The sequence below is a fragment of the Arvicola amphibius genome, chromosome 11 (genome assembly GCF_903992535.2).
Source record: "Arvicola amphibius chromosome 11, mArvAmp1.2, whole genome shotgun sequence".
Classification (NCBI taxonomy): Eukaryota; Metazoa; Chordata; class Mammalia; order Rodentia; family Cricetidae; genus Arvicola; species Arvicola amphibius.
In genome coordinates this window covers 63,880,723-64,024,901 of record NC_052057.2, presented here as the reverse complement: position 1 = coordinate 64,024,901, position 144,179 = coordinate 63,880,723, and the positions used below count along the sequence as shown (strand labels likewise).

General features: G+C 38.2%; 1 protein-coding gene across 2 annotated transcripts; it reads left to right on the top strand.

Moving 5' to 3' along the window:
- The first annotated feature begins 29,753 nt into the window (after positions 1-29,753).
- Pkia (cAMP-dependent protein kinase inhibitor alpha) lies at positions 29,754-108,987 on the top strand. Of its 2 annotated transcripts, none has more exons than XM_038348067.1 (4): positions 29,754-29,880; positions 104,511-104,688; positions 105,955-106,044; positions 107,543-108,987. In XM_038348067.1, the coding sequence occupies exons 2-4, from the start codon at positions 104,538-104,540 to the stop codon at positions 107,620-107,622; spliced, it is 321 nt and encodes a 106-aa protein (XP_038203995.1). In that variant the 5' UTR covers positions 29,754-29,880; positions 104,511-104,537; the 3' UTR covers positions 107,623-108,987. The 2 variants fall into 2 exon arrangements, with proteins under 2 accessions (XP_038203995.1, XP_038203996.1); XM_038348068.1 differs by lacking the exon at positions 105,955-106,044 and adding an exon at positions 75,153-75,265.
- Positions 108,988-144,179: the final 35,192 nt, after the last annotated feature.

Below are 144,179 nucleotides of genomic sequence, written 5' to 3'. Positions count from 1 at the left end.
CTTCTGATATCTTCTTCACTGTCATTCTTCAAAGACTTGAAGTTCCTGTTATACAAATCTTTTACTTGCTTGGTAAGAGTTACCCCAAGATATTTTATAGCATTTTTGACTATTGTAAAGGATGTTGTTTCACTGACTTCTTTCTCAGCTATTTATCATGTGTATATATCAGGGCTACTGTTTTTTTAAAGTTAATTGTGTACTTAGCCACTTCACTAAAGGTGTTAATTAGCTATAGGACTTCATTGGTAGAATTCTTGGGGTATACTATCATATCATCTGAAAATAATGATACTTTACTTCTTCCTTTCTAAATATGTATCCCCTTAATATCATTTAGTTGTCTTATTGCTCTAGACAGAATCTCAAGAATTATATTGAATAGATATGGAAAGAGTGGACAGTCTTGTCTTGTTCTTGATTTTAGTGGAATTTCTTTTAATTTCTCCCTCTTAAATATGATGTCGACTCTTGACTTGCTGAATATTGCTTTTATTATGTCTAGGTATGTTCCTTGAATCCTTGATCTGTCCAAGACTTTTATCATGAAAAGGTGCTAGCTTTTGTCAAAGGTCTTTTCAACATATAATGATATGATATTATGTTTTTACTTTCAATTTGTTTATATGATGGATAACATTGACAGATTTTCATATGTTGAACTTTCGCTGGATCTCCCCAATGAAACTTGAGGGTCATCTGTCTATGTGTTACTTTCATTGGTTAATAAAGAAACTGCCTTGGCCCCTTAATAGGACAGAAAATTAGGTAGGTAGAGTAGACAGAACAGAATTGAGGGTGAAAGAAAGCAGAGTCAGGCAAATGCCTCAGGCAGACACCATAGCTCTCCTCTTGGAGATGGACACAGGCTAAGATCCTTCCTGGTAAGACACCACCTCATGGTGCTACACAGATTACTAAATATGGGTTAAAGCAAGATATGAGAATTAGCCAATAATAGGCTTAAACTAATGGGCCAGGCAATGTTTAAATGAATACAGTTTCCATGTAATTATTTCGGGTGCAAAGCTAGCTGGATGGTGGGAAGCAGCCTGCAGTTCCTCCTACTACAATCCTACTTGATCATGGTGGATAATGATCTTTTTGAAGTGTTCTTGTATTCATTTTGCCAGTATTTTATTCAGTAATTGTGCATCAATGTTCATGAGGGAAATTGTTCTGTAGCTGTTCTAGAATATTCCTTTACCTTGTGTGAAGATGTGTCACTGTGACTGGTTTAATAAAAAGCTAAATGACCAATAGCTAGGCAGGAGATATAGCAGAGACTTCTAGACAGAGAAAGCTCTGAGAAGAAGGAAGGGGGATTCACTAGCCCAATGGAGAAGAAGTAAGATGGACAATACAGAGTAAAAGCAACCAACCTGTGTAAAAGAATGTAGATTAAAAGATATGGTTTAATTTAAGTTATAGCAACTACCTAAAAACAAACCTACATTAATGCTGAGCTTTCATAATTAATAATTCTCCATGTCCTTTTTTGTAAGCCAGTAGCCCAAAGGACAATCCATCTACAAGTAGTTCTCTCTTTGTTGAGTCTTTATGTAGTTTGGTTATCAGGGTGACTGTGACCTCATAAAAAGAATTTGCAAATTTTCTTTTTGTTTCACTTTTATGGAATACTTTGAGAAGTATCAGTATTAGCTCTTTTCTGAAGGTCTGGTAGAATTATGCCTAAAACCATCTGACCCTGAACTTCTTTTTGGTTGGAAGACTTTTAAGGACTGCTTCTGTTTCCTTGGAGTTGTAGGTCTAACTAAGTTGTTTATCTGATCTTCATTTAATTTTGATAAGGAGCATCTATCAAGAAATTTGTTCATTTATTTAATGTCTTCAAGTTTTGTGGATACAAGCTTTGAAATATGACCTAATGATTCTCGGTATTTTCTCAGAGTCTGTTGTTATATACCCCTTTCATTTCTAATTTTGTTAATTTGGATGTTCTGTTTCTATCCTTTAGTATTTTGGATAAGAGTTTGTCCATCTTGTTAATTTTCTCAAAGAACTAACTCTTTGTTTCATTGATTGTTTTGTTCTCTCTGTTTCTGCTTTATTGATTTCAGCCTTTGGTTTGATAATTTCTTTCAATCTGTTGGTGAGCAGTGTGCCAGAGCAGTTGAATTTCACCTGAGTTGGGGGCAGAGCCAAGCAGTGGTACTGGTGCTAAAATGGGAGGGGAAGAGCCAAGGAATGTGCCATGGACATCAGGGTCTAAACAGTGGGGCAGCTACAATTGTTCTTCTGTCTGGTGTTCACTATCTTTGAACCAATGGAGTCTACTGGAGTTGTGGGAGGAGGACTGGCCACTAGAAAGATGATGGTATGGGGGTGGATGGAAAACAGAGTTGGTCCAGGGGACCAGATTCCAGGGTGATGAAGCAGTCCAACTGGCAGGTGGGTCACTAACCTGTTCATCAACTGGTCTCAAACATATAATTCCCATATATATTGCAGTCAATATTTGCCATTGTAGTATATTAATCTTTATACTGTCACTATTCGCAATAGAAAAACATTGGTGGCCTTCCAGAACCCTAAGGTAAGCACCTATTGCCATAGATACTATACACTTCAGACACAGGATTCAGAGAAATATAACCAGTATTGACCTGAAAGCCTCTTTCCGGAGAACAAGATTTTTCAGTATCATAAGACTTTATTCAAGCTTCAAGGGAGAAAAGCAATCCATAGTCCTAGCCACATTGTGAACCACAATGCCAAATGTGGCCATAGAGGCACTTATATTTGGGAAGTAGCCAACAGCTGTTTAATTGGACCTATAACCTATTCAACAGGAGGGATTCATGCATGGTGCTGTAAACCTAAGCAATAACAGGGCTTGGGAGATCATGAGCCCTAATAGTCAACCTGCTGCTTTAACTTAGGCATTCTAGATATCTATCCTTATACCCACAGATAAGTAAAGCTCTTACCATCACCAAAAATGCTTCTCTTTTGCTGCAGAGAGAGACAAGTAAAGAAAGCTGCAATTGGGTTACCTGACTCCAATGGAAACATCTACAACATAAGCCCTGCATATAAGGCTCAGGAACATTGTAGAAGAGGGGAGTGAAAGGTTGTAAGAGCCAGAAAATCAGGATGCCTGATTTAAGATACAGACTTCTATATAGAACAGGCTCATTTCTGACTAGCTCTTTTAACTTAACCTATTTCTCCTTAGCTACCTTTTGCCCAGGGGCTTTTGGCCTGTTCTTTCTGTATTTCTTACTTTCTAGCTTTCTCTATGGCTAGCTGGATGGCAGCTGCATCTAATGCTGCATTAGGAGAGTCACTTAGAAACTGAATCTCAGATGTCTACTTGCTGACACTCTACTCTGCAGCCTTCAGGTTGGGGTGTGTTTAATATAGACCACTGCAATGCCTTGAACATGTTGAATTATACTCCCCACACACTAACTCAGAATGTCTGAGGGTGAGACCAGATAGGGATGCTCTTCAGAGCCCTTGAGTTGTCTTAGGATAGGTAAAGTGACATGGATACCTATTTATAGGAAGACATTGCCTTAGGACAATGAACATGAGGGAAACCAAGATAGAAAGGAACTGCACATAAGCACAGCATTCCCAGAAAGCTGTGTCATTCTGCAAGTTTCAAGCTTTAAGAAATCTGCTTCCATTTCCTCACCAGTAAAAGTTAAACCTATAGTTCCTGGCCTTCCTACACACCCTGTCTAATCAGGTAGCCCGTAGGTAAGCAGAGCTGTTGGCCTGTACTACGTTACTCCATTATGTATAAAAGAGTCAAGTCTGACTTCTGCCACTTTTCACAATGTGTTCATCTTCCTCATTTGAATACTTTATTTTACATTTGAAGGATTTTAGAATATTGCCAAATCACACAATAGGGTGCCTTTCATTCACAATAAACACCAACCTCTCCGTGCTTAAAACACGGGACCAGAATCAATCTCTTGCTGATTCCCACATGCGCAGGCGCCGTGGACTGTGAGAGGACTCCAGCTTCCACATGCGTATTTCATCCAGAACCATAAGAAAAGTCATTGCTTCTTAAGTCTCAGCTTCTCCAGCTGAAACTTCTTTTTAATGTGTGCATTCAAACGCTTGCAGAGACTGTGGAAAGAGGACAGCAAATCCACTCTAATCTTCATACATGTTCACTAGGGAGCACGAAATACTGAGGAACCAATATGGCAGCAGAGTCTATATTGTTTGTGTCATGGATCATGAATTTTCCTTCGTTTCCTCTCTTTCCCTTGAGCCAGCCAAGCAGAAATTCCCTGGGCTTCTATATGCTTAGAAATGACTCTCTACTGAGAGTTCCCAGGTAATCTTCCCCCACACCCTGCTCTTCTCTCCCATTTTCTAGGTACACATTTGAAGAAATGTGACTTCCTATGCTCTAAAACCGTCCAGATATTTTAACTTTAATTTTTTGAACTTCACATTAACTCATAACATCTCTCTCACTACAAATTCTCCACTTTATGGGACAGATCTAATGGGAGATCACCAAGGCCAGTTGGAATGGGACTGGTGAAGCGTGTAATCAAACGGAACTCTTTGAATGTGGCTGACGGTGGAGACTGACTGAGAAGCCAAGGACAATGGCGATGGGCTTTGATTCTACTTTATGGACAGGCTCTGTGGGAGCCTTGTCAGTTTGGATGCTCACCTTCCTGGACCTGGGGTAAGTTGGGAGGACCTCAGACTTCCCATAGTGTAGGGGAACCCTGACTGCTCTTTGGCCTGGAGAGGGAGGGAGTGGGGGTATGAGTGGAGGGAAGGGGAGGGGAGGGAAGTGGGAGGAGAGAAGGAGATGGAAATTTTTAGTAAAAAATAAAAAATAAATAGTAATTTAAAAAATTCTCCACCTTAGTCAATAAACGAGTTGACATCCAGGTTTCTTTCAATCCCGGGTTGTTAATATATCCATAGCATGATTTCAAAGGGCCTAAGTAAATGATATGTGCTCACTTTATTTAAAAAAAATAAAGCCAGACTCACAAAAGATGGAGAAAGAGGAAGAAAAACTAAAGAAATCTAGATTCCTGAGAGAAAGTCCAGGGAGAGATAGCCAGATAGTGAGCACTTTGGTTTGGGTACCATTGTGTTATTATCCTCCCTCCCCTCGTGTGTATGTTTATGCCTCCATCCCCAGGGTGGCCCTGCTACAAGGGGCTGTGAAGTTTTAGAAGACAGACTTAAGGAGCCATCTTTGGGCTGTGTAGCTGAGAATGACTGTGGAGACTAATCTATCCTTTTCATTTACTGGCTCATGATGTATTCACTCTGCCACCCACTCCCTCTGTTCTGTGTCAGTCTCCCCAGATCCCACAAGACAGACACCTCACTTTGACTAGAACCTCCAAATACATTAAACTGGATAAATACTTTCTCTTTATAAGTGAATTTTCTTGGGTGTTTAGTTATAGTGTGCAAAACTGACTAATATGGTCACAATTAAGGGTCAAGCATCTCAAGACTATGCTAGCTAGCATTAGTATCCCATGGCTGCTTGTGAGCCCGATGGATGGTATTTACCATCCTGTATCTGCTTTTTCCCACATTTGTTCTTTGTAAATGAAAAACAAAATACCAGTTTGGTCCATCTGGTATCTGGACAGAACCAATTCAAATACTAGTCAAACCCAAGTTGACTTGAACTGTTAATTCAAATAGAATCACTGTCCAAGCTATGGTTATAATGAATGAGGGAATTTTCCTATATTATAAGTGGACAAAATTTTTTTAAAAATCACTGAGAGTTATATAAATAAGATGTTTTTCTGGTGAACATATGGTTTTATTTACAATTATTCTTTCATTCCTGAATAATTGTACTCAATATTCATTTTGAAGTTGGTATGAAGCCATGACAAAGAGGCCTAAGTACTTGGCAGCACAAAAGCACACAATTTATCAATATTTGGTAAAGCACTTATAAAGACCAGATGGTCTTTGCAACATAAAATTTCAAGTAATGGATATCATTTGTGTATGAATTATAAAGTGAGAAATTGGAGTATAATCAACTCTTTCAGAATATAGCAGGAAAGAGACGTTTTTGTAAATCCTCCTTTTGGTCATGAAGTATAAGACTTAAGTAATTTTTATTTGCCATTATGTAAATGTGCAACAAAATATATCAGAACAATTACTATAAAATAAGATAATAGAGTATTAAAAACATTAAAACATTTGAGCTTCCACTTTTCTAGGTTATGAACTTCAAGTTGAGAAAGCTTACATGATTGAACTGCACAGCTACAGGTCCATTGACCTCAAGATCATGAACTTCCACCTCAAAAAGAATATTAGCTCACATTATCACCGTGTCTGTTAGCTCATGTGTTTATAAGTCCTGTCGTGTCTGGAGGACACCATTTCTTTGGTGTCATGACTCAACTCTGACTCTTAAATTTTTTCTGCTTCCACTTTCGCATAGTTCCTTGAGCGCCGAAGAGAGGGGTTTGATGAGGACATTACATTTAGAATTGAGTGTTCCAAAGTTTTTCACTCTCTGTATGTTGTCCAGCTGTTTGTATTTTTTCTCATATACTGCCGGAAGAAGCTTCTTTGATAATGGCTGAATTAGAGACTGATCTGTAAGTTTAGCAGAATGTCATGAGGAATCATTTCGATGCTGTGTTCCTTTGGGAGAACAGTGGTATTTGGTTTTCCCCAAGGTCCTTAGCTTTCTAATCTCAGAGTATTAGCCACTTCAGTAATGTTGGTTATGGATGCAATATAAGAGAGTGGGCCTTGAGTCTGACCAAAATGTGTTTTGCTCCTCCCATTACATTTGTGCCACAATTGCATTAGTGGACATATTTTGTAGTCAGGTCATTACTGTTACATTAGCTGGGTTATTGATGATTATTTTTCTCTTCTGGTAGCATGCTGATGTGGGATCCCCTCTGTATTCTGTGAATATCATTGGTTAAAAAGAATCTTTCTTGGATCTGACAGGGCAGAATATAGTTAGGTGGGGGGAAATAAACTGAATGCTTGGAGAAGGACAGCAGACTCAGGGAGATGACAGAGGGGAAAGACATGAGTTGCCAGCTGAAATCTTGCCGGTAGGCCATGAACCTCATGATAAAATACAAAATAATGAAAATGGGTTAATTTAGATGTAAGAGCTAGCTAGCAATATGCTTAAGCTACTGGCCAAACAGTATTGCAAATGATATAATTTCTATGTGATTATTTTGGGAGTCTGGGTGACTGTGAAACAAACAAGCAGCCTCCTACAACAAACTGGCCCACCTTCCTGGCTAAATCCACATAAAACCTGAGAAAGCTTAAAAAGGAATTCTAGACACAGAAGAGTAGAGTTTAGCACAGTTTCTTGGTAGCCACATTTTTTTTTCTAGAAGGGCTCTCAGCAAGCAGGGGCACCACGGATATTTTAAGAGATGTGCAGTAAAAGCTGCATGGCTTCTTTAAAAATGGCAGCTTTCTGGTTCGCCAGCACTAATGGCTCTAACACTTTCAGGAGGTCCAGCTATTGAGCATTTCAATGGAGTTTGTGAGCAGAGTGCTACAGCTTGCTTAATGACAACATAAACCTTCTGTGTGCCTAAAAATGGGGCTGTGAGCATGGTTGTCAGAGGCAGTGAACATGTCTCTGCCATGTTGGGCTTGGCAGAGCAAGCAAGCAAGGCCATTCTGGCCCCAGCCATTCCCAGTTAGCATTTTAGAAATGATCTTAGTCAGAAAGTAATTACATATGTACAATAAAGACAGATTCAGATGAAAAAGACCTCTAAATGGGTCTCAGTGTTGGATAAATGTACATTGGCTTGGGAGAAAGAAGAAAAAGATTATAGAGAGTTATAAAAAGAAGTAAATGGTTTTTTTAAAAAAATACAAAGTCCTTAAAAGAGACAGAGTAAACTTGTAGAAAAGTAATAGAGTAAGAAAAATAAGCCACGTAAAGGTAGAAAATACACAGTCTAAATAATGTATATTATTATGTTTTCTTTGAACTTTTTGACTATGAAGGAGCTAAGTACAGAGAGATATTTCACCATATGGACTGCTAAGCTAAACCAACATAGATATTTTAAAGGTATCTTGACTTCAGAATTTGGGTCTAAGGATGCATTGCTTTGAAAAAGAGGTTCTTCTTTTGTTTCCACAGAGGATGAGAACCTGTGGAATCCTTTCAGACTAATGTGGTTTGAAGGACCAAGATGTCCAGAAAGGTCACTGTGAACACGCCCCAAAAATTACTCTCCCCAACAAAAAGCAGGAAACAGTTTGGAGAGAACTATGCCCAAATTCCCTAAATGATTATTTATAAATGTTTGTTTACATTTAAAGGGGGTTATGCTATATATATGAATAATTTGCATTGGTATGGATCTTGGTTTATTAGTACAAATTTAAGGTAAATATATATATATATATATATATATATATATATATATATATATATATATATATTTCTGCTCTTGATTAAGGCATTATGTTTGTGCAACTTATTTAAAAATGTAATGTATAATTAAGAAAAGCAGACTAATAGACAGTCATCTATAATAGTCAAACCTGTAATCATGTTAGTTAGGTTTTCTAGATGTACAGAGTTATATTTCAGATGGATAGGGATTCTTCAAATCTTTCAAAGACTTACAGAATGTGGCATTTAAGTGTTTTAAGAACTTAGGACTAATCATAACAGTGAGACACATCTGCTTCTGTCAGTACCAACTACTTTGGGAGGAAGATGGGCATTAAGAGTCCCCTCATGGAGTTTGTTAGCCATTTGGGCAAGAGACTGCTCTTCAATGGACTGCTTGAAGTCATGCTGTATGAACTGGACATGCAGAACCCACAGAAAAATAACTGCTGAAGTTACCTAAAGAAGGAAAATATTTAGATATTTATTAACTTTTGAATGGATAATTAAATTTGACATATTTATATAATGAATTTTTTCAGATATTTAAAAAATGAAAACATAAGAGTTTCAGGTGAATGAATGGAACTGGGAACAATCATTCTAAGGTGACCTAGACTCTAATTTAGTTTCAAATTTATATATAAAAAATATATATATAAATTTATATAAAATATATATATATATATGAAAGTAATTTAAATGGAGTCACCATAAAATGAAGGAGACAGTGCCTGTACTGAGAATATTAGGCCAACTCTTATGCCAAGAATAGGTTTCATCTTGCTGATTCACTTCCTAGAGGGGTCCAAAGGATACCTGCAAACATCAGCTGTCACCAAGGCTATTGATTCCTACAACCCGAGGGAAAAGTCCTATTGCTAAACACATTCAAACTTTATAATATAATGTTTTAAATTTTATACCATACTTGTATATTGATCTGGATGCTGGAATTATACTGGAAAAGTTGCTGTTTAGTTTTCTCTGTGAATTAGCATTAAAATAGAGATGCTGACACATGGTAATATGCCAACATCCAGTGTGATTACAATGTGTGTTGTAACAATGAATGTCCTGTCTTACAATACACACATTGTCAGAGAATGAGACAAGGCATTGAGCTTCCAAAGCCAATTGTTAACAAGATAAACACAGAGACATATTTTCGCACAATTGTTGAAAATAAAATGGAGCGAATCAGAAGAAGACTGAATGCAGCAGCTGTGTTTCCAAGCTGTGCAGTTATAAACAGCTATTAATAAAATTAACAGAGCCACTGTGTACTTAATAGATCCTTAGTTCTCATTCCCACATAAGGAACAGAGGACACAGCCTGTTTAAAACAGAAGCTCATGTATTGTTTTCAAGAGAAACTCTCTTTGCCAATCAAAATCCAGTTCCTGAATATGTAATGGGAGAGGAAATGCACATAAACAATAGCAGCATCTCAGAATGCTTTAAGTAATGCTATCAACAGACAGAAGATAAGAGAGATTATTGGGGACAAAAAAGCAAAAAGACAGAGACCTTCACACTGACGTGTAGGAATGCTAGGTTGGAGAAATGAGCTATTTCAAAGGCTCCACTGTATTTAGGCTACAGCAAAAGCTTGCCCAGAATGATAGGTATAATCCCTTGATGGACTCTTATTTTATCTGTTCACAGGGTGAGATCTCTGAGAACACAAAACAAGCATTTTCCAATCACCTCTTGGGAAGAAAAAACTTAATCCTCCTCATAGTCCTCTATCACAGGTTTACAAGATAAACTAAATTAAAATGATTGACACAGGTGCATTTGTGTAAAGGCCTGGTTTATTAATGAGCTTAAAGAACATGGAAAAGCAACATGAACACCATTAGGTTTAGCTCTTACACATACTTCTAACACTGGGCCAGATCCAAATATGGCCTTTCTTTGGAAGTTTCTCCTTTCAGTCATATCAAACAGCTCCTCTATGTGGCTGCCATTACTAGCTCAGTAGCTCCATTTGCTAGGCTCTCTTTAATGAAAATATAATCCTAGAATGTTCTCAGATGCAGTTCCCCTCTGACCAGGCTCTGCATGTTACACACAAGTCACCTACACTCCAGTTGAGATTTGGAGTCTTTTCTTCTGACTCCCTTATCTAAAGGAGAGATTAGAAGGTATCTAATTCATTTAAAACAATTTCTCAGAGAACTCTAACCAAAACACCACTCCTTTTTTATTAAGGTACACGCCACTCTCTAGATTGACTTTTAGCCTGGGAGACCATTTCACTCTGCCCCATTGTTACTTCAGTTTCTCTCTTCCAGGACTCAGCTCAACTATTACCTCTTATGTCATCTTTTAACCTAACATTGCTAACTCTGGGATATACTTTCATTGAATGACTTTTAGAGATCTTGTTTCTCCTGATATTACTCTATAGAAACATATTCATTAGAGGAAAGGAAGGCTTTCGAGATTTCTATATTCTCTTATGACATAGAGAGGTAGTTCAAGCATATCATTGGAATGTACTCATTCATTCAAGATAAGCAGAGTAAAGCATGGTGTTGAAGGCAAGAAGATGGCAACGTTGAGACCAGCTTGATCTACATGGCAAGACTCTGTCTTAGAAAAGAGGGCGGGCCATGTAAATACATGTTCATAAAGGTGTTATAAATTTATTGCTGTTCCTTTTTCAAAAGCAACTAGAAGTACTTCATATATGTTGAGATTATTGTTATTATTCAATAATTCTAAACACATTTCCTCTGAAACTCCAAACCCTATCTTCTATGACAGTCCTTTCTGTATCCGTTAGGATTTCACTGATTTGTTTTAAAACAGCTTAACCCATGCATTCCTTTAGGTTGCCCCTTGCCTCCAGGGCTAAGTGATACCACACACTTTGTTTGCACAGTGTGGAAAAGTGCAACAGTGACTAAGCTACAATCTTCTTTCCTGATAACGAGTGTTGTAGTCATGGAAGGTGCTTTGTAGGTTGCAAAGGATGTTGTCTTACCCAACTGTATCAACCTGCAAGGCATAATGCATTCACTTATGCATTAGAAGCACTAATGGCAGTCAAGAAAACAACCACTCTCTGATTGAATTTGAGACTTGCCCCATAGGAGGAAATACATGAATTTCTAAAACTTATAGCATGAGGACCTTGGCCCTTGTTGAGGGAAAATACTAAGTACATTCATTTAGCTAAATTGATCTAACATCAAGACATTTACTAAATATTTGTGCTTATACTCATAAACAACATTCTGAAAATTTTCACTATGTGTAATAAATGTGTATATACCTCTATTGAGTTTCAATGTTTTTATACAACCAGAATTTTAAAAGTCTTATTTAAATCAAGCTTGTTATGCCTACATGAAGTCTTATTATTATAAACCTGTGTTCATAGTAATCAATATTATCATACTTACAGGAAGTCTTATTCATTATAATTCTATGTTCATATTATCCTCTCTTTTCAACTGCTTTTAGTTCATTCTAATTTGAGTGGTTAATTATTTCTTTATGAGGTTTTCCAAATTGGAAAACAGCTAACCAGTACATTGCCCTGAATAAATCTTCCTAGATATTCTGCAGCCTTCCTACTCCCAGAGATAGGCCCTGCATGCAAGAGTGTCAAGGAACACCTGGGCCTGAGCCCAGTTAATATGACTTTATTGCAGCATATCAAGCTGGGATCCTTCTACTTCCCACATAGTGAATGCCAAGAGTAAAGAATCAAATAGATTCATGGAATTGAAAACTTCAGCCACTTTAAACATCACTAAATTCAATCTTTCCATGTCACAAGTAACTGAAGAGGTGCCAAAAAATTAAGTGATGTAAGGATCCAAATGGACAGCAATAATAGTATCAGAATTAGACTTCAGACTAGCAACCAGTTCCCAATGCAGCATACTTTCTACCTTTGGAGCCCACTTTTATTATTATATTTATTTGTGCTTATAGGTCCTTTTTTATAAATTGACAAGAAAGTCATCTTTGGATTTCTTTGTGGAATTTTCTTTTTAAATTCCTTCTAAATGATTTTCCTGTTTGAGAATGTTTGAGAATCATTTTAATTATTCAAATGTGCCTCCAAACATTCTTGCTTCTAAATTTGATGTTACTGAGGGTTTTCTCTCCACAATTGGTACTCAATGATGAAAATTAAATATCCATAGAAAATACATGTACCCCTATGTCTTGTATAAACCCCCTCCCCAGTATGACAGAGACAAGAAGAGACAAACCCAGGTAAGACTCTGGTTTCAGAGGGACTAGAGAGACTTTATATTCTGCAATTACACGAGCCTTCTGACTGGACGCGAAGCACAGAACTAATGAAAGATACTCATATTATTTCACTAAACTGAAGCCAAAATAATGATGGACATCGCATAAAGACACTGGAAACTGAACAATGTGCAATTGCTTGTAATAAATTATTATGATCAAAATACTATAGAGACTAATATATATCATGGGAAAGTGAGAGTAGTTCAGCAAAAACTTACCCATTAGTGACATATATCTATTTTGGAATATTATTTTAATTTATATTAAATTTCTTTATGCTGTGTAACATTTATTTTGATACAACAGTGTGTTGCACTCTTTTATGTTGTATTTGTTTAACTCTGTGAAGCTGTAACACTTTGCCTTTCTGAAACACCTGATTGGCGTAATAAGAAGCTGAACAACCAATAGCAAGGTAGAAGAAAGGATAGGTGGGGCTGGTAGGCAGAGGAATAAAAGAAGAGAAGAAATCTGGAACCAGGAGTAATCAAGGAGCAATTGAAAGGAAGGGGCAAGCCACTCAGTCACAGATCTGGTTGTGGCATAAGAGGGAAAGGAAGATTACAGAAGCAACAAAAGGAAAAACGCCAGAGGGAAAAAGTAGATGGGATAATATAAGTTAAAGAAAGCTGTCTAGAAATAAGCCAAGCTATGACCAGGTATTTATAAGTAATAATGAATCTCATGTGTATTTATTTTGGAGCTGGGTGCGATCCCCCACCCCCAGAGCCAAAAAGCAAAAGAGTTAAAAATAAAATAAAATAAATGCACATACCACATTATTAGAAAGAACAAATATGTGGTCATCTCAAAGGATAAAAGGAATCAAAGGTATTGGCAAAGTCTGACAGTCTCTCATGTTTAAAAATATAAAGATAGCTCAACACTATACAAAATATAGAGAATCAAGTTCAACATGATAAACTACATTTACATAAAATATGGAGTTACTTCATGGCAGAAGACTGAGAGCATCCAGGCAGAGATCAAAACATCAATAAAAATGCTCACATTCACTGTTGCTCTTCAACATTCCAATTAAACTACCGATACTATATCCCATGAAAATCAACCCCTAATTGATCAGCAACCAAATATAGGTGCCAAAACTTTTGAAACATACACAGAGGAAATTGCTCTGAATGTGCTAGAGCAACATATTCTTAGAACATCAAACACAAAAGCAAGAAAAGAAAAACCTAAGAGTCAACCTAAAGTTCATCAAATTAGAAACTTTTGTTCACCCAAGGATATTACTAAGAGTCTGAAGAAATAACCTGGTAGAAAAGGAGAAAATATTTGCATACCAATATAGTACTGTTGTGTAAAATTTTCAAGAACTTAAAATATTAAATAAAAGAATAAAATTGTATTAAAGTTATTATAATACTTCAGTCCTTAAAAAGAAGAAAGAAATTTGTAGCTCCTAGGCTCCTGATCAAACAATTGTGGAAGGGACCACCTGCTGAAACTATGTGTGTGTGTGTGTGTGTGTGTGTGTGTGTGTATTATTATAATAATGAACCATTATATGGTATAATAAACCATGTATTACTTTTATGAAATCACCGGCATAAAACTGAACACTGAACATGATCTTTGAATGAGTGTGGGCTAAACAACTCAAAGAGCTGCAAATAACCCATGTGGTCCATGTTTCTTTTTATATGATACACAAGGGATTTTAATTCATTAAATATGAAGTAGTCATTATAATTGGCTTCACTTAATTCATAAAAAGGGTTTGTTCACAGATTCTTTTTCCCTCTTCTTTTTTTCCAGGTGGCAAATAAGCTTTATTTGTAAATGGAAGGTATACCCTAGATATTTAATTGTACTGCGTGACTGCTTTCTGTCTCCAGGAATCTAAGCATCTTCAGTCTCCCTATGGGATTCTCTGTGTCATGCGACCATTGGAAGGGGAGCCAATCCTGCTTTCTTTCTTCTCTCTCTTCCTCCCCTCATCAACATGGATCTTCTTTGTCTGTTTTGAATTCAAGGGATAGTTTGTCTCACTCTAGGGACTCTGACTTTGCACTTTAGGAAGTAAAGCTTTAAAATTAATTTTAACAATGAAAAATAGAGCAACCATCCTGTGGTATAAAATGCCAATGCCACACTACATCAGAAAGTTTCCCAGGACTTAGATTTATATGGTTTTGTTTCAATAAAAGGCACCAATTAAACACTTTCTCCAGGTGCTGTCATCCTTACTGAAACTTTTAGTTCATAATGGTGAATAGTAAGCTTGGATTGCTTTTCAAAACTTCAAGTTGAGCCTCATTGAGAAATACTATATTTGACTTATTGTTGGACAAGGAAACAATGCATCTAATATATAAAATGGACTTTCATATTATTTCAACAGAATACCCAAGAACTATTTCTGAAGTAAGAAAGCAGTAGCATGAATTCTTCAGCCTATTAATGCTATAGGCTCTGATGGGGAAAAAAAGGCATTCCTGGACACTTTTCCACAGAGGCAGATGCCCAAAGGTCTCTGATGTCATGAGTAAATTCCAGAGTGGTTTCTGAGAGATGGGAATCAGAGAGGACTGTTTGCTTTGGTGCTCCTCCAACTCCTGGTCCTCCTGTCTCAGCCTTCCTAGTCTTGCGGTTACATGCATGAGCCATGGCACACAACAGTGCTATAGCATAGAGAGTCTGATGGGTCTTGGCTATTTAGTAAGGATTGATTGGTGCAGTTCTATGTGGTGAACAAGCATCTGGATCAACAGCTGGTGGACCCATCAATCTGAAGTACAAAGTCACTCGTCTATACCTATAATGTCGTTCGAAGGCAACACATTTATCTAGTGTCTGCAAAGCTTTGTGCTAGATCCCAGCACCAAAAGGAATCAAAGGAGCAGCTACAGAAGTGATGTAATCAGAGCCCGTGCTTTGTCACCCTGCGGTGAATAAGGATTAAGTGCATTGGCAAATTAAAGAAAACATCTAGCTTCTGATACAGGATAATTTCTACAGTGTGCTAAAGGTACCATGGGAAGGAGTATGTATGTGCACCTTCTCTGTTGCATAATAAAGAGGAGGATATAGCAAAAGGCATATGTGTCTCATTGTTTATACAAAGGACATGCAGAAAGGATAAACCAAAGAAGTGTGTGAATAAATAGCTGCAGAAAGAGATGGAAATGAGCAAAAAACAAAAATGATGTGTACATAACATACTAAAGAAATAAAACATAACAGGATTCTAACATATTCAAAATGCATTGCAAACTTTAGCCAGTGACCTCACCTTTGCTGCAAATAAATCTTAGGATTACACTGAAGGAGGCTGGAAGAAACTGATGAATGACTTTGAAGAGCCTCCACAAGAAAGTGATCAATAGACTAAATAGAACCGAAAAATTAAATAATTATCCATACCTTCACACTGATAGAATTAAATAAATAATAGTGAATAGGCGCGAGAGGCAGCCCGTCCTGAGAGTTAAATGCTAATGGGTAGCCGTGGGAGGCGTGGCAGGGATAATAATGGAGACCTGAGAGGAGTCACAGCAGCTCCTTGAGGTAGACGACATTATTGACAGAGCTAAAATTGGTGTGGGGAAAGTGAAGTCAGAAATGGATTACTTGAGCAATCTGAAATTACAGAGTCCTTACTGCGTGTGAAGATGAATACAGTTATTTTGAACTATCAGAGTTTACATTACTAAATAGAAGGACAGATCTCCCCACTCCCTGACAAAGTGCACAATGAAGAATAAGAGACCACAGTGCTGTTTAACTAATGAATGACCTCAACTCACAGCAAGAATTCAAAAGCCTGAACCTGAAGGGCTCGCTACACACCCACAAGTCCAATGTCATAAAAGTTGATAAGGGGTCCTACATAGGGAAGCATAAAGTGACAACGTAGTTCACTACAGTAAGTGACCTGGACGTGAGTCAGGAGACAATTTAGAGTGTATGAGCAGGATTATAAATAGTCACTAATGCTATGCCAATGGGAATCCTTTGCTGCACGCATTAAACCCATTAAAGCATCTTCAGTTTTACCCATTCCTCATGCTTTTCACACGAAGTACCGAAATGTAGTCAGCTTGAAGGCACTGATGACAAACTTAGAGTCCCCGATAGCACATGGATGCCCCATTAAAGAAATAAACCAAAGCACTTCCCCTTGGCGTCATTTAACCGAGAGCAATGACAAATAGGAGTTTTATGTATTCCTCCATCCTTTGTCCTCTGTTGCATGAATCCATGCCTGCCTGGAGGCTGCATTGTGAATCTTTCCCTGTATGTAAGTGTATACTAGAGAATCTGCCCATCTGTATGTGTCTGTCTCTAACGAAGGGCTTTGCTCTGTGTTTATCAAACAGCACAGAAAGGATTATAAGCAGGTGGGGTTGAGCGATAGTTTATAGAAATCTTTAACAGAATTTCACAGGGAATTAAGTCCCTGACTCCAACTGACCACAACTGGCCCAGATAACAAACACTATTACAAACATCATTGTTAATCAAGCAGTATCAAATGCTGTGTACAGCGTTTGTGGTGAACACTCATTTCTTAAGATTGCTTTCAACTTCTGTGTTTGTTTTCAACAAATTATGTGCATGCATTACTTCCTGAATGGAAGAATACGTAACATAAGGTTACAGCTGTGTATCAGTTAGTTTCAGTTGTAAAAGTTGGTTAAATGGCAAATCCAAGGCAAATAAGGCTGGTTGCTACCTTGTTCTCTTAAAGTCAGATTAAACAGACTGAGTACACAGGAGAGTAGCAGTCCTATGTCTTACGTGACCTCAAGTTGTATGCTTAACTGGCTGTAAGACCCAATCAAAGTTCCAGTCTCTCAGAGGACAGGAGACGTTTTTCATACCATTGCATTGCCACATTTTGACTTGGATTAGTTACTAAGGTTATATAAAGTGTTGCCATGCAGGGAAAGAGACTGCCCGAGTCTTGTGTGTCATTGTCTGAAGTGTTAGGTCGTGTTTGTAGTCAGAGTGAAAGAGTGCAAATTCCAGAGCCTCTTTCACTTCCTCATGAAGGCAAAGCACTTTGCTTAGGAATATTAGGAGTTCAATCTGGAGGATAAGATTTAGGGACGATTGCTTCTCACACTCATAACATGTGGATCTATAAAAAATAAAGACTTGCAATTTATAGCAAAATATAATTTTTAAAAGGGAGATGAGAAGTGTGAAGCTGGGAACAATAGTAGCATGGACGACCCTCACTGAAAGGCCCTAAGAGTACACCTTCGAAAGAGCATAGACAGTTCCTATGTAAAGCACCGGGACACAGGGAGATCACCATGTAAAAATGCTTTACCTTCCTGTTGAAATGTCTAATTGTGTAAATGTTGATCATTTTATCTGATCTCCATACTCCCATCTGAAGCAGTTTCACCCAGTGTCGTGGAATAATCCTCTACTATGATCTGTTTACCCTGGTTTTCTCTGGTCTCACCTTGTCTCAGCTCATCTATTCCTAATTCCTTTATTTATTTCCTGGTATTTAAAATTATAGACACATACATTTGGTTTATCTCGTCATCATAGTTCATTAGTCAAATGTCTCTTGTAAAACCTAGAAAGCACAGGCCGGGCGGTGGTGGCGCACGCCTTTAATCCCAGCACTCGGGAGGCAGAGGCAGGCGGATCTCTGAGTTCGAGACCAGCCTGGTCTACAAGAGCTAGTTCCAGGACAGGCTCTAGAAACTACTGGGTAACCCTGTCTCGAAAAAAAAAAACCTAGAAAGCACAGTTTACTGTTTTGTATGTCAAAAATTTAAGCAGTATTTCCACCACCTGATATTCATCCAGCATATCTCACCAACAAGCTGCAGCTCCCTTTGATGCATCCTTAGCATTATCCTGTCACATGACAGAATTCTCTATTGGTGCTATCCATGGTGTTTAGTAGTCTGCTATGAACCAAGAGATTAGAATTTCACAAGATCATTTTAAGGGAACTGTTTAATAAATATAGGCTTTAATAACTGAATGTTAGATCATTTTAAGGAACTATTTACTTGGCTTTGTTAGCTACACATTTCTATGTTTCTTCACCTCTGGTTACTTAGGCACATTCGCCAACCTACAAACTACTTCATTGGTGACCTTAAAAGAGATTATTATAATTAATCAAAATTCAGCTCTTGCCAGGAAATTGAAGCAACCATGACCATGACACTGAAACTCCCAGACAAGCAACAACCTTTTTAAGATTTTGTTTCCTTACAGGTGAAATGAGAGCAATTCTGATACTGAATTCATAAAATGGATGAAGGAAAAATGTAGGTAAGTGTATTAAAAGTTTCTTGCTCACATAGCAATAAGTATTCATTATCGATATGGTAATTGCAGTACCGCCGATGAACAAATTACCAACAATTGCCCCTAATGACAATACGCGAACATGTCCCAGGATTCTGCCTCTGAACTTTTAGCATTCTGTACTGAAAGACCTTTGCCCCCCCACCAGCTCCCACACCTCTTCTCTGTAAATATAAAGACAGTCCAGCTGTTCCCTTCTATGAGAGAGCTTAAAGTGCACACCCCGAATTCTTGCTGTGAGCACACTTGCCGCTCTACCACAATGACTGCCTCTGCACCAGAGCACACTTGCAGCTCTACCTCAATGACCGCCTCCACACAAGAGCACACTTGCCGCTCTATCGCAATGACTGCCTCTGCACCAGAGCACAAGTCTTTTATAAAAGAAAATGAATGTCACCCCCACACCTAAAATAGTGTCAAACACATGGGAGATGCTCAAGAGCCTTTTTGAAATAAATGAGTTAGTGGATACAGAAGGAAAGATGGCTGTGGTGTTTTTAACATGTAATGTCTAGAAACAAAATCATGAAGGCTTAGGTAAGCACAGGAAGTTTTTTCCCCCTAAACTGGTATAGCAATTTATTAATGCCAGGCCAGGTGTTGATGTGCACATGATTATCACAGTGGACTCTCCATAATCTACATGCATCCTTAACAAGTGAAGATTAATCAGTGCAAAACTTCCCTTCACCTTAATGTTTAAGTAATGACCAGACAAACTGTCTTCTGAAATGCTGCATTCTCATATGTGAATTAAGATCAGCGACAAAACATTTGTCTAGTGTGTATGAAGTTCCAAGTCACACACAATGAGAATAGGATATATTAGATTAAAATAGGATAGGACAGAACAGGATGGCCCTGGAGGTCACGAGTTAGAACAGCAAGGGACATGGAGGGTCAAAACAGAATAATGAAAACTAAATAAAATGAATGGCTCTTAATGTCATCTTTCACATTATGACTGAGCACGTTTCCACTTCTGAAGTTTTGTTCTTTGACTATATAACAACCAAAAAAAGAAAAGAAGAAGAAACAAAGAAAGAAAGAAAAATAACAGTGGTTGGGTGTGGGGAGAGGGAGGAGGGGGAACAAAAAAAAAAAAAGAATCATGTCTACAGTTCCACAATTAGCCACCAGAGGGCAGATTTGCATCATGCATAGAATGGAGAGGCCCCGAACTAAAAAACCCAGGTTCATGTGAAAGAGCAAAAACTGAGTCAGTAACAACACTGAATCTGTATTTGAGAGTAGCATTTGTTTAACTTTATTTTATGTCTTTATTCCAAGAGCAAGAGAAAAAAATCACATAAATTTGTCATCAAGCATAAAAAAGTCATAGATACAATTACAGAAGAGCATTGAGTTAGAAAACACTGCAAGTTCTACAATGCTTATTTCTATGCGGTCAACTTCAATTTGAAGTTGGCTTTAATTGCGCATAGTTATGGGTATACTGACATTTTGATGGATATGTTCACTCACCATCAAGTTGTGGAAGATCTGTCACTAAAAGTTATTTCATAAAACATATCTCAAAAAGATTTTTACTAAAACTTCATGCTTCACCTAATAAATATCTTTGGCTTAAGATTCAAGACATCATTGTGGGGAATTCGTGGTGTAGGGTTCTATGGTTTCTTCTTGGTTGTTGTGATGGATTATACTAAGACAAGAAGCAACTTATGGAGGGAAAGGCCCTCTTTGCAGGTTACATTCAATCACTGGGGGAACTGGGGCAGAAATGTTGCAAAAAACTTACTCACTTGAAAGTGCATGCTTAACTTGCTTATGCTTTCAGAAGCACCTGCCCAGAGAATGGCCCCACCCACTGAGAGCAGGGACCCTCCCACAATAAGTAGCAATCACTGCAGTCAGTCTGCCACCTGACTCCTTTTCAGATGGCTCAAGGATGTGTCAAGTGGACAGTTAAAATCAGCTAGAACATAGAGTGAGCTCTTTGTTCTTGCTATGTCATTGGGAGCCAAAACTTCAGCTTCTGTGATCCTACATAAAGTCAAAATCAAAGAAAACAAAGACCAGTGAAAGACTTTGAAATGACCTAACTCCTCGATGAGTGTTTGTAGCCACAAACTTTGGAACAAATTTGTAATTCTGACACTGATACAAAGGCCACCAACCTCAGCTGGACTGGACAAGCAAAAGCCTAAGACCCCCTAAGGCAACTCAGTACCTGCACCAAACAGACAAGCAGGGCTGGAGAAAGCCTAGCACCTTTGCCATTGGTCATATCTGAATTCATGCTCATCAACCCTGAGCAAACTCAGAGCTCAGGGGGATCTGAACGCAAACCGATTCCTTCTCCCCGACCTGCAGGAACATGACAGAACTTCACTTTTCTCACAAATCCCAACATTTTCTCCCTCTAAAGTTTCAGCCACTTCTTTTTATCTTTTTATCACTGGGAGCATACATAGGACCAGCTCAGTTTCCAAGTTTTCTAAACAAGTCCACTGTTGTGTCTGGGTCCAACGGATGCTGTGAACTCTGTGTCCTTCCTTCTTTACTAAAATAAATGTTTGTCTCTGATCCAAAACCAAACCCTGTTGTCTTTGCTGGACACACACACACACATACAGCTTTTTCGTAGAGTGTGTCCTCTTCCCTGCCAGAGTGTGTCCTCTTCCCTGCCATGCCAGTGTTCCCCTCTGCCATAGATATTCTCATTAACATAAAAAAAGTCCATCTCCAAATAAACAAGCAAACCCCTATTCCTGTTCCTACATCTGATTTAATTATGACTCCATTGCTCTGGTCCTTCTTGCAGTGAAGTTAGGGGAGAGATACTAAGTTCTAGGTAAAATTATGTGAGACATTTGATGTCTTTGAAGCAGCCAAAGTCAATGAAGAGTTACACATATGGGCCTCCAATCCAGACTCTTGTTGCTCTCAGCTTTAATCTGAGAAAGCTCTCTTTGGAAAGAGTGGTCATAGATGCAGAGACCTACGGCTGCTCTAGGTCTAGAGAAAGTGATGGTGCAGCGCTCAGCCCGTCATTTATACCTCCCCACCTAAGGCTCAGGCAACGTCATGGAGGGGAGAGCAGAAAGAAGGAAAGAGCACTTAGGTCGTGAGAGCTAGGAGATGCTACCTTCCGAACCTGACACAGCCACTACTACCCTTATCCACAGCATCTGAGGTCACCTCCCGCAGCTTGTTAGACAGATCCACAAATGGGGAGGGACTCACAGGGCCTCATCCTTCTCACAGATTCTGGGAGAGCAATCATTGTCTTCTGCTTGGCACCAATGGGTGAGCCTACAGCGGCCAATGGACAGTTCCAAACCCGTGTTCACCCAGGCACCCTTGGTTAAAAGTCTGGGTCACAAAGCAAAATGAAAATATGAATGTGAGAAAAGGACTTGTGTGGAGGAAAGGTGTTGTGGAGGAGGGAGGTCAGGGGCTTGGGAGAGTAATCAGAATGCATTATAAACAGATATGAAATAAAAATATATTAAAATTCAGGTAGAGGTAAGGGAAATATTCTTTTTTGGCAGATGGGAACCATTTCATAAGTTCCTGAGGAATCCTGGTGTTTATTGAACCACTAGAAATAATTCTCCCATAGTCCAGATTGAGCTCACTCCTGGGTATTTGGGCAGTAAGCACTTCACTTAAGGAAATATTCATCTCACCTTGGATCACAGAGTCCAGTCTCCACCTTATACTGTACTGTGTAGGGTTACATGGCAACTCCTTACCAGGACAAAGGAGCCAATAAGCAGACAGGAGGTGGGAGTGGGAGCTAAGGATGCAGCCTCCCCTTGCTCCTTTCCATCACTACCCTCTCAATAAATTATTTCTGTTGTGTCTGCTCAAATCCATTGATGCTCTAGTACCTAATATCAACCTTCACATGAGTTAGTGTTGTTATAACATATCATAGGGAATTTTTATCTCCCTTGCTATAGATTATCAGGTATAACTATACTATAAATGTTAAAGTAGCTTAGATTACATTATTTCTTCAGTATAACCATAAATGTGTATGGCCCTTAGCTTTACTATACTCAAATTGCCCTACCTCCACCCTATATAATATTGTTTTTAACATATTTTAAGAAGCAAGATTCTTAACATAAAATTAGAAGATGTCTGTAGATTGAATCAGAGCTCAAGCCTAGCCACACTAGCAAAGGTAAAAAGAGGATAAATAGAAGCGCTCCTGTGAGCCCAGCCCCCTTCTGCTAGTCTTAATTACAGACAATATTGGGACCGCTCTGCACCAAGCACTGAAGTCTTTCCCGGTAGGTGGAGTCCCAGCTCTCCAAAGACTCCTATGGAGTGTGGAGTGTAGGAGACCTGGCTGTCAATGGGGTGACAGATGCTGGAAGGAAGTCCCTCTCAATTATAAATCTGAAACGCTAATCTCTGCTAAATTGTTAATGTCTGCTAATGAAATACTCAGTTACCCTTTTGATAAAACATTTACATATAAATGAATGCTTCTGGAAGGGCTCCTTTAACGAAGGAGATGTTCTGCCTGCTGGCTGGGCTCTAGCTCTCTGCCTGCACTGTCCCTTGCTGGTATCAATAGACCACTTGATCTCTAATTGAGGACATCAGAACGGCAACAATAGCCCTTGACCACTAGGTTCCGTTTCTAATACACGGCACTGAAAACTCGGAAAGCAAAAACAAATGAAAAGAACTCTTCCACCTCGCTCATCAGATGAAACCACCTAGCTGGAGTGAGCGGAAGTACCACCGTGCCTGCTGCTGAACTTCTGCATGGCTGATTAACTGACCTGCACTTCAGGGATGCCAAAGCTGCAAGTCCAGAAAAAAAAAAAAAAAAAAAAAAAAAAAAAAAAAAAACAAAAAAAAAAAAAAAAAAAAAAACTATCCTGGCCATCTTTGACCTCCAAATAGCCATGGGTCGCCCGTCCCCCGTATCTGACCATGAGGCAAATCCTTTGACTGTATAGGCAACACCTACCTTCCCCAATCAAAAGAAGAACACCGTCAGACAGCCTCTGAGGCCCACAGCTGAGGTTTCCCTACAATGCCTAAAGCAGTGGGTCCGAACTGCTTTGCTGTTTCAGTAACAAACACCGTGACCAAAATCATCCTGGGGAGGAAAGGACGATGTCTGTTTACACTACCAGTTAACAGTCCTCGCAGGAGGGGCTGCACTAGCAGGGGCCTGGACGACCATGCAGTAAGACACTGCTTACTGACTTATTTAGCATGCTTTCCTTCTTTCTTCCCCTATCCCTCTTTGGTTTTTAGGGAGACAGGTTTTCTCTTTGTAGCCCTGGCTGTCTTGTAACTGATCCCATAGACCAGGCTGGCCTCAGAGATCCCCCTGCCTCTGCCTCCCGTGAACTGTGGTTAAAGGGGTGTGTGTGTCACCACCATTTGGCTCAGTTTGCTTTCTTATACAGCCTAGGGCCTACCTGTCCAGGGATGGTACCCATCTACAGTTGAAAGAGGCCCTCCACCATCAATCAGTTATCTAGAAAAGTCCCACAGACCATTCTGATGGAGACAATATTTCAAAGGATATCCCTGCTTCCCAGGAACACCATGTCAAGCTGACCAAAGCTAGCTGTCATACCCATCTACTATATGTTTCTACTAATGTATTGGAAAAGTACCTTAACTTATGACTGTCTTTGTTTTGTTACGAGAATAACGTTATCAGATCATTACCATGTTTGAATGGAGTTTTGGGTAACCTAAACCTGAGTTCCCAGTCATTCATATTTGGCCCAAAAGAAAATGTCCCTTGTTCTTTTGAGGTGGGGGCTCTTTATTGTTTGTTTGTTTGTTCACATGGTCTCTCGCGAGTGCCTGTTTCTAAGAACACAGACGCTAACACTGTGTATTGAAACAAAACATTCCCTTTCATTTTTCGTGATCCTAGAGAAGCTAAATAAGAAGGTGAACCCAAAGAAAAACATATAGTTATCCTCCTCAATATTGGAAGGAGTCAAGATTGCTGGGCAAAAATCGGGGAACTTGGGGGTGGGATGGGATGGTGCTAAGGGGAGTTGGGGAGAGAAAAATGTGAAGGGGAGGATGGGGAGAGCATGGGGAATGGGATGGTTGGGATAAAAGAAGGGTGGACATGGGAGCAAGGAAGTATATATCTTAATTAAGGGAGCCATTTTAGGGTTGGCAAGAGTCTTGACTCTAGAGGGGTTCCCGGGTATCCATGGAGATGTCCCCAGCTACTTCCTTGGGCAGCAGAGGAGAGGGAGCCTGAAATGGCCCAATCCTATAGCCATACTGATGAATATCTTGCATATCACCATAGAACCTTCATCTGGCGATGGGTGGAGATAGAGACAGAGCCCCACATGGGAGCACAGGACTGAGCTCCCAAGGTCCAAAGGAGGAGCAGAAGAAGGGAGAACATGAGCAAGGAAGTCAGGACCGTAAGGAGTGCACCCACCCACTGAGATGGTGGGGCTGATCTAATGGGAGCTCACCAAGCCCAGCTGGACTGGGACTCAAAAAGCATGGGACAAAACCGGACTCCCAGAACATGGCGGTCAATGAGGGCTGCTGAGAAGCCAAGGACAATGGCACTGGGTTTTGATGCTACTGCATGTACTGGCTTTGGAGGGGCCTAGCCTGTGTGGATGCTCACCTTCCTAGACCTGGATGGAGGGGGAGGACAGTAGGTAACCCTGACTGCTCTTTGGACTGGAGAGGGAGGGGGAGGGGAGTAGGGGGGAGAGGGAGGGAAATGGGAGGTGGGGAGGAGGCGGAATTTTTTAATAAAAAAAAAAGATACCAATAAAAAATTCATTTCCCTATGCCTCTCACCATACTGTTGTCTGAAGGATTAAATCCTACCATTCAATGCCTACATTTGTCTTCTCCCTGGCAGCATCCACACCCTGATTCTACAAAGAAATAAATAGCAATACCCAGGGCTCTGGAGATAGTTCGTCCTTGTCTTTAAAAGGTAAGTATCAGAGTACAGATTTCCAGAAGTCAAGTAAAGAGCTGCTTGATAGTAGATCTGACCCCTGGTCTGCTAAGATGGGAAGCGGAGCTGGGAGGAGCCCGGAAGCTCCATTACAGGCTAGCTAGCCTAGTATCCAATGGAGAATGGCAAGACTCCCGCCTCGGCAAAAGGTGTAGGGTGAAGACTAACACCAGACATGGCTCCCTGAACTTCAACAGGCACACCACATAGGGAACCTACACTCACATACAGAAGCACATGCGGAGTGGGCGGGGGGGGGGGGGGAAATCAGGCTGTGTGGCAAGCCAATTATGAAGCCTTGCTTCATAGTTAGGTTTTCTCGATCCTTTCACCCACCCCCACTTCCCTTCGAGATTATGTGGCACTTTATGACCAGCAAAGCTATCTTCTCAGTTATAAATTGTTACGGCAGCCCAGGTTCTGAAGCATCGACAACTTTCGAGTGGGAAGTTTATGCAAACAGTCAAGGAAAGGCAAAGAGTAACAATTATGCAGGTGGTATCAAAAAACATGCCATTAGAGAATTACAGGGAGAGCCACTAATTCCAAGTACAGTAATCAAAGTATTTAAGAAACAGTATCATGATACAGAGATGAACAGACAGTGAAACTTTTTAAGCAACTTTTAGTAGAACCAGACTTGGTGGTACAGGACTTCAGTCCCAGCAGTAGGGAGGCAGAGGCTTGCAGAGCGCTGAGAGTCAAGGTTAGCATGGTCTACATAAAGGGTTCTTGGATAGTCAAAGCTACATAGAGAGACCCTGCCTAAAAACAAACAAATGTTATATATAGTCATAACTTTATTTAGTTACATACCTAAAATATGATTATTATAAAGATGGGCTAATAACAGTAAGGCTGATATGCCTGTATAAGACACTGGAATTCAGCAATTGAGTAAATAAGAGTAGGTGGTAGAGTCTCATCTCTTGCTGTTGGAGTTAGCATTCACAGATTAGTGACAGAGATGGGCTAGAGGGATCTTCGTAATAATAGGGTAATCTGAGGCCCTTATAGCTCTCAGTTGGTTTAAAGATATGTAGAGGCACACATGGTACATAAAGAAACATTTATTGCTGTGTGTGTATACACATAGTCAGTGCACATACACAGAACTCCGCTCTCTTGTATTGAAGGCCTAATCAGCACTGCACTACCTAGAAACAAAGATGGAATCCATACCTTAGTTTCTGTTATTATTCCTTAATAAGAGGAAATGGGCCTCTTTGAAGAAAGGTCTCTTTGACTGTTTGCAGTTCTAGGCAGTTCAGTACCTGGGACATCTTGAAAACTCCGGGAATTGTTATACATATTTAAGGTGATTAAGAGTAAAAAAAATTACTAAGCAGCTACAAACCAACAGAGCTAGAATATTTCGAACAAATAAAACTGGAATATTTTGAACAAATAAATAAGACAATATTGGATTATTACCAAATGTATAAAACCCCATCTATATTAACCAATTGAGCTGAATTTTACATAAGGGGGTGTAGAAAAATATCTACTATGTGGAAGAATTCCACTTATTTCACATCCTGCACACAGTCTTCACACGGCTGAACATAGCTCCCTGTTGGTGCTGACGTCACGTGGTGGCTGGTTTCCAACAATCCAGTAGTGATGGCTTCACAGCTTTACAACAGAAAGCCCCAGCTGTCTGTCAGCTGGCCAAAGCCAGCATCAACAATGTCACCGTGGTGGTCTGTAATCTTAGATGCTGCACTGAAAGGGCCCTTCACCTCTGTGGTCCTCATTTCCGTAGCCTAGATCCCGAGTCTTGACACAAGAAAGACATCAGCCACCTTGTAATACTGTGGCATTCCACAAAATGACTGACTGCTACCTTTCAGCTGTCAAGGTCATCAAAAACAAGGTAACTGAGAAACTGTCACAGCCTGCATGAATCTTAAGGGAGATAACAATTAAATATAATATGCTATCTTATACAGGAGTATAGAATAGAGCGGGAGGCACTATGAAACCTGGAGAAATCTGTATTAGCCTCATGTTAATGCATGAGTGCCCGTTATTAAGGTAAGGGAGCTGCTGTATCTCTGTGTGTTTCATGGTAGAATAGAGGGAGTGTGACCCGTGGGAAACTGTACTAAGTCCCCAGGTCACCTATACATCAACCTCATGCTAAAATGACACCCACTAATCTCTGAAAAAAACCTAATATAGTGATCTAGCTCTAAACACTGCTTTGAGGGATCATCTACCATGTCTACTAGTGATGACCTTCCAACATGCTCACTACTGTCAAGGTTTCTACCCACATTTATGTCTGAAGTACATATTCAAGGCTAATTTAAGCTTGATAATAGTGAAAGTAAGATGTTATTTCTCAACCTTATTCAGCAATTATGAGCTTTATGCACACGGGCCTATGATGCAAGTTAAGAATTCAGCATTTTGTGATAGGATGGAGGGATTTATCTAAGGAAAATGAGTCATAGGGACTGACTAAGCTGTCCCAAATTTCAAACTCACACGCCCCACACCAAATTCTGAGTTATTAATTTCATTTTGTTTGTTTTGTATCTCTGCTGGTTACACTACCTCCTTTGCTCTGGAACTGATAGAGGAGTAGGAATTTTTCATTTAGTATCGTCTGTGACCTTATACAACTTCAGTATAAGATGCTGGACAGATTCCCAGGGTAATACCGACAAGACATAATGAAACTCACAGAGGAAGCCAAGATAAGTCAAATGAGGAACCGCCACCCTGCAGAATGCTGGTGTAAGGAAAATACCTCCTTAGAAATGACTTGATTGAGAAAGAAACCCTGGACAAGCAACAAAGATTAAAAATCCTCAGCTCCCTTTCCCCCTTAACACTACCAAGCCCCTCAATGGTTGGTTTGGTCACTAACTGGAAGAAAACAAAAGCGAGAACATTTAAAGAGGCAAGGACAAGGAAGAGGCTTGTGTGCACCAGCGTTTATTTTTTTCTCCAAGGGAAATTCTGAGAAACCCGGTAGGAGTTACAATCATCTCTATATATGAATTCTGACTCTTGGTTTTCAAATATTATGGCTTTCACCCAGGCAGTTTCCCAAAATGCAGGGACTGGAGCAGGAGAGAGCAGGGTGTTGGGAGGAACATCTGTCCACTGTCCACAAGGGAACAGCACTAAAATCCTGGGATGACCCTTCTCTGTGTCCTTGAGTAATTTCTCTGTTCTGCCCCTCTTCACTGAGTTGAGAGATTCTCATTCTATCACAATAGGAAGAAAATCAAAGGTCCAAAGCTTTCAGCTTTCACAACTGTTTTACTGTTTTGACTGTGTGTGTGTGTGTGTGTGTGTGTGTGTGTGTGTGTGTGTGTGTGTGTGTAAAAAGCAAGTGAATCGTCCTGTGCGGGGATTTAAGAAGACCGATTGCCCACTTAATTTTTTTTCCGAAGTATTTGACTGTTTATCTCAATAGACAATCAGCCCTCAAATTCAGCGAAATGAACAGTACTGATAAGGAAGATGGAGAGGGTGGGAAACCCACACAGTCAGATGGAGCTGTCCAAACAGCCTCGGTGACAGGGGAGCGCAGAGATTAAGGACTCCCTGTAGACAAAGTCTATCTGTCTCTTCTCTTTTGTTGCTCAATCCGGCAATGCCGCCTGTGTGCAAAATCGTTTACAGACGATCAGCCTTCACACAGGGGGAAAGCGTGTGTCGGATGCAGCTGGCAGATGCGGTAGCCTGCGACCCGGAGCGGAGCGTCTCCCCCCGCGGCTCGCACGGAGTGCGCTGCTCCGGCGGGGGATGACTTCATTCGGCCCGCCTGGAGTAGCCAGCGGCAGCAGCAGCTGCAGGTGGGGCGGGGGCTGCAGGAGCCCAGAGATCCCAGTACACGCGGACAGTCGGCGGGACTTCAGCCCAGGGCAGCGAGCCGCGCCTCTTCATCCCGAAGGTAAGCCGCGGGCCCACGCTAGCCGCCCTGAGCCCGGCTTTCCGCCAGGTTGATGACTGGCTTTGTAGGAGCCGGGAAAGAAGGGATAACCCTGCTGCATTCTGCAGTGGGAAAAGGAGTAAGTGAGTGAAAGGTTGATCAGCCTTGCATTGGACATGCATGGGAGGAGAGAGATGTTCCAGAGCAAACAAAGGGGCTTTCAGCCTCCAGCTCTTAAAGGTGATCAACCATTTTCGTAGCCTGTTGGTAGACACTAAGGAGTATTCCGAAACATAAAATAGTCTAAGCTCCTGTTTCACCTTTGTGTCTTCAACCTTCATGACACCGCTCCCTGGCTTGGGAGCACCATGTCCTTGGAAGCAGTTGGGGAAGTCATCAATATCTTGCCCCTCTGTTGTCCTCTTTGGTTCTCTGTCATCCCTGGTATCAGGGTGTTCCTTCACTCTTCTCAGTGTCATGACACCTGCTTGCTTAGATGCTCTGCTTTGGGAGTCCCTCCGGGTGGAAGGAAAACTTCGCTGCCCTCCTGAGTTCTGCTTGGTGTGAGCTGCACTTGGCAGCTTCTTTCATTTCCATCTTCTCTGTCAGTCAGTTCATTCATCTTCAGAGATGCTCTATCTACTCACAGGTCAGCTCATCGTCTCTAATCCTCCTTCAGTTGTGTGAGTGACTTCATCAAGGACCCAAAAAGGGCATTGCTCTCACAGGGTTCCTTACTGGGAATTTCATTCACACACCGTCACCGGTGTACTTTCTCCATTCCCCAGACATAGAATAAAATGCCCTGCTTTCAACTCAGGACCAATGTGGTTTTTCTCTAACTGCCTTTCTTGCCTTTCTTGCAGTCACTCTGGCTAGTCACAAAGGTTTGAATGGGAAAACAGACTATTGGGTTGTGCAGACAGTTCTCTCTGTGCAGACATAGGCAAAGGAAAGCTGGGAACAGCAGTCTTTCCAGTTCTCTTTGAAATTTCTAGTTCACTGCGGTGTAAGAAAATTAGCTATCTGAGTTTAGGGCAACCATTCCAACAAGAAGTAGTGTTCTTGCCCCAGGATTCCTCAATAACCTCCAACTGGGGCTTTCCCATTGGCAGACAGACAGCCAGGGGTCTGCCCAATCCTAGACTTGGATTATTTGATCATCCCAGGTTTGTCTCCTCACATAGGCTCTCTCTCCCCACCTGGCCCCCAGCTCGATCCTTATTCTTGTTGTCACCTAGTGACATACCTCTGAATAAGATGGGAGCAGTTAAGATGGCTGTTGTGGGTCCTGCAAATGAGTACCTCACCATCAGAGAGCAGTTGCAGTATGGCAAATTGTGGGGAGTCTGTGAGCCAATATTCCGTTTCATTTAAATGATCTGTCATCCGACACTTGAAATTGGAAAGGCAGGTTGACTCAACAGCCTTGCCATTCTATTCAGTATATAGGCAAAGCGGTGAAAAAGAGAGCATAATTTAACCCACAATGACACCTTTGCTTGTTTCCCCTTTCCAGTGTTGCCGATTCTCTAAAGCCAGGCTAATTCTAGGGTGCATTGGTATCACTTTTCTAATTACAAATTCGCTTTTGAGAAAACCTCTCTATGAAGATTGAGTTCGTTCCTTTGTCTGCACCTTCAGTATCTGGGCAGAGGGAGGGGATGCCCACCACAAAATGGCCCACTCCACACACCGTCTTCGGGATTTTCAGGAACTGAGGGCCATTTCTGTTTGTTTACTGATGATATTGTGTTTTGAATATGGATTGTATATCAAGTATTAAACACTTAAGATGCTAGAATTTTGACTCAATATCATCTTCCAGTAAAAGAAACAAAGAATAAGATGGGGGTGGGAGTCCTCACTTCCATGACCTTTACTGATTTAAAAATACTTAATGACTCAGTCTTTTTTCTGAAAAATAACATAAATATAAATAATTCTCTCTTTAAAACTTAGCTCGATGTATTCTAAATTGAAGTTCAATTATATAATGGTCATTTGATTCTACAGGAACAAAAACAATCTCTGTACTGTTAAGAGCTATATGTTTTGGTTAAGAGAGAGATGCCCAAGAACATTTCAGTGGTGATTAAAAATTCTAAGGGTCTGTTATTTGGTTTCTAAGGTAAATGAATTATCTGGCAAGAAATCGGTTCAGGATTAAGGGGCTGGTGCTTGGTAAACTGGTAGGATGCCTGCCAATGTTTTCACAGGAAACTGATTCACTAGGTGAAGGACGGGAGTTAAGGGCACCTTGTAGGGAAGAAAGCAACTTAAAGATATAATTTTCATCCTGGTACAAATGAGGAGGACAGGACACATGTGGAATTCCAAATATGGACCTTGTTATGTTTAAACAATTTTGAGAAATAGTTATAAATTTAGAGCTCTAGGTAGAAACACACACACACACAAACTTACACACTCGTGCATGCACACACACAGGCATGCACACACCCATTCACATACACACACACACTCAAACAACACACACAGCACACTCACATGTACTGCACGGCACACACACCCAAACATAAATGGTGCTGTGACTAGGATTGATTTATTGCTAGATTCCTTTACTTTGCAAGTTTCTCGGAAGAAAAAGGGAGTTAATTCACTGATGTTCAGAAATGAAGTGGAGAATAGGCTCCTTCACAGAATAAGTGCTACTGGAGTATTCCTGTATGTTTGACAAGATAGAATTGAAGTCAGTCAGTTGCTCTCCAACCCCTTGAGCACAGTCTAGCAGGCAGTGATAGCAGAACCTTAGCAAGGGAAAACTAAGAGGTCGGAGTTGACTTCTCATGACAAAAGAAGAGGTTGTGGTCTTGTCTTGCTGCTCTTAACGACATCTAAAATAGCCTTAAGTTGAAATAATGAGAAGTGGAAAGCTGAAGGAAGAAATGTCATTTTTGTTTATCTATTTCCTCCAGTGAGAATCAGTAGGGGAAATGCTGTTATCTTGGAGGTCTGGGCTAGAATATGAGACCCTTGCTTAAACACAAAAGCTACTTTGAATATTACCAGTGGTGCTTTAATGGATAGAGTTCCGCAATACTCTTTTCAGTATTTATAATAACTAATATACACCATGCAGAGTGACAGCTCGTCATCCAGCTCAGTAACCCTCTCAAAGTAGCCCACGCCCAGCCAGACATAAAATCATTCCTATTCATGCCTCCTCATGCAGGCCTGGTTAGCCATTCTGCCATGCCTTGAAATGTGTTCACAGCTGTCTCTGACTCTTCCGTGAAGCTTCCTCTGATGAGATAAACTTTCTTCTCCATGTTTAAATCCCTATAGATTTTATGTCTTGAGCCCTTTTGTGTGAACTTGCACCGTCTCCTTATCGAACACAGACATCTAAAACAAAGCCTGGGAGTCAATCAGCATATCACCTGTGGCCGATTTCACAGTGCTCAGGTGTGTGTCCAGGGACATGGTCATGGATTGGTCGGGACAAAAAGACTGTGTGACAAGCGTGTAGACAAGTGTGGCCAGAAGTTGACTGCTGTAGTCCACTTTTGGACACACCCATTCATCATTGGAAAGATGTATATCTCCTTCACTTGTAATTTATTCTTAATATTGCTATATGAGGTGATTTATTTGTCATTGTCAAGTGAAGGAAACAATGATAAATTATATTCATCTGCCAAACAGTCTAAGGAGATACACACTGCCTTTAATAAATAAAAGTGCATTAAAAGTCTGAGCTGGAATGTAAAGAAGCTGGAGCTATCTGGCATAGCCGCTGGTGATTTATGAGATAACATTTTATAGTATGTTTTATAATTTTTAAAACGTGACAAGTGTACACACATTAGGAAAATAGACCATATATAGTGTATAGATTGTATTCACCTTAAAATTAATGTAGTAATTTAACTATATAAAATTTGAAGTCATGTAACACATGGAATTTACCATTTTAACTCATTTAGTTACCTATATTTGCAATGTTCTACAAGCCCCATGCTATCCATTTTTTGGAACTTTTTCATTACCCTAACAGACTCTCCATCATTCTCGGTGCCTTTCAGGCCACAGGACGCTCTCTATTTCTGCCCATAGAATTTCCTCTTTTGTGTCACAAAAAGTGGAATATTACATTCGTTGTCTTATTTTGTCTGGCTTTTTACGCTTAGCACAATGCCTTCGGAATTTATCCATACCAATATGTGCCAGGATTTTATTTCAATTTAAAGCTAATTTATTCTATGCTTATACTAGATTTTGTAATTTTTGGTAGCAGAACACTTTCCGTACTTTATATTTTATACTGCACTATACTTTTTAGAAAGCAAGTGATATTTACTGGTTTTCTATGTGTGTGTCCTAATTTATCCAGCCAAAAACAGTTGATAATTATGTATTAAGTTCAAATTTTTATTGTGACTTCAAGTCATGTTTATATTATTATAGATATAGCAGTTTATATGTATATAACATGAAGTTATATATACTGTTTACATATAACATAAAAGTTAATGCCTTTTACATTGGGTGGAAAACTGCCTAAACATTTACGCATGAATATGTAAGCTAATTAAAAAAATGTGATCTTGCTCAGCAGATAGTATTTATGTTTGTTGCTGAACCAGTTCCAGCAATCTTGTAAATGAACCCAGTAATAAAAGGGAATCCATCTAGCGTAATCTGAGTAAGGAGATAGTCTCACATTTTTGTCGTTTGTAGTTTGTGAAGGAAAACACTCTGCATAAATATTGGAAGATATCAAGGCTCACATATTTTGTCATTTCAGAATGGTGCCAGTGCATCACAGATGTCAAGTCTTGTAACAACGATGAATTAATGTAAAATGATCTGTAGCAGTTTTTCTTTGTCTTAAGTCCCAGAAATGAATACTTGTATCTAGCCTAATCTAAAGCATGTTCTGTTTTTAGGTTTAAATTTATGGACCAGCTTTATGGTAAATCTTCTACTTTGTCGTTCTGGTGTAGCCTTTTAATCTATCTTTTTGTTTGTTTGTTTTATTCTTCTTCCATATATTACATCCGGGCCACAGTTCCTCTTCCTGCCCCTCCCCTGTCTCTCTCCCCTTCCCTCCCCCCCCCTAAAGACACCTCCCCTCAGAAAAGAGCAGATCTAACAAGGCATACCAAGCTACAATAAGACCTGGTGTATACCATCACATCAAGCCTGGATACAGCAACCCAACAGGAGGAAAAGCATCCCCCAAGCAGGCAAACAAGGCAGAAATGGCTCCCACTGTTAGGAATCCCACAGGAACACCAAACTATTGAGGCATAACATATATGCAGAGGACCTGGGTCAGAACTTCTTCAGGCTCTCTGACCTCTGCAAGCGCTCCATGAGTCCCAGTCAATTGATTCTGTGGGCTATGTTCTTGGAGTGTCCCTAGCCCCTATGATTCCTCAGATGCTTCCTCCTGCTATTCCTAGGGATTACCAAGCTCTGCCTGATGTGTGGCTGTGGTTTTCTGCACCTGCTCCCATCAGTTGCTGGATGAAGTCTCTCTGATCTTGTTGATGATGATTCTGCTAGGTTCCAGTCCCAGAAAGAACCCTCCGAAAACAGCACAAACTGTAGGTCAAATGTTACGTGGTTGGTTGTTGTCCCAATTCCTCCCCTTGAGTAAGCCTAGCCTGGTTACAGAGATAGCCTGTTCAAGCTCTGTATCCCCCATTACTACGAGTCTTTGCTAGGGTTACTCTCCTAAATTCTGTGGAGTTTCCATTGCATTAGGTTTCCACCTTGCCTACAAAATGCACCCCAAGCCGGGCGGTGGTGGCGCACGCCTTTAATCCCAGCACTCCGGAGGCAGAGGCAGGCGGATCTCTGTGAGTTCGAGACCAGCCTGGTCTACAAGAGCTAGTTCCAGGACAGGCTCCAAAGCCACAGAGAAACCCTGTCTCGAAAAACCAAAAAAAAAAAAATGCACCCCAATTGCAGGGGTTCTTCTAGTAATTTTTGCCTCCCTGCCCAAACTGGATTCCTCCTCTTACCAACCCCACCCATCCCCCATCCACTCTTCTACACTCTTCTATTTCCTCTTTCCAGGAAAATCCTTGTAAACTTTCCCAAACCCTCACCACCCTGCTTAAGTCCTCCTGGTTACTTAGCCTCGCTGGGTTTGTGAACTGTCCCATGGTTATCCTTTGCTTTACACTACTAAGTGAGTACCCATGATGTTTGTCTTTTTGTCTTTCTGGGTCTGGGTTACCATTTGCCTGAAAATTTCATATTATTTTTGTTTTTCTTTTTGAGACAGGGTTTCTTGGTGTAACCCGGGCTGTCCTGGAACTCGCTCTGCAGTCCAGCCTTGCCTTAAACTCAGAGATCCACCTGCCTCTGCCTCGTGAGTGCTGGGATTAAAGGCCTGAGCCACCAAAGACTGGTGTTGTTTGTTTGTTTTAGCATGTGTATGTTTTCATTTTTGTTTGCTTTGTTTTTGTTTTGTTTTTAAACAGCTGAGTAATGTTCCATTGTGAAAATGCACCATATTTTCTCTTCCATTCTTAGACTGAGGGATATCCAGGTTGTTTTTAGCTTCTGGCTATTACAAATAAAGCTGCTATGAGCACAGTTGAGCAATTGTCCTCAAAGTGAGATGGAGCATCCTTTGGGTATGTGTCCAGGAATGCTATAGCTGAGTCTTGAGATGGATTGATTACAAATTTTCTCAGGAATCTATATATTAATTTCCAAAATGGCTGTACAATTTGCATTCCCACCAGCTGTAGAGGAGTGGTCCCTGGGTCTACATCCTCTTTAGCATGAACTGTGACTTGTGTTTTTGATCTTGGCCATTCTGAAAGGCATAAAATGGAATCACAGAGTTGTTTAGATTTGCATTTCCCTCATGGCCAAAGATGTTGAGCATTGCATTAAGTGTTTCTCAGTCATTTGGGATTCTTCTATGGAAAGTTATCAGTTTATATTTGCACCCCATTTTTTTTTTAGTTTGGATTATTTAATTTTATGATGTCAAGTTTCTTGAGTTGAGTTGTTGTTATGTGTATTAGCCCTTTGTCAGATGTGAAGTTGGTAAAGATCTTTTCGCATTCTGTATACTGTCATTTTGTCCAGTTGATAGTGTCCTTTGCCATACAGAAGGCTTTCAATTTTATGTAAAATTATTTATTAATTGTTTATCTTAGTGCCTGTATTAATGGTGTTCTGTTCAGGGAGTTATACCCTCTGCCAATGCGATTAAAGCTTTTCCCCACTTTCTCTTCTTGAAACACAGTTTTAAAGAATCTGCCAGCTAGTACTTGAGCTGAATAATCCAGTGTGTGGAAATATGGAAAACATAGCTGGAACTAGGGATGTGGCTACTCACTGTCCAACTGTATCTTAGCTGTCTCGTGCAGGGGAGGGGAAATCCTCGGATATAATCATAAAAGAATGGATGTTATGATGCATATTTAAGGGACATTTAAAACTAATTGGTTGTAAGAATTTGTGTTTAATGAACAAAATCATTCCACAAAGTAGGCCCTAGACAGGTAATGATGGTATTTTTATGGATGTTTTTGTTATTGCTGAACAGTTCTCTTCTTACTTGCTGCTGTCCTTATTTCTCAGAAAAGCAAACTTAGAATACCCATTCTGACCTTTTCCTATGTGAACAATATAGGCACTTCTTAAACAATACATGGTGGCAGCTATGAGAATAAAGGTACAAGCAGTAAGCTTTTCATTGGGATCATAGCTATAGTGCATACAATCAACTAAATTCCTTTTTCTGTATAACCTTGTATATTCAACTGAATAAACAGAAAATTCAGCAAATATCTTTATTGCCTCTTCTTATATTTTCATCCCTGTCCTTTTGTGCTCAGCTTCTCTTGATAACTGTAATATAGGAAGGGGACAGCCAGATCTCAAAACTTCTTTCTATGCAATTGCAAACTCATCCTGCTAGACTTAGCCGAAGTGCCGAAGAGTTGGTGGGTGTCAGAAAGAAACACTAGTAATCGTCTTCCCTAGTCCTCAAGCCTGAGCTTAAATTTAAAGACTAGCAGATTTTAACTACTAACTGGTAATATGTCAGTAAAATACCAACTTTTTCAGAAAAAATTACACATTTATATTTCTTTTTTAAATTGGTTTTTATTGAGCTCTACATTTTTCTCTGCTCCACTCCCTGCCTCCCTCCTCCCCCAAGGTCCTTATGCTCCCAATTTCTCAGGAGATCTTGTCCTTTTCTACTTCCCACATAGATTAGATCTATGTATGTCTCTCTTAGGGTCCTCATTGTTGTCTAGGTTTTCTGGGATTGTGATTTGTGGGCTAGTTTTCTTTGCTTTATGTTTAAAAACCACTTTATGAGTGAGTACATGTGATAATTATTGTTTTTTTGTGTCTAGGTTGCCTCACTCAAAATGATGTTTTTTAGTTCCATTCATTTGCCTACAAAATTCAAGATGTTGTTATTTTTTTCTGCCTATATATTTAATTATAAAGTACACTTGCTGATTTTTTGAGAAGATTTATTCTGAAGAGACTATGTTAGCATTCTCCTCAAAAGTGAATTTTGACAGATCCTTGTCACCAAGTGTCATGGCTCTCAATAGAGTTAAAAAACTAGGGCTGGGAAGATGGCTAGGCCATTAAGAAGAGCACTGGCTGCTCTTCCAGGGAATCCGGGTTAAATTCCCAGCACCTACACATGGCTCACAACTGTCTGTATCTTCTTCTTCGGTCATAGGGGATCTGACAATTAATCCCCCCTTCTGTCTGTCTCCCTCCCTCTCTCTCTCTCTCTCTCTCTCTCTCTCTCTCTCTCTCTCTCTCTTCCCCTTTTTTCTGCCCCCCTCTCTCTGAAAAGCAAAAACCTAGTCATTTGAATTCAATTTCACTTACATGATGGTTTGAGCCAATAATTCAAATACCAACATGCAGCATTGTAAGGACACCATTCACCCCCAATAAAACCTTATGCAAAATGATCTGACAGAAGACAAGCTCATTGAACAAGAGGATGGGACTTGATGTCTTGGTTATCTTAGACATCAAAATCAAAATGTTTGCAGTGTTTAAATTCTCCTTCCTAGTGGGCAGCATGGGAAATGAGATGAGAAGGCAATGTGTATGTCATGAAAGAAAGAAAAAAAACTGAGTTGATTTTTAGGATGTTTGAGTATAAGGGTAGTGTGGGTTTATTTGTTTTATTATTCTTTTCATCAAGAAAATTGACAGTAATTTTACACAGCATCCTAATGCAGCTCTTTGATTGTTTCTGAGATCAGTTAAAACGTGTACACTGTCCTCTGGGCTCTCTAGTTCCTTTTCCATTTCTGTTTGTTTGTTTGTTTGTTTGTTTGTTTGTGTAGTTTGGGCTACCACTTAGGTTCTCAGTGTGTCAAATAAAACTGATTTGTAATTCATTTGCTACCAAGGTGAGTTATGGTAAGTTGCTTTTAGCTCTGAACTTCTTTTCCTAAAATTAAAAACAGGGACAACAGAGTAGTCATGATAATTAAAGAACATATCTTAACAAGCCAGGTATGGTAGTATATGCCTGTAACCCACACACTCAGGAGACTGGGCCAAGAGGACTAGTGTTGCCTGGATGATGCTGCTAAGTCTGGTTTCCATGGCAGAAACAATACAAAAACACAATTCACTGTATTCTGATAGCTGCAATAGTAAGAGAGAGTAGAGTTCCCATTTTTAGTATTTTCTTTTGTTGTGAGTTCATAATGAGACTTCATTACCAGGTCTTTGCCCAGTAGCCCCTGACATCAGCCAAGCTGAGCATTGAACATGCCTGAGCCTCCCTGGATGCTATTTCAAAGCAACGGGCTCTGATCCTGCAGTCCTGTGGGAATTAGACTTAGCTTCTATTTTTTGCCATTCAAGCAGCTGATTGAATAATCTGACGCAAGTGGCTGGCATCCTCTTTCCTCCCTGAATTATGTGGCATGTCTGCTCACACTTCTCACTGTCTGTCAGAAATGGCAGTGTGGATGTTATGTGAGGGTGTTTGTTTCACGAGCCAAGTGCCACGAAGAAACGGAGCTGCCTCTTCCCTGGAGAAACACAGTTGCTGTTTCTTTCCCCAGTGGCAGTGTTGACTCCCTGAGGGAAGGACAGCTTTAATCCATAAACACTTCTAATGCCCACCTCTTCGAAGAAGAGCCTAGGCACCTGCTGCTCACCATCTGGGGAAAGGACATAACTTTTTGAAAACAAATTTTTATTTAATTTTTTGAGAATTTACTATAACATATTTTGAACATTCCTTTTTAATATGTAACAATGGATGAAATTATATATAGATAATCAAAATAGTTAACTTATCAAACTGGAAAATTAATCTGTAACTATATGGTGCTGGACATGGAGCTGGTTTTGGCTTGTTACATATTTTTATGTTTGAAGCTTACAAAATTTAATATTCACAGAATGGTTTGTTACTAGGTACAACTAATTATATTTAATTAACAACAACTTTAAACTGATATTTAGAAGTGCAATGCCTGAAACACAAATTCTCTGCTATAATGACTAGTAAGGGAATTATTAAAAAGCAGATTTCAATTTTGCTGTCATTGGATGACTTTTCTCTTATTTACATGGACCATTTATTTGTGCTTAATGAAACTACTACAAAGGCCAGCAAAGGCCCTATGTATTATCTAGCATGCAAATCATAGTTCAAAATTAATATATCTTAGGTGGAGAGAGGGCTCAGCAGTGAAGAGTGCATGTCGCTCTTCCAGAAGACCCAGGTTTGTTTCCCAGCACTCACATCCAGAGATTTACAACTACCCGTAACTCCAACTTCAGGGTGTTCAGTGCTCCCGTCTGGCCTTCACCGGCCCTTGTACTCACATACACATACCCACAAACAGACCCACATACATATATTCTGTTAAAAATAATTGAGATGTTTGTGGTGATTGGCAGCTCTAGCTACTTTTGCACAAGTTCACTGTTTTTGGTGATCTCTTCATATTTACCTGGGCATGGAATATCATCATTACCTCAGGTAAAAAGCGTAAGTCATTAGTGAATATCTGTTCAATCCAAAGCCAACACATGGGCACAGTAGATTCATTAGTTGTTCATCAAAGGCTTGATGTGGGGCCTACTCTCATTCTAAAATATTGTATTGAGAACAAGGAAAATACCTCTATGAATGATACATATTTCTACATTTGTCCACTTATTACAGGTGAAAAGAAGTGTTTTATGTGTGCTTTAAACTCTTTTTCCTTAACTAGTTATAAGTGAATAAATATTTATAGATTATGGATATGTATGTATTCAAGACCTTTCTATTTCAAATATTTGATCACTACAAAGTGAAATTTCACTTAAAATTTGAATAATACATTTTTTCAGAACAAATTTTTACAAAGAAAACTTACTTGAATTTTAATATCTGCACATATACTATGTCACATTTTAATTATAGATATTTACTTAAATGTTTAATGAATGTGTATTACTGGCTTATTACTACTACTCAAATATGGGAGAATAGAAGCATGAACACCGTGGTCTTTTAGCTTGAACAGCATACTAAATTTGACTGGCTTTTCATCCTTAGGTTCTTTAGCCATTATCATATTTTCTTCTTTGAATAATATGTTGTCCAATGCAAAGGAATTTTTCTTGTATGTCTGTGTTTCAGGCCATGTGTCACAGTGTCCCTCAAGTCTTAATATTTGAGCAGATGTGGCCACAACAGCTACATGTCATTGGGTGAATTTGTTATGGATCCCTTACATTATATGCTAGAGAATTTGGAGAGCAAGGGGAGAGGTCAGCTGTGTCCTGCGATGTTCACTCTTTTCTGGTCTAGACAGAGTGCCCTCTCATCCCAAAACTAGAATCTAAGAATGGAAATTACTGAGCTCAAACTAGGACATGGACCAAATGAGCTGTGATTTTTTTTTTAAGTCAGAAAACCAAATCTGGACTGACATTTATTCATCTGTCTCTACAGTCATAACTCAAGGATAATATTAGCCAGATTTTTAAAAGTAGCTAATTGCTGGATATATATATATATATATATATATCTCCAGCTTAATCATAACATTTTCGTGTAAAGACTTAATTTAACAAATACCATGAGTTACAAAGTTACACTGACGTTCTTCTGCATTACCTCGGAGTAAGATGATACTAACAAGAAGATGCTTGAGGGTAGTCCTACAGTGACAGAATTACATTATGACACACTTTTCAAAATGCACTATGGTGAAATGGCATTTTTATAGTGTATTTAATCATGTACTAAATTGTATAAACAGAAATTACTTTTAGAGCACAAATATTTTTTATATTATTCAATGTTTACACTTTATTAATCTGTGAAGTAGTATATATATATATATATATATTGCCCAATTTAACATTGTCCAACTTAGATTTTTCAATACTACAGGACTTTAAAAGCAACTGAAGTTTGCATTAACAGCAAAAATCCCTAGAATCATGCTATTTCTAACTTTAAATACAGTTCCTCATAATCACACTGTAATTCAGCAGTTTACAATAAAGTAGGTTTGTTCTCAACCACTGTCGGCTAGTGTATATAGTCTCAGTATATGTATACAGGTGGCAGTAGGTTATGTTGATTCCTGGGTTAGCTTTGGATGTTGTCTATTCATGGAAGGTTGATTACACCATGACTCTGTATGTGTCGTTTGTACTTCTTGTCCTTGTAAACTCTTTATTAATAGCAATAATAGTTTATGAATTTTAGTACAGCTGTAAAATTAATAACAAAAAGTGAAAGTGCTTCAACTTCAGGGTCAAACAAGTTTGAAGGTTACTGATGTTACTGTTATGATTTCTTAGAATTGCTATTTTAAATTTTATATCATTAAAAAATCTTAGAATGTTCGTCCAGTAACTGATGGAAGCAGATGCAGCAATCCACAGCTAAGCACTGGTCTGAATTCCTGGAGTGCAGTCAGAGAGAGGGAGAAGCAACATTATGAGCAAAGGGGCCAAGACCATGATGGGGCAACCCACAGAAACTGCTGACCTGAGCTAATGGAAGCTCACTGGAATGATAACAGGGAAACCTGTGTAAGACCTAACTAGGTCCTCTGAATGTTGGTGACAGTTGCATGGCATGGGTAGTTTGTGGGTCACTAGCATTGGAACCAGTATTTATTTATTTATCCCTAGTGACTGTACTAGCTCTTTGGAATCAATTCTTGCTCAGCCTAGATACAGGGATGAGAGCCTTGGTCCTGCCTCAAGTGATGTGGCAGACTTTTTTGACTCAACATAGGAGGCCTCAGTCTCTTTGAGGAGTGGAAGGGGGTGGGGTGGGGAGAATTTGAGGGAAGCTGGAAGACAGGAGGAAGAGGAAACTGGAAGTATGTAAAATAAGATGGTTTTTTTAAAAAAAAAATTTAAAAAGAGAATGAATCGGAATAAAACTTTTAAAAATGAAAAATATCTCTCATTTGAGTTTATGTCCTACCAGGCAGTGGTAGCACATACCTTTAATCCCAGCACTTGGGAATCAGAGGCAGGTGGATCTCTGAGTTCGAGACCAGCCTGGCATACAAAGAGAATTCCAGGGCAGCCAGATTTACAAAAATCCTGTCTCAAAAACAAATAATAATAATGATAATAATAGTGATATATAGATAATAGTAAAATGATGTAAGGTTTGGGAATATAGCTTATACAATGCTTTTATAAACTGATAGGTAACTATTGTTGATAAAATGTGTTTGATACTAAATGTTTTTAAATTATATAATTGTGACCTTAATAAAATTATCAAAGAATTTCAGTGCTTATTCTGTCTTACATTATGACTCTCACTAATTGTTAGCAGAATATATGCTAAGTAACCCTTCTATAAAGTCCATTTAGGATTTTAAAAACTCTAGTTCTGTTGCTTTTAAATCTAATATAAAAATTCATTAAAAGGAAAAATCTTGAGTTTTACATAAGCTTTCCAATGAGTCAGTCACTTTAACATCATATTAAAATACATTTCAAAATCTGTATAGGGTCTTTATTTAAAAACAAATATTGGCATCATCCTTGAAACATCCGATAATATTATATGTACAAGAATGTGATATTCTTTAAGACATGTGGATTTCTAATATTATTTTATTCATTAAAATAATAGCTTATAGAAACTTCTTTAATTATAAGATGCTTGGAATAGGAAATACCATAGATATGAATAACCAAAATTTCATTTGATAAAGTGTCAAGCAAAAACATTACAATGCTATTTATTCACAAAATGTTTTGAATGCCATATATTTGAAAAAAAAGGTCCAAAGAAAATTGAAAATGGAAAAATCAGTTGTCAGTGCTTGAGTCTCTGTTAAGAAAGAGAGAGTCAGTGCGCTCTCATCTGCTGTACTAAGTACACTTAATATCTATACACTGCTTCCAGCACTTGGGGGGGATTTACTCCTGCAGATGCATTTAGTAGCTGAATATTGTTAAAATTGAGGCAAAGATGCTAAAAAGGTAAATGTTTTCATACGTTTTCTGAATCACTATGCTGAAACTATGAATATAGCAGGAGAAGATGAATTATCTTCATTTTTGAATAAATACAATCAGTCATGTTTTAGAAGCATTAGATAGTCCTCAGAGCACTGCAGTGTCCATGCTTACCCTGGACCATACCGACTCTGAAGCTGAAAGAACAAGAAGCGCGCTCATGCTTCAGACAGAGAACTTGAAGTTCAGGGAGGTAATGTGCCAGTTTAAGGAGCATCCATCTATAATAAACAGCAGAACCACATTCAAGCTCATTTTAAGGCATGGCCCGTTCAGTACGTTCCTCTCTGCTGTAGTAAGATCTGATCACAGAAGTAAGAACTGGGCTTCCATCTGCTACTGAGTACCAACTCCTAGGCAATCCTCACTGTAATCACACCAGGAAGACCTCTGGGCAGGTGATTTGTAAGTGTGGTTCGGTCTTCTGCACCACCCCCAACCATATCCTAGTTTGTGTACCTTTTGATTATCAATTACTTCTGAATATATCACACATACTACTTAAAGTTTGCCGTGTGCGTAAGCAAACACAGACAGTGCTAACAATGAACTTGACTTAAACAAATTCCAATCTAGTTTGTACTTGCATAATTCTACCATTACTGAGATCTTATTACTTGATTTAAGTATATACGCATTCACTAGGTCCAATTTAAGATTAATTTCCCTTACTATAACATTATTTTTGTAAATTGAACCTAATTGCAACATATAACTTTATAATCTCCCATTTAAAAAGGTATCCAAAGTGCACAGAAAATTCTCTCCTATAACTACATTATACAAATTTAATTCATGTCAAGCATCATTCAAATATGCAATAGTTAAATAACTCATTTATGAGATTTGTATTATTTAATGCTTCTGAATTGTCAACACTATAGCCTGCTTTTTCAAATAGTCTTTCCTCTGTAGGGCATTCTTTCAGCTCCTGCAAAAAAGCAAGAAGAGGAATAAATTTGTATCTTTAACTTTAGTCAAGAGGTTTTCATTTAAGAATTAGTAACTTGCTGTTATTGAAATAACAAATGTGTTTTTTGTACTTGAAGTTTCTTTTCTGTATGAATTTTCTGAAACGTTTTTGTATGTGGCATCACTAAATAGTGAAGCGAAACTTGGACTCTGTTATTTCTTATTGTCTTTAATGTCTGATAGTGAGAACCCTTTTCAAAGATTTACATTTTCAGTGTGCACATTGGTTGCTAAAGTTTCAGAGATTGGCAATTGAGTTCTTTCAGTTGTAAAAAGCAATACACTAGAAGAATGGGGCTGGAGAAATGGCTGAGCCATTAAGAATATGTGCTACTTTTAAAGAAGATCTGAGTCCTAGTCCCAGCAGCCTTTGGGGCTGCTTTCAAATGCCAATTACTCCATGAAGGATCCAATACTCTTTTAGCCTATATGGGCACCTGCACACACACACACACACACACACACACACACACACACACACACGCACACATCTAAAATAAATCTTTAAAGAAGAAACTAAAAGGATAATTGCAATAATTGAGTTTAGCCAATCAGCTGCTCACGTTGAGGGCCATGTTTCCATGTATAATGCGCTAGACAGCAGCGAAGTGAGAAGTAACAGTGTGTGAACTCTGCTGAAGCTGGTTTAAAGCCAAGTGAATTTCCGCTCACAGCAATCTAGTGGCACACGGTATTATTCCTCTTCACAGAAGGGCCAGCGAGGCATAGAGTAATTGAGCACATTACCCATGACTGCACAGAAATTCAAGGATTAAACCAGATGATCTGTTGTGAGAGTCCCCATTGTCAAGCCCGATCATGAACACCAAAGTTTCCACCTCTTCCCTTTGTTCTATCAACATTTATCAAACTGGAATGAAGAAGGAGGGATACCAAAACCCTGCTTGTTTATTTATGCTCTATCCTAGGTTGAAGTTCAGTTGAAGGGCTTACAGAGATTTTAATAGAATAAATACTTCTGCCTTTATTATCATTATATCTCTATTAATATTAACAGATGGAGACAATACATGAATTTTGAATTATCACAAATAAAACCCTTTGGTAGACTCATATTGTAATATGAATAATTACAGTAATTTTTGCAGCAATAATTCTACCTTTCTTAAAATTATTATCAGATATAGTTCCACCTTTAGCTCTCAATTTAGTTCTTGTTGTACATACTTTTTGTAAGAAAAGAAGCACAGATTTTAGTAAGCTTTTTCTTTATTGTTTTTAAGGTGGGTCTTGATATCATAACCTGTCTTAAAGTTTAGATTGCTGCGATGAAACACCATAAAGGCCACATAGAAAGGAAAGGGTTTATCTGGCTCACACAACCAGAATCACAATCCATTAGGAGAAACCAAGGCAGGAAGTCAAACTAAGTGAGAACATGGAGGCAACACTTGATCAGAGGCCACGGAGGAGTGCAACTTGCTGGCTTTCTCCACAGGGTTTGCTCAGCTCCATTTCTATTGAACCCAGGGCCGCCAGTCAAGGAGTAGTTCCACCCACAGTGGTCTGTACCCTCCCACATTAATCACTAATTAAGAAAATGTCATGTTGAACAGTGGTGCCCAGACCTTTAATCCCAGTACTGGGGAGGCAGAAGCAGGTAGATCTCTAATTTCTGGGCCAGTCTAGTCTACAGAGTGTTTTCAAGGACAGCTGGGGCTACACAAAGAAACTCTGTCTCAAAAAAAAGGAAAAGAAAAAAGGAAGGGAGGGAGGAAGGAAGGAAGGGAAGAAGGGAGGGAGAGAGGGAGGTGGGGGGAGAGAAAATGTCCTACAGGTTTGCTTATAGTCCTATCTTAAGCAGTCATTTTCTCAACTTGAGTTACTTCCTCTCAGATGACGTTAACTTGTGTCCCATTGGCATAAAACTGGCCAACACATAGCCCAAGACTGGTCTTGCACTTTCTGTGAAGTCTAAGATGATGTTAACCTGTCTTCCCATCTCATCTTTTCAAGTATTAGGATTATAGACTTAGGTTGCCATGGTCAGTTACCAAGTAAGGTTTTATATTAGGTTTACATCGTTGGGGAGATTAAAGAAAATGTATAACTTTTATCAGGAGGGAGGCAATTTTGTCCAGTGCAAAAACCTACTACTGTCTGACTCATCTTGTAGCTGCAACTCCATTAAAGCATGCAATAGGCCGAATTGGCACATTCACTATTACATAGGGTAGCTGTCCATGTGGAGGTCCCCAGCAATGATACCTATGTTCTTTCTTACCCACTGCCTTAGCTTCTAGAGCAAGTGCAGCAAACGATCTTGGATAGCAGACATTTGTCTGTTCTGTTTCCACTCCATGAAGCAGGGTCGGCTTCATAGAGTAGACCAATACTTGTTTGTCTTTTAACCGCTGATCCCGTGGAAATGAGTCGAGCTCCATTTGAAGTGCAGCAAACCTCACATGCCCTCAACTCAACATCTAACTTTATACACATACTCAGAAAATGATAACATGTCTATAATAAGCCACTTACCATCTCTCTAAATCAGAGTTATCTATGTCTTTGATTGGAAGTAATTGCAGTTATGTTAACATTTACTCTGGGTTAGTCAAATGTTATTTGCAGTTTGTGCGTGTTTTTGTTTCCCTGTACTGCAGCCTAAAGCTGTGGTGGGTTTTATTCAAGAAAGCTTAAGACTTCTGTTAAGTTAGGTATCAGGAACTCAGTGTTCTGGAAGCTCACAATAAAGTATTAATAGAGTAAACATGCTGTACTTCAGTGTTCAAGCGAGATTTTTAAGGAAGTATTCTTAAACCAAGAATCAAACAGGAAAAAGGTAGAGACATATGTACAAATGAAATCTCAGTTGAATGTGTATGTTTGGGTTTTAATTTTTGGTTATTTTATGTGTATGTATGAGTAGTTTTTCTAAGTGTGTGTGTACCACATGCATGCTTGGTGCCTGTGAAGTCAGCAGAGGACATCTGAGGCCTTGGAACTGGGGTTATAAATGGTCTGAGCCACTGTGCAGTGCTAGGGAGCAAACATAGGTCCTGTTTCTTTCAGTGGTCATGAAACATTTGTGGTGCGCTATCTGCAATTACATGGTCAAGTTGCTGGCAGCAGTGTAAGAATTCCTTGTTTTTCAAACTATCTATTCTCCTGCATGATAACAAATTGCATCATACCTGACATGTGTCTTGGTTTCCTTATGCACCAAACATTCACAAAGAGAAGCATGTGAAAAGTTGAGAGAGGAGAAAGCATGATCAGAATATATTTTATGAAATTTTTTCTAATTAAAAGTATAAAAAGGAAGTGGTTACTAATCATATTTTCTGTGAAGGGTATGGGGACTTAGATTCAGAGAATTAGAACATTGACTGAGCCTCTAGTGGGTTTCCAATGTGTGACTTTTTAATTTCTTTTCAAGTGTAATCAATCCTATGTAAGTAGAAGTGATAAGGAATTCATCCACATTACAGAAACATAACTAAACTGTTGTGTGGAGCTGCAGGTTGCATTCCACCACCCGGCTGGCTTTACCTGAAATAATTACACAGAAACTGTATTCATTTAAACACTGCCTGGCCCATTAGTTTCAGCCTCTTATTGGCTAATTCTCACATCTTGCTTAACCCATTTCTATTAATGTGTGTGGCACCACGAGGTGGTAGCTTACCAGGAGAGATCTTAACCTGCATCTGTCTTGGAGAGGAGAGGCATGGCGACTGCCTAAGGAATCTGCCTGGCTCTGCTTTCTTTCTCCCACAATTCTGTTCTGTCTACTCTGCCTACCTATTTTTTTGTCCTATTAAAAGGCCAAGGCAGTTTCTTTATTAACCAGTGAAAGTAACACATAGACAGATGACCTTCCTCCATCACTAAACATGATCAAGCCCAAGAAAGCATTCTTTGGGATTTGTCTTATTGAGCATCATTTGTCTAGCCTTGAATGGTAACAGTAGACATCAGAGACTACCTCATCAGACATATTCCTAAAGGAATGATGATTTCTCTCCAGCCATAGCCAAGGCAAGTAAAATTTCTGTCAAAAGATCATCAGTGTACATCAGTGACCATGACCATGTGCTATTTAGTATGTGTGTGTATGTGAGTGTGTGTGTGTGTGAGAGAGAGAGAAGAGAGAGAGAGAGAGAGAGAGAGAGAGAGAGAGAGAGAGAGAGAGAGAGAGAGAGAAAGCTTCATTGTGAGTGTTTTGCAAGAATTTGACTCCTTAGGGCAAAAAAATGCTTTTTGATATGAGCAGCATTTCTGTGTTATTAGTTGTTCTTAGAAGGCATGATTCAGAAACTGCAGAAACTGTAGAAGAACTACCAAGACATCTGACTGCTTTCTACTAAAGAAACTTTATGGTCACTCTATGCTTTAAATTGTGGTAAAGTCCTTTGTAAAATACCCACAGCAAATATTAACTTACATGACCTTTCATATAGTGTACATAAAATTGGGAGTATTTCCTTTCCTATGTATTGATATGTAATAAGTATGACTTCCAAATGACATCCTCCTGCTGGTAAGCATGTGTGTTTTAGTTATAATAAAAAAGGAATTTAAAAGAACCACGGCACCCAGTATGTGATAAAGATAATTTGTGATGGAAGTTCATTTGCCATCAGGAGCATTATGGGCCATTAAGATGATAAGGAAAGTCTTGCTGTCTGATTGAGGACACTGGAGATGATGAAATGAGTTGCTTTGAAAGAGCTACACAAGCTTATGATTCTGAAATGGAAAAGTCCAAAGAACATAATAGAAGAAGCTGAATGCAAACTATTACTCACTCAATTATCCTCAAAAATCTATATTTAATTGTTTTGAACTTTAAAAGAAAAATTCTATGTGGTTTCTATTGACTCAAACAGTATTTTACACACTCAGAAATATTTATATAGTATACTGATATATGATTACAAAATGTAGTGCAACTCTAAAGTAGAAGAAAATCACCTCTTTATTTGACCTGTCACAACTGAGTATCTAGAAAACATACACATGGATACACACACACACAAACATATAAACACACATACACACAGATACACACACAAACACACTTGCACACACACATACACACACACACACACACACACACACAATCAAGCCCAACCTAGAGATCCCATCAAGCCCCACAAATCAGTTCTTTCTAACAATACTTCAGGGTTCTACATTTGCCTCTTCTGTTCACCAGTGCCCAAGTATATGGTGAAAGGGACTTACTGTGCAGAACTCAACGGTGCTCATCATAGGGAAGACTGGTCCTGCAATCCTTGGGACCCCATCATGTCCCACCACCAGCATAGTGCTAGCTCCTTTCTTCTTCAAATCACCCAGAATATGAGCTCAGTTTCCTTTACACTCCTTAGCCGGCCTCATCTTCTATGTCATTCCCTGATGGTGGTTCCCTAAGTGTAAAATCCTCTGCATTCACCCCTTGTTACTTTGATGGAGTTTTTAAAAAAATAACTACAGAACTTCAGTGAAATCTCTCTTCATGAAGATTTTAGGCCTAAAGATTAGTCTTTGAGTAAAATCATCAAATATCTGATGTCTCATACAGGAAGTTCAATAGACCCTTGGCTCTTCAAAGTAGTTCTCCACAAAGGGACGAAAATGTCCAGCCTCATAGCACATCCATCCCCTCTGGTGCTGATGCCTATCTAATCTTACCCCCATTTCTGCTTACCTTCTCCCAAACCCCAGGCACCTTTTCCAAATGAGCAGGAATCTCCCTTCCTTGCACTCATTGTTTCACTGCTGCAAATGTCCAAGTAATCTGTGTGCATAAATAAAGAGAATATTGCGATAGTGAGTATTATAATAAGACTAAACTGATCTCAATATTCTTCTGGTCAAATGGTGCCATATAAAAAAGCTTTGATGACCTTATATAAGAAAATCTCAGTACATGCACATGCAGGGAAGCATATTAATTTTTGCTCGTGTTAGGGAACATTTTGTATCTTATCATGCTGTACCTTATCTCTGATATACTTTTTTTATATGATTGACCTCACTAAACAAAGGATATATTTTGAAGTGGGATTTTCTCTTCTTCAAAAATGGCATGCAAGTTCCATGCAGGCAAAGTATTCATTTTTCATTACTAGATTTTAAATGCAGACCTGCTCACAATTTTTGGTCTACAGAACTATTGACACTGGAAAAAAAACACTTTGAGAGGATGTGGGAAATCAAGAGTGAGGAAAAACAAGGAGAAGGAGAAAAAGGAGGATGAAGAAAATGAGGAAGAGAAGACAGGAGAGAAGTATGGGGAGAAATGATGAAATATTCTTATTATATTATAAAATATAAGTTTAGTTGCCACCAACATGTGTCTTCTGTGTTCCCCCTGTGGACATGGCTTAGGCTGTGTCTATACTTCCCATTACCAGATCTTCCAACCACTGTTGCTTTTAGCACCTTTTTGCTGAAGTCTCTGCTTTGGGAGTTTTCTCTTCTAAAATAATGTATTGTCTTTTATCCTCTTATGCTTTCCTTAAAACATAAATCAGAAACCTTATTCTAATGAATTTCAGGATAAATTTGTTCTTTCTCTGTGTACCTTTCCTGCCCTCATTGTCATGTTACCAGGGAACCCATTCTGTATATTTTTGTGTCCAGTTCATAATAATTGTAACCAAAGCTTTACTATAGAACCCTCAAGTCAAAGACTATTTACTACTTCTAGCTCAAATGTCTTGCATGTTACAGCTATTCACAAATATTGAATCAATGAACAACTATCCACTTCCCCCCAGACAAGGTGTAGTGATATTTTGTTTGTAATCTAATAAATAAAACTTGCCTGAAGATCAGACTATATAGCTAAGTAACTAGTTTGCCATAGAGGCCAGGCAGTGGTGGCAAACAACTTTAATCCCATCACTTGGGAGACAGAGGCAGATGGATCTCTGTGAGTTTAAGGACAGCCTGGGCTACACAAGACTGAATCTTGTCTAAAAAGAGAAACAGAGCTCACACAAAGGTGATCCCACCACTTGGGAAAACACGCCTTTAATACCAACAGTAGGGAGGTAGAGACAGGAGTGATATGGCTGGGCAGAAAGAGGAGTAAAAGGTGGGAGGAGAGGAGGCAGGAGTTCAGATGCATTCCAATGCAGTTTGAGGATGCAGTCTGAAGTTTCATAGACAGCAGTCAGTCTGGAGAATTCATAAAGACAGCATGGCTCCTTTGGTCTGAGCATTGGTAGAAATTAAGATCTCTCTAGTGGTTGATCACTCTGCTTCTCTCTCTTCAGCTGTAGCTGACTCTGGGTATTTTATTATTAAGAACAGTTAGAATTCATGCTACAACAAAGTATTCTGAATTTCTTTAAAAATCTACAATACTAGGAGATATAAGAAAAAAATGAATGTTCTTGAAGGTCAAAATCAAGGGGAACTTGCCAGCCAAAATATTACTGCAGTCTGGCTCAGCCATTCACAGGCTTGTGCATGCTGTTGCAACTGTCGCACAGCTCCCCTACCATGTCCAGAGGACACCGTTTTCCCAGAGTCTTCCATTGTCTCTGGCTATGATACTGACTGCACTTTCCCTTCCCAAGTGATCCCTGAGCCTAGGAAGCAAGATATTAGTATAGATGTCCCATGTAGAAATGAGGATTCTACAGTCTCTTATTCTCTCTATCTTGACCACTTGTGTGTCTCTGTGTTAATCACCATCTACTACAAATAGGAGCTTCTGAAATTATGGCTAGAGATGCATAAATCTATGGGGGTAACAACAAAGCATTAGGAGTTGATTTACTCATATGTTTAGCAGAATAATGGCAGTAGGTTTTCCCCTAGGCCATATGACTTTTCTAGCCACGGGTGTCATGGTTACTCATGGCCGTCAGGGCAATGAAGCCAAATATGGGTTTTATCTTCTGGGGCAGGGCTTAAATCCATTCAAAAAGTGGTTCGTTATTCCCACGATGTTTGTGCCACTGTTACACCAGTGGGCATGACTTGTCAGACCAGTGCTCATCGTAGCTTGCAGGTTCTACAAGGTAAGACTGATAATGGTTACCTTCTCCTCCAAAAGCATGCATAGCAATTTCCAGCACTCTGCAAAGTAGCCAGTACAGCCTTCCAGGCCAGTACCTGTCTCATATCTCAATGCTCTACTATTCAAGTATGTGGCATCTCCATCACATTCACCCTCAGTGCCTCCACTCCTGTATCAACTCCAGCACTTCATCTTCTCTGTTTTCTGCTTTTCCTTAATTATATTGTTACCTGTATACATACATATAAATATAAAAATACAACCTACTGAGTTCATTTATTGTTTGTTGTTCAACTCATATGGTTATGTTTTGGGGAACAACCACATAGAAGGCTTGCCTTTGGAGATGATTGTTTTCTGCCCTCTTAGTAGCTATTAATTGCCTATTTCTTTTCACCTATGAGTAGAGTTCCGTGAGATTTCTTCTCTTTACGTTGTCATGTCAACTGATGTTGCCATCATTTCTGTCTTGCTTTGGTTGCCTTACTGTTAAGATTTCGAGGGTGCAGCTTTCATGCTCAATATAGAAGTTACAATTTGACAGCCAAGTCCTGAACCTCTGGCTGTTACAATATTTCTACCTTCTTCTGGATGTGGAGAAGTTGGCATGTAGTGACCAGAGAACATCTTTACCATCAACCAAGAAATAGTTTTCTGCTGTGAAAATTGATAGGAATTGTGTCTTAATTAAGGGAATTGGTGTTGTGTTTCATTGTGTCTTTGTTTCTACTAAAATTAGTCTTGTTTTATTGTCTATTAAATTAACATGGAACAAACTCCAAGTCCTGGCAGCCCAGGCATTCATTTTACTGTTCCAAACTTGACATAGTTCCAACACCTTCTCTGTCTCTGTCTCTGTCTCTGTCTCTGTCTCTCTCTCTCTCTCTCTCTCTCTCTCTCTCTCTCTCTCTCTCTCTCTCTCTCTCTCTCTCTCTCTCTCCCTGTCTGTCTTTAATTGTCCTATGCTAATCAAGGCACAAGCCTCAAGAGCTGGTAAGTGTTCTGAATTCTATGATACTTTTCAGGCCATCTACTCTGCCAAGCATTCGATTTCTCCAAGCAGAATGCACATGAAACCCGTTTTATTATAATATGCTTTTACAGCTAATAAATAAATTAAACATTAAATGATCCTAATCAAACATGTGGAGCATAAGATACTGTATTCTTCTCTCATACAGTAAACTCAGTGTCTTCATGATATTTAAGATTTCTTGAATGAAATTAGCTCTGAATTTTCAAGGTTGTTGCATACAAGTGATACTTTAATTTTGAATTATCTCTTCCTACTCTTCATTTTGTCTCCACCCCTAACCCAAGTAATTCCTACATCAGAAAATTAATAATTTATGCCTTAAATGGTTTTGTCACGATTTATAGAACAGAACACTGATTTGTTTGTGCCTGATTATTGCCTAGCATCCAACATGAACAGACTCCTCAAATGGATGAATGTCACTGACATTTAAAAAAATGACCTTGAAGCCTTCATGGGGATGGTTATTGAAAATTTATTAGAATATTTATATTTTTAACATACTAACTCAGAAATCAAACCTTCCAGTGCACTCAGGGATTGCACAACCAAAATAAGTATGTATTGTGGTAATAGGGATGACACCAATTAGTACACACTATGACCTTCATTCTCATATATTTTTTTCTCATTAATCCTGACTACGTGAAGCAACCCATAATTACTCTTATTAAACCTTGTGACTAAACTATTAAGAAAAAGAAAGGAGGTTTTCATTTAAGCATGACTTGTGAATGTATCTACAATAAGGAAGAAAATTTAAATTAATTAGTTAATAATAGGGACCTGATTAAGTTCAGTTGTATCCACTGCACATCATATAACCTTTAATATTAAACTCTAACATCATAATGTGTGGAAAATGCTTTTTAAATTGTACACAGTAAAGAAACAGTAGGACTCTCCAAAGCTGCCATTACATGAAAACATGAATCATGGGGAAAGAGAAAGAAAGACAGGAATGAGGAAGGGAATGACAGAAGCAGCAAAGGAGGGAGGGATAGGGGAGGAAAAGTACATTCATATGTCTATGAAATGAAAATAGTCAGATGGGTCCTCTAGTATGATTTTTGTTCTTACTCAGCACTGAGAAATCCTATTGTTTTCACCATCACTGTAGAAATTTTGGAAAACTCTCTGACACCCTTAGAAGACAATACCTAATGAGCAAAACTGCATTACTCTGGTGAATTGCTGTAGAATGTCAGTCGTGGCCTATGATAGAAATATCATTGTCATAGCAACCACCAAAGACTTTATGAGAAGGAATGACTTACTTTTTGTCTTTTTAATTTTTTTTCTTTTTTATTGGAGATGATTAACAAGATCCCCGTTGAAATAGCTCCTGCACAGTGTAAGCTGATATATAAAGTTTAAGAAAGGCTAATTCACAAGTTGATGAACCTTTCAATTGAGTCAGCTCCATTACTTCCGTTTGCTCAGCTGGATTGTCATCCTGTGTGGCGGTTGTCTTCATGTCCAAACTTCCCACAAGGACTTCTGTGTTCAGTCCTTCTTTCTTAGTGTGAAGGACAAGAACGCAGATTATCTCAAGAGCCCAGATTTGGTATGGTTTATAAAATTAGTACCAGTAACTAGCCCCAGGATGGTTCTTATAATACAGCTTATGTAATACAATTTCTTCAATAATGGAAACTTACTTTGTCATCTGCTTTAGTAACCAATTAACTAAAACTGCTAATTTTAAGATTATGCTAAAACCACAATTGGTTTCCTTGGAAACCACTTTCAAAAGCTGCATTGTCTTAGAAAATGTGCTTCCTTGCTAATACATTGAAAGGGTGATACTTTGTTATTGTGTACAAATTAGCATCCTAGAAATCATGTCCTATAATCAAAGAATAGATTGTCACTAATTACATTTAAGGGGAAAATTCTACCTGATATTGTTTATAGCTTGAGGTCAACCTTTATAGATGTAGATTTTTTATAAGTAGCAATATATCTAAGATAGAGTATTTCCTGATGTTCTTCACAGACTTTCAATGTAGTAAGGAAAGCAAAGGAATGAAACAGCAAAATCCTAGTACCTTAAAATAAGGAGCTGTATACTCCTATCAGGATTATGGAAATAACAATTCACTTGTGTTTCCCTAACTCTAAAGTGCTATGTGATTCATTATTCTATGATATGACACATCTGACATGAATTGGAAATTTTTTTTTCTGGTGAGAAAAAGCCAGTAGCAACTGTGCACAGTAAAAGCCAAAATCTGGCCATAACCTTTATAATGAATAATGTTTGCAGAAAAACTTCTTTAATTTAAGAATCAATTTTATTCTTTAACTTAACTTCATAAAAATGTTTCACAATGCTGTCTTTCTTGGTGGTGGTTTAATTTTAGGTACTGACTTAATAATTGTTATCATTTTGCAACTTAAATTTTTGTATGAATACATCAACAATAAAACATCCTCTCTGTTTAGACTATCATGAATTCCGGTGTTTGAACTGATCCTAAAATCTCTCAGAGATTTCAGCCATGAGGGACAATATTAAGTAACACATACAAGATAAACATGGGGCATTACTCCCAACTTTGTTCATAATTATGAATAATTAAAATCACTGAAATACAGGAGGAAAGTCCAAACAGCTAGAGTGAGCATTCCCTGTGGCTTCTTCACAGTCATAGAAAGGAAGAGTGAAGAAATACAAATTTCAAAATAATTCTGCATAAAAGAGAATATTATGGACTTTGAGGGTTCACTTATTCCCATAAAAAGAGTAGTTGATCAGCTGCAGATATAGCTCAGGTTGTAGAGGGCTTGCCTAGTAAAAAGGAAATCCCACTTTGGATCTCAAGCAGTACATAAAACAGGGCATAGTGATACATATATGTAATGAAGGCTGACCTGGCATTTATAGTATCCTGTTTCTAAATAAAGAGGAAAGAACTAAATAAAGGGGTATTTTGTGTCATTGTAAAGTCTTTACTCTCAATCCTCACTAGCAAAAGCTGATTTTAACTAACAGTTACAAAGGTTGACAAAGACAGTACTTAACATGAGAGTGGACTATTTAGTAAAAAACAGCTTTTTTTGGAGTAAACCTGGATGTGGTCTAAGACAAATATAGAAGACAGATGAGTTAATGGATATTGTTCCCATAGGGAGACTGTTCAGACTCAACTATGCTACAGATGGAACTCTTTTGACAGGCGACCTGGCAGATGAGTGCTGGAATACACCAGCTGGAGAGAGAGAGAGAGAGAGAGAGAGAGAGAGAGAGAGAGAGAGAGAGAGAGAGAGAGACTCTGTGTAACCAGGCATCTTTGTTAATTGGCACAATCTAAATTAGGTTTCTTCTGTCCCATAGAGATATGGAAATTGGACACCATGTCAATCTTTTATAAATTAGCTAATATAGACCCTCCTGGATAGCATTTCTTTGAAGTTCTTAGGATCAAGTCAGGTTATATACATTTAGGGCCCTCAAAAGAAATCATAATTTAAATTTTTTTTCTAAGTGCTACAGAAAGGGGAAAATCAGAGCCAACAGCCTGAGAAGGAAGACATTTGACTAGGTAATCTTCAATCACTTTTGGTCAATCAAATCTCAACCACAAATGCATACATGATTGCAAAGAAACCAGAGAAGCTTGAGAAGATGAAGAGCCCCCCTTCCCATCCCAAGCAGTATGCTTTGTATTTTGATTTGTATATTTGACTTCTTGCTCACCATGGTGGCACAGATACAGCTACTGTGCTGGATAATTTTATATCAACTTGACACAACATAAGTCATTTCAAGTAAGGGAGCCTTAATTAAGAAAATCCCTTTGTAAGATCCAGCTTTAGGTAAGCCTGTAAGGCATTTTCTTAATTGGCTATTGATGGAGGAGAGACCAGGTCATTGTGGGTGGTGCCATCCCTGGGCTGCTGGTCCTGGCTTCTTTAAGGAAACAGATTGAGCAAACAAGGAGATGACGTCAGTAAGCAGTACTTCTCCATGGCCTCTGCATCAGCTCTAGCTTCCAGGTTCTTGCTCTATTTGAGTTCCTCTCCTAGGTTACTTCAATGATGCAATGTGGAAGTGTACGACAAATAAACCATGCCCTCCCCGCCACCCGCTTTTTGGTCATGGTGTTTAACCACAGCAATAGAAACCCTAACTAAGACAACTACCATGAGATTTGCCATGTTGAATCACCTATTTTTAAATATTTACTTACTTGTTAAAATAAGCTTTACTATAGAGCTCAAGCTTTGCTCAGAATTCCTACTGCCAGAAAAAAATTGTGTCAACTACCACACCTGGATGATTCTTTTTTGATGACATTGAACCATGAATTTCATTAGATTAGCGATCCATCTCAAATGTGTAACCTCATGATTGACAGTAATGACCCTTACCATTTAGTAAATTAACTAATGCTAAACTAAATAGAACTGTCAGAAATCAGAGAATATGGTAGGCACTGACTGTTAGCATAGAAATAGAAACATGGAAATTAGAAAATAACTTAAAACTATTTAGAACAATGGATCCTTTAAGGAATATGACCCGAGGGTATATATTCTTGGAAGATGAATTTTCTTAGAAAACTAAAGGTAGGGTACACTTAAAAATAGGAGGTTTGTGTTTAATTCATGCCATGTGGTAAAAGCTATGTTAGCATATATGATTTAATCCTTGATTTGTGAGGAAAACACAGGAGATTCCATCTTTTTTATGTGAGAAAACTGACATTTGGAAAAGCCACAGGGCAAAACATTCTGTCACCTTTATGAGATCACTGAATAAATCCACCTAATATGGCTATCTTAAACCTAAATTGCAAAAAAATTTTTAGAAAATGAGAGAAAACAATCAGAATTTTAGCCTTAAACACTAATTGATGTCCTAAAGTAGAGACAACTCTCTAATATGAGTAAAATCAGGGAGTCTCTACACATACATACCTCTAAAAGCTGGGTAAGGCAGAGAAGAGAGAGTTTTTCCAAAGCTTTGAAAGGGATGCCAAGATGATGAGACTGCCAGATAATTATTACAGTGAATCTGGCTGGACGGACATTAAAAGGGAATGGGGGGTGCTCTTGCATTCACTACGTTCTTTGTTATTGCTCAGCACCAAAATGTATCTGAGATTTTGAATTTGTTCTCAATGGCTAGGATTATGGTTTTTCCTGATATATATTAAGAAGTCTGTTGACTCCTGTAGTGGTAGAGATGATTTGTGTATATCAGGACAGGAAATATTAAGGAATATTAATAGTCCCATTCAGGTAAACATGTATCTAAAGGATGCTCTTCATGAACTGAGGAGGGACAACCAGGAAATTGGCGATCCGACAGCATTTTGTGTACATTTTAGTTTTGTGATCTGAAAACGCATAAGTGTCGCGCACCAATTTATGCCTTCAGTGACTTTTTTTGAAGTAATATGAATTAATTTTTTTTCAAGAGTTTGGCTAGGAGAAAGAATGCTCAATAAGAAATATTTGTTTTTCTCATACTTCCTTCAAATTCTAGACTTTCCATATGACTACTTCGACCTTTTCCCAGAAACAAATTGATGAACAAAGAACTACCAGCAGGATAAATGAGTGGCTCTTGGGCATTCTCCCCGCTGCTCTGAACACCATCAGTCATTCATGCACATACACAACTTGAGTTGACACAAAAATCTCTGTACTGACTTCAGACAAAAGTTTCAGGACATTCTAAGTGGAACCATATCTGATCAGGCTAATTAAAATAATTATTAATTCATGTTATGCTCAAAAGAACATACTGTTGCCTAGCAACAGAATCAGGCACCCAAAACAGAAACATGCTTGGGATCCATGATATAAAATCTCTAAAATTTTAAAGGGAAAATTCTTTCACTAAATCTTGGAGAAAAGACGGTAGTAAGTCCTGAAGAAATGGTGTGTTTTGACTTAAGAATTGTTCTCTGAGCATTGTTGCAAGCCAAACATAAATAACCTGTTCCTTTCAGTCTTTCATGATTTAGTACTTTCAAGAAAGAGTATTTAGCAAAGTTTGGTTAAAAGGTGCATAATATCTTCACTGTACCCCAATCATAATCTTGAAAGATAATGAGATCATAAAGAAACAAAGTTTTAAAAAAAATAATTAAGAATGGGGAACTAGTTTTCCCAGTGGAAGAGCACATCAATTGGTTGTCAAAAATCAGGTGGTTATGTAGTGATGTGACAAGCAGGCCTGCTTTTCATCCCGCCCGGCTCCCGACCACCGGCTAGCTTATGCCCCGAAATAACAACATACAAATTGTATTCTTTTAAACACTGCCTGGCCCATTAGTTTCAGCCTCTTATTAGCTAATTCTCACATCTTGCTTTAACCCATATTTAGTAATCTGTGTAGCACCACAAGGTGGTGGCTTACCAGGAAAGAATCAGCATGTCTGACCTGGCAGCTGGCTCCATGGCATCTGTCTCAGAGAGGACAGGCATGGGGATTGCCTGAAGCGTCTGACTAACCTCCCTTCTTCCCAGCATTCTGTTCTATCTACTCCACCTATCTAAATCCTGCCCTATCAAAAAGCCAAGGCAGTTTCTTTATTAACCAATGAGAGTCCTCCATCAAGGTTACATTATACAGACAGAGTAGGTTACATTTAAAAATATGTATGTAAATAGAAATGTATGTGCATAGATGCATGTAACAATGATTAATAAAAACGGTCATGAATTTGAAAGAGAACAAGGTGAGTTTTGAGGGAACAAAGGAAAGGGAGAAATGATGTAATTATATTATAATCTCAAAAAGAAAATATTATAAAAAATAGTTGACAATACAAAAGTTTTGATTAGCTGTCAGATGTCTGTTTTACATAATCATATACATTTAGACTGTCAGAAATCTCTTACATTGGATTCTTTTGTTTTCAATTAAAATATGTTAATATCCATACAAAAATATAGATACATAAGCACATATCTCTTGAAATCATTTCAAAATGTGAAAAATGCTTAAGAAAATAAATCTAAGTATGTTTTCTATTTGAGAGCATTAGATGTATGTATTTTTTATTTTAACAGAATGAGCTAACTTTGTATTTGTATTTTCTTCAAAGAATGTCTCTTTTCTCAAACATACATCAAGACTCAAGCATATGGGTGCCTTTTTTCATTTCTGTTTTTTTTTTGCTATATAAAAAATAAAACTTGGAAATAAATGAAAACATCAAACACCAAAATTAGCCAGATCCAAAGACTACAAGTTAACAAACTTCGATATAAAATCGGCATTCATATAATAGCTATGATGTTCGCAATCAGTTTTACACTTTCCGTGTAATATATATTTTATACCTTTGTCTACCACTATAAACAAAATAACCCACGTTAGGACTGTCTTGATGTTATATTTAAACATTTAAAAGTTCAGGAAGGAATAAGTTTAGGGTACTGAATAGAGTGCAGAGATTCTTTGCAAATCTAGTACTCCTAAGTCAATATCCATTGGCTCCTGGTGGTATCAGTCTGTCCTAAAGTACTACCAGTTCCACTGAATTGGTTACTGGTTGCTGGTTTTATGTAATATTAAGCAGAGTAGGCATGTTCACCAATGGTGTCTAAGTATCTGCCACGGTGTGGGGGGGAATACGTTATTACTGGTTTCTTGATGCTTACTGTATGTCTGATTATATGATTCAGAGCTGAATTTCAGCCTCTGAAAGCTGGAAACATGAATGAGAACATTAATATGCCACAGCCCTTCATACAAAGTCATTCTGTTTCAACACAACTGGAATCTTCTTGCATAGTTTAAAAAGGAGGCTTAGAGCCGGGCGGTGGTGGCGCACGCCTTTAATCCCAGCACTAGGGAGGCAGAGGCAGGCGGATCTCTGTGAGTTCGAGACCAGCCTGGTCTACAAGAGCTAGTTCCAGGACAGGCTCCAAAGCCACAGAGAAACCCTGTCTCGAAAAACCAAAAAAAAAAAAAAAAAAAAAGGAGGCTTAGATAAGCACATCTGCCTTTCTTTCTGAAGAAGTTCTATGAAGTCAGCAAAAGGTCATCCTTAAACATGCAGACAAGATAACAGCAGGATCTTGGATACTGGCCAATGCAGTAGCCAAATATATCCAAAAACTGTTTATAAATATTTAGTTTGGTATCAGAATCCAAGGCAAGAAAGAAAAGAGAATGCTTTTCAGACATTGAAAAGGAATAGCATTAGGAAACCTCAGAACATTGAACTATTTCATGAACTTTTTTGAAATTAAACATCTAGCAAAAGATGCTGGAATCAAAGATCATGAGTTACAGAAGCAAATCTCTAGGCCACCCACCCTCACATTCTAGTCTACACTTTATATATTCAATTATTTATTTATTTATCCTACAATACTTGAGATGCTACACATGTGTTCTGTGACTTAGATATATTCTCAGTCTTTTTTTTAAAACCTCTGGTATGCTTTGCAACAAGGACTTACCAAGTTATCCAGGCTTGACCTTAGCTTATTCTGCAGTCCAGGCAAGTCTAAGTTTGTCAGCTTTCTGCTTCAGTCTCTCAAGGAATTGAGATTATATGTAGGCCTGAGATTATAGACCAGCCATGGTTTAATAAGTCTGTCTGTGTTCTGTCTCTCTCTCTCTCTCTCTCTCTCTCTCTCTCTCTCTCTCTCTCTCTCTCTCTCTCTCTCTCCTCTCTCCTCTCTCTCCAAAGAATCTTTCTGTGTAGACCAGGCAGATTTAGAACTCATAAAGATCCATCTGTCTTTGCCTTGTGTGTGCTGAGATTAAGGGCATGTGCCACCATACCCAGTTTTTAAATTCTATTTTTAATAGACTTTACAAAAACTTTCCGGTAGCTACATCTGGAACATGGGCTGTCTTTGCAGTTCAGGCTTACTAGCTCTTAAACCTGTAACAGAGTTCAGGTGCCTGATGAACAGTCTTCCTACTATTGCATTTATAAAAATAAATGCAGGTCTACAATACTCTTTTAAAAAAACTTATTTCATATATATATGTGATACTTCCTTCAAAGCAATTGTTAAATATAAATTTTGCAAATATAAATTCTCCTGTTAATACAACTAGTGACAATAACATTGAGTGCAAAATGAAAGATTCAATGATCTTGAATTACTATTTTTATTCTCCTTGAAATATACTTGAGATATGTTTTTGTCTCCTTGAATCTTTGACAAAGCCACCTCAGCTGTTAATTTGAGTAATGATTAAGCTAACAATAAAAGATTTTAAATGTGTGAACCGTGATGGCTGAAGTGATGGATTATTTACCAACCTGGAACTTCATCAAAGGCAAGACACTGGAAAGCCAGGTCAACACTGAAAGAACAAGAATAATTTTTAAGTAACTATGAACTTGATATCTAGAACAACCTATGAGGAAAAACATGAAGAAGTGAAAAACAAGCTTCATCCTTATCGAGGAAGCAGAGAACTTGAAGATGATGTAAGGTTTATAAATTGTGTTTTAATAATCTGGAAGTACATCTAGGGTTTTGTATGTGTTGTTTAATCATATCTCTTGGTCATAGGATTACCCCTATTGTGGGTAGCAAACTGCCTTGGTAAAAGGATGAATGTTACCTAACTACAATAAGTAGCAAGACTTAAACAACTTAATTCCTGAGGAAACTGTTTTCTGCTTTATGAATGTGTCTTTATATCATTGAGAACTGGTAGGCTATCTGAGCCAGAAAAAAAAATGCATGAAGTCCATTAGATGTATTGTAGTGTGGAGCAGCCTGCTGCTCCTCACTACAGAATGGTGCCCAACATGGGGCTTGAACCCACTACCCTGAGATTAAGAGTCCCATGCTCTACCGCCCTGAACAGTTTGCTGAGCCTGCTTTCTTTTCACATCCAGGACCACCATCCCATGGGTAACATTACCCTCCCATATCAAAAGATGTGGCTCCTTCCAGACCAAGAGTATTTCACAAGAATTCAGCCCTTACCATGCAGTCTGCATGTGCTGGGCAACCTTGTCACTTGAGCCAATTTATATACAATTTTCAACTCCACAAGTACACTCTTATTGAGATCATAACATATAACCATTAAAAGACCTGTCTCTTTTAGTTGAACTTCTGAGTCAGAATGCTTCCTACAGTCCTGATTTCCTGTCTGGCCGAAGGAAAATCACTTAAACCGTTTTAAAGTGTCTTTATCTGTAAAATGGGATAACAAGTATTCATTTCTCATAGGTTACTGAATAGTTAATGTAAAATAAGATAATGCATGATTCCCTTTAGCACAATTCCTGGCTCTTCCGAGAAGAGTTGCTTTTATCATTGTTTTCTCTGTGCCCTGTTCTCAGCTCTGGCAAACACACAGTACTTTTTCATAAAATCTTTACTGCATTGACTTGATTGTAGGATTTATACAATATATCATAGTAGGGCAGATCCCTTGTCCATTAATTCTCCCACCAAAGGGGTCACACACCAGGCCCGCTTCTTTAGCTCAGAACATTTTGTGCATCCCTTAGTTGTAAAACTATATCACTGGCTCTCCCTTCATGTCCTCCCTCATAGTCCTGCCTGCTCCTCTGTCTCATTTTACCCTCTCATTTTCATTCCCACATATATCCATAGCTAGCTATAATATTCATCTTTCCTAAAGAGATCTATCTCTCCCTTTGATCATTTACTCTATATTAAAACTCTGATTCTATGAAGGGTGAAGCAGCTAAAACTAATGACTATTTGAGGGGTATTATGGAAATGTAATAGAATAAAAGCCTCCTAAATCAAGAACATACATGAAGGATATATAATGGAAATCAACAAATAATGGGAGTTGCAGAGTCCTATATTCACCAAATGAAGCTTGCAGTACTGTGAGTTATAACTAATTTGAATTTTAGGTCAAAATGATACTTTGGGAACCCTTAAACAACTCAAGCTGTTGCCTATACTATAGGTTGTTTGCCACAAACTGATGGCAAGGCCCTTGCTGAACAACACCTACACAACTCATTGAACATGAAGAAACGGAACTAGTGTCTACATGGAGCCTTCACCCCTAGATGCTAGAGTTTTTTGTTTGTTTTTTTTTAAGGAAGGTACTCTGTATACTATCAAAAAACAAACATAAACACCAGCTTTGATTTGCAGTGATGTCCTAACTGCTACAGATACTAGTACAATGGTGGCACAAAGTTTGTGGGAATAACCAACCAATGTTTGAATAGACTTGACTTAAGGCCCACCCCCACAAGATAGAACCTGAGGCAGGGCGATAGCGCAAGCATAAGCAAGCACATGCAATCTCACAATGAGTAAGCAAAATTAGTCAAGACAACCTTCAGTGGACCAAAAGCATGGTAATTAATGATGCTCCCGCCTAACCAATCGAAATGCACCAGCAGTGATTGCCAGTTTCAAAAGGACCAAACAGAAACATTCCTAACCCCATAATCCCACACACACACATACACACACACCTTTTACAACAAAGAGTTTCTGCATTGGAAATATATATATATATATATATATATATATATATATATATATATATATATATATATATATATATCAGTATCACTGAGTTCCCCAATTTTTATATACTACTATTTTGAAAAGAGTTTGTTTACGCCATCCTAATGTGTCCCAGGAAGTCGGAGTCACCTCTTCAATTAAGACTAATAATAGTAATAATTAATGATTGCTGTTATTTTGAGCCTTACAGAGATGTTTATTTTCATTCAAAGTATGCACACAGGGCTTCAGCTCCACTTTCCCCTCTGTTGCTGTCCAGTGCTATTGATTTCAGTGAGTGACATTTACTTACCAGTTTGCTTTTTGCCTCTTTCCATTTGGGATGTCTGCTTATGAGGGAAGACATTGTCCCTCGTCATTCAGCTGCACATTCAAAGACAACAAAGCCACACAAATCCAAGGTGCTCAGGAAACACGTGTAGTACAAGTGAGTTAATACGAAAAGGTATACACAAAGACATTAAGACATGCTACAACCATATCTCTTTTAATTAGATAGAATCATTATAAAATATGTTGACTCAGCAAGAATCAACCATGTGGTTGCCAAAGTACAAAATATTGCATTGCTGTTTGAGTACTCTGATACTTTTGAAGTAACTGACTAATTATACTCACTTAAAGCATACTTTTTCTTACCATTTCAAAAATTCCAGCATTAATGCTGTCGAGAGATAACAGCAATTACTGGTCATGTGACCGTTGATAAATTATATGTAATTTTTAAAGTCTCAGTTTCCTCATCTGTGATGTGAAAAATCACAAGACAGTATTATGAGAAGAATAAAACACTTATGGAACATGAAGCTCTTATATTAGTGACTGGTGCTTGACAAATATTACAAAATTACTGCCTCTAGCATTACTGTGATGAGAAGTAAATGTTAAGAATAATCTTTCCCAGCGCTCAGGAGGCAGATACAGGCAGATCTCAGTGTGTCTGAGGCCAGCTCTACAAAGTGAATTCCAGGACAGCCAGAGCTGTTACACAGAGAAACAGTGTCTCGGGAAAACAAAAACAAACAACAGAGTCATATATTCCATTGAAAGTAAATGAAGCTAGGAGAACGTTTAGAACTCAGATTAAGAGACATTAAGCAAAAAAAATTGCTGAGGTAGATAATTAAGAAGGTATGACAGCATAAAAGCACAATAACATTTGGAATTTTGTGTGCTTTCTTTTTTTTTAAGAAACAAGCCCAGCATGTGAGCATAGAACGTTTTTACTGTCTGGGGCCACACAAGATCCCTGGTGACCTTCGCAAATGGAATTTCAGAGCACTATAGAGATGCCTGGGTGGAGAAGCAGATGGAAGTGCACTGTAGAGTCAGTGGGATGTGAGGACAGGGAGGCAATGCGTGCAGAGCATCTCGAGAGACAGAACTGAAAGGAAAGACTGCTCCGGGCAGAGGGGGAGAGAGCTGCATGTTGCTTGCATCATTTTTAATACATAGAGAGGAGTTATTTATTTAGAAAAAATAAGTTTTGCTGAGACTAATTCACAAGGCATAGGTAAGGTGCAGAAAGAACTGTGTCATCCTCAGGAAGGTGAAAGAAATGGAAATCACATTGTGCTCATTGGAGATAACCTTTAATGTCAGCTCTGACAATGGAGGAGAGTCCAAAGGCCAGGGCAGGTGTTGTTTTAACAGTGGGTCATTTCCCGGCTTCTGTTTTCTCTTTCTCCTTTGCTTTCCTGGATGAGAGCTGAGGTCGCTCATTATCTGAGAGAGGAAAAGTAACAAGGACAAAGGGAAATGTGAAGACCGCGTGAAAGCTTTATTTTTTAATAAACCTTGAAAGCAATGAAAGAAAGCTAAGCAGTGAGTCAGAACGGAAGTCGCTGGCTTGAAAGCCTATCTGAGACAGAAAATTATTCATTCATCGAATGATCAATTTGCTGTTAGTTTCTCTGCAGATACCAGGGAGACCTCAAGAAGAGATGGGGTAAAAAATGAGAAAAGACAAATTTTCCAAATGGAAATACAGTTAGTATTTTGAATAAGTGTTTATATGATGTTTAATCACTATAGTTATTAAAAATTCAAAATCATTCATCAGTATGGCTATAGGATCTGGCCATTTCAGGCTCCCTCTCCTCAGTTGCCCAAGGAACTAGCTGGGGACATCTCCCTAGACACCTGGTAACCCCTCTACGAGTCAAGTCTCTTGCCAACCCTAAAATGGCTCCCTTAAGATATAGACTTCCCTGCTCCCATATCCACCCTTCCTTTATCCCAACCATCCCATTCCCCCAAGCTCTCCCCATCCTCCCCTTCTCACTTTTCTCTCCCTATCTCCCCTTAGCCCCATCCCACCCTACCCCCAAGTTCCCAATTTTTGCCCGGAAATCTTGTCTACTTCCAATATCCAGGAGGATAACTATATGTTTTTCTTTGGGTTCACCTTCTTATTTAGCTTCTCTAGGATCATGAATTATAGGCTCAATGTCCTTTATTTATGGCTAGAAACCAATTATGAGTGAGTACATCCCATGTTCATCTTTTTGGGTCTGGGTTACCTCACTGAGGAAAGTGTTTTCTATTTCCATCCATTTTCATGCAAAATTCTTGCATATCACCATGGAACCTTCATCTGGCAATGGATGGAGATAGAGACAGAGCCCCACATTGAAGCACCAAACTGAGCTCCCAAGGTCCAAATAAGGAGCAGAAGGAGGGAGAACATGAGCAAGGAAGTCAGGACTTCGAGGGGTGCACCCACCCACTGAGATGGTGCGGCTGATCTAATGGGAGCTCACCAAGGCCAACTGAACTGGGACTGAAAAAGCATGGGATAAAACTAGACTCCCTGAACATGGCGGACAATGAGGGCTGCTGAGAAGCCAAGGACAATGGCACTGGGTTTTGATCCTACTGCATGTACTGGCTTTCGGGAGGGGCTAGCCTGTTTGGATGCTCACCTTCCTAGACCTGGATGGAGGGGGGAAGACCTTGGACTTCCCACAGGGAAGGGAACCCTTACTGCTCTTCCGACTGGAAAGGGAGGGGGAGGAGAGTGTGGGGAGGGGGAGGTAAATAGGAGTGGGAAGGAGGCAGAAATTTTTAATAATAATAATAATAAAGAAAAGGGTTTTCAAAAAATCAAAAATATAGAATATGAAGTTCTAACTTATGAATTCATCAAAATCAAAATCATAGTATCTCATCTTTGTAAGCTAGTTTGAGATGAGTACTTCCAAAGCAATTTGGCAATATCTAAAACAATAAAAATGTACACAGCATTTCACAAAGTAATTCTTATTCTGGAAATCTAGTGTAATGAATAGATTAAGTTGAAAAACTATTAAATCATTAAAGGTGTCCATTGTCATATGATTCATAACAAAATTTTAAGCATTTTTTCACCAACAAGGAAGTGATTTAGTAAATTTTTATCTACTTAGTAGGAAATTAAACAGTTGTTGCTAGAATAACAAGACTTCAAGATTACAGCCACATGTCAATCCTAGCATCTGTGGGTGTTGCTCCACCCATTGAAGCATCGTGCAGCACTAATCCTCACGTCTCCCTAGTTTCCTATTAGTTGTTGAATTTTCTTAGACTGTCCTTATTTAAAGACTGAAAACTTTGGACAGTGATGATTGGATGTTTCAGGACAGAAGTTAGAAGACTACACATGCTACCTCACTCCTGGAATTGTTGGATAGTATCCTTATGATAAGATGGGATTCTATGTGACAGTTTGAGATGTGCTCCATAAGACTTGGACATTTGCTACTTGGTTCCTATTTGGTGTCTGTTTGGAGAAGACTAAAAGTGTGACCTTGCTGGAGGAAGTGTTTTTCCTGGGGCAAACTTTGGAGTTTGAAAAGTCTCTAGCCATTTCCAGTTAGCTATCTTTGCTTCCTGATTGTGAGAGAGATGTTAGATCTCAGTTGCTAGTCCATAACACGCCTGAATGCCTGTTGCCATGCTCCCCACAATGATGGTGATTAGCTCTTGTCCCTTTGGAACAATAAGCCCCAAATAAATTTCTCATCCTATGAATTGCCTTGGCCATGGCGTTTTATTAAAATGATAGAAGAGTAACTAATAAACTATGCTTTTAAGGAGAAAGACTGCTGAGATGATGATTGTCACAGAGAGCCAAGGATACCTACTACCATCACAGTGTAACTGCTCGGGGCGCATGACCTTGATCACTGAGCTGAAGCAGTTATTGCCAAGTTTCTCCATAATGGTTATATTGGTTTTTCTATGAAATACACATTAGGAAATAAGTCACTATGCTTACTCTTTAATAATGGAATGGTAAGCAGTGGGGGGTTATGTTTTCTATATGGAGAGTTGAGTGGCTTTTGACTTCTTTAGCATTATAGATTTGTGTGTTTTCACACTTACTATTTTTATTTAATAAATTTAATCACCTGTTCACACAGATAAGAACTGGTGGTAGGTTATTTTGTAGTTTTAGCTATATTCTAAAATTATTGTATTTCTTTTGCTAATTTGGTCAGGCTGGCAGTAGTAACCTCTTTCAATTCAATTGACACATGCTATAAATGCATCAGTGTGTGTGTGTGTGTGTGTTCATGTGTGAGTCCAGATATATGCACACCACAGACCATGTAGAAAGATCAGAGGAAAACTGAGAGAATCGGACTTACCTTCCACCCTGTTTAAGACAGTCTCTTGTTACTTCTGGGTTCCTTGGGTTCAGTGGCCAGTGAGCTTCTGGAAATTCTGTCTCTGCCTGGCATCTCAGGACAGAATTTAAAAGACAACATACACATGTACTGAGTTGGGTTTACATGAGTTCTAGAGATCGAAAATTGGGTTTTCATTTTTGTATGGCAAATGCTTACCTCTGAGCAATCACCCAGTTAGTTACATTTTTTAAATCACTTTTAAAATTTTTTACATTGCAAAATGCCAACATCATCTCTTATATTTCTTGCTACAGTCTGTCTATTGTAGAATTGACCATTTCTTCAAGAATCTCAAGTTCCTCCTTGCAAAGGGAATTAGATGCACCAGGATATCTGCTCTAATTACATTGTGCTCATTGCCACTGAAGTGTTGATGTGGCCATTTAACTCGGGACACACCACACATAGTCATACAGTCGAACAAGAAACTTAGCATAGTTTCTGCTTTGTGTCCAAGGCAAGATATTCCAAGTTAAAAATAGTAGGCCCTACATTATTACCTCATACATGTTCCTATGTGAAACTGAACCTCCACACACAGGTAGACTCCAAATGTAACAAACTGTTGTGAAAAAACATAGCTATACTTCCTGTCTCCCTTCTCCATTGGGAGTCCTATTAAGGATTTTAACTTTTACTTCCACTTGAATACAAAACAAGTTTGTATGTGGCTCCACCACATTTAAAGAGAAGGCATCAAGGCCAAAGGGCAAGCTGAACTTTTCTTCCATATAGACAGTTAATGTGATTAATTGCTCAACTTTCTTTGGGTTGATGTCAATGGAACTCATTAAAAATGTCTATATTCTTTTCCAGTCAGCCATCACAAGATTACTCAATGTAGAGTAATATCTGGATAAAATAAAAAAAAAAAACAAAAACAAAACAAAGCAATAAAGTAGGAAGAAGATAAAGCAGAATGCAGGATCATGCAGTACTCAGAATTTCTTCAAAAATTACAATTAAAAATCACTCATCATACCTCCAACCAGGAAATCATGAAAATCTGTATGTACAATCATTGCCAAGTAAACTGAGGTTGGACTTAAAATAAGTAGGCTAAATAATTATCTCATAGACATTTAAATATGTATTTCTTGAAATACATCAAAAAAGAAAACGTAAGCAAAAATTAAAACTAGTAAGAATAAAGCCCAGTGGAAATGACAGACATAGATTACACATTAACAATATGTCATACTTGAGGAAAAAAAGATAATTGACCACAACTGAAACCAATGAGAAAAATAGACCCGGGTCTCATAATCTCAGAAGCCATTGGTACAGTGTGAACGTGCTATTATTTGTGTCATCAAATTCTTAGTTTAAAAAGAGAGCAAGTGAGATGCAAAAAGCTTGAAGAAATAGTGAACAAAGTGTGCAGATTGCCAGAAGAAATAAACCTAGAGACTCAGGAACCCGAGTAAACCCCAAAGTGCCCAAGTACAATAATTGCTATCCAAACAGACATAACTGTTAAAATTTCTAGGTAGAAAAGACAATGGAAAAACATAGAAAACAGACAGAAATTGCACATTTTATTAATTCAAATAACAACGGATCTCAAATCCGAAACTCCATAGGCCTGAGGTGTTTACATAATGCATTTGAAGCATTGAAATAAAAAAACTGGTAGGGATGCAGCTTCCTAGACAGAGCACCTAGCACAAAGCACATAAAACCAGAAATAGTGGCTCATGCCTGTAATCCCAGCACTTGGGAGGTAGAAGTGGATACGGTCATTCCTGGGTACCTAAAATATTTGTAACCAGCTTGGGTTTGCCCTGCCACATGGAGAAAGAATGGAGAAAGAAAGGAAAGAGGGGAGGAAGAGAAGGTTGGAGGGAGGGAAAAGAAGCAAAGAAGAAAGAGGAGAAAGGAAGGGGAGAAAGATGAATGAAGGGAATTTTCAGTTATAACTTTATTTCTAATTTGACCTTGTTTGACTTTTAGTAATGTGCTATTAGGTTTTTTTCCTATGTACCTGATTGCAACCACATTTTGGAAACAATTCCACCACAAAAATTAATTTTCAAAGTAACAGTAACTTTTCTAAATTGCACACAGATCTTTAATGCACAGTGGCCATATAAACAAATCAACTTTTATCTAGTGTAACTTCATAATTCCATTTAAAAATTAATCAATGCCGTTGTCCTTGGTTTCTCAGTCCTCCTCCACCGTCAGCCACATTCAGAGAGTCCGGTTTGGTCCCCTGTTCCATCAGTCCCATTCCAACTGGACTTGGTGGTCTCCCGTTAGATCTGTCCCACCGTCTCAATGGGTAAACGCACACCTCATGGTCCTGACTTCCTTGCTCATGATCTCCCTCCTTTTGCTCCTCATCGGGACCTTGGGAGCTCAGTCCGGTGCTCCTATGTGGGGCTCTGTCATTTTCTCCATCCAATGCCAGGTGAAGGTTCTATGGTGACAACGGCAATGAACGTGAACTCTACAGCATGGACGGGCTCACTGTGAGCCTTGTCAGTTTGGTTGCTCACCTTCCTGGACTTAGGGGGAGCTGGGAGGACCTTGGACTTAACATAGTGAAGGGAACCCTGATGGCTCTTTGTCTTGGAGAGGGGTGGAGTGGGGGTATGGGTGGGAAGGGAGGGGAGGGAAGGGGGAGGAGGAGGGAAGGAGATGGAAATATTTAATAAAAAAATGAGGAAAAAAATTAATCAATGGATGAGTACAATCTTGAGAATTAAATCTCAACATCTTTTCCACGTAGACATAAGTCATTCACTACCCTGTGGTATCTTTGCATTATGCTCCTTTTTCACACCCTTCCGGATACTCATTATACCTCTTATATATAGCATTCCTTTCTGCCCTGGACCTGGTATTTTTCTGTCTCCTGTCATCATACATTTCGCTTTCCTTGGCCTCAGAAACCCATTCTTCCTTCCTAATTCACACGCTATCCAAGACTGCCTTATAGGAGAAGATCTGTTAACTTTCCTTATATTCTACAGATTTATAGCAAATTCATGAATTAAAATTCGAACTGTTCAATGCACTTCATGATAATTTGTGCCATAGTTATGGATTTACATTGGGTCTTCAATAGATGAAAATAAAATACTGACTATGAAAGCACCTTGTAACTAAATATCTGGCAGATATAGCAGGGAGAGTGTTAGCAAATGCAAATTGAACATGAATGGTCAAATTAAAATTGTATTTCAATTTTCTCACAATGATTCTGTCACTAATAACTTTCCAAAACATTAGGATATTGGAATTCTACACTTTATTAACAAGAGGAAATTTTTACTGATATCAATATCTGAATTCCTCAGAAGAAAAACATTGTTTTGGGATGTAAGGTTATCCATTCTGCACAAGAGTCCATCCTAAGGCATTTTGATGCTGTTGATGTCGCTCCCACATCTCCTAGTAGTTGCCCTTTCAATATATACACATTGCATCATAATACTACATGTAATTGCCTTTTGAGATAAGTCCAGAAAGCTTAGCAGTTAATGTTTCCTAATGGGGTTTTAAACCAATTACAGAGGCGATTTGGGATATATGCATATCAGCTTTCTCACCCATTTATGGGGGCAACAATGAGTCACATTCTACAAAGTCTCAGAACTCCTCTGAAGTACTAACAGGTATTTTCAGGAATAACTCATCCTGAACTCATTCAGAACCATGGCTCTCTTTGCTTTCTTCCAGGCCCTATCTCCAATTCCCTACTCTGCTCTTTACGTTGGCTGGATAACCTACTCCTAATACAGTTTGCATTTGATGTCTCATCTCAGATTCAGCTCCTGGAAGGGCTCACACTAAGAAGTCCCAGACTCTTTTTGGCCTAGTAGTCCAGTGCCTCTTATAGGTCCATAAATTATAGTATTGCAAAGGGATGGCATAAGATACATCATTCTTTGTAAGCCATAAGGACTCCAAATCAAAACCAACATGAATTTACAAAATAACACTTGTCATGGGAATGACATGTGGGTAGAACAATGTAGAATAATATCACTTGTTTTCTACTCATGGAGGTTTGAATTTTCTGGGCAGATGGTGGCTAACAGGTGTGGCTCTAATTTAAGAAACCTGCTCCATTAGTCATCAGGAAATTGCTATTATTATTTTACAATGTTGACCTCAAGACCTTAAAGTTCTACTTGTTTCTACTCACCCTAATATCCACTGGCCTTGATTACTAATAATTGATGGATTTATTTTGTCTCTACCATCCTATTTCAAAAATCTGTAGACCTGCACACACATACTTTTATGTGTAAAAAACCTTGAAAAAGTATTAAAGGTGTCTGTGAAATTCCCTTCCAATGGGTTCTTATGTTTATTTTGTAAAAAATTACATTTAGTAAAAGTAATTTATAAGAATCTAAATGAAGATTGTTGAGAGAAAATCCAGAGGAAAATGGAAGTAAATAAAATAAAATTTAAAAATAATTAGAAAACTTGAATGTTTCTCCTCATTTTGTTTGTTTGGCTTGAAGTCTCAAACTGTGTTCTTATTATAGTGTATTTACTTGAAATTATAACCTTTTACAAATTAGAAGATATGGGGGGCATCTAGTTAAAAAGGTGAGACAGTGGAATCTATAGGTACAGATTATTAATATTTCACCTAACATCTTCCTTTCAGCTTCCTGAATATCAAGGCCTGATGGTCCCAAGAAGCAATTTCTGGTAGAAATCTGAAGATTATCTTTAAGGAAAAGCAGTAAATGAATTAAAGACAAGAAGCTTTCCAATCAGGTAGGGACGGCAAAGGAAAATCACAGATTCAGTCATCCCAAGTGTACAGGTTTCTCAGTAGCTCTTTGAAAAGATGAGTGTCTAGCTAAGAGGAGTTTGCTTTAAATTAATTCCCTTGGAGGTGGCAGTGTTTACCAGAGAGTTCCTTGGAGGGAAGCAATGCAATAACAGCATGGTACTTTTTCCTATTTTTAGCCCATTGTTACTGTGCGCTTAGCAATCTCAGGACCTCAGGCTCAGAAGACTGCAAGTGCAGACTGGTAGATTAGCCCACTGCATCTTGTCTCTGAAAACAAAGATTTTTCATATGTTGTTTCCATGACACTTCGGTTGTTTATCAAAATTAGGGGCCCTGTGAACATCAAGTGAGGAATAGTTTCTGTTGGCCGCATAAGCAACTTGAGTTGGTTCTGCCCTCGGCCCATCCATGCTTAGTTTTGTTGCGAAGTGGACTTGGAAGGGGGGAGAATTGGGCATGTCAAAGAAAGACTGTGGTTTTGTGTAGTTATATTTGTCAGAATCTTATTCACAATTTTCTTTGTACTTACAATTTGACATGGAAATTTAAGCTAGAGAGCCTTCATATTTTATGAGACAAAAAAAACAGTGACTTCAAAATCAAGGACTAGTTTTCTCATGTGCAATTAAGAACTCAGATTTAGCTTCATACATAACCTCTAGTCTGCATTCCAAAGACACACGATGAATGACAGATAGCTTAATGAGTGAACGAAACAAGTTAGTAAGGAATAAAAGGTGTCTGCCCTGTTGTTGCATTATGTGTTGGTATCTGGAGTCTTAGGAACCATCACTGTAACTGAAACATGGAATATGCAGAGCAAAATCTACTGAATGAATGGATTAATCCTCATGATACTGAGTCAAATTGAACAAGTAGCCCAGACTCCATGTTTGCCAAGGTCTATTGTAGAATTAGCTGTGATATAAAAGCTTTAATCTACGTAACTGATGTAATTGACAATTTATCTCAGTTTCAGATGATTTTATAACAATGTCACATAACATCCTGTTGATGAAAACATAGAGCCTGCATAGACTTCCACCAGATGATTGGAATATGAGCACAATGTTCCTGTGATAACCTCCTAGCCATGTTACTTTAAGAAACTTACTTTTTAAAGCATTTTATAATAGTACGCCTAAGGATAATTTTAAAATAACTATCTGCTAAATTCTGCTTTACATTCTTTTTGATAGCTAGAACAGCCATAGTTCTGCAGCAATGATATTTATGTAGGCTGTTGTTATCTTCTGTGATCCCAGAAGAGAGTGGGGAAAAAGAAACCCTGCTTAATCAATGAAAGAAATGTAAATTTCATAGGTTGCAGCTAACAAAAATCTAAAACACAAATGTCCTAAAATAGCATACTGGGACTCATTCCAAAATGTATGGCAATATATCCCCTTGGAGTTTATTCCTTGACAGCTGGGTGGTGCTCAAATGTGTTTACTAATAGTATGTCTGATTTGCTAGTTTAGGCATGAACTGTGCTGGAGTTGTGCTCTGTACGCATTTGTCAGCAATCTCAAGTCTACCTCCCACACATTTTCACATTTTTCTTTTTTATATTCTCTTGGCAACAGAAGTTGTACTTCTCTGATGTTTTTAAACTTCCTGAATAGCCAAAAGAATCGTGTCACTTGAACTAAGGATGATACATGTTGAAAAGTATAATGTTTCATCGTGAAACTAAGATCCTCCTACAGAAGAATTTTTTGGTGTAGAAAGTTCTATAAACTTAGATTTGTAAGTGGATATGTGTGGTCTTTGAAGCAGAGATGGTTATCTCCAGGAATTAAGGCATAAAGGTAACACTTGCTTAACAGTCTTGTATAATATTTAATTTTGGAACTGTAATTTTTGAAATGTAAGAATAATACAAACTTCTCCAAAGTGAGAAATTAGGATGAAGACCACAAGATTTACCTCAAATGTATGACATTGCTTTAAGCTTCTTCCATCACCGTGGAAATAATATTGTTCTTGGTTTCATATAAACATCCATGAATTATTTTTATTTTACGGGTGATATTTTTCATTTTATAGAATTAACATTATATTATAAATAATATTCTTCACTTATTCAGTCAATATTATATTTCTAAGTTTCATACATTCTTGTTTTACACCATTATTATAGTATTTTCTTGTGTAGAGATGAGTGCATGTCTATCATCATGTTGATAATGTTGGCATTGTTGTGGCATTATTTTAAAAAGACTTAATGATTATTTATATCAATATCCCTTTGTAAGCATGTGTGTGTGTGTGTGTGTGTGTGTGTGTGTAGCCTTCTCCTCTATAGCTTCATTCAGGGTTTCTCAAACAAGGTGATAGATTCAATTTGCAATACTTGACTAGAATTGCTTCACAAACCTTTTAATGTAAATAAAAGGGCATTTTTTCATAATATATTGTTCTAGAAACAAAGAAATCTGAGAGCTGTTTCTGTGTCCCTCAGATGTCTGTGACTTTGACTCTTTTATGGGAATATCCTCCCTTTAAAGCTACTCAGGGTAGATTATGCCATGCCATTACAACCTCTTCTAACCTGAGGTGCCTCTTCAAAGACAGAGCTCCTGTATTACCATATTGGATCAGCAGATATATCGTCTACTAATATTTAGATTTTTATTTTATTCATTTACTTATTACTGTTTTCAAATATAGATAAATTAATAACCTATGATACAATAGCTTTACCCAGGCCAATTTTTAGTAGGAAAAGGATATGTAGAGATAAATAGCCACTCTTAAGGTTAATGAAGTCAAATTTATCTTTTCAGATTGTAACTTTTTACATTAAAATGCTATTTTCTGGCATTATGGTATATAAATACCATTTCTTGGTTTAGTCTTCAACTTCTAGTATATTTTTCTTTTCAAGGCAGTATCTATGCAATATGATTGCACAGCCATATCTGATGGGAATGGCAGAAATCATAAAGCCAGCACAGTCATTTGATAAAGATCCAGCAAAGCTGAGCCACATGATAGCCACCATGCCCGCTTTGGTTTTCATCCCCATCTGTTGCATACTTGGGAGTCTTTTAAAATTTATACAATTTGGAAATACTGGATTGATGGAAAATTTCTTATGAATCATTTATGCCTTCTTTCAGGAATGCTATTTCTATGTTTCCCCAGGATAGTCCTGAGCATACTATTCCCGCTGCTTTAGAGAGATATTCTTATCTACTTGATAGTCTTCCTTATGCCATGGAGGTTGTGACACACAACCTTTGAGACATTTTTCAACCATCTGACCTTGTACTTACTCAAGAACAAGATAATCAAAATAAAGTAAATGTTAAAAGGTCAACAAGATTTGGTGGGCTTGAGGAGTCGGCCACAGTTCAGATTACAAGTCTTCCCCCTATATACCAAGGCAATCCGCAGCACATACAGCAATGAAGTTAGATTAGCTAAAATTTTCTCTGTGCTACACAGAGACTTATACTGATGGGCAAAGAATGGTATAGAAAGGTGATAAAAAGTATTCTGTAAAGGTATAAAATATAAATATTGTATTATGCCAGAATTTGAATAATAACTGCAACAACTTTGATCTGAGAATATTTCTTGGGCACTCTGACCATTAAGAGTTAAGAATACACTGCTTGAGACATGGTGGTATGCCTGGCACAGTTTGAAGTTTATTTTGGTCTAATATTGTTATAGCCACAAAAGCAACTAGCCCGAGAGACACTTGTCATATACCTCTTGATTCTTAAAAATTGGGTTATGGAGTTGATGAGTAAAAATGGTCATGAAAGATAACTTTGTATCAATGATGTCAAAACTTGAGGGAAAATGGTTCGAAATGATAACTCTTCTGTCATAGTTTATTAATGATGACTAAAAGATTAACAAAAGGAAGTGAAACATATGTCCAAACACAAAAATGATATAATCTACATTTTAGAACAACATTAATGTATCCCTGCTTACTAAATTCTGTATAAATAAAGAAGTACTCTGGCTGCCAGTCAGTCAGGCTGCAAGATTCTCCCAACCACCATGGCCTGGCTCCCTCCCTCTTCAACTCCTTAATCCTCTGTTGGGACCTGCCCACCGTCAGGGATGGCTCCTGGCAATATAATTCATATTTATTCCATTTTTATGAGTCATCAAACTTTTCAAGAACAATTCATTCACATTCTAGTAATGTTTAAGTTTGTTTTAATTGTGTTTGCATGTGTGCAAGTGGGTTTATGAGTGTCATGCCCGTTGAGGCTAGAAAAAGGTGTTGGATATCCTGAATCTGAAGTTATAGGTGGTTCTGAGTCTGCTGACGGGTACTGGGACTCAAATCTGGCCATCTGCAAGAGCAACACAGGCTCTTTATCATGCATCTCTCTACAGCCTCATAACTCTAAAGAATTCTCTGTGACTTAGCTGATTCCATATAAATTACAGTCAGTTTCTGGACTCTCTACTCTGTTCAATGTGTTTATTTCACTGCCCTCGAGTGCCACATCACATCATGCTTAATATAGAGCTATACTTGTGTATGTAGTAAGCTAAAATCCTGCCACATTAAAGCCCTTTAGGAAGATCTAGGCTATTCTTGGCCACTTGATCTTTCTTGTAAATCTCATAATTAGCAGCTCCACAAAAGATCTGTCAATTATTTGTATTTAAATTGTACTAAATATGATAAAGGTTGATAAACCCTCCACTATTACAGATAACATTTCCATCAGAAACTGGATCTATCTTTACACATAATTTTCAATCAAGTTTTTTTTCTGAATAATGTCTTGCACATCTTTGGGCAACCTTATTCCAAAATAAGTTTTCTTTCCAACAATTGGAAATGATTTTCAGTCTCTTTCCTTATAATTTCTTTGTAAAAGCATGATAACACTTTATATCTTGATTTTATTTTCATCCCTTTTGATAATATCAATTCTCCTTTTATAATAACAGTTTGACTTCCCTAATAACAATAGACTTTCTCATAGTACAGGAATAAATATGAAAAAAATTGTTTAAAGGTGAAGGTGAGTTCTGCTTAGAGTTTCTGTAATGGAAATGTCCTCCATATGTCTGACATTGTAGCCTCTGTGTGTGTGTGTGTGTGTGCGTGTGTGTGTGTGTGTGTGTGTGTGTGAGAGAGAGAGAGAGAGAGAGAGAGAGAGAGCATAAATATGTGCATATGTATATATGGGCTACATTGCTAATTTATAGATATTATATGTGTGTGTGTGTTAATTTGAATGTAAATTCAACAAAATTCAATCCCTGAGTAAACCTAACCACACTTAAAATATTTAGTCTAATGTCATGCATTGTTATGCTACTGAGCAGTGGAACTGCAGGATTTTTTACTTGACATAGTGAGATCTTTTTGGTAAAAGTTATCCTTTTAGAATGATCTTAGCAAAGATTCCTAGCAATAGTGGAGAGGGTGCCAGAACTGGCCTTCCCCTGTAATCAGATGGGTGAATACCCTACCTATCATTATAGAGCCTTCATCCAGTAACTGATGGAACCAGACGCAGAGACCCACAACCAAGCTCCAGGAATCCAGCTGATGAGAGGGAATCGGGAATATGTGAGCAAGAGAGGTCAAGATCTTGATGGGGAAATCTACAGAGACAGCTGAACCAAGCTTGTGGGAATGCATCAACTCTAGACTGACAGTTGTGGAGCCTCCACAGGACTAAACTAGGCCCTCTGCATATGGGAGACATTGTGTAACTGGATCTATCTGAGGGGCCCCCGGCAATGAGAGCAGGATCTATCCCTGATGCATGAGCTAACTTTCTGGACCCTATCCCCTATGATGAGATGACATGTTCAGCCTTATTGTGGGAGGCGGGGCTTGGTCCTGACTCAATTTATTGTGCCAGGCTTAGTTGACTTTCCATGGGAGACCTTAGCCTTTGGGAGGAGTGGATGGGGATGGGCTCGGAGGAGACAAGTTGTACTCAAAGACTTCTCTTTCATTTCATTTCATAATCACACAGAAACTATACTAATTACAACACTACTTGACCAATGACTTTGGCATATTCCTGGCTAAATCTTATATTTTGAATTAACCAATTTCTATTAATCTGTGTATCACCGTGAGGTTGTGGCCTACTAGTAAGTTTCTGGCGTTCTGGCGTCTTTCTCTTTCAGCAGCTACAGGACATGTCTCTGACTCTACCTACTCTCACTCTATATCTCTTCCAGCCTAGCTATATTCTGCCCTGTTATAAGCCAAAACAGCTTCTTTTTTATTCAATGTCAATAAAAACCTATTTATAGCATACAAAGAGAAATCCTACATCAGCAAGGGGTAACAGAAGGAGGGATGTAGGGAGAACCATGGTTGGAATGTAAAATGAAATTTAAAAAGTAAATAATTTGGGGCTGGAGAGATGGCTCAGTGGTTAAGATACTGGTTGCTCTATAAGAGGTCCTGAGTTCAATTCCAGCGACCACATCATGGCTAACAACTGTAACAAAGCCTGGCACTCTCTTCTGGCATGCAAGCATGCATGCAGGCTGAACACTGTATACATAATAAATAAATCTTTTTAAAAAGTTAAAAAGAAGTCACTGTTTTAAAAAGTAAATAACTCTAAAAACATTAGTAAAAATGTTATCCTTTTATTTAATAGAAATCTACATTCTTTTTTTTATATTTTTCTCATTTTTTTATTCAAGATTTTCATCTCCTCCCCTCCTCCTCCCCCTTCCTTCCCCTCCCTTCCACCCATACCCCCACTCCACCCCTCTCCAAAGACAAAGAGCCATCAGGGTTCCCTTCACTATGTTAAGTCCAAGGTCCTCCCAGCTCTCCCTAAGTCCAGGAAGGTGAGCAACCAAACTGACAAGGCTCACAGTGAGCCCGTCCATGTTGTAGAGTTCATGTTCATTGCCATTGTCCTTGGTTTCTCAGTCCTCCTCCACCGTCAGCCACATTCAGAGAGTCCGGTTTGGTCCCCTGTTCCATCAGTCCCATTCCAACTGGACTTGGTGGTCTCCGTTAGATCTGTCCCACCGTCTCAATGGGTAAAAGCACTCCTCGTGGTCCTGGCTTCCTTGCTCATGATCTCCCTCCTTTTGTTCCTCATCAGGACCTTGAGAGCTTAGTCTGGTGCTCCTATGTGGGGCTCTGTCATTTTCTCCATCCAATGCCAGGTGAAGGTTTTATGGTGATATGCAAGATATTCATGAGTATGACAATAGGATCTGGACATTTCTGGCACCCCCTCCTAAGCTGCCCAAGGAACTAGCTGGGGGCGTCTTCCTGGACACCTGGGAACCCCTCTAGAGTCAAGTCTCTGCCAACCCTAGAATGGCTCCCTTAAGTTAAATATATAATTCCTTGTTCCCATATCCACCCTTCCTATATCTCAACCATCCTATTCCCCCAAGCTCTTCCCATCCTCCACTTCACACTTTTCTCTCCCCATCCCCCCATCCCCCATCCCACCCCACCCCCGTGTTCCCATTTTTTGTCCGGCAATCTTGTCTACTTCCTATATCCAGGAGGATAACTATATGTTTTTCTTTGGGTTCACCTTCTTATATAGCTTCTCTAGGATTTTTTACGAATTATAGGCTCGATGTCCTTTATTTATGGCTAGAAACCAATTATGAGTGAGTACATCCCATGTTCATCTTTTTGGGCCTGGTTTACCTCGCTCAGGATGGTGTTTTCTATTTCCATCCATTTGCATGCAAAATTCAAGATGTCATTGTTTTTTACCGCCGAGTAGTACTCTAATATGTATATATTCCACACTTTCTTCATCCATTCTTCCACTGAAGGGCATCTAGGTTGTTTCCAGGTTCTGGCTATTACAAATAATGCTGCTATAAACATAGTTGAACAAATGCTTTTGTAATATGATTGGGCATCTCTTGGGTAATGCTAATGAATCCAATTTAAAAATGGGGCACTGAACTGAACAGAGAATTCTCAACAGAAGAAGTTCGAATGGCCAAAAGACACTTAAGGGCATGCTCAACCTCCTTAGCAATCAGGGAAATGCAAATTAAAACAACGCTGAGATACCATCTTACACCTGTCAGATTGGCTAAAATCAAAAACACCAATGATAGCCTTTGCTGGAGAGGATGTGGAGTAAGGGGTACACTCATCCATTGCTGGTGGGAATGCAAACTTGTGCAACCGCTTTGGAAAGCAGTGTGGAGGTTTCTCAGGAAATTTGGGATCAACCTACCCCAGGACCCAGCAATCCCACTATTAGAAATCTACATTCTTAAGTTTTATAAATAATCCAACATTTATTTTGCCATTAATGATTTTCTTTAACAATGTCTGCATTTCTACTGAATGACCTGAAACAGCAATCTTTGTAATAAGGCTGCTCTGTCAGTACTCTACAGTCTTTGGCAAGTCCTGTGTTGTCCCCATTTTCAGAAGCATAGGATACTTAGCTAATTCACCACCTAATAGCTTTCGAGTCTACAGCCCGAAAGGTATAATTTTCAACACTGTAAGATCACTGATACAGCTATATCCAAGATTTAGAACATAAGATTTATAATGACATATAACTGAAAATCAAAATAAAAACAAATGCTCAATAAAGCATTTGAGTGGGTAAGAAGGAAATGATCTGTATCAGAACATACAAGTTGTGTTCTTTGTCATGAAATATGAGCTATATGAATTCAAGTTAGCAATATGAATTCAAGTTAGCCATATGAATTCAATTTAACTTAAATGATTCTAAAATGGGTATGATGACTTAGAAATTCTGATTGAAATGCTATGTTTTAAGCACATGAATATTTGAAACCTATGGAAAAATATATTTAAAAACAGGTATTTTCTCTTTTATTTTATACTAATATTGAACATCTGCCTTTGTCTTCAACTGCAACAAGCATGTTGCAGCTGCAATAAACACACCGACTATTATGTCTAAGCATGAAGTATCTATTTCTTAGATGAACATTGTACTCAAAATGGTGTTTTTCACCAATTGGCATGCTAACATGGAAGGGTAAATTCTTGTAAAACCCCATTCATAAACAAAGAACTACAGGCTACCAAAGAATACTGAGAGAGAGAGAAACAGTTTTCTGCAGAGTTGCTCCACTTAATTGGTTATCCAATGCCAAATAGTCAGTCCTGAAATCATATACATATCATATGCATGCAAGTAACATGTACTAACCAGTTTGTTTATATTTGTGATTCTCTCCCTCCCTCTCTCCCTCCTTTCCTCCTCCTCCTCCCTCCCTCCCTCCCTCTCTCTCTCTCTCTCTCTCTCTCTCTCTCTCTCTCTCTCTCTCTCTCTCTCTCTCTCTCTCTCTCTCTCTCTCTCTCTCTGTGTGTGTGTGTGTGTGTAAAACAATATCAATTAAAGTAAGAGGCTATGAGCTAAAGAGGTGGAAGAGTCCGAGGAAGGCAATGAAGGGAGGAAAGGGAAGGGGTAAAATGATATAATTATTTATTACTTTTAAAGAAAAATTTAAAAAACAGAATGAAAATAGAATTTTGTTTCTGTCCTAATTGCTAACTCTCTTTTCGCAATGTGTACGAATCCCATGCTTCTGTAGTCAGCTCCCTTTATCTTGGTCACTAAGCATCTTAGAAGGAACGTTTAGAAAATAGACGTCTGTGATGCCAGCATTAATGCAATTGCTTCACTGACTTTCAAAACATTGCACTCTACTGATTGCTGCTACCGAATACTTCCTCTTTTCCTTTGGTGAGTCTCCCAAATGCTGCTGGAAACCACAGTTTCCATTCTCGGGTTCTTAGCCTACCTAATAAAAATAATTTTCAAGCAGACTCAGAAGGAAACTTGAGTTCAGTTTTATAGAGTTTGAAAGCAAAGCAGCAGAGCAAACTGTAAATCTCAGCACTTGATTAAAAGAGGAAGAAGAAGAGGAGTAGGTACAACTGTGAGTAGGGAGGCCAAGAAAGTAGGCACACATTGGCTGAGACCTGAAGGCCATCACATCATGGACAAGCAGCCACAGTATAGGTGAAAAGACCTTCAGAGAATGGGGTGAAAGCCCAGAGTGCATATCTATGCTTTCACCAGCATCTGAAAGAGGAGGGGGAAGGAAGAAAGGAAGGGAGGGAGGGAGAGAGGGAGGGAGGGAGAGAGGGAGGGAGGGAGGGAGACTTACACTTTTCTGAATAATGGAAGAAAGTGGACAGGGCCCACAGTGCTTTGTGAGAAAGATCTGGAAGCCTCCACCCTGAGGGTGGGGCTTTTCAAAGGATGGATACATTGTTAATTAAGGGACTAATTAGTTCTTAGCTTGTCTTCTGGTGAGGATTTCTCCGGGTTAACTCCTGGCCAATTTAACAGGCTTCACAGGATTAACTCTTAAAATGAAAAGAAAATGACATGTTCCATTTTTAGAAATTTAGATTGTAAACTCTTCACCTAGGGCCAGAGATAAAATTTAGATTCTCTTCTTTTGACCAGGAGGAATTTTAGCTTTGACCAATGGACCTCAACAAAGCCCAGATATCACCAATTTATACATAGAAACTTAAAGAAGAAGGAGCTTCTTTTTTAGTGTTATCTGGGAAATGGAAGGTAGGGATCCATCCTCAATTGTCTAGGCTTCTAATATAAGCAACACCATCATCTTAAGTGTTGAGACCATAAACTCAATGAGGCACAATATGAGGGACCAAACCCTCAAATACTTATAGTAATTCTAATATCAAGGTAGGGTGGGTCCAAGGAAATTTCTGACTTGTGGCCAAGAACACTGATCAAGAACTCTGATCCCTAAGCTTTTTATCTGTTGTCATCAGTAAGCATCCTTTGAAGATGCAACCTTCAGTGTCTCTAGGGAATTTGGATGAGGACTAATCTGGCTTATTCCTGCTGAGTGGGGTCATTGGATATGGTGGTTGCTACAATTCTCTAGTAGGCCTTTCTAAAAGTCCTTAAGATAGTATAAATATATGATTTAATTTGTGCAAAAAATAAATGTAATTAAAAAGGGGCAAGCTAGGGAGCCCATATAGGTGGGGTTAGGTTACCATAACACTGTCTGACAATGGACTGACTGTAAACAGAAAGATGGAAAATTAAAACAGCAAGTAAGTACATAAGGTGCAATGCTTAATAGATTATCACTAGCGTTATTGATATATACCATTTACACGATAAAATGCAAAGATCATATTTTTAATATTACCAGTTGTGCCATCTGTTGGGATAATTCAGAGTGTTTCTGGCCTTACTGTTTCTCATGTAGGAGAGTTCATCCTTCAAATGGAGAAACAGGCATCACTCAGTCCAGCTGTTTGTCATTTCATATAGTCCCCTTGTGGTATCTCACTATTTCACCTTTGGGTCCATTGGAACAAGACTCCAGATCTCAAACCCTTGTCTCTCTTCAGGGATTGTCCCTGGAAAGAACAAAATCCCTCAGTCTAGAGCGTAACTACTCTAATGCCTACTCCTGGACCACAGTTCTCTATCTGCACTCACTGTGAGTTTTACTTTGCTGTGATGTAAGCACATTAAAATGAAGATGCTTATGGATCTTGAATCCTTCCTTCCAGGTTGGTGTGCTCATCCGTATCTCAGACTCCTAACTACAGTTTCCCACTGAAGCTGCTCTGCGAATCTCTTATATCAATGTGAACAAGTACACTATGGATTTTACTTTTTTTTTCTTCTAGTGCAGCATTTCTCACTTTTGGGTCATGACCCCTTTGTTCAATCAGTCGACCTTTTCACAAGGGTCATCAAAGACCACTAGAAAACACAGATATTTACATTACGATTCATAGCAGTACCAAATTACAGTTAGAAAGTATCAATGAAAATAATTTTATGGTTGAGGTTCATCACAACATAGGTAACTGTATTATAGGGTTGCATCATCGGGAAGGTTGAGAACCACTGGTTTAATGTGATGAAGTGGGTCCTACTTGGTTGTCTAAGTTGTTCTCTATCTATACCACCACATCTGCCTATCACTTTCACAATCTCTATCTGTACCACCACATCTGCCTATCACTTTCACAACTCTCGTTTTTCCCATCTCTGCCACTAATCCAACTGAGATGAAAAACCTTGATTTTATCCTTAACATGTTCCTATTCCAAAGTTCATACATGTGACTCATCAGCACTTTGTAAAGACTCTAAATTCAACATCTAGCCTGAACCCACCTGCTTCTCACTAACTTCACTGAACACCACCCATTATTGCTTAACTAGAGCAATAAGCAATATCATTCATGATCTCCCGCCTTCCTCACTTGCCTCAATATTTATCTTGAACTCAGTAACCAATATAAGATCCACAATAATCTAATGGAATATGGAGACAGGAGTTATCATAGTTCAAACATTTGCCTCTCATTAGAGTTAAAATACACATTTTACAGCTTTTTTCAATGTGCCTGTCCTCATTCAATGTTCTATCTCAGTTTCCACGTGCACTTGCCGTTGCTTCCTTAAACCTAGTATTTTTCTTCTTGGAAAGTTTTTTTCTTCTTGGAAAGTTTTTTTTTTTTTCAACATTATGATCTTTTCACTTGCTTTGGTTGAAGCTTGAAAGATCTATAAGATTCCAACATCTAAACAGACTAGGCTACCTCAAGGCCAGTACATGCAGTAGTTTCAAAACCCAGTGCCATTTTCCTTTGGACTGGAGAGGGATGGGGAGGGGAATGGGGGGAGAGGGAGGGAAATGGGAGGTGGGGAGGAGGCGGAAATTTTTAATAATAAAAAAATTTTTTAAAAAGATTCAAACAAACTAGATATCAAAGCATTCGATTTTATTTTGTGCAGACATTTGGGATAAGACATTTTGCCTTTTATCTTGTGCAGACATTTGGGGTGAGACATTTTGGGAAACTACAGATATTATTCACACTTCTACCAATTCATCTCTTGGATAAATAAGAAATGTGAACATAGGTCCCAAGCAAGAGCTGTAAATGGTAAAAATCCATGTGTTTTAAATAATGAACTTTGTGAGCTTATAGATGCATGAGCTATATATATCATGTACCTGGCTGGTAGAGTTGACCAGTGAGATGCATTGAAGACCAACAGATGGTTCATAGTGTGGCTAAAAGGGAAGAGGATAAAGTGAAGATGGGTCCAGGGACCACTCCAAAAAGTTTTGACTAGTAATTATGCAGATAAGTTTATAGATAAAAGTTAAATGACATCATGTATTTTTTAGCTTATTGGGTATTAAATATTTAGGTGAATATCAAGGGGAAATGGTAAGGACATTTAGAGAGATAAAAGCATCTGATGGGGAAGTCTCTACAATAAGAAGCACTTGATAGATACTCATAGCCTTTGACTGCATAAGAAAAAGTTTGTATAGAAGGGAGGGTGGCAGCAGAAAGAATTAGATAAATATTTATCTATTAATTAAGGAAGGATATCTAGGATTGTGGTGATCAGTGTTTCTCACTGAATTGTATTTTTCAATGTAATTGATAAGAAACAAACAGACATAAAATATATGAGAACAAGCATATGTGTTTTCATAGCATGTACGTACATACTCTCAAAGATATGTCAGTTGAGAGAGTCTTAAAGCTTCTTCCCCACAGGAGTGACCACATGTAATATCCCAATCTTGGTTTCTAAATACAACTCTCCATTTAAGAGAAGCAGGGAGCTTTAAAGAAATAGCTGATTCAAGGCAGATAAGGGAAAATATAAAATGATCCTAGAATATTCTGTTCCAAGATCTATAGGCTATATTAGAGTAACTGGGAAATATCAAATCCTATAAAACATGTTGACCACACTGAATTATATTCACAGAGTAAGATATCATCAAGATAGTCCTCAAAATAAGTAATGGGAAATTCTAATCAACTTCCATTGAAAGTCTACACTGAAATAAGTAATGGTGTTAATTGTAATTTTAATATTTATATAAAAACAACAATTATTAATGATGAAGAAACAAATAACTTTATAGTGAGAAAGGCAGGTGAATTTACTTACTGTTAGTATGCAAATAAGGTAAACTCAAAAGTTTGCAGTATCGTGTGCTAAAGATTTCATGGTAATAATTGCAGTTTCACACTGACATCTTCTGTATCCACGCATTGATAAATTCAAACTGCGTTCTACAAACATAACTGACCTGTGATCTTGAAAAGTTTCAGGATCAAGCTACCCAAAAGAAGCCAAAAAAGGTTTCCATGTTAAAGAGAGTTAGCAAAAAGGTGTATTAAATGCTGCATCTGCATCCTGAGATGATCCTTTTGATGGGCATGGTGCGTTGGATTAAATGATAACCCTTAACGAAGTATGCATAGATCACATCATGACACTATCAATGAGTCCTGTGAGCATTCTGAATTCCATGATTTTATTTTGTTGTATATTCATAGGAAACACTAAAGTATTTAGAATAGACAGGGATTAATGCTGCTAATTTACTCTTAACTGTTTGGGAAACAAGTTACTTTTTACTCTTAATTCAATTTTTTATTAATTTGATGGTTTTTAAAAAACTGTCTGCAACAATAAATCCCCAAGTTCGACTAAACTTCCTCTGGACCCTAGGAATGCTAAACACTATTGACAGTGGCTTCAGGTTCCAGTGTAGGCCCGCGCGTGTCCTGTTGACACACGATCATCCTGGCATTGTTTCGTTTTGGCATTTACCTGCATTTTCTTCTAATGGTATTTTATTTTGCTTTGCTTCTGTTTGGTTGACTATCTACAAAATGATGTAGTTGTCTGTACTACAATAAAACCAACTAGATTCATAAGAAGAAAAGTAAATATCTGTAGAATTTGTAAAAATTTATTGACATTTGGTTAAGAGTTAGTTGAGATACAATTAAGAAGGAAAACAAATCATAAGGAATTCATTCGGTAACTCAGAATAATCGAACATGTCCATCACATGATAAAGTATCCAATGTCCCAACAGAAATATGAGTTTTGGAATTGTGTTTGGCACCAGGCCATGAAACTACTGAGAAATCAGCAAGTATTCAATGTGTGTGTGAGAGAGACCATGCATGTATATATACATATACTACAAACATGCACATATATATGCATAATATTGAAAAATAGGAAACTATTTGATGTAAGTGTACATGTATGCCTCTATGCACATATATTACACACATACATGCATATGTGTGTATAATATTGAGAAATCAGCAAATATTATATTTATGTGCATAGATCATACATACTCACATAAATACATATACTACACACACACGTGTGTCTAGCTTTTAATTCATTCTTAAATCAAGGCATAAAATGGGTGACAAAAACTTTTCAATTCTCTGAACCCTGGACAACTATTAGTTAAAACAAATCTGCTGTCCTACTGGCCTACACCTGGTTATAAATAGCAGTGAGAAATGAGAAACCCTGGCGTGCCAAATGGACCTTCTAAATATAACTACCCTTCCTCCAAAGGCTTTGAAAAGAATGCTATCTTTTGTGAAAACATGGCCTTTATAAAGGGCATATGGAGGCAAAGGTCAGAGACCATGAGACCTAGAGAATATTTGAAATATTTGCTTAGTCTGGGAACCTGTATTTTGGAGGCATAAAAACTAAAGACAGATTAAATTACTTTTGTTACTCAGTATCAAATGATACATAAGCAATAATGACACCTAAGCCCATGTTTTGTAATCCATGGAATTTGGCATAAAATAGACAGCAAACACAACTCATTTCCAATCTATTCACCGGCAAGGAGGGTCCCAGCTCTGTGCTTGTTATTCTTGACAAATTCAAAGGAATGACTTAATCTGACAACCTTCTCCATAACCAGTTTTGTAAATTGTTCTTCCTTGTACAATTAACTTCTGAAATTCTGAATACATTTTTAAAATATAAGAGAGCTTTTCCTTTCTGTAAACAATTCTGTCTGGCGTTTGGCTGTTGGAACTCCTGGGCAGTACCAAGCATAGGAACACATTAGAGTGAAGGAACCAAGAGTGGAGGACAGTAAGTTGGGCAGCATTGATGCCTGCCTTAGAAGAGCAGAAAGAGGGAAGAAAACAGAAACTTAATGTGCTAAAAAAAATCCAATTACATGTTCATCAGTACAATATAACATATCTTAAGTCAAACTGCAGAGAGATTTCTGCTGTTGGTATTGACCTAGACTAGAGAGGAAACACAGAGTCAAGACTTATGTGTATTCCTCTTTCATGTGACTATTCTAAAACTTTCTACAAGGCCCACTTTTCAGAAATAAAAACGGTTCATGTTTAACTGTTCTCATTTGTCTGTACATGAATAAATGGATAAATAAGAAGATAAACTAAAAGTCATGGTTATACTTCACAACATTTGAAAACACTGAAGATTATGTTCATGCATGTATGCGTGTTTGTGTGTATGTGTTTGTGTATCTGCCCTTGTCATAAAATTGTGGAAAATATTATGCTGCCTTTGCAGTCAGTGAAATACAGCTCTCATTTAGAAATTATCCTAATTCTGTCAGAGATGGATTTGATAATGAGTTCTGCCATTGGTAAGTGGATAAGCATCCTGGGTGATTTCTACGTGTCGTCCGTATGAACACCTTCCCTTACACACTTAGATGGAAGCATAGCAAAGCATGCATGATTTTAATTTTAACTTGAAACATGTTTTGCTGTGAGTCCTTCTTCAGGTGTTTATTCCATGTGCCTGTAGAGTCCGTGTTATGGAAAATATTAAAGTTGGTGTGAACTAAAAATGTTGTGAGACTCCCTATGTAACACTGTAAGCCTGGAAGGTATGACAAGCACCAGGCCTTCTGGTTATCAGTTAAATGCATTTTAACAAAACATTGTGGAAATCAGATGAGGCAACCCTAAGTTATGTTGAGGAAGTAAAAATCATCACTTAGAATATGTGTCAAAGAAGTTTATACTACAATATAAAAAACTAAAGAATTTTTAGCTTTTGGTAGTTATTTTGTATCTAGCCTTGTATCCGTTTCTTGTTTAACTTGAAACTTCATTTTAACTCTATCCAAAAAGTTAGATTTTAACTGAAAAAGACAGTGCTTAGCATTATATTTTCTTCAACTTGTGTGATAATGAAAGACAGTCACAAAGCCATGTTTCAGGACTCAGAATCAATAAGATGTTCGATATGCACAATTGAGCCAGGTCTGTCTGCACTCCTGTAATAGCAACAGTGAGAGAGACCAAGGCTCTGCCAGATAGCTCAGTGCATACAAGGCTCATTTACAAGCCTGACGGTTTGGTTCCTGGAACCCAAAATTCCCACAAGTTGTCAGCTGACCTCCACATAAGCATGGTGGTATATGTATGTTCTTTCCATACCTTCAAATAAATCAATAAATATGAACAAACCAACACAATTGACAGATGATAGATAGATAGATAGATAGATAGATAGATAGATAGATAGATGATAGATAGATAGATGATAAATAGATAGATAGATAGATGATAGATAGATAGATAGATAGATAGATGATAGATAGATAGATAGATAGATAGATAGATAGATAGATAGATAGATGATAGATAGATAGATAGATAGATAGATAGATAGATAGATAGATGATAGATAGATAGGTAGGTAGGTAGGTAGGTAGATAGATGATAGATAGATAGATAGATAGATAGATAGATAGATGATAGATAGATGATAGATAGATAGATGATAGATAGATAGATAGATAGATAGATAGATAGATAGATAGATAGATAGATGATAGATAGATAGATAGATAGATAGATAGATAGATAGATAGATAGATGATAGATGATAGACAGATAGATAGATAAAAGTGACAGAGCAAAGGTAGGAGAAGTGCAAATTCAAGGGCTGCAGGTCTAAAAGGTTTTCAAGTCAAACCTTGACAATTCATTGAGTTCTTGACTCAAAAGAACCTTAAAAAGAAGTCCTGCAGATATAGCTCAGTAGTAGAGTTCCTGTCCAACAGGGCAAAGCCATATGTGTAATCACCAGTACTGCAAAAAATATGACGACACAGAGTCAAGTGATTGTGATAATCTAAAACATTATTTTCTAGGCAATCGTCAGTTTAACAAAGTAAATACTATAATTTGTCTTCTCAATATAAATCTTTTTATATTACTGATATATTGGTTTTATGCTTATGTTTTATATTTTGTTTGGTGAAATAGCTCATTAGAAAGTACCATTTGAACTGGGCACACGTCTATTATCCCAGTACTTGGGAGACAGAGGTAGGAACACTGGTTGCTTGTTGCCTTCTGCTATGCTGTGTGTCACAGTATAGCTGGGCTGGACTACTGATGACCTTGTAGTGATAAGGGAACGAGATATACCAAGAGAGACAGATAGAGGGACAGAGCATCTGTTGATTTACATATCAGTATCTGATGGACCCATTTCTCAAGGCCACATTAACATTTTTAAAATTTTTTATTTACTTTAATATTTTCTTAATTTTAAAGTAGTTTAGTTAATTCTGCAGTTCTTCAGCAAACCCTCTTTCCTCCATTCCTTTCACACTAACTTAGACAATGTATTAGCGTTCAGAAAGTCTAGTATATAGAAAAAAACTTGAAATAACACATAGCAAATGCGTATCGATATTGTGTGTATATGTCATTAAAAGTACTTTAGGAATATAGCAATAGTTGGTGAAGTGAGCCAGTTCATCAGACTCTTGAGTAACGAATGGAGATCATAACACTCTATAGAAAGTAGCATCTGCAAGGCAGATAATTGGCAGGGATTATACACATATTTAAAATATGCTAAGTACAGTCGCAGCAAGTGTTATTTTGGGCTGAAAAGAGGTTCATTGGGTTGTATAAACACAATTTCAATTGGAATTTTCAGATATCATCCAAAAAGAACTTGCTTGCAGAAGAAGAGCTCATAGTGATGTGTGTGAAATGTGTGCGGTTTAGTTAATGCATTTCCACTCATTCAGAAAGATGTCGTATTGTGACATCATGAAGTGCCATTCTTAGACTTTTCAGACTGCTGTTTCTTTTCCATTTACCAAATAATGCCATCTGCTTATTTATCCCAATTAAAGCTCTAGACACACTCCAAGATTCTCATCCCAGATCCCTCGAATTTCACCCATCCCACTCTGGCAGGCACTAAACATTCCTTCTGTGCAGATGCCTCTTCAGTGTGCCTGTGCTCCCTCATCCTCAGTGCCTAGCGGCTCTGCCTCAGGCAGATTGATGGAGACTGGTCAAGTGGGGAGCAGGGATCTGCTGAAGCGTTTTCCCCAAAAATGGACTAAAGATCATCATCATCATCATCATTATGAACGCAAACAATACATGTTTAGTTGTTATGATAATCCAAAACAGGTAAATATCACCAGCTTCATAGTAGAATAAAGTGGCCAACATAACCAGGTCCTTTCTGCCTTTAGTTCTCTTTCATTCTATTACCCACAAACACATCTTTATTTTCTGATTCCAATCACCCTTGATTTTCTCTTTTTCTCTTTTCTTTTTTTAAGCCTTTCTTAGTCACAGACAATTTTACTTTTGTAAGCTCTACATAACATGTTATTAACATTTACCAAATTAAAAGCTAATATTATTTGTATGGAACTGTGCTGCCTACTTTTATGTCAACTTGATATAAACTAGAATTTCATCAGTAGGGAGAACGCCTCCACAAGATTGAACAGTAGGATAGCCTGTAGGGCATTTTCTTAATTTGTGCCTGATGAAAGAGGGCTCAGCTTATTGTGGGTGAAGCCACCCCTGGGCTGGAGGTCCCTGGTTCTATAAGGAAGTAGGATATATGTAGCCCCCATCCGTGACTTCTGCATCAGCTCCTACTTCCAGGTTCCTGCCCTGTTGAGTTTTCAAAGATGGACTGTCTTATAGAAGTATACACCAAATAAATCTTTTCCTCTCCAACTTGATGTTCAGTCATGGTATTTCATCACAGAAATAGTAATCTAAGGGAATAACCAATACGGCATGGGAACCAACTGGCATCCCATTTGATGAACTGCATTAATATCAGTATTGAAACTGTAAATATTTTCTCACTTTTGCAAGTTTGTTTATATTTTTGGAATTATTTTCTCAGATATTATTCAAAAATTTTTTGTAGATGCTTCTCAAAATCATAGTCATTATTAATTGTGTTTTAATTCCCTTAAAGCTAAACAACCTTCACAGTGAGGCATCTTGAATATAAAGAGTATAAAGAGCATCCTCAGATTATTAGATATGTGGGGTTTGGAGTAAAAGTTTTTATAGACTAAACATACAAATCAAGGAGAATATAGTGGCTCCAATTAACATGTATAATCAAATGATATGATTGAAAAGTCATTTTCTTTAGCCATTTTAAAAGACGATTGTTTGTGAAATAATGTCTGTCCCAATAAAGTATGGAAATGGCTACATATTTATAAAGAAATATTAAGGCAGATGCTAAATATAATATTAAATAAGCTTACCTTCATATGTTACAAAAGCATTATTGGAAAATGATCACTACTGATTGTGTGAGTTAAGAATTCCAATCTTTTATTTCAGCATAAGAATACCATATTGATAGCATTGTTAAGGCGTGTGGATTACCACTGTACACTTTCCAGTGTACTTGCCATTCCTTTTGAGTTTTCTATATTCCTCAGTACTCACATTCATAAACTTCACAGCTATTTTGTTGTTCTTTGTTTGTTTGTTTTTTTGAGACAGATGTCTCTGTGTAACAGCTCAAGCTGTCCTGGAACTAGCTCTTATAGACCAGGTTGGCCTCAAACTCACAGAGATCCTCCTGCCTCTGACTCCCAACTACCAGGATTAAAGGTGTGTGCCACTACCGCCTGGATAACTATTTTGTTATTCTTGTGTTCATTATTATAAATTGGACCCAGACCAATAAACTTGTTCATTTGATTCCTCTTGTGACCTTAAAAATGGAAAAGTAAATAATTAATTTTTAAAAATGTACCATTGTCATAATCTATTTTTCACTTTTAAACCATGTTTTGTCATTCATTTCTTTATTATATGTGTGTGTGTACATGTGATGTCAGAGGACAGCTTGTGGACTGGTTTCCTCTCCCTCCACCACATGGATCCAGAGAGCAGAGCTCAGGTAAAATTTAGGTTTGGTGGCAAGATACATTGAGCCATCTTGATGACCCCTGTTTTTTAAGAGCTAAATATTTATCTGAAATACATAAGGGAAATACCTTTGTTTTATGAAAAAAATCTATTTTAAAAGTATCTTTACTCCTCAAAATAGTACAGAGCCGGTGAAGGAAGTACAAGGCCTTAAGAGAGACTTACCTAAGGAGGAACATTACTAGCCCATGACTCTGAAAGCTGTTAGAATTTTGAAGTAGGTAAATTCTGGTTATCATTTGTATGCCTGTATTTCCTCTGCGTGTGTAAGATATTAGAGAAATCACTTAATCTGTCTGATTCAGTTTCTTTATTCATAATGTACATTGAATATTATATATATATGCCAGCAGTATTTCAGACTTTACCATCTCAACAGTGACATCACAGGGATTATATGATAGTCTTCAGAATACTCAATGAATGAGGTAGAAATCCCCAAACTAAGGACAAAATAAAGCATTGGAAGTTGCCAACTCTATTTTACAAAAAGACTAGCCATTTGCAAGATGACTTCTCTCCCATGGTGCAACTGGGACAATACTGTTTATCATGCTGGAAGATGCATATTTGTAGTGTGATCTTGCTTTGCATTTCCCCCTTTACATACCAGGTACCTTCAGATGTGTGGACCTCTAATCAGGTATTTTCACTTACAACATTAGTTGAAAAATTATTTGATAAAAAATAAAAATCTTAAAAACATAACCATGAATACAATGAACTAAATTCGGTTTGCTAGGGATTGGTCAGTGCTTTCTGGTGCCGAGATTATTGTTTAAATCCTCTGTTGTAAGGAGGACCATACAGCTACTCATGTATATCTGTTCATGTGTTCTAGAGAAAATGCAATTGAGGAAACTAATACTGGGGGACCTGATCTTCCCTCTTAAAGCTATCTGACCTAAGAAACAGTAAAACAGCCGGGCGGTGGTGGCGCACGCCTTTAATCCCAGCACTCTGGAGAGGCAGAGGCAGACGGATCTCTGTGAGTTCAAGGCCAGCCTGGTCTACAATAGCTAGTTCCAGGACAGGCTCCAAAGCCACAGAGAAACTCTGTCTTGAAAAACCAAAAAAAAAAAAAAAAAAAAAAAAAAACAGTAAAACAAAATTGTCATTAGTAGTAATGGCAAAGGGGGAGTATTAACTGAGTGAATGTATTTATGAGTAGTCTTGAAGCCACTGGATCCCTAAATAGAGGGAAAGTAGTTCCTAAAATAGATAGGTCCCTGGTTTTATTAAGAGTTGTAGGCAATACTCTTCTTTAAACTTTTGATTGGCAAAATATTAAAGTCTTGATAATAAAATAATTATTAAGAAGTGATTAAATAGAAATAAAATCAACCAGCTTAAGAATCTATTTTTAAAAACACCATAAGATATATCCACAGAAGCAAAACCTAGGCTGATGGTTATACTCATGTTGACAGGGTAAAATGGAAAACTAACTGTGACTTTGAATTAATGACATGAACTTGCTTGGGAACCCATGTATTACCACACTTCAGTTAATATTTTTTAAAATGTATTTGACAGATAAACAATAAAGTATTAATTTTATTGAGTTTCTGTCTTAGCATTCACTACTTTTCAGTATTTCATATGCTAAAACTGGGAGTCTCGTGAAGCGCTTTTGTCCTGTATCAAAATGTTTGCTTGTCTCCTGTAAATTTGTGACTGTTCAGTAAAAAACCTAAACCAGCCCATTGTATAATCGGTCACCATTCCTGGGAGCATTTGTATGGAGGCACCTCTGGTTGAGCTTGGATGTTTTACAAAGGTTTCCTTGAAAATGAACAATGGGACTTGTGACTGCAATATCTAAGCTTTCAAATGAAAATGACAGTTTTTAGAAAATGTGGTCTCTGGTCCCAAGAAGCTCTAAGTTTTCATTTCTGAAATCTTTATAATGATACAGGTGGCATTCGATAACAATTTTATATTGCAAAATTGAAAATCATTTGGAAAATTTGCCTGACTCAATGCCCAGTGAACCAACATATGTCAAGTGAGTGATTCTTGGCATTGTGTGTGTGCACGCACACATGTGCTTGCAAGGACAGAAGAGCCATTCATGCTGCAGGGCAGAGGATACACATTAGTCAGACAGGGTGGAAAGCATTTTGATGGTTTTATAGTTTACAGTATAAAAAATTCTACAATTATCTGAAAAGGCTATTAAAAACCTCTTCACTTTCCAACCTACATAAAAGTCTCAATGAGGGCCAAATTTTCTTCAAGTAATCCAACATATTGCAGCAGATCTAATGCAGAAGCATGCTGAAGAAACGAGCTGTCTCCTATTAAGCCAGACATTTAGAAAAGTCAGAGTTACAAATGTAAAACTATAAAGAATTCTTGTCATCAGTTTCTTTTGCTTTCAAAAGCGTATTTCCTTTCCAATACAAATGTTTATGCAAATATGTAATAAGGTTATTGGTATCTTTCAATGAACTAGTAAATACTTAAATTTGACCACTCCTTTCATTTTGCACATGGCAAATGTTGGTAGATTTGTTCCACATAAATGTTCAGTCACTGGCATTCTTGGTCGCTTTTCATAGTGCATGGAAATCGTAGACAACAAACACTGCTGTGTATCAAGCTCTGAACCCACTGGAAATTGCTCAGGGCTTTTGCAACTGCACATGATTTCATTATTTTAACACAAGTATTTTGCCATTGCATTTAAAGAGTGGAGCAAGAAGATTTTTCTTGTTTCTTACATTTTAACTTAAAAAAAAATCCTATTGTTCACATTAGAAAGAAGTCTTCAGTGTATGCTGGAGGCAGTCTCTCCATTCCAAGTCTGTGAGTCTCATTTCATGTGTCCCATTTAGAGAAGTAAAATTAGCATGCTCTCCAGTCACCATTTGGCTCATGACTCAATGTCACTATAAAAATCATCTTAGCAGCTTCGTAGGCTCCGGTTCTTCTTCACTTGAAGAGAGGAGGCGTAAGTACATGTCGTTATGGGACGCTTGAGCTTTGCCTGAGTCTGTAAGTGCTCCTGGAATAAAGCCTGGCTTATTTCCATAAATAATATACTAGAAGAAAAATGGGCATATCATAGGAAAGAGCCCAAACCTATCATGTATGTTAGTTCAGAAATTTGTCTTACTATTTAGAATTTCCTGATCATTTTCTTTGTAGTGAGGGAGGGGGGCTTGCTCAAGCTGTGGGGAGCATGTTTATTCATTACTGTAAATTTTGATTGAATTGCCTTAAATGTCATTTTTTTGAAATTTAAACTTTAAAATTTAATCTAACATTGGGGAGCTCAAGATTTAATAAATAAGGAATCTTCTCCTGACTCCAGACTTAATTATTAATTTATGTTTGTATAACTGGGTACAAAAATCCACCATATTCCTTGTCTATGTGTAATAAATTATCATTCGTTAATTTTAGAAAATTCTAAATGTAGCAGCACAAATAGGAACTAAAGCCTATTATAACTATATTTTTCAAGGGTTTTTCTTTATTTTATGCAGTCAGAATATATTCAAATTACTACTCTGCTAAACCTCTGCCAGGTGCTGGTGTTTATTGCTGATGTTGTTTTTACCTCTTCCTTCCTCCCTCCCTCTTCCTTCCTTCTCCCTCTTTCCCTCCCTCCCTTCTTTCTATCCTTTTCTGGGTATCTGTTAGTTATAATTTTTTGATGACAATTCTCTGGTATTTCATAAGAAAAGTTTGTTTTCCTTGAGGTAATATGCTTGTTGTATCTCTGGATATTTGGTACCTGAATAAATAAATAGACCTATGCCTAAATACTTGATTTAGAGGAAAAGCCATTGCATTTGTAAAATCAAACACTTTTAAGAACCTAAGAGTAATAATAAATGTTATAATAATGGAAAGACATACATAGAATTCAAGGCAACAATAAATTTTGTTCAAAAATGGTATTACATTCCTTCTGCATTGCATGTATTTATCTTATCATAAATCTATTGTTGATCTAAATAAAGTATTTTTAAAGCATTAATTTCCTATTAATAGTTAATATAATAATTAAGAAGGCAACAGTAATTAAATACTTAATATTTAGTTTACAACTTTAGATGTGTAGAGTGTGTGCATATAAATAATATCAGAAATGTTTAAGAGGAGGAGCTTGTACTGGAATAGTGTTTACCTTGAGTGTTCTCACTTTGGTGATTCAATCCCAATACAATCTGTATACGACCTTTTGAGGACAATCGCAGTACCCCTTTATAATTACCATACCCATTTGTCTCAGAATATGCTAACAGTGCACTAAATGAAAGGGTCACAGTTGTCAGTTCTGCTCACAAGGCAGACTAGTTCAGCTTCTTTTAAATCATACCCTCCCATGGAAAACGTAACCACTATTCTCTGCTTCATCTTTTATACTTCAGATCTCTATAAAATCAGCAGCAGAACGAGCTAGACCAGCCTCACATGTGGCATTATGCAGAGAAAACTAATTATGTGAAAAAGCCTTAGACATCTTTAATACCGACTTTCAAGCCATGGTTCTATATATGATTTAGGGGTCACTTAAAATATGAGGTATTTTTAACTAAAAATAAGCTATTGATTTTTACCTCTTATTTTCTTTTGTGAGATGATAAATAAAGCAGTTGTGTTCTTTCTTTTAAGTCCATATTTTGAAATCTATTTTAAAAGGCAATCATTAAGAATAGAAATAACTGTGGCAGATGCTTATTTCTCTAATTTTATTTCTTTTTTAATACTAACAGGTATGTTCACTGGGTTGATTTGTTTGTTTAGCTCTATACTCTGAGGTTAATGTAGAAATTTTACATCATGCTGCTAATGTTACTCTGTTAATCACAATATATTTGTAGCTAATAGGATTGAATTACTGCAAGGTCAAAACATTATTACTGACTCAGAAACAGCCTCATAAAATAAAGGGAATGTGCTGGGACTTACGAGCCTATGTTCCAAAAACTTAAGTAACAAGGTAAAGATGGGCAGAAGGTTGACTTATATGGTTCTCAGACTTTGTGTATAGGATTGTACAGGTTGGAGTGGGTAGGCGTTTAGGATTTGTTAATTTGCCATCACCAGGAAGCAGGGGTGTTTTCTGTGGCTGCAATGAAAGGTAATTCATCATTTCTAGTCATATCTTTATTTAAAACTAACTATATTCAAGTCACTATGTTAGAAATTGCATATTTAAAAGTAATAACAAAATGTGTTTCCTTTTAAAATTAGTGTTTTTGTTATCTGGCAAATAAAATAATGGGATTCATACTGACATTTTTATGCATACAACTTTTTGTTTTTCTCACATTCACTACCCTTCCCATTCCTCCGAACCCCTTTCTTTCTGCTCCTTTTCTCTCCAAAAGATTCTACTTCTGCTATCTCTAATTTTCATTCCATAACTGAGAGAGTATATCCAATATTTCTTCCATTCCATTAATAAGTTCTTGACTTGTTATAGCTTTTCATATGTCTAGAAAGAGAGGTGATCATAAAGCTGTCACTATCTGAATAGACAAAATCCAGGCTCATGGAGTGCTCTCTGAAGACAGGGAGGGTGGAAAAGAGAAGATGAATTTGGCGTTGAATTTTGAGGACTCACTCTGTTTTACCAAGCAAATTTAATTGGGAACCACCTTCCAGGTGGAGCAACAGATTTAAACAAATGCACCATCACTGATCTCTGAAAAACAGTGTGCTGTATTTTGTGATACGCCAACCATGTACATGAGTGGTGAAGTAAAATCTGCAAAACTAGAAGCCATTCAGATAATGGAAAGTCTTAAATGGAATTCTAACCTTCAAAATTTGGAGGCTATGGGTGAGGCTTTGGAAGGTTTTGAGGATGGCTTGAGGTTACTCTGGAAGCAGCATTTTAAATAGAGTGAAAATGTAAATGATATAAAAATCAATATTTATTAAGAAATGATTAGATATTGATTTCAAAGGTGAAAGATAAACAAAAATGCGCCAAACATGGTATATGATGTTACACCAAGTGGATGATGGTATTGGAGATGGAATAAAATAAAACCCATAGCATGTGATCTAACGGGAGACCACCAAGTCCAGTTGGAATGGGACGGATGGAACAGGGGACCAAACCGGACTCTCTGAATGTGGCTGATGGTGGAATGGTGGAGGAGGACTGAGAAACCAAGGACAACGGCGATGAGCATGAACTCTACAGCATGGACGGGCTCACTGTGAGCCTTGTCAGTTTGGTTGCTCACCTTCCTGGACTTAGGGGGAGCTGGGAGGACCTTGGACTTAACATAGTGAAGGGAACCCTGATGGCTCTTTGGCTTGGAGAGGGGAGAAGTTGGGGTATGGGTGGAAGGGAGGGGAGGGAAGGGGGAGGAGGAGGGGAGGAGATGGAAATTTTTAATAAAAATATGAGAAAAAAAGGAAGGGAGGGAGGTAGAGATGGAGGGAAGGAGAAAGAGAGGGAGGGAGGATAGGAAGGAAGGAAGGAAGGAAGGAAGGAAGGAAGGAAGGAAGGAAGGAAGGAAGTAAACAATTCACCAGTAAAGACAATACAGAAAGATATTGTTTGGGAGACAAACTTTGATAGAACTTACACCCAAAGCCCTGTATCCTGATGGAGTCATAACTGAAAACAGACTGTGTCTGATATTTAGACTGGGAAGGGCTGGGAATAGTTCCCACAGACCACAAGGAAAAGTCACCTAGAGGTGAATAAGAGAATCTGTGCAACTCTGCTTACAGACTAATAATAGTCAGAAATGTCTGGTTGAGCCAATTGGCACAATTTTGTACTTTTCCTGGTAACAGCCACCTGGTAGTGAGATCAAAGAAAGTGTGCTGGGCTGTTTTCTCAGCATGAAACATAGGTAGGAAGGCAATGATCACAATAGACCAAAGGAACTTCCTAATGCTTAGATGAAGAGACATGCACCGTGGGTAACTGATTCCCAAGGCACCGCACCTAGTGAGACTGAAGTTAAAGGTATTGAAGGAATTAAATGGCTACATGGGAAGAACTGAGAGGAAAGGGCAGGAAAATATGGTAATAGTCAAAGAAGGGAATTTCCAAATCTAGGATTTCAGAAATGAGAAAGTCTTAAGTACCGTTGTAACCATACTCTTACTTGAAGCACATTAATTATCACATTATCTACTACACTTCTTTACTAATTAGTAATTAAGAGCAAGATGTTAAAGGCTTCTCTGTAATTCACTCCATGACTGAACAGTAGAACAACAGCCACAGCCTAGTTATTTTGATGGGAGAAAATGTGTGGCATAGACAACTGATAAAGTTGGCCCATGCTTTCATTGTTTTCCAATTATAGGTTCTGATGCTTTGAAGATGTAGCAAAGCATCGAAGTTATTCCATATTACATAAGAGGGCATACACCTTGTTGTAGCTGGAAAGGTGAAAAAGAGGAAAAGGAGGACCCAGCATCCTAAGACTTCCTTCAAGGCTATGCTTTCTATGATCTAACTCTATTTTATTAGACCTCACATTTGAAAGGTTCCACCATCCTAATAGTAACATGGACTGCAACTTAAGTGTCTGTGATAAATATTATATTGGTTAATTGTTATGTGCTACTTAAACTTGCTAAAACAGCTCTCTGGGAATGACAATAGCTCCATTCTCCCAGACACAAAGTGTCTAGAACTCCCTATTATAGAACAGGCTCATCTCCTACCTCTTTGATATGGAGAAAGAAAGACAGCAAACAGCTAATTATAGTTAAATATGTTGCATGTGTATGTTTTTATTGATGACCAATTGGTATTAGAAATTCAGGGGCTTTGCTTTTGGATTGGTTTTGGTTTTCTGTAATGGTATCCATTTCTTGCAAAAGGAAGTTTCCCTGATGTGATGTGAGAACTACATTTATACATCTGTGAGCATAAGTGTAAACATTTATAATGTAGTTAAGGATTCTTCTGGTTTAATAACGTGGCAGTTAGGAAGATGTCAGTTTACTGTCAAGGCATGTGCCATTATTGTACCCTTAAGGTGTTTCTGTCATGCTGGTCTTTCCTGTGGTTTTATGTAAATGTTTCAGAAAAGAATCAAAACCTAAACAATTGTTTCTCGTTTATTTTATAAGCCATTCATTTAATAATCATGTTTTTCTGTTAAATGCTCACCACTGATTATCACTACATTCACCTATTAATTTTTCCCTTTTCCTTTGTAGTCCCTGCTATGTGGATATTTGTTAGCAATGACTGATGTGGAAACTACATATGCAGATTTTATTGCTTCAGGAAGAACAGGTAGAAGAAATGCAATACATGATATCCTGGTTTCCTCTGCAAGTGGCAACAGCAATGAATTAGCCTTGAAATTAGCAGGTCTTGATATCAACAAGACAGGTGAGTCACTCAATGTACACCTCCTTAGGAACATGGAATGATCTGACATTTCCCTACATGAGATAAGGACACACATACAATAGTGATGATGATGGTGATGACGATAATGATGGTGGTGGTGGTGGTGGTGATGATAAAAATGATGATGATGATGATGGTGATGATGATGGTAAGGATGGTGGTGGTGATGATGGTCGTGATGGTGGTGATGGTGGTGATGATGGTGATTGTGATGGTGATGATGATGGTGATGATGGTGATGGTGATTGATGATGATGATGATGATGATGGTGGTGGTGGTGACGGTGGTGATGATGATGGTGGTGGTGATGATGATGGTGGTGGTGGTGGTGATGGTGGTGATGACGATGATGGTGGTGGTGATGATGGTGGTGATGGTGTTGATGATGGTGATGATGATGATGATGGTGATGGTGATGATGATGGTGATGATGATGATGGTGGTGGTGGTGGTGGTGGTGGTGGTGATGGTAGTGATGATGATGATGGTGGTAGTGGTGGTGGTGATAGTAATAATAAAATAAAACCATAGTAAAAGCAAAATAATCTTCTTTTTGAAATCAGATAGCACAGTTTAGGACAGTTCAGACAAGATGAAGTGCCTGATCAGCTCCTTAGTCCATACTTTCTTCAGTGACTTCTCTTGGAAGGATTCCCTACACACATTCAAAAATTAAAACACTTGATTGAAAAAAAGTCACTACCTACAAAAGCTTTGAAATTTCTTATGGAGAAACTTAAATGGCTATGACTCCGGCCATGAATAACACTGGTGATCTTCTACATTTCAAACATACTTAAAAGGATTCTCAATCGAGTCAGGCAGACCTTAATTCAAAGAACCATTCCAAAAGAGGTGCCCTAGAACCATTTTTATTGAGAATGGAAATAAAATGTTTGCTATGTTAGTGCTTCTTGGATAAAACAATTTTTAAATTTTCATGATTGAATGGTTTTGTGAAGAAAAACTGTGTTTTAGTATTTATTCAAGTCTCTTGACTTTATTGGTGAAAATAAAAAAAAATTTTAGTGCAAGAAAATATTTGATAACCTTAATTCTGAGTATTAAAATAAGTTCTTTAATAGCTCCTCCATCCATAGTTTCTTTAAATTCATAAAAAAAGACTTGCACAAAATAATCATTAAATATGAAAGTAATTCAAAATCAAAGAACTACAGTGTTATATACATAAAAATAACTTGCAATTTCTGATTCTGTAACATTCAATATGCCTTCACTCTAAGAATATATGTGTGAAAGCTTTCAGATTGTTGGAAAATGTGTGAGGTTATGGTGTGATTTGAAAAAGGAAGAATGTCATTCGATCACTAAAGGTCAGTATATCATAGACATCCCTTCAATTTTCAATTAATGACAAATGTTGACATCACGACTTTGGCTGCAGGGACATGCATATTCTAGGGCTCATTGCTTCCTTGGCGTTATTGTATGTACTTAACTCTCAAAGCAATTTGGAGCTAAACTATAGGGCATCATTTCATTTTACTGTTATGAAATGCGTAAATATATATTTTTGTGGTTTAGAATTTTGCCAGTTTTTTTTCATAGATGTGTATTTTAGTTTTTACATAAATATTCAATTTTAAATGACTGCATGAATTTCAAGAAGACTTAATATTGGGACTTTTGACCCAAGGAGTATTTTCTTATGTTTTGCTTGTCATTGGGAATTACTAGCTTTAAGGCATTTTATGCAGGAGAACATATTAAATTAATAAAAGTAATTTTAATAGTAGTGAGATTTATGTTCATAAATACAAAAAGTAAAATCTACACTAAATACATTGTAATTGTATAATTTAAAAATATTCAAATATATTGCTGGTCATAGCATATCTTCTTTTCTAAACAACTCTGCATTCTATTTCTAATTATCTAAGCCCTTGCAAATTTTTTAGTTTCTCTTCAAATCATTAAGTCTCAAAAGAGGCAAGCTGTTAACAGCCCTGACTTTACCATTCTCCATGCAAAAAAGAAATGTGAACTATCAACATGAAATTCTATGCTATAGAACATGCCATTCATAACAGCAAATTTAATACCTCTAAGGATTTGGAGGGATGTCCTTCATCAGTTCCGTCTCTATTTTCTTATAATATATATTTAGCGATATAACTGCTCCTGATTAGTTAACAAGAACCATTTCACAATGTCTGTTTGCAGTGTAATGTTAAATCCTGACCACAATCTTCAAACACAGGATTCCCACCCGCCCTCATAGGAGTGGGGGTCCTCACTGTATTTATGCAGCCACTTTCTCCTCTCAGTCATCTGCCTGGATCTGACTCCCTTCCTTTGATTAGGACAGCTCAGAGACCAGTAAACTCTTGGACAAGAGACAAACCAACTAACAACAACAACAAATCCTTCTATCTTCTATTGTTACTATAAATTTTGAGTTTATAAAACTTTTGAGAAACCAGGTGGATAATCCTAAAGCCTCATAAGTAATGGCAAAGGTAACTTTTAAATATTTCTTCAAATTAAAGGATCAGGATGCAATCCCTGGTCTGGTTTCTATAAAAGCACGTTTAATAGTGATCAGCTTGGCCATGAGATTTCCTCTATAAAAAGCACAGCCAATCATTGACAACTAAATATTTCATAAGTTATTTTTTTCTGACTATTGTGCCAGTGTCACAGAAAGTACCAGGCTCTGAACGCTCACATTATTTTCTTGATCATGCACTACCAAGAAAACACACTTGTCTCTATAACCTGTTCAGACTTCGTGGATGGGTCTGACGTCTGCAACATGATACGCTAAGAGTCAGTAAGCACAAGCGTCCCCGTTTTCTTTATCTTTTACAGAAGGTGAAGACAATGGACAGAGAAGCTCCACAGAACAAAGTGGGGAAGCCCAAGGAGAAGCCGCCAAATCTGAAAGCTAACAACACTCCGTTCTGACCGTCAACAACACGTGACAATGTGGCGAATCTCCTGGCATTGCTCGGATGTATTTGCTGTCATGAGTGAAAGAGAGGGGAAGAAAATGGCTGCGCTGTGTGGCCAAAAGCAGTTCGCTGCCATGTTAAAAGTGGGGGCGGAGCCTGTGTCTGCAGACAGCCGTTTCCCTACCTCTGTCATTAGCAATGGTTGAAATCACCTGGCCTGTGCTTGGATATCGTTTTCTGTATGGGTCTTTTCACTTGACCGTAAAATGAAATGCTTGTAGAGAGTAGCACCGACCTCGCTGATGATTCCTGTAGCATCTGGCCCCTCATGATGTCAGAGGATTTAATTGTGTCTAATTGAAAAGGGTTGGCTGAACCCCAGAGTTTAAATATCTCTGGTTGGAGTATTCACCCAGTAAAAGAACCATCCAGAGAGCACTGTTAGCATTGTGTCCCTGTGTGTTAGTGCTGTGTTATTCACACCGTTTTGTATCGTACAGTATACCTGCTCAGCACTGCCCTTTGACTGCTTGTGTAAAACAAATGATGTACATTACTGTGAATTTTTATACCACTCATTTTTTAAAGGGCTGCCTTTTTAATTTTCCATAGTGTTGTGGCATGCACGGGGAAGAACATACTTTTGTAAACACTACTTTCCCCATGATAACTGTGTGCTGACAACTAAGTCCACCAGACTCACCAAGCCCCCTTTGCTTATTATGCAGGCATTTGGAAATATCCATTAATGTGAATATTGCCTGAGTTCAGTCTTCTCGGTCTCTGAACAGACAAGAGTTCTATCAATATTGATTTTGTTTCTAAATAAGATGTTCTTTCAGCTAATATTTTGAGTTTTCATAAGAATTTTAGAAATTGAGGAAGTAGAAAAAGAAAGCCAGATAATGCTAAGAACTGGAAAGACCGTGCTCTGTGGGTCAGTTTTCTCATGCTGATGTGTACCACTGTTTAAATCTGGAGGCTGGCTTGTGATGAAGGTACTCTCCACCCAACCCGTGAGTATCAGTCCTAGACGTGGAGCCCTTGTGCTGTGTCCCACCATGTCCTTTTTCAGCCCTTTCATATCCAGATGTTATTATGCACTTTTTAATGTTTGTAAACTTTTACTAATAGTGTGAATTGCATTCTGATACAATAATTATCACCTAACCACACTTTTACTGATGCTGTTGATGGCCTATGGTGTGTTTTGACATCGTGACTCTTGTACGGAAAATTTCTTTGACCTGTGTAACCCTTCTGGTCAGTATTATGAAGCCAACTGTCTATGATCATAAATAAGGATCCAGTAAGATGTCCAGGGCTCATGAATTGTGGGATAAATAACACATAAAAGGAGGCCTCTGCAGCAGACGATCCCCTAAGTGGAACATAGCCACAGTTCCGGATTAACTTGAGAGCAGTGCTTCAACAGGCAGTCTGTGGGGCTGACAGGAGCTCAGCCTGTCTCTGTAGTCACTCACAAGGTGGAAGGTCGTATGCCTGCTCACAACCTCCTGGACAGTGCATTTTTACAGGCTGGGAGTACATGAGTCTCTTTAGTTCCCAACTGAATGTTTTCCAGAAAAACAAAAAAATGTTAAGTATGTCTTTCTGGATATAGAACAGCAAATAGATTAAGTATGGGAGTCCTTGCTTTGATCTAACTTGTTGGAGGCTAGTTAGGAGTGAAATAAACCTTCTTAGTGATAGACTCAAACATGTGAGCAGAAGCTTCCAGACAATCTTTGATAATCTATCTAAAACATTCAACAGTTTTCAACGTCCTTGTTTAATTAACCTTATAGCTTTCTTGTGAATTTTTAACGTTGTGGAATTCCAAACTGATTTCACGTGCGTTTTGTAAAATTTAAAAGCAGTGCTGAGTCTATGTGGAAGGTTTATATACCTGTGTGATATATTATTATTAATGCATGTGGTGCCATGCTTGTCTTCAAATATATAAGAAGTGCTAAATAGAGAAGTCATATGGAGCTTTTGATTTTGTTTGGCCTCTTACTACTACTTTGTATACTGTATTTAAACCCAGAGGTATTCTCAAGCTGGGAAGGAAAAAAAAATCAACATTCTCAGGCTCCAACACTGTATCAATTTTGCTTGGCAAAAGTGCATAAAATCTTCTAATTTTTACTTAATATCTGTTACTTGCAAGCAAGTAATAATACATAGGAAATGAATCTGTAACAACAGATGGAAGAGTGCGCAACCCAAACAAGTGATTGTTAACTACCCCAGCTGAGTCACTTCGAAACCCTTTCTTTCAACAATTCAAATACACCATTTAGAGTTCAATCTTTCTCCCTTTTCACACATTGGGAAGTGAACGTGAATAAGGACTGATTTTTGCAAGATTAGAAAGCTATTTTGAGCCCATGTTTATCTATCAACAGAATTTTGGTTCCACATGTCACAAAATTAAAGCTAATTACATAGCATATTTCTCTGTGTGGAAAAGGTCAATGATGCCCTCATTCAGTTGTGCTTTACAGAAAAGGACAGTGAGTTTCAGAAGGGACTTGTCTCTCTTGTGAATGGCAGATGGGTCAACGCACATGTGGCTAAGCCCACCTTTTTAGTTTTAGGTTTTCTTTAAATATTCAATTAAAGCTTATTTTGAGAGTTTACTTCTGGCATATGAGTCAAAAATTTGCATAGGTTTATGTTATGAATGTGTATCAACAGTCTGGTTTTTTATTGAATTACTAAGAAATATAAAGATTTTGGTTTTTGATACATTAACGATGAGTGAGAAGTTGTTGAGTTTACCTGTTCTCAACTGAGAGCATTCTATGCCAATGCTTGCTCATCCTGAGTTCACAGAAGTGCTCTCCGTGCTGTAAAAAGAATCATGACATTCATTTTTCTGGAAATCCTAACACAGTACACCACTGCTGCCCTACCACTGAGCCTTTCTCGGACGTGGCAGCAAGGCACCATTTTAGAAAATGAATGGCATTTCTATTTCTTCACAGAGAAATGGCACAAGAAAAAAGATGTAACTGATGGGCAGCAGGCTTCTGAGTCAAACCTGCAGTAGTAAGGAGAAAATGTGTTAAATGGAAAAGAATAAAGGATCCATAATTGACGATTTCTTAGAAGCCAGGCATTGTTCTTTGACTGAAGAATGGCAGACTTGGAAGTCATTTGTGAGCTTCTATGACTTTTGTATTTAGCAATGTTGCATGCTCACACAACTGATATTAAAAGCAACACTTGTTTTCTGAAATGTAGTCTATCAAGAGTATTTATTTACTATATACGATACACGTGGTGCAAGAGAAAGGGCTGTAAAAGAGAAAGAAACTCAAGCCTGAGGCATCTGTGGTGCATGTCCCAGGCCTCTTAGTTTCGATTCCCTGTCCTTTACTGTAGAAAATTCTAATCCACTCTACTGTAGAAACTCAGCACCTTCAATTTTCCCTCTGCCATAACCATCCCTCTCTCAGATCCGAAATGCCATCATATCTCTGCTTTTTACTTGGTTATCTCAGAGAGAGAGAGATTTCGAACATGCCAAAAGTTTGTTAAAACATTCTCCAGTAAGTACCCACTCCCCCAACAAACACACACACACACACACACACAGAGAGAGAGAGAGAGAGAGAGAGAGAGAGAGAGAGAGAGAGAGAGAGGGAGGGAGGGGGGGAGGGAGGGAGGGACGGAGGGACGGAGGGACGGAGGGACAGAGGGAGGGAGAATCCATTAGTTACACTCCTTTTCCCTAAATTAAATTTTACATGATTTTTTAGTAACTTTCTTCTTTCCCACCCACACTCTGATCATGTGAGAAGAAGTTCAAGGCCTGAGACATCATCCACATTGCCCTTCTACAATAAGGATTTCCGATGGGTCAGCAATGACAGACATTGTTCCAGACACCTCTTGTCACTGTGTTGTCAATGGCATTTGGTGTTAGAAGCTATTTGAATAGACCTTCCTTTATCTGTGTAGTATTTTCTTTTAGTTACAATACTTTCATCACATGCAGGTAGAAAAGACCAAGAAGAAGACAACATGAGACTCAAATAAAATTAGCCACCCATCAGGCAGGATCTGGTCTCCAGGCCAAAGAGCCTTGTAAATATTCAAATTTGTCTTCCTCAAGCTACTAAAACAGAACACACATGAAACATGCCCCTTGTACTTCTGATGTCTGTCTAATTTATGATATTAGGAGTGGGTATCCTGGCTACTTCCTTGTATAAAATAAAATTACCGCAGTGACCTCACGGTAACTCACTAACTCTGTTTGCACCCTATCTTGTCTCTTTCCACACGAAGATGAAAATTTCTTCAACAGCTTATTCCAGGCAGGATTGCATCATTACTTTTTCTCTTCGGTGCCCGCAATTTATTTGTTCTTTCTTGCAAATCTGCTCAATTTAATATCAACCAAAACTTCCCCACCCCTATCTTTATTCACCATTTAGATTATGCTAAAAATTGTCTAGCAATGTTTACTCGTTAGCAGTGGCCACCTTGACTCGAGTACAGTGTAGGTCTCTCATACCGGAAGGAATGGAAAAGTTTTCTGCTTCCTGTCTAAGATTTATCCCTTCATTTGAGACCATTAATTTTCTCACAGCCTTTATTGAAGACAACCTAATAGTCTTTTTGTTTTTTACTAACTTTATCTTTCCATAAATGTGCTCAAGTTTTCATGCCCCCCTTTAGATTCACTCTTTATATTTCTCAAAGCTATGATCTCTCTTCCTTGCTTTCTTGCATGTTCTCCTCATCCCTTATCCATCTGCTATCTGACCTGCAGCATCTCTCACCACCAATAACTCCCAGATAATCAGTTGTCATGAAGTCAAAAATTTATGAAATGTAGAAATTAAGGAAGTAATATTAAATCCAAGGACTATCATAAAAATGTATTTATAAATTTAATTGATGCCTACATGACAGAATATAGAAGAATATTGTGTCTTCTTCCAAGTAGAATATACATTGTCCACCAAATGCATTTCCTTCCCAGTCACCTTCTGAGATGTAGACATGTCACTACTCTATGACCATGACCTCCCCATTATGACTGTTGACTGCATCCTCAGACCCCAGAGCGCCCATTTCTTCAGATAGGGTGTTTGCCACATATAAGGAATACAAGCCTCAAACTTAGCCATCCAGAGTTGGCAATTTTATTCTGGGATGACTGATGATGGTACCATCAGTTTTTCTCAAGTGCATTCATGTTTTTGTAAAACTGCAGCCACCTTGTACTTTGAGTTAGGCCTAACAAATAGGCTTCATTTGCCTTCATAGGTTGGGTTTGGTTTGGTTTTAGTTTATTGTCTTTTGAAAGTGTGTTTACTTCTTGAGTTCCTTTCTTTCTAATAATTCATTCTAGCTACTTCTTCATTCTTTACTTCCCCACTAAATATTGTTCTTTTATGGTAGTCTCTCTATTGTGAGTGTGTGTGTATGGCAGGGTGAAGTGTTGGGATTGAAGCCAGATGGCTACTTTTCTACCAGCTCCTGCCTTTTCTTTGCTAATTTACACTCCATCAGCATCAACATCACACTTGTCATAGTAAGTCTCATATTCTCTTCTCCAGTACACAAGTCACTCCCATTCACCTGACCTACTGGACAATTGGACATGGATTTCCCAAAACATGAGGGCAAAGACAAACCACTTATTTATTAAATATCACATTCTATATACCTCTTTGATCTGGGAAATCTTATTGATACATTTTTACTAATTTTTTCAGATGTTACATGCTTACATGTTTTCTCAAAATTTTTAAAGTTTAAAATCTTTTTGACTTATTTCCCCTTTTCAGTATCCCAATTGTAATGGATTAGCTGTCCCCGTTCCTAATTCTCTAACATTTTTTCTTCTAATGGTTCTATTCTTTGAGTAAAATATGAATAAAAGATGGCAACTGTATTGTCTCTTTGCTTATCTTCGCATCCTCATCATCTCTTAGGCGCTTACTAAGTATTTGTAAATAATGTCTGAGCTCACAGTATCATTAGGGGAGACAGTCTTTATTTACAGATCAATTAGGAACAAACACAATTCAGGCATAAAGTTGAAAATTGAAGCTGCTGACATCTGCAGCATGCCTTACTGCGGAAAATTCAAACCATTTTTTTTACAATAAAATAAATACTTTTGAATGTCCTCTAAAATTCTATGCTGCATGTGTATCTACATATTTGATATGCTTTGCAGAAGTGAGATGTCAAAGAGCAGAGTGAAACAAAGGAAAAATTTAGAATAAAGGCACCGTGATATGTAATGACCCCATTACAACCCCTTGCAGGAGTCCTATAACCTGCGCTCTCCCAAATTTGCTGAACTTAATCTATCCAAAGAAAGATGTATCTTACTTCTTGGCCTAAGCACATCAGAGAGGGCTTCATGAAGGATGCTGAGAACCATAGACAAGGATGTTCTGGGCTTTTTAAGAATATGGTTTACTGAGAAATTCCCTGATAGGCTAAAAGGACGGTATTTGTGATGAGAATAATAGGATTTTGATGGTAGAGAAAAGAGAAGAAAAGAATTAAAAGGACTACGGTTCAAATGTCAGTACACTCAAGGAAAAAATAATGATGTATACTAAAATGCACATTATATAACACTGAGGTCTCTCTTCCTAAAGATTGGATCTTTCGTAAAATACTGATGATTGAATTTGCACTTTAAGTCTAGTAGAAGAAAAGAAGTATTTTGCATGTGAGGATTCTCACGTGTTTGAGGGTGGCTTTGGCTATATCATACTGAATCATCGGGCTGAGCACAGCTTTGACATGTAACAAGACAACTTGTTAAAGGAAAAAAAGCAAACAGGAGGTAAGAAGTAAAGAAGGAAGGAGGGAGGGAAGCAAGGGAGAAAGAAAAATGAAACCATCATGTTCTGTTATACTCAAAAGAGGGATGGGAACAAAGTTTGCTGTGAAGAGGGAAGTTCCTACCTACCATGTATGTGCAAAATGGCTTCTTTGGTAGCTGCAAAAGTAGGTGATATGACTGCTGTGGCTGGCCTATTGCATTTTATTTTTCCTATCCCACAGACGCTACAGAGTTCTAAGGGTAAAAAGCAATGTAAAAATGACTATAGCTAGAAGGTGAGGAGGCAACAAAATCCGCATTCTCAGAAGATCCTAAATAAGATCTAACGTAACTTAAACTAGATAAGGGGAAAGAGCTCAGCAGTTATGGAGATGGAAGTCTCCCTAGTAAGTAAAATTAGAAAACAAAACCATCAGAATTGAATTGACAACAGAATTTGAAACTATACAATAGAAACACATAATTATGGATATTGAAATTATACAAACCAGAAGACATGAAGATTATCATTTTTCCCACTAGAGTTGCCAAACTTCCTGCATCATTTCTCTATCCCTATTTAGAAAGGTTTTTTTCACTACAATTGTGTCATTTTGTTTTGTTTTATTTTTGAAACTTTTGTGTGTATCTTATTCCCATTTTAAATGCAGAATTTTAGAGAATTACTATGTAGAGAAGAGTAATAGGAAAAAAAGCAAGCCTTGTGTTTGAAGGATCAACGCGAGATTTGTTCTCCATTGGGTGCAAAGGTAGTTCCTGGAGCTGACAACAGTATATCTTCACTAAGCTAATTAAGTCAACATGTATACTTAAGATCTTATAACTAAAGGAGATTACACAAGGACTGAAGGGGTTTCTGAATGAGATTAACAAAAGGCTCTAGTAAATAGTTTTTTTAAAGACTAGAAAAGAAGGAAATGGACCATTTTATATGCTCTGAGCTACACATTTTAATATTACTAAATTTACATCAATAAATATCATCAATAATTTTCAATGAGCCCTGGGTTTTAGATGGAGTTCTTCAATTAGTATATATACAGTCGACATAGCATGGAACTGAACTCTAAAGCCTATTAAAACGAATTCACTTACAACATATGAGGACTAAAGTTCATTACATTAATTGATAAATGTTTGACTATTGTAAACAATAATAGAAGAATATGGAACATGCCAAGTAGATTCCCAAGGAGAAATATTACTCAAAAGATAACAAAACAAGGTCGATGTGCATATTTCTTAAGAGAACAATTCACTGAAAGAAAATTAGTTGTTCTGCACTAGTTTTACAGGTAGCAGACTGAGACTCCTATATTTCTTTAATTAATGAAGCTAAGGAAAGCACAGCGTATAGTTGTGAAGTATGGGGAGAGCAACTGGGCCACGTGGAGGAGTAGGAACCTGAGACCCTTGCAGGAAAACCTGGAAAACCCCAAAGCAGTTGAATGTGGCAGGCTTTGAGAACGTGTCTCATGTGGCCCAGCACTTACTGCCAGGTCAGCTCCAAGGGATGAGTCAAAGAGCAGGGAAGTCAGGGTACAAGGAGCCCATGCCAAGCCTGCAGCAGCGAGCAAAGAATTCTGCCTGTGAGTTTGGGATTTTGAAGGAATGCTGAGTGCTAGACATGAAAGTTGTCCTAGGACTTATTTCAAGGTTAGGAATTCAGCAGCTGAAAAGGCCAAAGAAATTTTAGAAGGAAAATGAGCAACAGCTGAGCTCCCTTAATTTCTTGTCATGCCCTGATCCACACTTCCATTTTTAAAGGGGCCGTGTTTCACTGCCAACAACACAAATTTCACGAGAATGACTCTCACCATAGGACTGAAGTGGAAATCTTTTACTTCTCCTTTGGATAATAGTAATATAGTCTGATCATGGATCAGAGGTTCAAGTATATTAACTACAGTTCTCAAATTACTCTAAAAGAAGAGAATAAATGTGTCTAGGACCAGTAAGAGGCTCAGCAAGTAAGGGCACTTGGTGCCAAGACTGAACACCTGCCTTTGACCACAGGAGCTCACATGATGGAAAAAAAGCATCCACCTGCAAGTTGTCTTCTGACCACAAAACGCACGACATGGTATCCCTACACACACACACACACACACACACACACACACACAATCTGAGAAAAATACTTATCTCATAAATGAACAATGTGGGATGCATACAAGTCACCCTCAAAGAAATGTAGTTTGGGGATTGAAAACCAGGGCTAAAATTTAAGTTGATGTTCTCGGTTGACAATACCTCTGCTTTCAACTAAACAAGAACTTTCCAACAAAGCAATAGTATAAGCCAAACATGTAACCTTAAATTCTCTAGAGTTTAAATTAAAAATATAAAGCAAACATTAAAATAACCCAATATATTTTAAATTCTTTTATTAAAGTGTATGTTTCTCAATACCAGTTCCTCCAACTCTGATATGTATTTTACAGACAGTGTAGCTTAACCCAAATGTGCTCTTGGTGCTACATTTCACAGTACATGACCACGTGTCAGACTCTGCTGTGTATGATTCAAAATGGGAACTGCTGACTTTGAAGGAGAGGACCTATTCTGTAGACATGTTTACATAGTTCTCAATGCTTCTAAAGTTTGACTTCATGTCACAATCACCTGACAAACTTTTAAACATATAAGGAACTGAATTTATCTATACAATTTTTAATTTAATTGTAATGTGGACCCCTAGGTATCAGTGTTTTTAAACTTTGTATTGAAGCATGATGAATATTTAAAATGATCATGCATTCATAAGTCTATGTATTTTTCTAGAATAAACACTCAGGTAAACATCATCCAGATTGAGAATTCAAATATATCAACACCTAGAATCCTCATCATATTTCTTTTTAGTCACCACCTCTGGAAAAAGCTAAATCCCCTGTGACTGGTAAAATGATTCATATCCATCTATTCTTCCAAGGCTAAATCCAGTCTATCCCATCAACTCATTTCAGATGGCCCCGCTGTGGAATCCTGCCAATATGGTTGATATCAACGTGGCTGTCTCTATCACATCCCACCCCCTATACATAAATGCCTGAGAGCATAGGCCTTTCACAGGATTCCATCTCCAGGTCCATCCATTTCATTTTCACTCTATCCCAGGCTATCATAGGCCTTCTCCTCTGTTCCAGTCTTGCTGATGCCCAGTATTCCGTGCCCTATATCCTACTTAGTTAGCCATAGATCACATAGACAAGAATGCTGTGAAACCAGTATTGAAAATAAATTCTTTTCTCATACAACACACCCAGACCACAGTCCCCTTCCCACTCCTCCCAACTCTCCCCTACACACACCTCTCCTCTTCACCCCCCCCCACGTTGTTTTCCTTAGGAGGCCTCCAAAGACAACAGCTAAACAGAATGAAACAAGATACTTAAGACAAGGTAAAAGCCCTCACATCAAGGCAACCCAGCAGAAGGAAAAGAGTTCCAAGAGCAGGCAAGAGTCAGAGACTCATTTGCTCCCAGTTAGGAGTCCTACAAAAACGCCAAGATAACAGCCACAGTACCTACACAGAGGACCTAGTACAGACCTGTGCAGGCATGGTGCCTGCTTTTTGACTCTCTGTGAACCCTACTTAGTTGATTCAATAGACGATGTTTTCCTGGTGTCCTCCATACCCTCTGACTCCTACAACTTTTCCTTTCCCTCTTTAAGAGGGAAATCCCCATCTCTGAAAAGATGGAATATCGGAGACCTCCAATTTAGGCTCCCTCTCTTTTTCTCTCTGCATAATGTATGACTGTGGGTCTCTGCACCTGGTCCCATCTGCCAGAGGAAGCCTCTCTGATAATGACTGTACAATCTATGAGTACAGAAGACTATCATTAGAAAGCATTTATTTATCTCTATCTGTCTGCCTGGCTGTCTATCTACCTATCTATTTTTAGAACTGGTAAACTGTGGTCAGGTTTGTTTATACCCTTGGTCTCTTGGCCTATCCAGCCTCTAGTTCCTGGCCATCCAGGCATTGTTGGGCATGGACTCCCTCTAGTGGCATGGGCCTCAAAGTTTTACCAGACATTGGTTGGCAACTCCCACAAGTCCTGAACCACATTTTCCCAGCACATCTGGCAGGCAAGATGGATTGTAGGGCTAAGGTTTGTAGCTGGATTGGTGACCATGATTCTCTTTCAGTAGCCTGCAGAGTACCTTCCTGTGCCAAAGAGACTATAACAGTAGTTTTCAACCTTTGTTCTTGGCAATGGGGTCCCACTCATACTTGAAATTTTTAGGAAGGGTGGACATGGGAGCAGGGAAGCAGATATCTTAATTAAGGGAGCCATCTGAGGGTTGTCAAGAGACTTTACTCTAGATGGGTTCCTAGATATCCAGGGAGATGCCCCAGTTACTTGCTTGGGCAGCTGAGGAGAGGGAGCCAGAAAAGGCCAGATCCTATAGCCATACTGATGAATATCTTGCATATCACCATAGAACCTTCACCTGGCGATGGATGGAGATAGAGACAGAGCCCCACATTGGAGCACTGGACTGAGCTCCCAAGGTCCCAACGAGGAGCAGAAGGAGAGAGATCATGAGAAAGAAAGTCAGAACCATGAGGGATGCATTTACCCACTGAGACGGCGGGACAGAACTAACGGGAGATCACCAAGTCCAGTTGGAATGGGACTGATGGAACATCCGACCAAACTGGACTCTCTGAAAGTGGCTGATGGTGGAGGCTGACCGAGAAGCCAAGGACAATGGCGATGGGCTTGGTCTCTACGACAAGGACAGGCTCTGTGTGAGTCTTGTCAGTTTGGTTGCTTAACTTCCTGGACCTGGAGGGAGTTGGGAGGACCTTGGACTCAACATAGTGTAGAGAACCCTGATGGCTCTTTGGCCTGGAGAGAGAGGGAATGGGGGTATGGGTGGAGGGAGGTGAGGGAAGGGGGAGGAGGAGGGGAGGAGATGGCAATTTTTAATAAAAAAAATAAACGGAAAAAATTAAAAAATAAAATTAAATTAAATTTTAAAAAAAACTAAACAGAATTCCCAAGTCTATTCTATTTCCCTTGTTATAGTTCTCAAGTTTCTATCTCATTACCAATTTACTGGTCCCATCTACTTTTATCTGAAGAAATACCATTTGCTTATCTTGACTAGTTCCCTTCTTCACATTAAAGGAGTTGAAAAAAAATATCAGGCTTGGTGTCTTCAATGGACGTCTCCCCAGTAACAAATTTAGGGCATAATCATCTATTAAGATGTATCGCAGCTCCACTCAGCATGAGGAAAGAGATTAAAAAAATCTTGAATTCATGGTCCCCTTCCTATAGTAAATACTGAATAGGCACATTCTAGACATACTGAATTCACAGAAACATCTGGCCTGTCATTTGTTGGAATTGCTTTACAATGGAGTTTCATTTCTTTTCACTCAGAACAGTGCTCTGTTGTGCTTCTGGCCCATAAAAGAATATTTTGAATGGATCTGACTTTGCAAAGGCAGCACTTACAATTGAGAAAGGCAAAACATGGCCATCTGTTCCCTCTACTTGGCTCAGTCTGACAGTGGCCTGTGGCAGCTGTCTTCCCGTTTGATTTGCCTTCCTCCCACCCAGCCCACCTGCCTCTTACCGCCAGTTTCTCACTCCGCCTTCCTCACATACATGTGTTTCCACATTCTTTCCCTCCTACTCACATATCTCCATGTGCCCTCATTTGATCTCTTCATTGTTCTTACAGTCAAGAGTACACAGTTGCTTGCTGGACTCCATCCTCCAAGCCTAGTTTCCTCCCTGTCATTTTGCTTACAGTGCTGTGCTAAGTGGTTATTCTCTTCCCAAATACTACTCAACATATGTAACAGAAAAAAGAAAAAAGAAACCAGAAAGGGAACACCAATCTTAGTGTACTTATATGTGACTCAATATCGAGTCTGGTCCAAGTAAGGAAACAGCTAAGGCTCTGTTTAATGCAGAGCTTAAAGAAGTAACAATGCTGTTCAGGCATCCCTCACTTCAACCATTAAAGAATTCCCCAGAGTCTTCCATCAGGTATGACAGAGTGGTCAGGTGTAATCACCACCAACTGTTGCCACAACTCGAAACTGATCTAAGTTCCCCAAAGATTAATATCACACACTTGCTCAACCATGTTCATTGTTTCTCTATCCATGCTAGCCAGAAACTGGAAAGAACCTAAATGCTCCTCAACAGAAGAATGAATAAAGAAAATGGAGTATTACTCAAGAGTTAAAAGAATAGAGGCAGAGCCGGGCGGTGGTGGCGCACGCCTTTAATCCCAGCACTCGGGAGGCAGAGGCAGGCGGATCTCTGTGAGTTCGAGGCCAGCCTGGTCTACAAGAGCTAGGTCCAGGACAGGCTCTAAAAAAGCTGCAGAGAAACCCTGTCTCGAAAAACCAAAAAAAAAAAAAAAAAAAAAAAAATAAGAATAGAGGCAGGCGGATCTCTGTGAGCTCGAGACCAGCCTGGTCTACAAGAGCTAGTTCCAGGACAGGCTCCAAAGCCGCAGAGAAACCCTGTCTCGAAAAACCAAAAAAAAAAAAAAAAAAAAAAAAAAAAAAAAAAAAAAAAAAAAGAATGATATCTTGATGTTTGCAGGCAAATCGATGGAACTACAAGAAAATCATCCTGGGTAAGGTAACACAGACTCAGAAAGATAAATATTGTATGTATTCACACAAATCCAACTACAAAACCTTTGATCTAGTCTTAAATGAAAACCAAGCTACACGTTTTATATCCAGAGATATTAGGAATAAAAAAAGGGGGTTAGAGGACAAATTGTTCTCCCTGGGAAGACAAATATAACAGATTTTATAGAAGAACTAAGGTGCAGGGGTACAGGAATAGAGAACCTGGTGGGGAGGGGGAGGGGAAATGGGGCTGAGCAAGGGCATGCAGAGAGACACAGGTAGAATTGTGGGACATTTGAAGGATGTCTAATACAGTGGAAACTCCCTAAAATGTAAGAAGATGATCCTAGTGAATGTAGGGCCCAGGTCTGCCCCTGCTCCTGGGGTAACCTGAGGACAGTTTCTGGTCAGCCAGCTAAAACATTCTGTTTGTGTCTGTGCTCCCTCTGCCCTGCCTAGTCATTAGCTGTAGGGCATTGTTTACTCCATCTTGGGTGTGGCAATTTCCCACCTGCCTGAGGGGAATTCCTTGTGCAGCAGCTAGGTATTTAAGTGTTTCCCCAAGGTTGAATAAACAGCAGGGCAGCCCAGCAGTCCCCTGATCTCCTTTCAAAGGACCCAGGTCTCTTGTATGTTCTTTCAATCTCCAGGCCCTTGCCCGGCTCACATAGGATACAGTGGTGCATGAACTGTACCAAGAGGGTAACACAGAATCGGGTGTTACAAGTGAAATCTCCAAATAATGAGAGAGAGGTAATACCAACTGGACATCTCTTTTCGCCAAACAAAACTTTTCAGTACCTTAACTGGGTTACAATTGAATTGTTGTCTAAAGGGGTCCCATAGAAACCCCCAAACAATGCAGACCAAGACAACAGGTGGCTCTTCACAAGCTGACAGTAAGGTCCTATAACTTAAGACAACAACCATACAACTCATTGAACATGAAGAGATTAAGCTGGTACCTACCTAGAATCTTCACCCCTGTGTTGAAGTAGTGATTTTGAAACAGGAAAGTACCAAAAGATCAACATAAACACAAATCCAACTACAAAACCTTTGATCTAAGTTTGTCCTACCTGCAAAATATGTTAGAGCAATGGATACCTTGTAGAAGTAACTAACCAATGTCTGATTTGATTCGACTTAAGGCTCACTCCATGAGATGGAACCCATACCTGATACTGCTTGGGAGCCTCTAAGATATCAGAAACTAGATATCCTAGAGACCTACGTGAAGCCAAATACTACTGGTCTAAAAAAATGTAGCAACAAAATGACTCCTGACGATATTCTGCTATACTCATAGATCAATATGTTACTCAGCCATTATCAGAAAAGCTTCCTCCTGCAGCAGATGGGATCAAATAAAAGCCCACAACTAGACATTATACAAAGAGAGACCTCATAGCTCTAAATGGGATGTCTCCATCAAATTCCTCAGAGTTTAGAGAACCCAGGGAAAGATGAAGCAGAATGTAAGAGTCAGAGGGGATAAGGACACCAGGAGAACAAGGCCTCTAAATCAACTGAACAATCATGAACTCACCGAGACCGAGGCAGCATGCACAGGGTGGACACAGGTTCACACCAGGTTGAATTTCATCACTTTGTGGGACTCCTGAGTGTTTGGGTGAGTGGGCTTCTGGTTCCTTGTGCCTTCTCTTGGGACTCTTCTTTCTTTTGTTTTGACTTATCAGACTTTGGTGTGATAGGTTTTGTTTTATTAAATTTTTTGTTATGTTTTGTTATCTTTTAGAAGCCTGTTCTTTTGTAATGAGAGACACAGGAGAGTGGTTCTGGACGGAAGTGGAGAGGGTGGAAGAGGCAGGAGTAGAGGAGAGGAATAACTGTAATTCAGATGCACCATATGAAAAAAGAGTGGAGGAAAATAAAAAGTAAATAAATAAAAATTAAAATGATTAGTGATGGAGGAGAGTTATCTGTCTATGTTACTTTCATTGGTTAATTAATAAAGAAAACTGCCTTGGCCCTTTAAGAGACAGAAAATTAGGTAGGTGGAGTAGACAGAACAGAATTCTGGGAAAGAGAGGGGAGATGCTTCAGGCAGTCGCCATAGTGAGTCTCCATGCTTCTCCTATCCGAGATGGACGCAGGTTAAGATCTTTCCTGGTAAGCCACACCTCATGGTGCTACACAGATTACTAAATATGGGTTAAAGGAAGATGTGAGAATTAACCAATAAGAGGCTGAAACCATGGGTCAGGCAGTGTTTTAAAAGAATACAGTTTCCGTATAATTATTTTGGGTAAAGCTAGCCGGGTGGCGGGACACAGCCCCGCCGTTCCTTCTACAGATTGGCGCCAAAATAAAAAGTAAATAAATAAAAATTAAAATGATTAGTGTCACACCTTTATTTTATCCAGACATTAAATTTAGGAACTACACGGTTGCTTTTAAAGCATGTACTCAGAACCTTGACTATTAATTGGCAATTAACTATTCTGAATCTTCTTTACAAACCAAAATAGTAATAGCATTTCATGAGAATGTTGACTATAGTCTCTAAGAATACTAAAGGTTGAATTTTTCTTTTTCCATCCTGTTGGCTATTCAACAATTAAGTCACAGTCATGATATTGATTTAGATGGAATTCAGGAAAACAAGGTCTTAAGTTAGAAAATGTCATCAGAAAGCTGAAGGGGGATCAGTAAAGAATTTTTGTCTATTTGATGTTGGGGATGTGCCTAATACTTCAAGACTATCTAAGAACCAATGCAACTTCAGCCTGATCTTTTCTTAGCAACTGTTATCTTTCTAGCCCACAAGGTCAGTAGTTAGTAGAGGGTACCTACACTCCCCTAACACTGTGGGGAATAAGGCTATCTCCACTGACATTGGAAGGAAGAGAGAAAACAATGGGCAGTTCAGTCATTTGTTGACATTTTCTTTCCTCTCAAATATTTTCTTCTTAGTGTTCTGACTCAGTTGCAGACAGAAACCCATTCTTTTGGTTCCCTGAATAAAATTGAGATCAGGCACAGTTTGTAAGAACTGGGACAAAAATGAGAAAGTGTAAATGGCTGTGCACATAATAAAATTTTCTGCTGTGCTGATTCACTTCAATAGTTCTCCAGAATCTCCACTTGCTTATTATTTTCTCTAGAAAAAAGAAAAACTTCTCCTCTGTTTCTGTGGACTCTCCTCAAATTCTAGACTGACACTTTTTTGACCAAATGAGACATATTATAAGAGTTATCTTTAAATCCATGCCTACTTTAAAACATAGCATTATTTATGTAACTCACATAACACTCAGCAATCAAGTACACTGGGAAAATGTTTCCTTGCTATAAAAAAGATAATCCTAAAGTCTACTTCTCAACTAGCATATGCACAGATTGTGGTGTGTGCTGGCTAGTTTTATATCAACTTCTCACCTAGCGTATGCACAGGTTATGGTGTGTGCTGGCTAGTTTTATGTCAACTTGACACAAGCTAGAGTAATCAGAAAGGAGCAAGTCTCAATTGAAAAAATGCCTCAATCAGATTAGACCATGGGCGAGCCTGCAGTGCATTTTTGTAACTAGCGATTGGTGGAAGGGGACCCAGCCCATTATGGGTGGTGCCTTCCCTGAACTGGTGGCACTCTGAGCAAGCCATGGGGAGTAAACAAGTAAGCAGCACCCCTCCATGGCCTCTACATCAACTACTGACTCTAGGTCCCTGCCCTGCTTGAGTTCCTGACTTGGCTTCACTCAATGGATATATGTAAACAAAATGTTTAAGCTAAGACATGATGTTTATCAAACTGTTTACTCAACTAGAAAATTTAACCTTTTTAATTTAATTATAGCAGTAAAAATTTAAAAAGCATTTTTACTTTAGGTATAAACAAATTTCCTAAAGTAAACATTCTGGTCTTTCTTTCTTTCTTTCTTTCTTTCTTTCTTCCTTTCTTTCTTTCTCTCTCTCTCTCTCTCTTTCTCTCTCTCTCTCTCTTTCTTTCTTTTTTTCTTTCTTTCTTTCTTGAGCTGTAAGAATTTTATTTATTTATTTTATTGCTTTATAAATAATACCATTCAAAATTTCCACTCTCTCTCCTCCTCCCATTCTCCTCCTACCTCCCACTCACCTTCCCCCTTCCCCCTCCCCCCCTAGTCCTAAGGGAGGGCAGAATACCCTGCCCTGTAGAAAGTCCAAGGCCCTACCCCCTCCATCCAGGGCTAGGAAGGTGTGCATCCAAATAGACTAGGATCCCAAAAAGCAAGACCATGGAGTAGAGACAAACCCCAGTGCCATTATCATTGGCTTCTCAGTCAGCCCCAATTGTCAGCCACATTCAGAGGGTCCAGTTTGATCCCATGCTCATTCAGTCCCAGTCCAGCTGGCTTTGGTGAGCTCCCATTAGATGAGGCACATTGTCTCAGTGTGTGGACCAATCTCAGTTATAATTGCCCTGGAGTAAATATTTATGTGAAAGATAAGAACAGAACAGAAAGTTGCTTAACAGTAATTAAGCCAGTGTTCATACATTTCAAGGCAAAATAAGCAATATACTCATATTTTATGTTTATTTATTTCCACATTTTTATTTTCAAATCTCTATTTGTATAAACATTTGATAAATGGTAAGTAATGAATATCTGCCTCCTGGTGGTCACATGCCATATTTTAAGAAAAATTAATACATTTGTCTCTTAAAACATATTGCAGGAATTTTATTTTAGAAAACAGTTCTTTTTGAAAGGTGACACAATGTCTGTGTTGTGCCAATAAATGAAAAAGTCAATATTGTAAGCCAACAGAATTGTGTTTGAGGGACAACATAGCTCATAACAAATTCTTTGTGATTTATTCGATGTATAATCTATAAATATAACACACAAATGGCAAAAGGTGCTTGACTAATACAAATTTAAATGTTAAAATGTCATTAAAATTTAAACATTACTCAAGAAAAAGGTAAAATGAACTTCCACCTAGCCATTGTCCCCAGCTCCAATGTTATTCATTCCTAACATCCTTAGATGAAATTTCTCATCTACAGCTCCATGATTCCCAGCCAATGGGCGATTTTGAGGAAAGACAGATTCACACTAAGTAATGACATTAGTATCTCTGAAATGTAAGAACAATTTTATGTCCAATGGTAACAGCTTTATCACAGCTAAAAAAAAATCAAAAAAAGAATCAAAAAACAAAGTAGTTTCTGGCTATGAAAAAGTCACTAGCCAACATTTTAATTATCTTACATATCTATAAACTATAGTTATTAATAAGCCATTGAAAGTCCTTTTTATTAATATTGTTATAATATTTTTAGATATGCAAATATTAATAAATATTTGCCTTTTGGTCTCATAGGAAAGTTTCTGTTTTGATTTGTTTTGTTTTGCTTTTTAAATAGTGAAAAGCAAAAAACCAGAATTTATTAAATGTAAATACACTAGGAAGTGGATGAAGCGCCTGTGAGCCCCTTCCTTCAATCCATTTCCCTAAAGTGAGGTTAAAGTGTAGGCAGCAGGGCAGGGATAACCCATCTAAGCTATCCAGATCAAGGTGTGATCCCACTCACAGATGACCCTGCATTGTCTGGACTTCAGTCTCAGACTTTGTAGTCTAAGAGCTATGTGAGGCCTCTTTATCAGAAGACGAGTTTCCCCTCTGTCTAGTGCCAGATTTTTTTTCCTTCTCCAACATGAGATTTCTGAGGGAAAATGTCATTTTTTAGGGTCCATTGTTTGAACAATCTGATAGACTGAGGGACATATGTATCTCTAAAATACCTTTATTTCTTCCAGGCCAGTTACAATTATCTACTCTCTGTTATGACACTTCTATCTTGAGGTGAAATATATCTATGTCTGAAAAACATACAATAAACAGAATACAAGGGAGGACTAAGGTTAGAATATATTTAGTGTCGGGTAGCTATGAATAAGAAACATTTTTTCATAATATTTGTGTGTAGGGTTTTTTGTTTGTTTGTGGCTTTTTTTGAGGCAAGGTTTTTCTGTAGCTTTGGAGCCTATCCTGGAACTAGCTCTTGTAGACCAGGTCTGGAGGGATGGTTCAGCTGTTAAAGGCTACGCTCACAACCAAAACCATATTTGTTTTTTAATTGCTTTGGGGAGGGTTGGCACAACCTGCTCCAACTTATTGGTTTAACAGACAATTTCATAATGAAGCCTAAGATGGCCTCAAACTTTATTAGCTTCTCAAGGGCTGGGACTGCAGTCAAAGGCAACATGCTAAATATGGGACTGTTTTAATTCTGACAACTTTCCCTCTTGTTACAGACTAATATTCTCAGAAGACATGGTTGATCAACTGCCTGGTGGTTTGTTCGTTATTGTTCCATGGTGCCAGGATAAGATGCATCCTAGTTTGTCTAAAGTACCTTGTGGACAATGTCCCTGCATCTCAGAAATATTGTTGAAGTTATTTTGTCAATAGTTGAACCTCTTTTATAGATGGTGGTCAGGGAGTCTGAAAGCCCATTAGTATCCACTTCAACTAGGTACCAGTTGGTTTCAGGAGTTAGTAGCTAAGGGAACTTTCTCAGTCTCCTCATGACTCTGCTGCTGATGACAGCAATGAGTGTAATAACATCTGTCTTTTGGGCTCTGTCCAGAGAATTTTACTTCATTTTACCTTACAGTCTTCAAGGATGGGTTCAAGAGTAATGAATCTGTCTTTAGGCATTTTGATTGCTGTTGGAGTGGCTAGAGTCCCTCGTAGATGGTTTCTTCATAACTTATTCAGGTCTTTGTGACTCACCTAGGTTTTCCAGATTTGTTTTAATCTTTCCCACTTTGGAAAATACCCAGTCATTTTAATTTAGAGCAGATTCTCCTTATGTGATGGGATAACTAAAGAGGAAAATCTCCTGAGAGGCCCGAATAAGCCAAATGGAGCCTTTTTTAACTGCCAGTAGGGCTATACCAAAGCAGATTAGTAGGAAGCAGCCTCTGACCTCTAGTTGTTTTGAGTTTTTAAGGGCAAAAAACACAAGTGTCAATACACAGAAAGGCAGCTTGGGACATATGCAACAAGCGAGTGTTGTTTATGAAAAGAGAGAATAGGTAAGTGGTCTGACAGTTAACCTTTTAGGTCAGGGTCACATTGTTTAGAAATTTAGGGCTTGTTCAGAGCTCAGTTCAACCAAGATAGTTTTAGCACTTTGAGTATTCTTAGGAATACTTTCATGAGATGATATAACTATAGTTTAGTAGATCGCTACATTTAGTCTAATACAGGAAATTCATTGACTCTATTATGGCTGTACAGCCATAATAATCCTGTTTTGGAGTCTCATCTGAGTTTTTCATTTCATGGTCTTATCAAGCATCTGTGAAGTTGAAAATCTAAAAGAAAAAAAAACATGATAAGAGGATAGGAGTGTGTGATTGAATGCCTACAGCACAGGAAATCCAAGGTGCACAGTGATCCCCTGTGGTCTCAGTGGTACCGGGAAGTTCCATAAGTACCCAACTGTCACCACTTTAGTCTATTCATATAACATTTTCAAGAGCCAAAAAAATATACCTCTATCTCTTAAAAACCAGGGAAGGAATTTGCTTTTGTAAAATTGTTCACTTTGAAAAGTAATGGAAAATTTATTAAGCAGATCATAAAGAGATCTTACAGCTTCCTTCGTTGATGACATCTACCGCAAATATGGTGACTGAATTGGAAATGATGCAGCAGTGATAATCTTGGATGACTAAGTACAATCCACTCATATTTAGATTTCTTCATACGTTTGTTTGTTTGCTTGTTTGTTTGTTTGTTTAGGACAGGGTTGCTCTCTGAAGACCTGGATGTCATAGAACTCACTCTATAGACCAGCTTGGCCACAAACTCAGAGATCTACATGTCTCTGCCTCTGAGTGCTGGGCTTAAAGGTATGTGGGATCATACCAGGATCCTTGTGCTTTTTTTCTTATGGTCTCTGTTTGTGTGTTTGTTTGTTTGTGTGTTTGTTTCAAAATTGGTATACAAAATTTTATATATAATGCTGGATCTCCTTAGGTTAACTTTGCCTCTGAAAACTTTTTGAAATTCCCTGTTGGTGAAGATTTCATAGCTTTTATGGATAGTAATGATATACTTTGTAGGATATCTGGTTGATACTTTCACAATTTTTTATTATTATATTGGGATTTTAGGTTTTCAGAATGAATATACAATTGCAAGGTAATTGTAACTGAATCACACTGGGACATAGTCTATCAAAATGATCATCACTGGTGATAATGACTTTAATCATCAGGAAGAAGTCATTTTGTCAAGGTCTCCTCTGAAAGTTATTTTCTTTCCTCTTTCTATATAATGTCATTTAGAAAGAAAATACAGTGTCTCTTCCACACTGAGCTGTTGTGAGTCTTCCAACCCCTCACTATGGGGAGAGTTTCTGCAAAATTAATTTGCCATTCTTTATTAAGGTGAAGTGTCTTCTCACCCTAGTTTACTTATTCACTTGTTGACTGAAAGATACTTATTTTATGCATCATATCTTAATCAATGTTATCTGAATCTACAGATCAATTAATAGAAACCTTCTTCAGTTGGTTTCTGAGCCCTTTGACACGCGACAAAACAATATGCTGTCCCCGCTTTCTTACTTCCTGACACTACCATGAAACAAAGGATTCACATACATTTTCTGGCCAGTATCGGACTCAGTCATTAAAGAATTAAGAAACCCTGGTTCTTTAGTGAAGAATGGCAACAAAAAACAAGATGTGGATCCTTCATGATATCACTGACACTATATTTTAGTATAATGAACATCTATCAGTATTTCTATATTGCTATCTAATACATCTATACCCTATATACCTATGTTAATATTGTTCTCTGACTCAAACCATCATTACAGACAATAGTCTACCCTCCTTCATGGCATACATACAAATACCCATTCCAGCAATGAGAAACTGGCATACACAGCACCTGCATTTATTCAATTATACTATTTAGGTGTTCATGTAGAGCTGTATCAGAACACTTATTCTGTGTGTACATACAACATACATCTACTTACTAGGGCCCAGCACCTATGTGCATTGTTCCTTTCTATTTAAAACATTTATTTTCAGGGTTACTTAGATTAACACCTTTTTCTCCACCAACATCATGAGGATGTAGTGGCAGCTACAATTTTGGTTAGGTTTTTTTTTTTTTGATGGTCTACCTTCTTTCCTTCAGATCCTCCAGCTTCCTAAATTATATATGTGTGTATTATATATATAAAGATATACTTATGTGCATATATATGCACTATATATGTATGTATGTGTATATATATATATATATATATATATATATATATAATCAAATAACTCTAACCAGTCACTGATGTTCTCTATTGTCTCCCTGGTTTGCCTTTTAGAGAATGGCATATGAATAAGATCATACACTATGTATAGCCCTTTTAGATTTGCTTTTTCTAACTAACATTAAGTTTTTGTTCATTCCCAATTTGTAAAGTAATTCTTTAATTCATTGTCTGATCCTCTTGACCTTTTAAAACTTTAAATTTATAACTCTGACACATTTAGAATTTATCACAAGAACTGATCAAATTTTATCTTTACATAGATTTGAGTGTCTCAGTATCATTTATTTAAATACGTGTGTGACTTCACACATTTGACATGTCACAATGGTCTATTAAACTCCATATACAGTGGGATACTTCTGGGGATTGTTTTTTGTTCTATATTTAGCATGTTTCGTCAAGCAAGGGCAAACCACTCTTCAAGTACAGCATTCTTCTAATATGCTTTACCATTTGATAAGGCCTGTAGTCTACTCGCCCCCACTCGCCTGCCCGCTCCACTGCAATCCTTCCTCAGTGATTTTCCTGGCAGGTTTATTTGTCCTCTCACATGACTATTGTAAGAAATGAGAGGAGCTCCAGAAAATTTCTGGAAGGACTTTAACTAGACTTGTGTTAAGTGGAAAACCTGAGAAGGAGATGACATCATTCTGATGATATTTTTTCTTTTCAAAAGCACAGTTTATTTTCCATTTTTTCTCATTTTTGCTTTTGTAGCTTATATAAGCAGTTGATGCTATTGGTAAAATGTATTGAAGACAACTCTTTTAAATTTATGTCAAATTTTGAGATTTATTTATCATTGTTTGGTTAGTTTTGTTTTACCTCACTAAGTAGAATCTTCTTCCACTAAATTTTCTAACTGGTTTTGTTTAAGTGCATCAAAGCTACTGATAGCAGATAATATATTTGTTATAACATCTTCTGTACTTCTGTAATAGATAATAAGTACAAGCTACTGAGTATAGGTTGGTTTGTGTAATGATGGTTAAAGTTGAAGAAAATATTAACTTGCTGATTGTAGATGTATTAATTTTGGTTATACTATTATAATTAATATGTTTTAAAATTCTGTCTGAGGGTTAAAGAATTGACTCAACAATTAAGAGACTATGTAGATCTTGCACAAGATTCAGGTTCAGTTCCCGGCACTCACACAATGACTCATAGTCAACTTGATTCCAGTTCTAAGACATCTGGTGTCTTCTTTAGGCTCCATAAACATCAGGCACATACATGATGCACATATGTATATCCAGGCAGAACACTCATCTGCTTACAATAAAAACATATATTTTATTGTTTGTAGACATACTGTCTCTGTCTGCTTTGGAGTCTTCCTTTTACTGGCTACTCACTGGGAAACTCACTTGGAAGAGACACGGGAATGGAATTCTTTCCAGTCTTGGTTGATTAGAATCTTCACTACCTTCACAGTTGGCCTATTAGTCAATGAGTACATAAATCATAATATAAAAGAAATGCTATGTATTGAAGCATTTTTAAAATGAACAGACACTTTGCTCTAAACACATGCTACTATAATTTTTCTTTTCTATTTTTTGATAACTTTCACTTTATACTTTTATAATATTAACCTTCTCTTTAAAACTCACAGAATTGCTCTGACCACCAATGGCTCCTGGATGGAACATGAAACAACTTTTCCTCATCAAATGGGTTTCAGCAGTACATAGTTCTAATTATTGACAATCCCCAGTGAACAAAATCATAGGTAACCTCCACTGTGATCAAATTTTCTTTGTTTGTACAAATAATGCATATTGAAACCATTGAATTTGAGAACAGCCCACCACAGAAAGCCAGAACATATGCATTCCTCTTGATTTTTCATAGGGAAGTGTTTGTTGTCATGGCAGCAAGTGTACATAAACCATGATAAGTTCCTATCATGATATTAATGGCCATATGGAGTACTAACTATTTCTATAAAAAGGCTTTGTCTAGCTTCATGTACATGATTTTGGGTTTGAATCTCTATCAGTTAACTAGGAATAAAGTTTTTGTGCTCTGTATGTACATAACAGATTTTTTTTGGAAGTTGCCTGATTGCATTTCCTGCTTACTCAAGTAATATTATTTCCTTCTTGAGTCTTTGATGGAGTTGAAGACTTTATGGTTATAGTTATAGCTTTTCTTGTTACCAGATTCAGAAAAGAAATTCACTAAAGAAATGTAAAGTATATAAGGTTGAGAGACATAAAAAGAGTTTTGATAATGAAAGTTATAATAGAAAACAAATTAGGTACCACCTTTTGAACACACCAAGATAGCATATATATGGAGTAATTTTCTCTGAATTTGTCAATTGTTACTGGATTAGGCATTGTTAATATACTTATTGCCTGTACATATTGTATATAGTTATTGCACTTACTTATTGTATATCGTTTTTCTTTTATTAGTTATAACCTTTTTAAATTATTATACAAAAAAGGGAAATGTGGTGATATCTCATTTGTACAAATAAAGCTTGCCTGAAGATCAGAAGTTTGAGTTAGCCACTAGCTAACCATAGAGGTCTGGAGGTCTGTACAGACAGACAGGATATGGCTGGGTGGAGAGAGGAAGTGATAAGGTGGGAGAAAACAAGAATTCAGGTATTTTTTTGCTGAGAAGTTGAGAGGTAAGGTAGCTGTGGTTTTGCTTCTTTGTCTCTCTGATATCTCAGCATCTTCCCCAATATCTGACCCTGGACTTTTATTATTAAGACATATTAGAACTCGTGCTACAAACCTTTTATTTTATCATGAAATTTAACATATTTCTTTATTAGGATGTTCAAGATTGAAAGACATTATTATTACTCTCTCCACATGATAGAGAATAAACGATAAGCGCTCCAGAAGTGGGTGTCATAGTACTCCACAGGAAATTCCCATTCAGCCAAAGACAGCTTGATCCTGATAGCATTGTCTCTGCTGTAAGCCCCAGAATCCTTTACCAAAATTGACTATTTTTTCTTGCCACTCTTCAAGATCCAGGCAGTCAACCCCACCCCCACCCCCCGAGGTTCTGAGTTTACAGAGCATCATTTTTGGTTTTTATTGCCTTGATACCCTTGGGAGCACAGTAGGGAGTGGAGTGAGAATGTAAGGTTGCATATATCAAAAACACACAAATCATTATTAAATGAGACTTGGACACAGGCTTAACATTATCAAACTACCTCATCAAATGACAGTGGGTAGGAGGGACAGCTCCCCAAAGAAGGATCTCAGTCATGTACCATTTGTAGAGCTCTTGTATGCAAAGGCATCTGGGAACCAGTGTTACTGTTACTTACCCTGTAGAGGAACGAATTGCAGGTGAATGTAGACACTATCCCTGGCTTATGTTTCTCTACTGTTAAACAGAGACATTCTGCTTCTCAACTAACTTAGATCTAATTTCACATTTTTAAAAAAGGAATTTATAAAATGGTAGAAGAGAGGATGAGGAGATTAGGAAAAACAACCGTGTAATACAAATAAAAATATAAAAACAAGATGTAGTGTAAACTTATAATAGAAACTAGCTGAAAACACAATATTATACAGAAGTAGGGTGGGGGTCTACAAGCAATGGCAGAGACCACAGGCCGACACCAAGAAAACCTTCTTTCATGGCAACAGAACATGTGATTAGACACGTGATCACAGGCCTGGAGACCCACAGGTCCATTGTAGGGCCTGCTTGGAGCACCCAAATACATACGAGACACTCTTTTTTTCAGCAGTTGGGAGGTGCAGGATGATCTCTAAGGGCTCAGCATCTGCTGCCATCACAATGTACTCAGAGATGCCCCTATTGAGAGTTTTGTAGCTTCATTGGCTCCTTTCCGAAGCTGTGTGTAGTTACAAGACTACTGAACAAAGCTCAGCAGCTTCTTGGTGAGGTGGGCATTTATGTGAGGGGATAGCCCTTCGGAATCACACCAGTCTCCATCATGGCTGCATGAGCCAGTCTTGCTACAATTTGAGAACAACCCACCACAGAAAGCCAGAACATGTGCATTCCTCTTGATTTTATCATAGGGAAGTATTTGTCGTCATGGCAACCAGCTTAAGTAAACTAGGTTAGCCTTCAACCTGCATTTTACTATCACGAACTAGGAAAGCCTAAAATTGTAGAAAAGTAGTGATAAATTAAGGATTTTGATGCAAGACTCACACATTCCCGACATTCTAGAATTTTAGTGTGATAAAGAGTATTTTTTGGTTGTAGAGATGAGGCGAGCAGGTCTGCTTTTCATCCCGCCAGGATCCCACACGGCTAGCTTTACATGCGAAATAACAACACACAAACTGTATTCATTTAAACACTGCCTGGCCCATTAGTTTCAGCCTTTTATTAGCTAATTCTCACATTTTGCTTTAACCCATATTTAGTAATCTGTGTAGCACCACAAGGTTGTGGCTTACCGGGAAAGATTCAGCATGTATGACCTGGCGGCTGGCTCCATGGCGTCTGTCTCAAAGAGGAGAGGCATGGCATCTGCTTCATGGTGGTTGCCTCACTTCCCTTCTTCCCAACATTCTGTTCTGTCTACTCCACCCACCAACGTTCTGACCTATCAGGCCAAGCAGTTTCTTTATTAATTAACCAATGAAACAAGAGATAGATAGAAACACTCTTACATCATTTGGTGGTGCACGTCTTACATTTTTTTTAACCCTTTTCTTTTGTTTAATCACAGGAGAAAGCACAATACAGAAACAACTCCCACACAAGACGAGTAGTCGGCTGCCGCTGTGGTTGTCATTGGTGTTGTTGAAGTTATTTCTGGATCTCTCTGCCTTCTAGGCATAGGATAGAATTGCATCTCTAGCCCCCTTGTGGGTGCTGGGATTCATTCCACCAGCAAGTTGTTATCATTGTGACTTGCAAAGACATTAAAACATGAGATAAGGGAAAACACTCAATAGCTTTATCGTTTTCTCATGATCTTATGGATAGCTGGGATAACTGGTTATATCTTCCATCATTTCTTCAGCTGCAGAAATAGCTGTCGCAAATATGTAGTCTTTCTCAGTGTCCCCTTTGTGTACATTATAAATATATTCCTCTGATTAGCAGTCTTTAGATTTAGAAATGATTTCTCCTCTTGATTTTATATCAATATGCTGAATTTTTTTAAAAAATCCTAAATTTGAAAGTACAAATAAAAGTGGCTTTTTAAAGATTACATGGGAATGCATAGTGAAATCAGAACTTCACTCACGTGACCTGATATTTACCCAGCATGCTTGCCAGTATCCTGGCCTGCTACTCATTGTTGGGTGGTCACTGGACAGTGATTTCGGGGTGTGTTCAACCTCGTTACAGATTACTCTGCTCTAATGTGTGCTTTATATTCAGTTCGTTACTATTCCCTCATCCCCCTCACACTCTGCTGAGTCCATCTTGTCTACAAACCTTCATATTTAGTAGCTTTGGCTTGTAAATGAGTTAACAAACAATTCCATCCAGAAGATGCTTCTCCAAGGCCACGTTTAACAAGTCCTCTGGCAGTCTTGCAAAGCAATAGAATTTTTAATCCATGAAAATAGTGACTGGGAGGCATAATCACATTGCGTTTCTCTATTACAAAGCATTAAATATTTGGTTAATATTTGTCATTTTCTGTTTGTCCCATGCTTCAATCAACCTTGGAGTAATGAGTCCTCAAACAATGTTAGACAACTTCTGCTGAATGAGTGAATGGCAAAGACAGTGCCCACCAGCTGCTTATTATCATCACAGAAGGGGAAAGTAGGACATATGACATTCAAAGTGTTAAGTTTCAGCAATGTGACTATTTATGTATTTGACAGAGATGAGATTTACTATATACATCTGCCAGAGTTGACCAAATTCTTCGGGGTAGATAAACAATTTCCAAATTCCTTTGCTAGAAATAACAACCACATTACACGTTGACTGAAGATCAGTCATAAACTGCTGTGTTATTCTGTGACCCCAGCTAATGGAGCAGCTACCATCCGAAATGTCGCTCCTTGTGCAAAGGGAACAACCAGGCCTCATGTCAGCACTTAACCGCTGCGTGCAAGAAGAGCCATGCATAGACTCTATTAACGTCTTACATTTTTGACTGATTTAAGAAAAGCAGTAGCTGATCATGATTGCTCATCTTTCCACCTGTCGTGCAGTGCCTTTACCACTCTAAGAAAGAGAACCAGCAACCCTCACATTTCCCATACCGTTACATGCTGTCTGTTAGCTGGAAAAAGCTGTGTTCTCCTAGTGGCACAGTTTTATCTTTTCAAGTGCCAGGGAGGACTAGCTGATTCCAATAAAAGAATCTGCATTTTCAAGCCTTGAACACATCAGCAGCATTCCATTCCAGCAAGCCCAGGGGAGTTTTTTCATACACACACACACACACACACACACACACAAAACCACGCCCAAAGCTGACTTGCCTTGTGTGCACAACCTACAAGTGTCACTACATTGCTGAAGACCAAAAGCCTTCTTACTCTCCTTAAGTGGACTTAAATGGGCCTCCTGACTGTCCTACAGTTGAAGTTTAAACAGGAAGGCAGGAAAGTTTCGTTTGCTTGATTGTTTGTTTTTAAAATAAAATAGCTAAACTGAAGGAAACTCTAAACTATGAATGAAAGTAACATAGTATTAATGAGACAACTTGTGTTACAAATGACACACACGAGCACACATGCACGCACACATGTGGGCACACACACTTTCATAGGGAGGAGAGAATAATGTCCATATTCTCTTAAAAAATTTTTATCCTGAGTATTTTATCTTGGAAGCAAATAATACTAAATCTTTATAAATTATTTCAGTTTTAATTCTACTCGAATGTTTCCTGCTTTCATTTTGAATTCTGATTAAATGTTTTTCTTTTCTGCAACTTCCACAGTCTGAATATTTTGTGAGTCTTATAAACTACAGATTTTGGCCATAAAAGTATTGTTAACTGATTTCATTGATAAGCAATAGTGAATGCTTTCCTTTCTACTTTACCAAATGATACAGCTGGAATGAGGCTACACTGAAGCACTGGAGGCGACCTTAACACTAGTGGATAATAGAGAAAATACGGAGGCTTGAGTAGTGTCCTGTGAGTTAAAGTTCTCTGCACTAGACTCTGCTAGCAGCCTTAAATAGTACATACTTTCACAAAGTCAGGCATTAGAGGTGAAAAGAAATTAGTTAACTTTTTTCAAATCTGTCAAAAGCAAATAGTATGTTACATATTCAATTTACTACATTAGAAATGTTCTGTGAACGCATCCCTCATGGTTCTGACTTTCTTTCTCATGATCTCTCTCCATCTGCTCCTCATCAGAACTTTGGGAGCTCAGTCCGGTGCTCTGAGACGGCAGGACAGAACTAATGGGAGACCACCAAGTCCACTTGGAATGGGACTGATGGAACATGCGACCAAATCGGACTCTCTGAGGGTGGCTGATGGTGGAGGCTGACCGAGGAGCCAAGGACAATGGCGATGGGCTTGGTCTCTACGACATGGACGGGCTCTGTGTGAGCCTTGTCAGTTTGGTTGCTCACCTTCCTGGACCTGGGGGGAGTTGGGAGGACCTTGGACTCAACATAGTGTAGAGAACCCTGATGGCTGTTTGGCCTCAAGAGGGAGGGAGTGGGGGTGTGGGTGGAGGGGAGGGGAGGGAAGGGGGAGGAGGAGGGGAGGAGATGGCAATTTTTAATAAAAAATAAATAAACTGGAAAAAAAATGTTCTGTGACTCACATAAATAATTTCAGCAGCTCTGTTGGCATTGCTATGCCTGTCGTATACGCAAGGCATGAGTAAAGGCTATAGTGGCCCTAATTTCTTCTACTAATTTCATTAGTTCCATCAATGTGCTTAGAGAGCAAATTTAGAATTCAAGGAGAACTATTAAGCAATGTATCTGTATAGTCATCTATTTTTCAATTGTTCCGTGAGAGTAGCAACTACTGTATCTAATTTAAATTCATTCTGCAAGAGAAGCAATCTCCTAATATCTTCCTTTGCATATGATGAAAGTGATTTGTAAGTGCTTTGTTTTCTCATTTTAATTTCTAAAATTAGTTTTTCTTTCTAAATTTGGTTAATTTTGCTTGACTTAATGATCTTTAATTCCATTCATGTTGTCACAGATAGTAGAATTCCATCCCTTTTATGATAGACTATTCCATTGAATATATTACTGAAATACTTCTTTATTCATGCATCAGTTGACAGACACCTGGACTGAATTTGTATCTTGACAATTTTGAATTGTATTAAAATAAATATTGAGGTGCATGTGTTTATTCATTATTAGTTATTTCATTTCCTTTGTATATATTCCATGCTGTAAATTTTCTGAATCTGTAATCATTTCCTTAGATGATATATTGATTTACATTCTCACTTAAAGAATCTAGGTGTTTCCTTTCCTTTACAATCTTTGTAGGATTTGGTTTTTTGTTTTCAATATTTGAATTTGAGTTTTTAAAAAGACTTTTAAATGATTTTATTTGCATATATGTGTCTATGTGGGTATATATGTGCAGGTGATGGAATTATAGGAGGTTATAAGCTGCCCTATATATGTATTGGAAACTCACTTGGGTCCGCTAGAAATGCAGCAACCTCTCTTAACTATTGAACTATCATTCTATCACAAGGATTTTTTATTGTCCATCCTTGATAACAGCCAGTGCTAACTGGAGTCAAGTGATCTATCACTGTAGTTTGAAATGGCACTTCACTGGTTATTATGAGAGATGTGTTGCATATTCTTGTCCAGAGGCCCTGTCCACCACCACACAGAGCTGGCAAGAACAAGACACCCAGAGATCCCACCTAACACATGGTCTTCCCGAAGCATGAGCCACTATAATGTGCAATGCAAGACAGTGCCACAGAGAAGGGAGAGAAAGAGAAGTGGAAAGGTTTGAACACTATGAAGAGGCAGATCTGAAAACATGAAGGTGGACAGGAAGAGCCTGATGTGAATAGCCTATGAGCCACCTGAGGCCCTGGTGAAGTCCTGGTCCATACTGCTGCCAAGGACTGTGTCTGGGTCTGCAGGCAAGGATCAATGTTGATGTCCATGGCCCATGTCACCACCAAAGTCCATGTGGATGCCCTTGGTCCAGACTGATGCCTGGGACCATATTAATATTCAAGGGCTGCACAGAGTTGGTCAAACTCTTCACTGGCTGCAGTACTCGGGAGAGCATCACACACATGCTTGGTCAGCACAGTAGAACCAGCGTTGAGGGCATGGATATGGGAGAGCTAACCCTACTACTCCTCTGTTGAGGGGATGGTGTGTTTGAGGGAGAGATGCCCCTCCCCTTGCCCTTCATCCTTGGCCCCTTCCCACCTGCAGCAGGTGGGAGAGCTGGCCTCAGGGACATGAGAGCTGGAGATCTGGTCCTGCCCCTTACCAAATGCAGCAAGCTCTGCCCCTCTCCTAGGCAACACAGTAGACCTGTCCCTTGTGGTGTGGGTGTAGGTGAGCCAGCCCAGAGGGCAAGAGTGTGAGGACTGACCCTGTCTCTTGCTGCCTGAAGCGTTGAGTGAGCTAACTGGGACCATGCTGGAGAGCGTGTGGTGGTGAGGATGTGGGAGAGCTGGCAGACTGACCGACTCAGCTACCACCCAGGTCCAGAACAGTTCTAGGAGTTAGCCCACTGCAATATCGACCACATCTGTGAACTGCTGGAGAACATAAAGGTGCTCATCCTGCAGAGCCAAAGCTGTGGGATCTCCAGGACAAAGGGCAGCAACTGGATATCCAAGAGGAGTTCCAGCGATGATCGGTATTGATAGTGTAGCAGAAGCCTCAGGCATTAACCCAGACCAAGGGCCTACTGAAATGAACATTTGCAAGTAAAAATATAAGGACTAGAGGATGCACACTACTCCTTCCGTGGCAATATTTAAAAGAAAAATTTTGAAATTTCATTTTATTATGAAGGGGGAATTGCAAGGGCAGAGGGCAGTTACAAAGGCAGGGGGAGATGAGTGAGATTTACCTGCGTGAAGTGAAATCCACAAGGGTCACTAAAAAGTTAAAAGAAAAAAACGAGAAAAGAAAGAACGTAAGTGTACATGGAAAAATGATAGAGTGGTTGGTTCATTAAAAGAATCACAAGACACAGATTCAGAGAATACACTATCTATATTGATTACAGTATTAGGATGGAATGAGACTATTACTACATGTAATATTTTCAAATAGGAAAAATTTAATAATCAACTTTTTATGGTCATAAAGCCAGATTCAGACTGTTACACACTTTACTATGGCATCCCATTTTCTTTATAAAAAGAAATAGTAAATTAACTTTTAACAAAATTCACTTTTAAAGTTTATTAACTTTTAAAGTAAGTTAACTTTAAACAAAATTCTTTTATTTTCTACTTATGCAATGATTTACTTACACCCTGGAATATGACACAGACTCAAATTTAATAATATATCCCCAATAACTTCAACTATTTTAATAAAAGAAAAGGTTTCCATGTAGATTTTCTTTCATATAACTGAATTTCTCCATTGATTCCTAATGAAAACCACTAGGGGGTGGCTAAGCATCATTTCCATTTCCTCCCTTGTAGTATATGCATAATGTGTGATAACCATCTGAGTTCTTAAATATTTCCATTTTTATAAAATTGAATTAAATACAAAAATTGCAGAAATATTCTTAAGTCTTTCACTTTGCTTCATATTTTATGAAGCAGTTTTTAGTACTTTAAAAATCTGAGTAAAGTTCAAATGTAAATTATGAGTATTTTTCTCAAAAGAAAAATAAAACAGAAAATGTATGTAATGTTTCTGTCCTGCCCAGTCCCGCAGACATTAAGTTCCAAATAAATACACAGAGGGGTATATTGAACATAAACTGTTTGGCCTATTGCCCAGGATTATTACTAACTAGCTCTTATGACTTAAATTCATCCATAAAACTTGTTTATGTTTATCCACGTGGCTAGGTACCTTTTCTCAGTAAGGCATTCTCATCTTGATTCTTCTGCATCTGGCTAGTGACTAACTCTTTGCCTTTCTTCTTCCCAGAATTCTCCTAGTCTGGTTATCCTGCCTGTACTACCTGCCTCTCTACTGGCCAATCAGCATTTTATTAAACCAGTACAAGTGGCAAATCTTTACAGTGTTCAAGAGCATTATCAAAGTCTACAGAGTAAGAAAGTTTACACAAGACCCGAGCAGTCATTTTAATTAAACATCCCAGGGACAGACTGACTCCAGAAAGCTCAGATCTGTTTTATATTAAAGGTATGGCAATTCGGCAATTTCCCAGCAGCCTTTATAGAATTATTTGGCATAGAGGGCATTACTCAGCTAGAAAGTGAAAGTGAAACTAATTTTGTTATGTCTTTCTGTTGTTTCTGAAGAACCATGGTGTAGCACTGAACAGCTTCACCCTGTGTAAAAGGAACAAGCACAAGCTCTAACACAAGTATAACATGTTGCTTTCCAATTTGGCTTTTCTTATGTTCCCTTGTATATGATCAATCTTTTCAATTTGAAAGCAAAAATTAATTTAATTGAAATTTCTTGCTATAGTAGAAGGAGTAGGAAATTTTAGAATAAGATATAAGTAAAAGTACTTGAAGTTCCTAATACTAAGACTCCATACCCCAGTCCTGATCCAAGTGTGATTACTTTTTTGCAATCTGAAAATAGAGAATGTTAATGCTATATTATTCAAACTTTAGTTAAAAATACTTCTGTAGCCAGAATCAACAAACTTAGCTAAGAATTTAATGACTAATCTGGAAAGAATGAGAGGCTATTTATGTCAATGTTTTTTGGGGGGTGGGTGGGAGGGATAGAGCCTTGAACTAACAATTATATCTTGCCAAACCAATAAAGAAAAGTTTATTAAATACTCAAAGGAAAAACTTAGATTATCATAGTTCTAATCTGTACCTTTTAATCAGGATTTCTCAAGTATTTGTTTTTGGTAAATCATATCTAGATAGATAGATAGATAGATAGATAGATAGATAGATAGATAGATAGCCAGACAAACACATTGATCATACCTATCACCTCCACACCCCTTTGTACTTTCCAGGACTACCTCCCACCAAACAACCAAACATTACCCTCCCACCTGCAGGCCTTTCCTCTTTTTTTTTTTGTTTTGATTTAATTTTGACACATTAAGTCTAATCATTGCTTCCTGCTTGGGTAGTAAGTAATTTTATTGGCTTGATCTATAGGGATTTTTTTTTCAAAAATCCATCCTTAGTTTTGTACAACCAACCCTTTAAATTACTACTTTTCTTTGTCATACTTGCCCCATCCCTGCTTAAACCTTTCACACCACAGTTCTAGTGATTATCGTTTATGTTTTATTAAGAAAATGAAATAATTTAAAAACCAAACAAACAAAGCTACAGGCTTAGAGTTCTAACTAGTTTTAAATTAGGAAACTAGAATTTATTTTAGGAAATGATTTTTGTTTGGAAAAATCCTACTTTAAGTTCTAGGTTGTGGAATGTAACTAAGATTACCTATTAATCTCATAATGTGTAATGCACTATCGTTATCTTTCTTATGTAATTTTGATATTAAGGTTTTAGCAAACATCAAGAAATTCAGTTCATCTAGTTCTACTAGAGAAATACCTTTAAAATCCAGCAAGATTTAAAATCTACTTATTTTAATGACTTTATTTTACTTTTGAGATAAACAAACCGAAATAAAAATGATCATTTCATTTAAAAGCAGAAAAAGCTTTGACAAAGTCCAACACCCCTTTATGATAAAGTCCTGTAGAGAGTAACAATGCAACGGATGTAGCTTTTTTTTTCTCTTTGGGGGCTAGTCACCCAGCTCCCAGTTAAATACATGGAGACTTAGTCTTACTTTTGAATGCCCAGCCTTAGCTTGACTTGTTTCTAGCCAGCTTTTCTAACTTAAATTGTCCCATTTCTCTTTAACTACATTTTGCCTCTAGGATTTTTACCTCTGTTTATTCTATATATCCTTTTTCCCTTCTTACTCTATGGCTGGCTGTGTGGCTGGGTGACTGACCCCTGGTATCCCCCTCTCCTTTGCTTGCTTCTCCCACTTCTTGAGATTTCACCTCCCATTTATTCTCTTTGCTTGCCAGCCTTGCCTATTTCTCTCTCCTACTGAGATATTGACCATTCAGCTCTTTATTAAGCCAGTCACACATTTTAGGCAGGAAAAGTAATACAGCTTTACAGAGTTAAACAAATGCAGCCTAAGAATACAACATATCTTTACATCATTAAATATTCCACAGCATTAACAAATGTAACATCTCAAACTAATATTCCACAACAATGGGCCATACCTCTACAAAATAAAGGCAGTTTATAGCAAGACCAAAGCCAACATCAACTTAAGTGGAAAGAAACTCAAAGCATTTTCACTAAGATCAGGAATAAAACAAGATTGTCCATTCTCTGCATATCTATTCATGATAATACTTGAAGTTTTAGCTAGAGCAATAAGACAACTGATGGAGATCAAGGAAAAACAATTTGGAAAGGAAGAAGTAAAAGTATGTTTGTTGCATATGTTATAATAGTTTACATAAGTATACATACCCAAAAAAATTCACTGGGGAACTCCTACAACTGATAAACATTCTCAGCAAAGTATCTGATACAAAATTAACTCACAAAAATCCTATATACAAATGACAAATAGACAAAGAAATCAAGGAAACACCACCTTTCATGATAGCCACTAATATTATTAGGGTAACTTGAACTAAGCAAGTGAAAGACTTATATGATAAAAAAAACCCTTCAAGTCT

What these genes read in the sequence shown, in the direction of transcription:
- Pkia (XM_038348067.1), top strand. Translation starts at nt 104,538, where the DNA reads ATGACTGATGTGGAAACTACATATGCAGATTTTATTGCTTCAGGAAGA. An exon ending in TCTTGATATCAACAAGACAG is followed by an intron (nt 104,689 to 105,954) that starts GTGAGTCACTCA and finishes CTTCACTCTAAG; the next exon opens with AATATATGTGTGAAAGCTTT. An exon ending in ATGTCATTCGATCACTAAAG is followed by an intron (nt 106,045 to 107,542) that starts GTCAGTATATCA and finishes TATCTTTTACAG; the next exon opens with AAGGTGAAGACAATGGACAG.